Here is a 144179-nt window from a genome sequence, read left to right on the forward strand (position 1 = left end):
TCATCCCTCATACACGAAGGGCTTAAATGGCCATAGATGCGAAATACTCACAAATATGCTTGCTAATTCCCTAAGAAAAGAAAGAAATGTACAGTTTGCGTTAACGCCTGTCAAAATTTACATTCTAGTTTTCTGTAATCGATTTCACATAAATCGTTTTCTTTAATCGATTTTAGCGATATGAAGTCACTAACACAAATTTTGTGTTTTGCAATCACCTATCATCCGCAGCTTTTATCACAGACTCACCACTGTAATTGTTTTAAAGCTCTCTCGTGGTTATATAGTTAGCGTTTGCGTCTTTGGTGCAGGACAACCGGGTTCAATTCCCGGTGGAAACTCATGTGATTCGGATCCCACGTTAAGCTGTAGGTCCATGCCTTATATAACCTCGTTGCTAAAAGAGACTCTAAACTCTAATCAACCAACGAAAAATCATTTTAAAAAATAGTTCGCGTTAGTTTCTGGTTCGTAACTGTTGCGAAGCTTGATACGAGATGAGGCTCTTTGTTATTTTAATTTAAATACACAGTTAATGTCCTGTGATTTAGGCTTACAAACAAACCTTAAACAATTTAATCTGTAACATAACTGCTGGCAAAACTAAATATTGACACTTTTCTTCACAATGTTCTATTATTCTTAAGATGGTACTCCACATCGCAAAAACAACCTAGTATCGGCATTCTGATTGGCTACCCTTGTTTTCACCATGAATGTTGGTTCAAAACATTGCGATCTTGGTATGCGGAGTGGGCAGAGTGGGCGCGGCAAAACTGTGACGTATGGCTTCACGACTTTGTTGTATAGGCAGATCCTCTATTTTATAACATCCTTGGATTGGCGACTTTTTCTGGGATTTCTCAATGATGATTTAGCGAATGACTAGCAAATTTAAAGACTTTTCTGCTGCGAACAATTTGTCTTTCTGCAATGAAGCATTGTTACATTGAAGTAGTTTTGCTATATTTTCCTTTCTTTCTTCTTTGTTTTAATCTGCGCAAGCGACAACGAGTTGTTTAACCCACAAGAACCCAAATATAGTTTAAGTAAGAATTTTTGAACAAAATTTTCATGGTTCACTAAGTGAGGGCCTTAGATAACAGAAATGTCGAAAAACATGTTTTCGAGTGAATTGTGGGGAAGAGGAGGTAATGTGACACAGGGGACACACTGGTCATTAAAGATATATTTTTCTTTATAATAAAGAAAAAAATCATGTATTTTCAGACGTACTGTGAAATACAAAATTAGGATTACAATAATTTCAAAAAGAAATGTATGCTTACTTACACTCCTAAATAAAATAAAAGACAATTTTATAGAAAATAATAAAGAAATTCACTCTTCAATTTTCGTGTGCCACTACAAAAAAAAAAAAAAAAAAAAAAAAAAAAAAAAAAACTGAAATATGTACCTGTACCTGTTAAGACCTCAAATAATACTTATCAACTTACTTTCCCGTAAGATAGTTATGTAAATCGACACCCCCATGTTCCCATTATAAACTTTTAAAAGATATAGTCTTGTTACAGAAATGTGAGATTTTGTTTTCCTACCTCACCTTCGAGCCAGGGGCAGATCCAGGGGCGCCCCGATCGCCCCCCCCCCAGAAGAGGAAACTTTCTTATTTTACATATATAAATAAAACCCATCCCAAAGTTTGGAGCCCTTAAAAGTAGCAGTATGAGAATCCACCGCACCCCCCAGAAGTCAGTCCTGGATCCGCCCCTACTTCGAGCCTTATCTATTGATTCGATTTCAACAAAACTGGAAATAAGTGTGACCTGCCTATTATCAAACTATCGAACAATGATAATTCCTTTAGTATTGTTAGCTTTAAAATCAAATGATTCACTCTCCAATTTAATAAACTCTTTTTCACTTTGTGATGTACAATTCGAAAGCTAGTTACTTCTTACTGTACCAAGATATTCAATGCCGTTTGATAATAATTCTACAGTTAACGGAATGCTCGAAAAGTAATTATCAGCAAGTACTATGATGAATACTCTATCCAAGGGTATGAAGCCCAATCTCACAATATCACCAAAAAAACCTAAATCACCTTTGTTTTTAGAAGCGTCTTCGTAAACTTCAATATCCTACAAAAATCCACCCCACACTTTAAAATCCCCGGATGTGGTTTGAAAGAAATATACTGTTTGAGGTAAGGTCGTCTACGAAATGGTACCATATTCTATTATACTTAGGTATTCTCCAGGAAATACCTTCAAGAATTCTTCTCCAATAACACTTAAAAATGGCCTGTTTCCGAAATTTGTCTTTCTTCTGTTCATCTGTGGGATATGTATTATCCATGAAATGAATATACCTTAAAATTTTCTTAAACATATTTCTAGGAAATACATCTGCCACTGGACTGTATCTAGTTTCCATTTCCCAATACATTCTAGTATTTGTTATTGGCACTAAACCCATTAAGAAATAAACACCAACGAAACGATCAATTTCTTCTGATGAACACTGAGCGGACTGGCCTGTACAGTGGCTGTAATAGAAATTAGATTCTTGAGAAATTGTGCTGAACACATCACTAGATATGAAAGTTTTAAAATAATGATAAGATGTGTATTCTTGCTGAGGAGTAGGCGAAAATGATCTGTCAAAACTATTTTCTGGAGGATGAAATGGAATCTTCTTCCATCGTAGTTTTTCCTTCTTCGGAATCTCATTTCTTTGTACCCACTAACTGCTGTATTATCACCGTGATTCTTACTTACTTCAGCTAATTGTTCTGCTCTATTCCTAAGTTGAATAGGCGAAACATTTATTTCACCTTGAGATCTAAAATTATTGATCTCATCTATGTCTTCATCGTCAGAAATTTCTATCATCAAATTTACTTTCAGATTTAATTAGCACGTCAAGAATACTTTCTGTCTCCTCTTCCGATATCTTCTTTCCCTACATTCCTGAAAAATTCAAATTCATTCTCAAAAAATCCTCATGTCGATGCGTAATAACAACAAAGCAAACTCATCGTTGTGACTATTTCCTCTAGAAACCCAATGTGACACCTGTAACTCAGCCAGTGGCGTATTTACGATTTTGTTTCGGGGAGGGCTTTGCTAACTTTCGGGGGGGCTTTGCCTGAAAATCTAAAAAATTGTGCAAGGTATTTCATATACTTTACTATAGTAAATAAGATTTCGGGGGGGCTTAAGCCCGGAAGCCCCCCCTAAAAACGCCACTGAACACAGCGATAAACAAATGTAGTTCATAACCTTAACTTAGAACATGAACAATTACTACTTTACCAGAGTAATTACCGATCCTTCTAGATACAGGGAAAATAAATTATTAGGGATTTAGATACTTACTTATCATAAGAATAAACAAAATATATCCAGAAGCTGAAAGCCGCTCGAGAACTCCATGTGCCACATACACCTTGATTGACAAGAAAAGTGAATAAAAGTGCTAAAAACCTGAAGAAAAGGAACAAAACAAAGCTTGCTACAAAGGTGTATGTGTGACTTGTAAAGTACAATGGCTATTTGTGTAAAACGTTTGAAAGAGCGGATTTTCATGCCCGCGTTAGAACGGAAGCATCACATGTAGCGTATTCATCGTAAATTATTTTCGTTTTCATACATCCGTGCGTGTATTGCGCCAAATTACTACTCGCTAGCTAATGCGCATGCGTAAAATAGAAAGTTTGCGACTTTAGTTTGTGATAATGGATTCCCGAAGGAGAGCTATCGTTTTAGCTGGAATATATTATATTTCAAAACGCCGCCGTCAGAAGTATGTTAGGAAAATGTGGTGGGTTCACCCCATTTTCCAGCTTCGACGAGAATACGGAATATACAGGAACCTTTTCTTTGAATTAAAATCCGCTCCGGATAAATTTTATAAAACAAATAAAAATATTTATAAATCATACTAAAGCATGTTTCAAATTACATTGCTTTTATTTTATATAGGGATTGATAATTTGTACATACCAGTTATTGTATGAACTATCTATTGTTCCCGGTAATACAACTAATTAATTACACAAATATAAAAGTACTAACCATCGATACCAATATTTTCAGCAATTTGATGGCATGTTTTTGTCCTTAATACTGAATCCTTTATAAGTTGAACGGGAAACCAATGTGACACCTCTGATACGCTGGGGATTTGTGGGTTAACTGTACCCGACACTACATTCCCGCTATGTTCTCTGGTACTCTTTTCTTTCTAACGGACAATTGAGGGCTTCTTGGTAGTAAAGGTGAACTCAACCTCGAGTCTTACTTTATTATATACACAAAGTAATAATAATAATAATAATAATAATAATAATAATAATAATAATAATAATAATAATAATAATAATAATAATAATAATAATAATAATAATGGTAATTGATAGAGGAACGTTTTGTTGATCTTGCCCTTATGAAGAAAGTTTAACACGTATTTTTTCCAGAACAAACCTTTGTTGAGTTCGCCTTATCTTTTCGGAATGCCTTACTCCCAACCTTCAATCTCTGGTTTGCGGAGCTTCCATGAGTGTTAAATTCTCCTTAATCTTTGTAGCCTTAATTTGAATTGAACATTTTTCTCTCAAAGCCAATGATACCAAGATTTCATGAAACTGCAAACAATGAATAATATTGTGGCTTCGGAAATTAACTCTCTCGAGAACTCTCTCGAGAAATTAACTGCAAACCATGTTCTCGTTTACTCACGTACAGCCTACACATGTATTAAAAGCTATCCAAAGAGTTAAATATCAAGCCACTGGTACAGATGATATTTCAATAACCATGATCAGGAAAATCCTACCGCTTGTACTAAATCCTATCACTGACATATTTAATTACTCTCCACAGGCATTTTCCCCAAAGATATGGAAATTCGCTAAGGTCCGCTCACTTCCAAAAAAGAACATCGCTGACAATATTGCAGACTACAGTCCTATCAGTATCCTTCCCATGCTTTCTAAACTTTTTAAATATATTGTTAACTAGCTGTTATACCCATTCTTTGCACGGATCAGGTAAAATATCAATGTAAACAAACTGAATAACGAAAGAACAATTAAGAAACATTTTTAAAATTGGATCTATTCTGTGTGAATATATATCCAACAACGTAGGTGTGTTTTCATTGGGATGGCCGATGGTGGCTCAATTTGAGCATAAACACTATCGGGAGTGTCACTATACATCTGAGCGACCCCGATAAATATGCACTGAGAAAAAAAAATGTAGGTGGCATACTTAAAAACGTAGGTTACATTCGTAATTCCTGTAGTTTCTGGACTTAACGTACAACCGTATATAACATCCTGCAGCAAACGTATAGCTGAAAAAGTATGTATTATACGTACTGTCTGCACAAGTGCAATGACGTCATTCGTGTGACGTTATCTGCAGTAACAAGTATATACGGAGGTAATATCTAGCTTTGTGACGTCAGGGTCGTATGTAGCATGTGGGTTAATAATGACGACATACACTGACTATCAGGACGGAGCATAATTTCAAGAAGTATGCAATATACGTTCTGTACGTATGTTTCTTGCGTTCAACCCCGAGACAGCATCTATATTGTACTTGTGCCCCATACGTACGACTAGATACAGTATACGTATTGTACGTATGTATTATACAGATTTTCCTTATGTCGCACACAGCTTGTCCAGATACAGCATACAGAATATCCGTATGCACCATACAGAGTGCATATATGTAGCTTACAGACTGTCTGCATGCAGCATATAGATTATACGTATGTCGCGTACAGGTTGGCCATATGTAATGTATAGATTGGATGTATATAGCTAATAGGTTGTCCATATGAAATATACAGATTTTACCTGTATCGAATACGTATTGCCTTCTTGTAATGTATGGATCGGACATATGCAGGATCTAGAGTGTACGTATAGTGCACCATTATTAAAGTGCTGCAACATACTGCAAAGTGCATGATACATTCTTACTGTAATGTTGTCAAATATTGTTTTACTCTGTATGAAAACAAAAATAGCTTAAAATATGGTTGATCTCCTTTGTGCCAATAATAATAAAATTAACAATACTACACTTTTCAAATCTTAGTTTGGAGCAGTGAAACTGTCCAAAGAAATGTATTTACCTGCAGGGTGTCCTATAAGTTTGGGCTTCCTGCTAATTCGTTGGAAAGCTACTGCAAAGTCAAGTGTTGAAAAGTGACACAAGCGTTAATTTTAAAATTATGGGCACAAAGCAGGGGCGGATCCAGGACGGACTTCTGGGGGGGGGGCGGTCGGCGGTAATACTGCTACTTTTAAGAGCTCCAAACTTGTTATGGATGGGTTTATTTATATATAAAATAAGAAAGTTTCCCCTTGTGGGGGGGGGGGCGATCGCCCCGATCGCCCCCCTCTGGATCCGCCCCTGGCACAAAGGAGGTTAACCATATATTAAACTATTTTCGTTTCCATACAGAGTAAATCAATATGAGATATATTACTGTAAGAATTTATCATATGGTTTGCAGTTAGTTAGTTGCAGCACCTCAATAATAATGCAAAATGCACAGCCTTATACAATCCTATATTCAAACTCAAACAAGATTTACGTACAATCATTTATTAAGCTGTTATCATCCATTGCTTGTACGATATAAAGATTATTTTACCTCATTCTTTTCCTTAATAGTATCTTCTACTAAAGTGCAGTTGTTACCACAAGAGGCCTGAATAGAATTTTCCAGAAATAACTTCTCTGTACATTTTAATTAACAGTTTTTTTTTTTTTTTTAATGTCGCAATAATTAAAAGTGTGGTGTCAGCCGGAAACGCATTCGCTTACAATATTATTCCTACTCAGTACTCGCCATTAAAAATGAAACACCAAGAAGGAGACTGGGTAGATGCGCCAAAGTTCCCAGGCCGATACCTAATAGTAAGTGCAGAATACTCTTAAACGTTCGCTGTATTCGCTGTGTGACAACGTGGTGACAGAGGAGGCGTTGTGCAGCCATCGACTAAACATATTTATTCTTCCCTGCTATAGACATTCTGCAAATTTGGACTTTTCTGGATGCATCCTTCTTAGTGCAACATTTTAAGGAAAGAGCAATTTAACAGTCTCATACATTGCTTAAAGAAAGAGCAATGATTCTCAGAATTACTCGGAAGATATATATACACAATAATTTAAAACGGTTATTTCAAACTTTGCAATTCAAAGCACGAAAAGAACTATAGATAAAGGAACACTGATTTTAGCCAAATAGTAATTAGTAAACTCAATCACACTCAGTACCATTAGTTGCTTGGTGTTATCCGTAAGTCAGAGATCACGGTATCTCATTTCGTGTAGATTTTTGCATTTGTTTAACGCTAAAAATGTATTTTATCGCTAATTGAACCCAGTACCATATATATACCGACAGGACGTACCTTAGTCACAAGGTGACATGAGTGAAACACTAAACTATTCGATTGACACCTGCGGCCTTGTCAACACTAGAGAAAGTTACAAAGTGATTAAGTAAATACGGAACATAGTTCATACAAAGTATAGCGATGTATGAAGTCTCCGTTTCATACGACTTGGATAAAGGATACATCTGAAATAGCAACAAAGAAATATATAATGATTTCTCTGGATAATTTGGATTAGTCCAGAATTCGAACACACACACGCTGGTAAGTCCAACATTTTTTTTTTTTTTTAACTTCTTTCTTCGGATTCCCAATAAAGTTGACTACTGAAAAGCTGAGTTATAGATTCTGTATTAAAACAACACCTTCGCTAGACATGTTCAGTATACACATTGTCTTACATACAGAACAATACATTAGTTATTAATGCATGTCTGAAATAATAGTGCTTCGTATAGAATTTTACTTCATCCAATCGCAATAGCACAAAGATAAAAAATATTGCTAGGGATAATGTTCTTATTACAGAGAAAAAGAATTAAAATGACTTAACATTAACAATCATTTTCTTTAAACAGAGATAATATTTTATTATAATTTATGGAAGAAAGAAATAATTTGTAGTACAGTATCTTTATTAGGGTTATATATTCGTACAAAATAATGTAAGTACAACTGAGTCTGTCTTCAGAAAGGGCGTACTTTTAGCCACAACCTACACTGCTTCTTTTGACTGTCTTTCAAGCAGAATCCTGGTTTGATGCACGAAATACCTGCAACAAAAATCAGAAAATATTTAAAATGTTATATTCAGTGTGCTTAATTTGGTTGTACTTAACAATACAAAGTATCTTAACATTTTTGAGATTAAATGGACAAAATCTGTTCGGTCAGGTATGGACTTTTGGGTTGCACGTAGAAAAACTATGAAGTGTTTATTGATGCTGAACAACAACTCAAAATGTATTACCATTCAAAAGTAAGTGGGTACCTCAATGGTGTTCGGGCTACCATGGGGTACCTAATGTCTGTATTTTTTAGATATATGAAAATATATGTCTCTAAAATGTAAGGAACTGACATCTGTTTACCGAAAACTTCAACTCGGTAAGCCTTATGGATATCGAGATATGGGAAAATAAAGAGCGACACTACAGAACTGTGGAGTTTGCGTACTAGATGGTGCAGTTTCGGAAACGTAATTACGAGGGCTTACAACAACCTCAAAAGTAGTTTCAATTAAATACACTACACACACGCCCTGATGGGGGTTTTCGGGTACCATGATATTCCCAGAACTCTCATTTCTAAATATTCTAAAATATGTCTTAATAACGTTTTAAAGAACGTTAGAGGTGTGTGTTTACCGAAACCGCAAGTCGGTACGCCTAACAGTTACCGAAATATGGTGAAATAAAAAGCGACACCATAGGTACGTGGAGCTTGCATATTAGACAGTACAATTTAGAAAATTAATTAAAATATGACTATCAAGATATTGTCAAATAAAGGAAGGATCCATATAGTTATGGGGTTTTCGTGTTAGGTGGTAAAATTTCCGAAACCGGTCATGTAAAGTTAATAAGCATCAGTAGCAATTTCATCTTAAAATAATTAGGTATTTCCATGGAGTTTAAGAACATCATGGGGTCTACCAAGATTAAATTTTAAAAGTTTTGTAAAATATATTTTGACATTTGTAAAGAGTATTAGAAATATGTATTTACCTAAAAGTTCCAGCTAGTACATCTAGCAGCTAGAGAGACACCATACAATAAAAGCGTATTAGATCTTGAAATTTCAGAAAACAATTATTGATCCTAACAAAAGTTAAATAAGATGGTACTTATATGGGTTAAGTGAGAACCTCAGACTCGTCAGTACAATTTCGATCGAAAGATTAATTCAGCTCTAAATTTTCTTTGGACAATTCCAAGCGTTCATCGGGCTCTGAAATAAAGTGAACATTTTTTGTCAATATCTAATATAGCAAGCGAGATATAAGGAATTATGTATTTTATGACGTCGTAAAAATAGAGACCCACATGGATTTGTACTTTTGAGTATTTGCTGTAAGAAGAAGAAATTTCAGAAAACAACCGTATATACCTTAATAGACAATTAAATGGGCGGGGGCACAGTGGCTTAGTGGTAGAGTGCTTACCTCTGGTGTATTGGGTTCTTGGTTCGATCCACGGCCAAGTCAGTTTGTAGTGGACATCGTATTCGTGGGTTTTCTCGGGGTACTCTCCTCCCACCTTTGCAGTCCATCAATTCTGTCAACAACATTCACTTGCTTTAATCATAATCTCCCTGAGACTAAAATGCATAATCGTGGGTCGCTACACTGAAATATTTCCTTTTATTTAATTTTAAAATTAAATAGGGAGTTAAGTATGATCGTATTTCTATGGGTTAAGTGAATACTCCAATAGTTTCTGCAAAAAAAAAAAAAGATTAGTTAAATACCCTACCACTAAGCTACTGTGTCCCCGCCCACTGAATTGTCTATTAAGGTATATACAGTAGTTTTCTGAATTTTTTTCTTTTAGGAAAGACCCAAAAGTACAAATCCATAAAGATCTCTATTTTCACGTCATAAAATATATAATTCCTTATATCTTATTTACTATCTTAGATATTGACAGCAAATTTTCATTCTTTTGCACAGCTCGATGAACCCTTGGAATTGCCTGAAGAAAACCTAGGACTGAACTAATCTTTCGATCGAAATTGTACTGAGGTACTGATTTAACCCATAGAAGTACCATCTTATTTAATTTTGTTGCGACCAATAATTGTTTCCGAAATTTCAAGCTTTTATTTCACAGTGTTTCTCCAGATGTTAGATGTACTAGCTGGAAGTTTTGGGTAAATACATATTTCAAATACTGTTTACAAATGTCAGATTATATTTTCAAAAGCTTTTAAAATTTAATTTTGGTAGACTCCATGATGTTCTAACACCCCATGAAGATATCTAATTACTTTAAGATGAAATTGCTACTGGTGTTTATTAACTTTCCATGACCGATTTCGGAAATTTTAGCATCTAACACGAAAACCCCTTAACTGTGTTGGTCCTCCCTTTATTTGACAACATCTTGATAGCCGTTAGTCATATTTTAATTCAATTTCCGAATTGTAGCGTCAAGTATGCAAGCCCCACATACCTATAGTTTATTCCCCCACCCCTAAAAAAATCAGTTCTTTACATTTTAGAGACATGTATTTCCATATATCTAAAATGCAGAAATTAGGTACCGCATTGGAACCCCATTGGAGTACTCACTTACTTTTGCATAGCAAGGTAAAAACGCCAGTGGTTCTCACTTTAAGTTTGAAAACATACTATTTTGTCTCTTCTCTGAGCATCGTGAATCTGTCGGAGCTGTACCATAGTTGGAAAGACTCACTGATCCTTCCTATAATGACCATGTAGTCAGAATTCAAAAAGGAGTAGCCCTTGAAGGAAAAACAATATTTTAAAATCCTTGCACCAGTAGTCGTCACCTTAAAATCAAAATGTTCCAGTAGTAGTCAGGATTTTCTACCAGTGTTCATCACTCAAATAACTTGACAATTTATTCAAAAACGCACTGTGTATCAGTTTAGGGTTGAGAATACAATATAAAGTAGTAAGCTTAATAACTTTGCATCACTTTTAGCACTCAAGAAAGAAAATAAAAACCTTTTTACATACTTTTTAAAGCAATTTGAGAAAGAAAAATGTTAACTGAATACAAAAGTTAACTGTATATCACTTCCACGTTAAGAGTACAATATTAAATACTATGTTTAATAACTATACGTCACTTTAAACTCTCGAGAATGAACATAAACAATTGTACATACATTTTAAAAACAATCTGAGAAACAAAATAAGTTAACTGAATTCAAAATTTAATTATACATCACCTTAAGCTTAAGAATACACTATAAAATGCTGAGATTAATAAAAAATGAAATCTTTAAGTTTAACGTCCCACGGTTATGCCGGTTAGGATAAGGAGACGGTGATAATGAGAAATGAGTGAAATGGTGGAATGAACAAAGTGGGAGGAAACGGGAGAACCCCGAGAAAACCCACGAGCAAGGTGTTTGTCCACCACAAAGTCCACACGGCGCGAGTTGGGATCGAACCAGGGACCCCAAGCACCGGAGGTGAACGCTCTACCACTGAGCCACCGCCCCCCCTGAGATTAATAACAATGCATTACTGAAGAATGAAAACAAAAATGTTTTAGCTACCTATATTGTATTTACATGTTATTTCTCATTAACATTTTTTTTTTTTTTTTTTTTTTGATAACTCATGATCAAGTCTAGGGATGCGCAAGAGAAAAGATTTGAGGTTGTCTCCTCTCGAAAAGGTGCCGCGAAAGTTGTCTCGTCTCGAAAACTGGATCCGTTTCTATTGGAAAAGCTCTATCTTGTCTCGAATTTCGTAACAAAAATTGTCTCGTCTTGTCTCGTGCGCATCCCTAATCAGGTCCATAGCCAAAAACTTCATTTCGGAGGGTGCTCGATAGGGCTTTGGGATATCCGAATTTAGATATAGATAATCGATGTCGACAAACTATCGAAACTTGTTCGAAATATCGAAAAATACAGCAATATCGAAATATAAACAATATCAAAAATCGAAAATATAGAAATATGAAAGAGATCAAAAATATGGATATATCGAACAAAAATGGATATATGATCTTGGAATACGATTTGGTGGAATAATGAGGGAGAAAAATAATCATTGATTAAATATTAAATTGAAAAGAAATAAGAGCCTGACGCTCAAATACTTATCTATCCGGCACCCATCTTGATCCCCATAAAATATCATGAAGTGCTTCATTGATTCTAAACCCAATAATAGTAATTTAACAATAAACACAATATATAATTTACTACGCACCTTGAAATGTAGAAATTAATGATTGTAATCCCCAGCTTTCCAATAGACCTTTGATTTCTCCAAATGAAGATTCGGATATCTTGTTTCTTCTCAAGCAATAATGGGTTACAATAATCAGTTGCAGTCCAAAGCCAAGTCACTAAGTTAAGCATAAAAATAAAAGAATTCATTAGTTAGATGCATACAAAATCCTACGCATGTAAATCCGAATCTACTTGTATTAAATTGTAAATTTAAACAAACTAAATTATACTACAGTTATAGTGACATCAAACATACATTAAATAAGGTATACAGGGTGTCTCATAAGTCCCCTGACATAGGGTAACTCTGTTATTATCAGAGTTACAACAGAATGTAGGAGGGAAAAGCATATCCAATTATGATGTTTTCAATCTAAAGTGAAGGAATTTTTAAAATCGGATGACCCGTTTGCGCTGTACACTCTCTATGCGCCCAATGTGAAATGAAAATGCAACGTTGCCATTTACCTGGACCCACAACAGAAGTGAGTGAAGTTACTGTCTTTTACGCTAACATGTCGATGGCCAGCCCCCGTTTCAAACAGTAACTTCATTCACTTATGTCGTGGGTCCAGGTAAATGACAACGTTGCATTTTCATTTAAAATTGGGTGCATAAAGAGTATACAGCACATTCATCTTGTCCGATTTTTTAAAAAAGTGTTCACTTTAGATTGAAAACGTCATATTTCGAGATGTTTTTCCTCTTACATTTTGTCGTAACTCTGATAATAACAGAGTTACCCTATGTCAGGGAACGTTTGAGACATCCTGTATACATCATAAGAGGTTCCTTTCTTAATTCTACACGGATGTGGTTTCATTGAATGTGAGGTGGGTGATACACATTAGGCCTTTTGGGAGTACGTCACACGGACGACCGTAATTTTGTGTTCAAAATTTTTATGAACTGGTGGGATATGTGATACATATGGCCACGGGCTAGAATTTTCTCAGTATGTCAAATATGCAATCAGATTTCATGCAGCTTAATTTGGTGAAAAGCTATTGCCAATTGAACGTTACATTTACCTCTTTCTTGCAGATGTTGAACCATGCCGTTAGCACGTGAGGAATGGATCGAAATAATCAAACTGTGGGGCGGGAGGAGTATATGTGCAGTGGTTGCCGATTGCAGAGTCATCCACAATGTGACTCTGTGTCACATGTTTCAGTGTCACAGTAATTAACTAAATTTGAGAAGACGGGCACATTCGTGAACATACATCGTAGCGGTTCAAACTCGCGGGACCTTGTTCCTTCCCCATTTTGAACCGGTACATGAAAATGCCATTTACTCCATGTTTGCCTGCGCCGATTTTGAAAATTCCTTCACTAATCGATTTCTCCCGTTGAGTACTACAAGAACCAGTTAAAATCTCGCGGGCCCTTTATTCTTCCCCATTTCGAACCGGTACATGAAAGTGCGATTTTTTTCATGCTTGCCTGCGCCGATTTTGAAAATTCCTTCACTAGTCGATTTCTCTCGACGAGTACTACAAGAATCAGTTAAAATCTCGCGGTCCTTTTTTCTTCCCATTTTGAACCGGTACCTGAAAATGCGATTTTCATGTTTGCCTGTGCCGATTTTGAAAATTCTTTCAGTAATCTATTTCTGTCTTCGAGTACTACAAGAATCAGTTAAAATCTCGCGGGCCCTTTTTTCTTCCCCATTTTGAACCGGTACATGAAAATGCGATTTTCTTCATGCTTGCCTGCGCCGATTTTGAACATTCCTTCACTAATCGATTTCTCTCGTCGAGTACTACAAGAATCAGTTAAAATCTCGCGGGCCCTTTTTTCTTCCCATTTTGAACCGGTACCTGAAAATGCGATTTTCTTCATGTTTGCCTGTGCCGATTTTGAAAATTCTTTCAGTAATCTATTTCTGTCGTCGAGTACTACAAGAATCAGTTAAAATCTCGCGGGCCCTTTTTTCTTCCCCATTTTGAACCGGTATATGAAAGTGGGATTTTTTTTGCATGCTTGCCTGCGCCGATTTTGAACATTCCTTCACTAATCGATTTCTCTCGTCGAGTACTACAAGAATCAGTTAAAATCTCGCGGTCCTTTTTTCTTCTCATTTTGAACCGGTACCTGAAAATGCGATTTTCTTCATGTTTGCCTGTGCCGATTTTGAAAATTCTTTCAGTAATCTATTTCTGTCGTCGAGTACTACAAGAATCAGTTAAAATCTCGCGGGCCCTTTTTTCTTCCCCAAGCCAATATTTTTTTGTATATTTTGAATGTATTCAAGTATGGAACAAAAGTATTATATAATTCCCTTAGTAGGCTTCTCAACTTAATATTTTTCAACTTAAATTTTATTTATTTTCTTGTGACTCAATATTTAATTGCAATCGTTCATTGGGGAGAAGGGTGGCCATTCTCAAGTATATAAATATAGTATTCTTAAAATTTATGTGTTCTCGTACTATTAGTTTCTTCCACTAGACCTGGAAATTGCAAAATTAATACCTGGAAAACCTGCAAAATTCAGGGAAATTGAGTTCCATATTTATGTATGAACACTGCTATTTACATTTTTTTTTTCGAATAGGGAGAACTGTACGAAAGGGTGGTTTGAGAATAGTATAACAGTAGGTTTCTGGGAGTGTTGTTCGAAATGAAATCTTTAAGTTTTACGTCCCACTATTATGCTGGCTAGGCTCAAGATGACGGGGTGTTGTTCGGTGGGGGTCAATGTTGCCAATTTTGGGTAAAGTCGCTAAATAAGGGGAATTCGACCTCAACGATAGCGCAGGGTGACCATAAAATTTTCAGTTAAAAACGGGACAGGTTCTTGCAACACTAGACTTTTAGATCTACCTTTGTTCTTATCAGTGCCTTGATATCAGAGTTCCCCCTCTCTCTCTTCGTTACAGAGCGGGTACTTATGAAAAAGGAAAGACACGTTGAAGTTTGTTTAACACACAACCAACTGCTAAAACCTCTGCTGCCTTTCGAGCAGTACTTCGAACTATAGAGTATGTTTAATATAGGGATTTTCAGTTCAATTTTTGCCGCTTTGTTATTATTAATACTTTTAAAAGGAGTAAAGGTACTGGGTTTGTTATTTACTTCTTTCATTTACATAAAACGGGACGAATACTACTTTTTTCCATCTACTGACGGGACGGCCGCGACACGCCCCTAAAACGGGACTGTCCCGGTCAAAACGGGACGTATGGTCGCCCTACGATAACGACAAAAAAAAATTCCGATTGGAGACTTTTTTGGGTGATTTTTAAATAACGATTTACCTACTTACACATTTAGCGACTTTTTGCTGCAAACAAAATGTTCATCTGTAGAGAAGCATTATTAGTTCAAAACAGTTTTTACGTTCTTTTTTTCTGTTTGTTTGTTTTAATCAGCGCAAGTGATGAAGAGTTTGGAAATACAGCGTACTCACTACTCCACAATCCTGCATTGTTATGTTACCCTTGCCCTCTAACGAAGAATAACTACAAACTTGATGTCCTTTAGTTCGCAGAGTTTCCGTTGAGAGACACACGTAATACATCATTACCGATAGCAACAAGATTAGCTATAGATGCGTGAAAAAAGGCGAAGAAGGTGTTTGTTATATTTGTCCTCTGGGGTCTTTTAATTATTCTGCACTTTTTCTTTTACAAAAAATTGCTTAACGTAAGTACTGTAGTGTTAATTATTTCGGAACTATTTTGACCACAACATGAACAAAAGTACCCGAAACAACCTGAAATGATCCCTGAATTAAAGGATTGGTTGCGCCCTGTTTACAAAGATGTGAATAGAACCAGCGGCGCAAATCTGTCTTCAACATTGGGGGGGGGGGAGGGGGGGGGTAAGACCGTTACCATACTTTTTTTGGCGATGTCCAAAATACTTATGAAGTTGAAAAACAATGTTGTGGAGGATCAGAGTTGTCTTTAGCGTTAGGAGGCTGCAGATTTGAGGCTTATTCTGGGGGACATCTCACGTTCCTTTGTAGCAATCGGACAAAAATCATCAAATTTCTCCCAAAAAACACATTTCAAATCGGATTATTTGGGAGAAGTCCCCCTCAGTTCCAAGATTGGAGGGGGCATGTATCCGTCATCCCCCCCTGGATTTGCGCCAGTGAGTAGAACATATTGTTTAGTTTACATCTACAACTTTTACAATGCTTATAGACAATGAATTTCTCGATTATTTCTTATAGCGACTTTTCACCCAAAATTGGAGTCGTCACCTCTCGTTTCGCAAACTTATTGCCAACATTTTAGAAACTGGTTGCGGGGAGAGCTACAATGGATGATTCAAGTTATTTCGTCGTTTCCGCTGTGAACCTAAGTACAAGATTCCAAAAGTCACATTTTTTTGGTTCCAAACAATATGTCTGCTGGGTGAAAGCATAGACTGGAATGTGTTGCCTTTCCTACCTTATCTTTAATCCCATAGTAGCTCCTTTCCCAAAGTTAAAAAAATGCAATTCTTCCTTTCTTAATAGTACTTATGACCCAAAGTATTACGTAAGCATTGTATGTTACTTATGTAGCTCACAGAGCCGCAGCTATGGGCGAGCAAGCAAAGCACGTGTCCCAGGCGCGTGGTTGGAGGGGCGCCTAAAAGAGAGGTTATATATTAGTACTTTTCCTGGCGGTATTTAATACTTTTCATCAGAGTGCGAAATCATGAAATCAAAGTGAGAGGAAAAAATGAAATGAAATCTTTGAGTTTTACGTCCCACAGTTATGCCGGTTAGGCTAAAGGAGACGGTGATTATGAGAAATGAATGAAATGGTGGAATGAAGTAAGTGGGAGGAAATGGGAGAACCCCGAGAAAATCCACGCACACGGTGTTTGTCCACCACAAGGTTCACTTGGCGGGGCTAGGATCGAATCCGTGATCCCAAGCACCAGAGGTGAACGCTCTACCACTGAGCCACCGCGGCCCTAAAAGTGAGAGGAGACTGGAGGAGTGAAGAGAGAGAGACAGAGAGAGAGAGAGAGAGAGAGAGAGAGAGAGAAGAAAACGCTCGCACTTTTACACTTCAAAGTAAATTAAGTCATTTATTTTTTCTGTCCCCCTCCTCCCCCTCCCCTAAGTTCTGTCAAAGTAAATAGCTAAAAACACTCCCAGGCCAGAACCGCATCTACGTTGGAAATTTGATCGAGATCGGTCGGTCGGTGCAAGAGATTAAGAAAAAATGAAATGAAACCTTTGAGTTTTACGTCCCACAGTTATGCCGGTTAGGCTAAGGGAGACGCTGATGATGAGCAATGAATTAAATGGTGGAATGAAGTAAGTGGGAGGAAATGGGAGAACCCCGAGAAAACCCACGCACACGGTGTTTGTCCACCATAAGGTTCACTTGGCGGGGCTAGGATCGAATCCGGGACCCCAAGCACCAGAGGTGAACGCCGGGAATCGAACCCGGGTGTCCCACGCCAAAGGCGTGTTCATTAACCACTTAGCCACGAGGGAGCTCATCTGTGAGGCAGTGTAAACCCCCCCAAAAAGAAAGAAAATAAACGCACACTGGATGTTTGCGCAATTGAGGATCAAAACATTCTCAATGGAGTATGAGAAATAGTAAACGTCAATCAATGTGTGCTTTTGCTTATTCATTACTTCGTTAATACTTAATTCCTTCTAGAAATAGTGAAACAATACTATGAAGAAACACTAATTAAACTAATAACAATTACGTTGTATTTCTTACCATACCGTTTTTACCACCCATAGAATTTCAATCTAGCACTATACTGCATTAGTCACGCCGTAACGAAAGCTGAAATTCAAAGACCTGGCACTCGTTAACTGTTGAAGCTGTGTTGTAGCTACCTGTATATCACGCGGCCTGCGTTGGTACTCCTCAACATAAATACGTCACAGCCCAAAGCCAGGAAACATCACAAACAGAAGACAGGGGCACAAGCAGTGCCTGACACTTCACGAACTCAAACCCACCAAGACTCAACTCAACATGACCTTCAATTACGTTCTAGAAACCAAACCAGTGCTAAGGCACAAACTCACCAACTTCCTATATGAAAACACAAGAAAAAAATCTAACGTTTTGGTTCCAAAGTGATGACATAACAATAATACTAAAAAGGTTTTAATTTTCAGTAACCCAAACATTAATTAACTAGGGAACATAACAAAGCAAAAATAAATAAATAAAAATAAATTAAATTAAAAAATAAAAACCTGACAAGTAAGCTCTCCCTGACTACTTTTTTTTTTAATTTCAGTGAGGCTGTAAAATATGTCAATATCTTCGTTATATATATATATATATATATATATATATATATATATATATATTTCATTGTAAACAAGTTCTTTAAACAAAAGAAAGCTCTGAGAGCGCTTACCTCTGACGCGGTAGGTCCCTGGTTCGATTCCTGCTCCCGACAAATAGGCTTTTGGTGAACACTGTAGTTGTGGTTATTCTTAAGACTTTCCAGTTTCCTTACATTTTCTTGATTCCACCATTATCATGTATCTCATCGTCACCTTCTCTCTTACATTGATGTACAATCATGGGGCGTTAAACTAAAAGAAAAAAAAATCTTGCAAATATCCTAGTAAAAATGAGTTTTCTAAACTACACTAGTGGCCCCGCGTAGCGTATTCGCTAACGCTCTCGCCTTCGGTGCGAACGGTCCCGGGTTCGATCCCGGTGGGGGAACTCGGTCGAAAAAGTATCAAAAGATTTTAAGTCCAGCCATCCTGAATGAGGTTTCCTTGGCTTTTCCTCATTCACAGCAGGCAAATGCCGGAGTGGTACCTAACATATAGGTCCCAGGCCGTTTTCTTCCTTTAGTTATGCAATTATGTTAAGCAGCCCTGTAGTAAAACTGCTCCAAGTAATAAATCGTCACATATAAAACGGAATGAATAAACACATAACATTCATTTTGCTACCTTGAAATGTAAAATGTTTCAAAACATTAATATTCAAAGATTTCTCAAAATTCAGATTCACCCATTCCATTGTCCTCAATCATTAACGAGTTTTACAATAGTAAGAATTGTATTCATAAACTACATTACTTACTTAGTACTATATTAAAGCAAGTTACACTAAAAGAATATATAATTAATGGAATATTTAACTAAAGTAATAGTTAACTAGTGTACTTACCCAAGCACTTGTTTCCTTCCTCTCTTCTTTTCCGTTTGTAAACAACCTCGTTTCGCAAGCAAAAGACGGTAGTTCAATGACGTCAGCCATTTCGAAAGAAAGAGTGTCTATAGGCGGTCTGGATCTCACACACAGATGGACGTATATAACATATAGCTGAAGTATTTAACATACGTATTCGTATGTAAAATACGGAAGATTGTGAGATGTCAGACATCCTGCAGCGACATGATGTAATACCTAAGCGAGTAAAAGGCAGTACCTATGTAGTATATGGATAAAGTACGCTCCGTACAGATTTCCTTAGTAAACGTAACGAATCCTTGTATTTGTACAATATACCGCTGTCCGGATAATGGATTTTTCTCAGTGTGGATTCGTTACAAATATTGGTCATTCTCTACTACTTTTACATGTCCCGGTAAACGTCCTCTAAGACCTCCCTGGTTTGAATTGTGAAAAAATCGCCTCTGGCCCCCAGCCGATACCGCGAAAACTATGAAAGTGACAACTAATATCTGTCATTTTTTACTATTTTAACATATCCCGGTAAACGCCTGTATGACCCCCTGGTTCCAATTTTGAAAAAGATAATGCCTCTGGCTCCCAGCCAATGAGGGCTGTATTTAGAAGTCAACGCTTGTAAGAGTATCACCATTCATCTCAGTGACAGCGAAAACTATGGATTCCACACTAATGTCGGTCATTTTGGATTACTTTTAAATGTCTCGATGACCCTCTCTATTACGGCCCCCTTTCCTTAGCTGATGGGGGCTAAATGTGAAAGTAAACACGACCTTGAGTTTATCATTGAGCTCAGCGACCCCGTAAACTATGGATTTCGTACTAATATCGGTCATTTTAGATTTTTTTTTTTTTTTTTAACGTTTCGGAACCCCCCGGTGACCCCGGCCTGCATACAATGGTGGAGAATAGGGATGCGCACGAGACAAGATATGAGTCTGTCACGTCTTGAAAATGTGCTGTAAAAGTGATGTCTCGACTCGAAAATGTATATTTCTCTATTGGAAGAACTGTGTCTCGACTCGAATTTTGTCTGAAAAATTCTGTCTCGTCTCGTCTCGTGCGCATCCCTATGGGTGAATTTGAAAGTCATCACTAATGAAAGTATCACCCAGTGGCGAAGCTTAATCCCACAAGTAGGGTAGACCTAATAAACTAATAACACAAATAACATTTAGACTAATGTATGAAAAAAATGTTTAAAATTATAATCAGAATTCTATTTTCCTTATTCAGTTAAAAAAAACTATCAAATCTTTTATTTTAAAGAACCTTTTATTTATTTCTTTGATATATTTCTAACTGTTTAGAATTAAAGTTATGTGCATGGATACATAATAGTTTTTCTGTTGTATAATTTAACAAGAAAAAATAATTATTTATTTAAGCAAAAGTAGATGGAAAGTAGTCTATTATTATTATTATTATTATTATTATTATTATTATTATTATTATTATTATTATTATTATTATTATTATTATTATTATTATTATTATTCAACAAATATTTACATGAAGATAACATGAAATAGACCCTATGTATTAATGGAATATTCCCATTTAGCTCCACTACAAATGTTTTGAAGTGCAGTTCATACTTTCTCTGTCTGGAATTTGCAGGGGAGATGAGAGGAATTCCCTCCTCACTTGCTCTTTTCATTTCCTGCATATTTGAAAATGGAGGGAGAGAAAAAGAAAGTACATTCTTAGTTAGCCCTGTCAAATTTCTTGGATAAGTGTTTGTTACTTGCGTCTCACACTTTAAAGTAAGTACAATACTGTATTTAATTAATGCATCACGGGATAATGACTTCACTAGAAATGTTAATGCTCAGAAGGAACTTCATTTGAATGAACGCAAAATATTTCATATTGTATTCTATGCAGTGGCATATTTAAAGGGATGGCTTTCGGCTTAAGCATTCACTGAAATTTTATCGCAAATTTTTATTGCTTTATATACAATATATTGCAGAATTTTCACATTTCCAGGAATAAAGTTAGCAAAGCCCCTCCTGAAATAAGCAAAGTCTAAATACTCTCCGAAACAAAACTCTAAATACTCCACTGATTCTATGAAATGCTAAACTCAACTAAAATGAAACACAACTATTATTATTTTATCCTGCACGGTAGCGTTTGGTAAATGTATACATATGTTTAATGTATCAAACTTATTATCTACAAGCTATTATATACCAGGTCCCATGTAGGGAAAGAAACAATTACTCTAAATAACTCCTGAGAATATATACCTAAATTAAACAAATTACAACTAATAAAAACACATAATTGTACACAGAAACTTCTTACTCTGCGTTAAGGAAATCTTTTATAACATACTAGCATATATTACCCGCTTCGCTGGGTTGAAATGAAAATTTAAATGCACAACTCCATATCTCATGTGTTTAATACCCGTGAAATATGCTTGCAGTAAATGTTAACATTATATCGCCTGTCATTTATGTTAACCCGCCGAGTGACACGGTCATGCGGGTTGCATATAAATACGTTTATTTTTACCTATGATGAACTAACAAAGGATTTGTACGTTATGGACACTTGAATGGTCAATTATCTCAAGACACTGGTAATTAAAAATTAAAGTGATATGATAAAAACCATCTAGGGTCCAAATCCTAATAACCCCCCAAAAATGAAAGAAATTGGTTCAGCCGTATTAGCGTGATGAGGGAACAAAGGATTTGTACGTTCTCTTTTATATATAAGATTAGCATTGGAGGATGCTTTCAACGCTAAAACTAAACTCTCAGAGGCGAGCCTTCGCACCTTCCCAACAATGCGTGCAATCCCAGCGACAATAGCTTCGCTCCTTGAACAACATAGCCCTGAGCCTATCTAGCAAGCTGGTGAGGCTCAGACGGAAGTGTCTCCGAGTGTTTCCAACCTACTATTTTGTTAACGAAGAAAACTAAATGTTCAAGTATTGACTTTATTTTATAAGAAACCAAAGATAAAGAAAATATAGTTAGAAAACAGGGTAGGCTCGGCCTCAGCGCCTCATAGTATGCTTCGCCACTGGTACCACTATTGATCTCAGAGACCGCGAAAACTATGGATTTGACGCTAATATTGGTCAATGTGGATTATTTTTACATGTCTCGGTGACCCCCTTTATTATGGCCCCCATTCCTTAGCTGATGGGGGCTAAATGTGGAAGTAAACGCGATCTTGAGTTTCACTATTGAGCTCAGCGACCCTGAAAACTGTGGATTTGACATTAATATCGGCCATTTTCGATTATTTTTACATGTCTCGGAATCTCCCTTCTGGTGACCCCGGCCCGCATGCAGTAGTAGCTGAGTTTGAAAAACATCGCTAATGGAAGTATCACCATTGATGTCAGCGACCGCGAAAAGTATGGATTGGACACTAATATCGGTCATTTTGGATTATTTTTGCATGTCTCGGAATCCCCCTCCCGTTGACAACCGACCGCGCAGTAGAATGAAGTGAATTTGGAAGGTAATGCGATAAGAGATTGATCTCAGCGACGGCGAAAACTATGAATTTCACGCTGTTATCGGTCATTTTCTACTACTTTTACATGTCCCGGTAAATGCCCCCTAAGACCCCCTTGGTTCGAATTTTGAAAAAATCGCTTCGTCTTGATCTGGGGCCTGGACCAAGGTACCCATGACCAAAATTTGGTAACTCTCGGTCCACTCATCTGGTTTCCAGGTCGCACCCATACACACAGATAGACACTAACACATCCACAAACAAACTCTTTATTTTATTTATATTAGACTAGCAGCGTTCACCCCGCTTCGCTGCGGTCACCCCGGAACGCAATAAACTTTGTTACTTAGATAATTTTTACTTTTTCGCTTTCAAATTGCAGTAAATGTTAACATTATAGCGCCTGTCATTTATGTTAACCCGCCGAGTGACACGGTCATGCGGGTTGCATATAAATACGTTTATTTTTATACCTATGATGAACTAACAAAGGATTTGTACGTTATGGACACTTGAATGGTCAATTATCTCAAGACACTGGTAATTAAAAATTAAAGTGATATGATAAAAACCATCTAGGGTCCAAATCCTAATAACCCCCCAAAAATGAAAGAAATTGGTTCAGCCGTATTAGCGTGATGAGCTAACAAAGGATTTGTGCGTTCTCTTTTATATAATAGATGATCAAATTCGGGAATACTTAACAACAAATAATTTATTGGATTCAATCTGGTTTTCGATGTAATCAAAACACATGCACTACTAGGGTTACCACCCTTCCGGGTTCCACCCGTACATTTCGGGAATTAAACAATACGCCAACAATTCGTCCTGAGTCCGGAGCAACATCTACTCCGGGCGCCAAATGTCCGGGAATATGAAAATTTATAGCCTAAATCTACGTTTCATACCTGTATCATAACACGTAAGCCGTAGTGGTTCAAACAAGCACTACCGAATATTTTTATAATTCTTGTCTATTCATTTCCTGCTTCAGAAATTGTAAATACCGCTAACTTTTTATAATAAATTAACTGTTTTGTACTCTATTCGGAGGTTTATTATGTGGTTGGCACCACTAATTCAAGCTCGAAATCAGGAGCGTCATTTCAGATTTTGCTTGGGGGGGGCAAGACCCCTTGATTTAAGTAAAATTTCTCGTTTTTCACTGATTTACTACTATTCTTTTGATAAAACCTATATAAATCTCAAACTCAGGGGGGCAATTGCCCCTTCCTGCCCCCCCTAAATGACGCCCCTGCTCGAAATAGGTTTTCTTTCTTCCCATTTTGTGCCACAACGAAACCTACTTTTCGTTATTGATTGTAATTGACAGAAATATAGAAGCAACAATTTATGTCATTATTTTTCTAAACATGGAATCTCTTTGAAAACGAAATGACGTCAGTATTAAGCTATTAAAATACATCTACAATTGTAAGAAAATTCAGAGATGGATAGTTTAAGATGGATAGTTTGTTTGGGTGTTCATGAGTTTGTGTAAAGTACGACGGAAAGTGTTAAACAAAGGTTGGAAGACTAGTTTTTAAATGTTGTTTGTTTTAAACGTGAGTCCTGATAGTAAAATTGCTTCAGTGAAACTACTGTTGAAATTTCGCCTTCTAATTAGGTATACGTCTTTCAGTGAACAGCAGTAGGCCTATTACTACATCTTGTTCACGATTTATGTAATGTTTTGCATGTCTATCCTTTACTTGACTTCAATTTTTTATATGTCCGGTATTTCTCCAGATGAAAGGTGGTAACCCTATCCACTACGCTAGTAAATGTAACGAATAATATAAGATCGGCTATTGATAACAGAAAACTGACGCTCTTTACTCTACTTGACTATAGTAAGGCATTTCAAACGATTGATTTTGACATATTACTTCAGAAATTATCATTATTGTTTATTTTTTCTGAATCAGTGGTTAAATGGTTTCACTCTTATATTCACCAACGTTAACAAAGAGGATCACAAAACGACATGGCATTGTATCTACAGTGGAGTGCCACAAGGTAGCATACTAGGTCCTCTTCTTTTTGACCTTTACATTAATGATCTCCACAATTCTCATATATTGTAAATATCGTATTTACGCTGCCGATTTTCCTGTGCTTCTTTTCCCCATCAAGATATTAATAATGCGATTGAGAAAATAAATAGCAAATTAAACAAAATCAGCGACTGGTCTACGGCTCACGGGTTAAAATTAAATGCAATAAAATCGCAGTGCATCTTAATTAACTCGGCAAGAATTCTCTCTTCAATTAATATTTATCAGCTCCCAAATATAAAATTGTCTAATATTGTTATTCCATTTTCTACAAATGTAAAAAAAATTGGGAGTCATACTAAATTAAAATCTGTCCTGGTCAGATCAAATAAATGCGGTTTGTGAGAGAGCATTTGGTACCTTGCATACATTAAACCGACTAAGAAATTTCTTACCAGTATCTCCGAAGATCAAACTTGTCGAGGTACTCGTGTTTCCACATCTTGATTATTGTGATAGCTTATTCTGATCTCTTCCCGAAAATCAATTAAAGCGCTTGCAAAAACTGCAAAATGCTTGCATTAGATTTGTATTCAATTTAACTTAGAGTGAACATCTCACAAAGAAGAAATTTACATAATCTTACCCTATTGTATAAAATACTACGTCAGAATCATCATACCTAACATGTAGATATTTATATTTATCAGAATTTCATAATAGAAGCACAAGATCCCAAGATAATTCCTTGCTCTCCATACCCAGTCACAATTTTGATTCATACTCAAAATCCTTCACAGTAAGTACTACACACCTCTGGAACAGTTTACCTCAATTAATAAACAATATTTCAACAGTTGCCAAATTAAAAAAAAAAAAAAATCTGTAAATTCGCTTCTCTTAAGCAAAGGTAAGGATACGAATAAAACATGAGCCATCTTCGTATTACCAGATTATTAATTACCAATGTATAAATACACGGGCAATTAGTAATCCATATTAATTTGTACAACTTACATACTGGATGTCTCAAAAGTCCCCTGACATAGGGTAACTCTGTTATTATCAGGGTTACAACAAAATGTTAGAGGGGAACCATCTCCAAATATGATGTTTTCAATCTAAACTAAATATTTTTTAAAAAAAAAATCGGACCAGGCGTTTGGGCTATGCATTCTTTATGCGCCCAATGTTCAATGAAAATGCAACGTTGTCATTTATTTGGACCCACAACTGAATAAAGTTACTGTCTTTTACACTAACGAGTCGATGGCCAGCCTCCCCCATTCACCGTACTCTTACAAAATTTAACCACCTCCCCTCCCAGTCCCTCTATTAATGGCAATTGCATTTTCATTTCGCATTGGGCGCATAAAGAATGTACAGCCCAAACGACTCGTCCGATTAAAAAGAAATCTCTACTTTAGATTGAACATATTTGGCGGCGGTTTCCTCTCTTACATTTTGTTGTAGCTCTGATATCAAAGTTACCCTATGTCAGGCAGGAGCGGATCCAGGATGGAATTCTGGGGGGCGCTTAGTTGTAATACTGCTACTTTGAGCTTGTTTTAAGAGCTCCAAATTCTAGGATATATAATAAGAAAGTTTCTTCTTTGGTGGGGCGATTGATGACCCCTGATGTCAGGGTACTTTTGAGACACCTTGTATATATTCACATTTCTAGTACAACTACATACAATATTTAATTTATGTTTCTCCATGTTATTTTTATTTCAGATTGTATTAATACATAAACGTCTTTTTTGTTTCCTCTCTTGTATATTATTTTCAATTTTTGTTTTAAAATATTTAACTTTTTTAAACTTAAGTAGCATATTCTTTTTTATGTGGTTGAAATACTTTTCTTTTGCAATTGTTAATACTTTCGATGTATAGTTTTTTTTTTTTTTCAAATAAAGTAGCTATGTATATGGTTAAGTACTCGGAGAAGGCTACAGAACCTTAACTTAACCACGTAAAAGAAGTCATAAATAAATAGATAAATAAATAATTTGCATTGATTTTTAAAAAAAATCTCAGCTTACGTTCTTATGTGCCTTATGCAGATTCGTTCCGATGCGTGATTAGTGCACTACTAAAGAATTCGACTAATATGTTTCGTGCAGTAGTTAGTCTTTTAGTAAGATGCTAATCATACGTTGGAACGACTCTACATTAAGCCCTACGGCTCCAAATTTAGCGACTTTTTACCCAAACTTTAGTGATTTCATCTCTCATTTAGTGAAATTTTGCTAAGCGTTTCGGCAACAATGATGTTGATTTGGGAAACATAAGAAGAGCGACTAAGCGTGTTAGTTCAGTGAGTGAGTGAGGAAGAGTATTTTTGGCGTGAAAGAAAAGCATTTAATATGAAATATTCGTGAATAATATGCCAATTTTGAAGTTGCTGTGACGTAGGAGAATACTTGAAATAAGTATGTAATTGTAGGAATCATGACTAAATGTAACTTGCTTTATAACTACAAGGTGACAGGTATTGTCTATCTGATCTGAAATGTTTTGGAATCAAAACAGATCGCAAATAATCAGCTTTAGTGATGAATACGTTCTGATTTTAATATAATGAAAATGAGGTAACTGATTTCAGGGTTTAGATTGAGAATAGCTAACGTGTAAACATGTGCTAACGTGTGTATATTATTTCACAAAGAGAAGCTATGGAACTTGCTATGCGAGATTTAGATCAATACTAATAAGCAAACATGTAAACAATAAACATGACTGTAGGCCTACTTCCCCAGTATAGGTATCCACGCATGATTTTATGATGTACTTCTTCGGTGAGAAAATACACTACTAGTACCTTATAAATTATTTCGTGCGGGGAGAGTGTGAAAAAACACCAACCTGTGTTAATTTCCACCAAAAATTGCGAATTGCATCTAACCGTGTCAGCACAGAAGCGTAGTAGGTAACCGAACGTGGATACGTCCATAGGGAGCAGGTGCGTCAGCGACGTTGGTTGTACGTAAACTGCGATATTGGAAAACTCACCTTATATATTTCTTCTGTACATTTTGAAAATCTGCTGCCGCATGCTAGAAGAAATTAAACACTTGTGTTACATCGGAACACTGACTTCATAGCATCTGATTTAATCTTGACTTCCTTATACAGTAGCTAATGTGTGAATTTAAGCATACTTTTGTATTACATATTTCTACATAGTTAGGCAAGCTGTAGGTAAGATGTCCATATGTTTTAATTACATATACCGGTAAATTCCTGTTTCGGCTTGTGTATAGCCCGCTCCTCCCAGTTCTTTGTCCCCGGAACTAGAAGAGTCACTACTACTATTATTGGTACTATCTACCACCACTACTGTTACTACTACTTATACTAAGGCTTCCTTACCACAAGATTTACATCTTGAATCATTATAAGATGCGATTCCGATTCATTATGAACTAACATGAATCGTTAGAATCACTATGATTCGTTGAAAATCACTGGGGGGAGCGGGCTATACTCAATCCCCTGTTTTGGAATAATAATACCTAAATTGGGATGGCACCAGCATAATTGCCATGTAAGCCTTCGTAGGGAAAGTACTATATAGATACCAAGGTATCTTAAGATTTAAATTACACATAGCGTCCGTCTCTGCGCCGTAACTTCCTTTCCTATTCTCCTGGCTTCGCTCCCTGACACCACTACATATTGTGTTACGAAACAAATTGTATTAGTGCAAACATATAATATATTTAATGTATTTTAAAAGGCTCTGTTGATGAAATCTAACGTTCCGCCATGTGGATTAGTGATCCCATTCATTGTTCCGAAAACAAGTGGTTTGAAAACATGAAAAATTCTATAAAGAAATCACACCTATTTGATGAAAGGTACTAACAAATATACTTACGTACATGGCATTCATAAAATAACTTCTACTTGCGTAATTGTATGGACACTACATGCGGAAGTAGACTGTAGTTAAAACCAAAGCATTAATCGTAGAAGAAATATAATAATTATTTTGAAATTATTATAACTTCATTCTTTATTCAGCATTTGCTCTGAAGTTGGTCCTCCGCCTAGTTTTTGGGTAAAACCGTATTAATTGGTTCGTTTCTGCACCAAAATTTAATATTTAAGTCATATAGTATTGCCGAGCGAGCGTTAGCGAGTGAAGACGGTTTAGAGTTTTCTGTCTTTATTACAGCTAAATGGGAAGAAGGACCAGTGTTCTAGAACCTGGGCCGCCATGTTGGTTATATTACTTTCCGTTACATTGAAAAGTATAACTGTCCCTACGTTTCTTGACAGTTATTTGCTTACCGCATTTTCTACAATATATTTTTAGATTTATTAAGCCATGACTTTTACTTATTTTTGATAGATTTTCCTGATTATCACCAGCCATGTTTACAAAACAAATGCTCATTACAGTTCCATAATCCTACCATGAAGTAACCTTGCGCCAAGTAGTTCCCTCAGCTTGCCAAATAGTTCCATGTTTAGAATCGTTTATACAAGAAAATAAACACAACTTTCGCTCTTCTTATATATTATCAAGCACACAAACAAGCAAGTTATTAATTTCTTCCCGGTGAATTTTCAAAATTTTGCTAGAAACGGACGACTAACTTTGGAATTTAACCCCTTTTATTCATACTGCATAAACAACTTCATGTGATTTATTATGTAAATAGAACTTGGAATTGACTGCTGCAATTGGAAGGTGTATGCGCAATTCGTCATTCAGGACTTAATTATTGCAAAGCCCTTCTTGTTGGTCTAATGGTTAACGCGTAGCCTTGGTGATGAACTCCAATAAACAGTAGATAATTAGACCGTGGTTTTCAAAGTGCCTTTGTAAGAAATGTTTTTATGTTTAAGAAAAGATTTTCATTGTGATTTCTTTGTGTTAATGATGTTTTAAATGTTTTTCTCATCTTTTTTGCTTAAAGTGTGTATTTTTTTCAAACAATCAATTTTAATGGTAAGTCTTTACTTTGACTCCAACTGTGACTTTAATCGGTTCTTATAGGTTCAGTTACTTCCTGGAACTGTTTGTGCGTGAGTCACTTGTTAGAACTGTTCGTGCCTTTGGTGTGACGTCTTAGGTCATATTTTTCCCACTAGGTGTCTGTGTAGTCATATGGTAGTTGGTTAGTAGTCACATGTTCTGTGTGCATGTATATGTGTGCTGCTGTTTGTGGCATGCGAGAAGCGCGTAATTGAATTGGTTGAATTGAGTTAGAGAAAACCTATCGTAGTTGTGGTCTAAAGTGAAGATATTTTCGACGTATTGTAAAAGTGGACGTTTATTGGTTTCTTGTTTGTAATAATAGCAAGTGTGCTCGGTTTAATAAAACGACGTGTGTGCGGAAAGGAACATTTTTCAGTAATGTTGAGTATTGTGCATGTGTTCTTGGTATCTTATTTTTTCGTGTGTGGAATCAGCAGTTATGAGTTCATTATTCATGAGTGTTCTCCTATGTCGAAATGGTGAGTGTTTTCTTTTTTTAATTCATATTATTTTTATTCTTGATTTGTTTTGCATTTGAGTATTAGGCAAAGTATTTGGTTTGCTGCTGCTTGTCCTATTGTCTTGTTGAGATGTATTTTTTTTTTCTTTGTCATGCACTGATTTATGATTAGAGACGAGTGTTTTTTTTTAAATTTTTCCCTAATTATCTTAGCTTTATAGTAGTGGTGTGATTATTTATTATTATTTTGGATGTTTTTATGGTACTTGAGCGGGGGGTTCGGGGGGCGGTAGCCCCCCATTTAGATCTCAAAATTCATAGTCACCGCTTCACCTGAATTGATGTTTAGTAACATTGTGGCCCTTGTACTTATAGTATAATTCTTAACATCGTATAGTAACATTGTGGCCCTTGTACTTATAGTATAATTCTTAACATCGTACATTACTTTCACTGTGTTAGTAATTGTAATCGATTCATGTGATCCGGTTCCGGGATTAGTTTAGGAATGATTCCTAAACTGTTCCGGGAACCGGATCACATGAATCGGTTGAAGTCACAGTTGGAGTCAAAGTAAAAATTTGCCATTTTAATTTTAGATTGATATAATGCGTGAATCGAAGGTGGGTCATTCCATTTCAAATCATCCACAGAAACAGGCATTCTGCACCCGACCATCTCAGAATTGAATGAAAATTGGTAGACTGATAGATTGTTGGATCCTGATTCCAACGAGCCCAACGGTTTTGAAATCCGTCCACTGGTTCAAAAGTTATTAGCTTTTGAAATTTAAGCTTAAACTGCAAAAAAGCAGTCGCGAATCGCGTTTTTTGCTTCAAGGTCATAGAGGGAAATGGGCATAACTTCCTTTGTAATAAAGGTAGAGCCATGATTTTTTTAAAAATTTTGAACTCATGTAATTTACTTTCAGGTAAAAAAAAGATTGAGTTGTAATTCCTTCAATGGAATTTATTATGAGTGCTAATGCACAAAAAAAGGAGAGTTGAAAAAGACTAACGTTTTTTAATCTTTAAGTTCCCATAACTCATGAGCCCCACTTCCAATTTTTATGATTTCTTTTTTAAAAGATAGCTGACAACATGTACAATAATCTCAATGAAAAAAATTGATGGGATCTCTAAAGGAACACACGAAAAAAATAAAAACTGAAAATTCCTTATTTTTTTATAATGAGATGAATATAGGCCTAGTTAATTAACGTAAAATAGGCCTAAATAACCACATTCCTTGTTAATAATGCATTAAAAATAGTACTAAATGTTCTTAGCAATGTCCACTACTTACACATCACACTGCAAGAAACTTGTAATAGAAACACATAAATGTTGCTTAAAAAAAAAAAAAAAAAAAAAAAAAAATGTTCAAAGTGTAGGCTACTTACACTCTAATGCCTTTACACATATTCTGCCCATTTTTTTGTCCCTAATTTACTGGAAGTATCTGACAGCTTATATGTTCTTTCTGTAATGGTAGTGATATCCACAAGTATTAATATGTTGGTGAAAGGTACAGGGCATGAGTCCGTATTTGACGGCCAGTAAAAAGAAGGAGATGGCCTATGAGGGTGCATGAACAGGACATCAGCATCTCCTTCATCTTCCTGAACTTTTGTTATGATTCCAATAAACCAATTACCCATATAAACACATGCGCAATAGCTATTCACTGACACTGTTGCCATAGGAAGGTCTATTGACAATGTAAAACTGGATGTAACACTGAAATTCTCATCACTGCTTAACATTTTAACACCTATCTTCATCTCTGAAATGTGTTGAAAATAGTGCAGACTTCTAGTGCCAGGAATTGTTCATGCTGCCGTGAATCTCTTCTTCAGTTCTTCTCGAATGGGAGGCATATCTTCTTTTGCTACGTAATAAAACAGAACACCTTTTATGTGATCTCGACAGTATTCATACATGGCTGCTGTATTCATGATATGTCCACTTACAGTCCTTTGTAGACTTGCTTTTGTGACAGAGCGCTTGATAGTTTCTCCAATGCCATTGCAAGGCGATTTGCCATGGCTTGTTGCGAAGAATAACCACTTTGCTTTCAAATTAAAGTCTTCCTCATGATGGCACAGATTCAAGACGATTTGCAGTTCTTCTACTGACCCGCACAACCGTCTGTGAAATATACTCAACTTCGACCACTTTTGGAAGTTCGTTTCTGATATACACTGAGAGTAGCCGTTGTGTCTCGAAGACCATTGGAACATCATGTTCCAAATCATCGCTGAGAATGGAGATATTCTTGTGTTTGAGAGTTCCGTCTTCTTTGTAATAAGTAACGCATGTGTGTAGAGTGTGTAGAGTAATATGGGATGAAAATAAATGTTAGAAAGACAAAAACCATGGTGATTGGAACGAAGGGGTCTGTGTCAAATACAAAAGTAGCAGGGGAGAAAATAGAACAAGTGAATAGTTTTCGATATCTGGGTAGTGTTCTTAGTAATAACATGAAGTGCGAACGTGAAATAAAAGCAAGGATAGGAATGGCGAAAGAAGCCTTTAGGAGGAAGAAAAGTCTGTTTTGTGGGACCTTGAATAGAGAGTTGGGAAAAAGACTCATAAAGTGCTTCGTGTGGAGTGTTGTACTGTATGGGGCGGAAACGTGGACATTACGTAGTGATGAAAATCGACTGGAAGCCTTCGAAATGTGGGTGTGGAGAAGAATGGAAAGAATTAGTTGGGTCGACCGGAAAACGAATGAGAGGGTGGGTGAGAAAAGAACACTTTTAGATAGTATTAGGAAGAGGAAGAGAAACTGGATGGGACATTGCCTAAGAAGAGATTGTATTATGAGGGACGTCCTAGAAGGTATGGTGGCGGGAAAGAGAGGGAGGGGGCGAAGGAGACTACAATTAATGGATGATATTAAAACCGAAAGATCATACGCGAAGACGAAGAGGTTAGCGGAGGACCGTGGAGCATGGAAGCTTCACAGCTGCAGCAATAAAGGCAGAATACCTATGATGATGATGATGAATTTACTGAATATGAATTTTTAAAATAGTTGTGCTTTAAATAATGAATTAATAATACTGGTGGTGTAGCATTGATTTACATCCCATAAGCTTAATTTCTAACACTATATTTCTTTATTTGGGACCTATTCCTGGAGAACAGTTTTCCTCATGGAACCTCTTTAAGACATCTTCTAACATTTTCTTCACACACATTGCGAACATACTGTTTAGGTAGCAAAAATTGTAAGGATTTTGTGTGCTATTGGCTTTTCTCTGATTGGAATTCTGAATTTAGAGAATTTTATTTTTTTCTGTGTGTTCCTTTAGAGATCCCATCAAAAAATGGGCAGAATATGTGCAAAGGCATTAGAGTGTAAGTAGCCTACACTTTAAACATGTTTTTTATTAGCAATATTTATGTGTTTCTGTTACAAGTTTCTTGCAATGTGATGTGTAAGTAGAGGACATTGCTAAGAACATTTAGTACTATTTTTAATGCATTATTAACAAGGAATGTGGTATTTAGGCCTATTTTACGTTAATTAACTAGGCCTATATTCATCTCATTATAAAAAAATAAGGAATTTTCAGTTTTTATTTTTTCTGTGTGTTTCTTTAGAGATCCCATCAATTTTTTTCATTGAGATTATTGTACATGTTGTCAGCTATCTTTTAAAAAAGAAATCATAAAAATTGGAAGTGGGGCTCATGAGTTATGGGAACTTAAAGATTAAAAAACGTTAGTCTTTTTTAACTCTCCTTTTCTTGTGCATTAGCACTCATAATAAATTCCATTGAAGGAATTACAACTCAATCTTTTTTTTACCTGAAAGTAAATTACATGAGTTGAAAATAAAAAAAAAAAAATCATGGCTTTATCTTTATTACAAAGGAAGTTATACCCATTTTCCTCTATGACCTTGAAGCAAAAAACGCGATTCGCGACTGCTTTTTTGCAGTTTAAGCTTAAATTTCAAAAGCTAATAACTTTTGAGCCAGTGGACAGATTTCAAAACCGTTGGGCTCGTTGGAATCAGGATCCAACAATCTATCAGTCTACCAATTTTCATTCAATTCTGAGATGGTCGGGTGCAGGGGTGTGGATGAGGTGATGTGGAATGACCCAGGTGCTCTTTATTAGTTAACGTTTCTATGATTACTATAATTGATTTTTCAGTAGTAATTCACGTATTAAAACAATACGTTAAGATGTTCAGGAATTTCAGAAATCATTTCAACTTTTCATTTACTTGAAATTGTGATTCCTGAAAATTCCTTGCATTTTGAAGATTGCAACTCTCCCCTGAGGCCTTGTTCACGGAGGACAAAGTAGGAGTAATAAAAGCACGACAAGATAACACAAAGAAATTAATTCATCGCGTGAACAAAAGGACACAACTTTGAGTGCCGGTTCGTAGCGTGCCGCATTATCATTTGACGTGTGACCGGCAGCAATCAATAAGGTGTATCTGCACTGTATTACCCGATGAATTAATTCTTTTATACTTCTTTAATATTTTTATTACTTTTACTGGAATTTTTATCCTGAGTGTGCATTGCTATAAGGAGAGAGCCGAAAGCTTGAACATAGAAGGATATTGTTTACAGGAATGAAAATTCAAAGTAAGTGGGAGTGTTTTATATACACTTATGTATATAAATAATATGAATATTAAAATACTTTACCTTATTCGCATTGGTGTTTATTATTATCCGTATAATTTTGACGTCTGACGTGCCTCCTGACGTCTTCTTTCAGGCAATTGTACCTTGAAGTATCTAATTGAGTTGTGCTGTATTAATTTAATTCAATGTTTAGATCACTTGCAATCAGAGCAGTAACTCGGAACATGGGGCCATGTTTGCCATGAACTGTAATTATTCACATTTAACCTACATTCCGAATACAACAAAGTAGTCTTTTATGTAATCTCTTCGAGCTCGTGCGTCCTATACGATACAGACACGAAGCTGTCATTTTTCACTAATTGAATAGCTGAAGTCCCTGGGAAGATTGCTTTAGGTACATCGTACAAATTTAAGAAGAAAGACTGAATTGCAAATGAAGTACTGTATATTCAACTACTGTAGCAACGCTGGGTCTGGAGAGGATAATTTACATGTACTACCAAATTACACTGAAAAGAGGCATGAATAGAAAGTTTTACTAATTATCTCTAACATTTTAGTATTGATTTTTGTTGAATAATTTCACCATTTAGCTTTCAGCTCTGCCTTGGATCGTTGGTCAAGATGGATAAAAACAAACGAATTATCAAGGTATGTACAGAAACGGACTCAGTCGGTAAGAGAAATGCGAAAACCACCTTGTCTGAGGTGGATGTAGTGCTGAAGGACGTAGTAATCGTATCATTTCCATAGCAGATATGTAAAACAAGGCGTTTTTCTCATTCCTTTGCGTCAGTGAGTCCGTTTTAATTTTCTCTATTGCTTGATCTATTTATTCCCCCTTCCTCTTGCTATTCAGTCACCATGTTCAAGGTTCTAGAAGAGAACCGAAAGCTAGGCCTATATGGCATAAGAATTCCACAGGATCAAAATTATTTAGGATATACTGTGTAACCTAATTTAACCTGTGGGAAAGAACATACAGTGATATGTGTGGATGTCGACTACCCTCTGTTGGCTGGAAAAGCAACCAACTTAACGGATACTCAGAAATAGGGAAATCCTGAGTTGGAATCCTGCATCTGGCCAGTTTTAGACAGGTTTTTGCAACGTTGTTCCTCAACCTCAAGAGGAACAGTGACTTTAATATATAGGTCCTGGCCGAGTTCCTTCGATTTCTTCAGTTGTTAGTGCTTCTACTGTAAATGGCTTTCGGTCTTCATTTGGATCAGTGCAGGTAAATTGAATATCATTCACTGCTACGGTGGAAAGACGTACAGTTGTATCGTGGACATGGTGTTAGTTTTCGGTTTTTTTTTTTTTTTTTCTTCAATTGTCCTAGTTCTATAGATAGTGAAGCTTTTGTACAGTAACCTTTCATCCGTAAAATCCTTAATAAGTGTATTACATTTAAAGCTGCTTTATTCTTTCTCTTGTACTGACGTATCATGTATAAAAGTGGCTGTACATTAGTACAATACGTAACATACAACATGATGCACATTGTGTATTGTCTGTTTTTGTTTTAGAATGCCAGTGAGAGAGCCTTAATTTCGACGCATTACAGTAATTCAGATTCCACCTTAGATTATAGGTTCACGTGTCATATAGCTTCGTTGCTGGGAAAGGATACTAAATTCCAAACAACAGCAACAATCTGATCTTGTTTTCCCTGGCAGTAGGAATAAAGCAAAGAACTGCGAATTAACATACTTTATATGCTTATACGCAGTAGATTATTCGTGATAATAAATATGTATATTTACTTATGAGAAATTATGATAATGTTTTACTTCATTTTATGTTCGTTTTTGAATGATACATATACATTCAGTGCTTTATTTTCAGGAATCAGCAGATTAGAAATAATATGCTGGTGAGAATGAAGCACGAATAGTTTCGAGACGTTGAGTATATAACATTAAAAAAACGGAAAGCAAATGAGAAAAAAGTTATTGTGATTTTTGTACGACATATTGTAACCATAAAGTTTGATCATTTACGAAAATACATTCAGATTTGACTTTTGGGTAGTATAACTAGCTCCTGCTGTTACAAGGTTGATATTCACTTCATGGGTCAGTCACAAAAATTCTTGATTACTATCCGATGAAATCGAGCACTGACATTTACGCAGAAAAGACAATTGCATTGCTTTGATTGGAGATTTCGAATGCTTTTAATAATTATTTAAGAGTACAGTTGACGTACACTTATGTAATTACTTAGATATATATCAACGTACTGCGTCCAAATGCACTTTAATTTACTAAACTGTTTCAGCAAACGCTGTTGTCTTCGTCAGTAGCTGGGAAACTCACATGAAAGTTTTCTGCACTTCTTAGAATTTTATTTTGCACTTTTTCGAGTGCCCAATTGAAATATAATAAGGTTAATGTAAATGTAAATCGCTTGTCACACTAACAACTCTTCTGTTGTAACATCATATCGAATGTAGAACTAGTTTGGTAGAATTTTGTTCACTATTGGAAAACACTTGTGCTGTTATTGTTGCATTTTATAGCTTTACAAATGTTTACAAGGGATTTAGCTTACATTTACATTAACCTTATTGTGTTAACTAATGTTAACATCATTTAACAATTCTTTGAGATATTAAAAAAAATTATTGGAGTTTTGAAACACAAAACTTTTGTACGTGCTTGTACTGGAACTCAAAATACTTTCAAGACCTATATACAGCATTTATTTTTAAAAGATGTAGGAACTAGTAAATAGTAAACCTTAAAATACTCCATAAAGGATGTATGACGTGCTGGTTGTTTTTAAATTGTATGTCAGTAAAAGTGTTCAGAACTTGTGTAAATACTTCCCAAAAAATCGAAAAGGAAGGACAGGTCAGAACGGAACAAGACAATAACGCAGAAGAGACAGAATACTGATTCTTCGAGAAATGAGAATTTTCGCTGATTTAAACTTTTTATGTAAGTTAACCTTTTATTATAATTGAATTTGTCTTGTGTAAAAGAACGTATTTTCAATACTTCTCACGGAGGTCTCTCGACAGGCCTACCTGTAATCAGTACACTCAAATCTTTGTTCTTATATAAAATAATTTTCAAATAGTCAATTTGATATTTTTGAAATAGCAGACTAAAAGAGTGTACTTAATTCATATTCATTTAGAATATGTCAGCAATAATTGTAAGCTTTTGTATATCAATGTATGTATATCAATTTGAATTTCATTCTTTAACAAATTAACCTGGATTCGAATTAAATTCGACAAAATATTACTACTATACTACCACTGATGTCAAATCAACAAATAACTCTCTTTAATTAATCTATGCATCGAAACATAACTCCTTTCTATATATTAAAAAAAAAAAAAAAAAAAAAAAGCCGATACAGCTCTCCGGAGAGGAATCGAACCCCGGTCTCCCGCGTGAAAGAAGTGAAGAAAGGTCATGTGAGTTTCCCTGAGCTATTGACGAAAGTAACAGAGATTGTGGAAACTGTTTAATACAATTAAAGTGCATTTGGACGCAATTATTATAGTTTTTGATAATTACCTTTCTGGAGAAGCTAAATGAAGGTTGAATAGGTGAATAAACTCAATATTCCTAACTGCAAAGCTATAGTATTTAAAAGTAAACTTGTTTATACTCATTTAAATGTTGATAAATCTTACACATGAATGAATGTTTTACAGACCATCATGGATGACGAATATGATGATGATCGAGGATGGGATGGTGAAATGCAAGATGAGGTAAGTATCACTTTCTAGTTTCATATATGGAGTTCGTATCGTCAAAATACGTGTACAACCATTCCATTTTTGTAGGATTAGCGATGTTGAGTACCTGCTCCATCTTTGTTTTAGGAGGAGTTAACTATTTTCTTTGAGATGAAGTGGGATTTAATGATTTCTTCTCCAAGTGTAGTTAAATGCCTTTTTTTAAAAAAAAAAATAAATTTTGATTACGTTTAAATTTAATGTTAGATAAATTAAATTTGATGATTAAATATTAAAATTAATTATAAAGTCTTGCCATAAATATTTCCTCAAAGTTTTAAAAAAATGAAATCTTTGAGTTTTATGTCCCATGGTTATGCCGGCTAGGCTAAACGAGAGGGTGATGAGAAATGAATGAAATAGTGGAATGAAGAAACTGGGAGGAAACGGTAGAACCCCTAAGAAACCCAGGTACACGATGTTTGTCCACCACAAAGTTTACTTGGCGCGAGCTAGGATCGAACCAGGGACCCCACGCACCAGAGGTGAACGCTTTACCGCTGAGCCACCGAGCCCTCCCCCAAGTTTTACGTATATTGATACAAAACTGTTAGATATTTTAATATCCTAATAACAGGAGTTACATGGTTGCACCGTAAACAAAAATCACAAATAATTATTCAAAATGGCCACCATTAGCATGCACACAATTCTTAAGCTTTTGTGGCTACACATCAATTGCATTACACAACACATCAACTGGAAAATCTGCAGCTGCCTTCGAGGACACAGCTTTAAACTTTCAATATTGGGATGTCTCTTCTTCCATTTCCTAAGTCTTCAACCACAATTTGTAGTCCAAAGGATTTCGGTTTGGACAAGCAGAGGGCCATTTTGCAGTGGAAATGAAATCCGAAACATTTGCCTCCAGGCACTACTGGGTTGTTTGCGCCTTGTTTGATGGGGCTGAGTCCTGCTGGAAGCTCTAATTCTGTCCATGGAAGAGGGTGTTAGTGAGATTTTTGACTAGTCTCTCAAGCACTGTCTTCTGGTGCACTTTGCTGACGTTTGACCCCCCTTTTTTTCACAGAAATGGAGCTTCGTTGTACCCTCGTAGCTCACACCCCACCACACCATGATTGAGGCAGTATGTTGACCTCTCTGGATCGTTGAAGCGTTTTCACCAGCTTCTCTAGAGAATGTGGCGTATATCCTACCATCTTGTTCATTGAAAGTGTCCTCAATACTGAAAATCCTTTCCTCAGTGTATAGGATTCCACAGTACCCATTTGCGGCGTAACGCGTAAGTAAGCGCTTTGCTTTTAGGAACTTCTGGCGCTTCAGTTCATTTTTCAGGAGATGTTCTTTGCGTAGTTTGTAAGCACGCGGTCCCAAGACACCGCTTAACGTGTGAGAGACAGAGATTTTCGATATCTTTAGCTCACGAGTCATAACTGACTGTTTCCTAACTGGATTTCGTCACTGTTTTCACAAGTTCCGGTGTTGGTACTGTGCGTGGTCTTCCTTGCCGCGGGCGATCTTCCGCAGTTCCAGTCGCAACAAAGCGCTGGATTGTGGGGTAAACGATTTTATTTATTTTTTATTTTTTTTTATTTTAGTAATTTGCAACTTTTGGAGGGTTTTGAATATCTCCCCTGATGATTTGCCTACCTTTTGCAACGCTATCACGTCCGCACGATTTTCATACTCGGCCCATTCCATCTTGAACACTTACAGCTGACATACTTTTTACACTTCTTCAGCTCATCCAGCAATGACTCTCACTTCGCAACACTGCTCTTGACGTCACTTGTTTGCACGAGCGGAAGTGCAGCCACCCTGGAAAGTTGGGACAGTATTTGTGGTAAGACTATATATATTTCGATGCATTTCTTCCAAGGGGATATTCTACAAGTATTTTGGAACATTTTCACCTACATGAACCAGGGGGGGGGGGGTCACAAATCAATAGGTTTCTGAGTAATTTGCACGTATGTGTTTTCTTTGGTATTTGTCTGCTAACGAGAGGTGCTCGAGAAAGTTTTACTCTGAGCCACTTTTACATATCGTAGAGCGATGAAATTGTACATGTGTAATCCTGCATATCTATGTCGGTCATGTGGTAATGTACAGCTCGAAACTCTGCACTGTTGATGTGTTATAGGTCCGAAAGTAAGGTGTAGTGGTCCAAAATCCATTACTGCACCTCAGAAAGCAGCATGGCAACATCTCAGAAGTACTTGCCCCTAGGAAATGACCACATAGTTGGTAAGAGGTGGAATGAAGATGGTGTGTGGTCAAGAGTAAACGCGAACAATGACGGATTTCATAAACAGACTCATGCATCTGTCTGGCCAGCGTTGAACAATGAACGGGTGCGTTGTTTTCCAGGAGGAGGACATCTTTTGTCAACATGCCACGCTCTGCGATGTCACGGAATCCCGCAACGCACGCAGGAGTGAAGCATAGTATATCTTGGTATTTGTGATACCCTTTGCCTGGAAAGCAAGTAGTAATACCTCCTGCTGATCCCAAATAAAATCATCACTTTCGTTACTCAGAGTTGAACATGGACTCCCTTTGGTGGTGGTACGTCTTCACGCTGTCATTGGTTTGACTAGGTTTTCCCTGGTTTACTTCACTCCCACTAGACGAAGACAGGGATGGTACTTTCTAGAAGGCCAGGGTCAGTTCCTTCCCAAATCCTAGACTCACCTAAAAGACCGATGTGACCCCGGAGTTGGAGGTCTAAACCCTTCCTTGAGTCATTCTCTTGCACAAGTGCATAAATAAATAAATAAATAGCTATCGAATACATTGCTTTAATACCTTAAAACAAAATTACAACAATTGCCGTACCAAGTGCTACGATGGCAAGTGAATGTTATAATCTTTCTTCAAAGGTAAAAATGTAAACCTTGGAAAGTCATAACAAAATAACACATTTAGCACTATAGCACTAACAAAAGCTTGTGAAATATAGAAACAGAACGTGACATGCTGACAAAAGATGTCCGACTCCTGGAACACAACGCATCCGTTTTGCTCGAATGTTGGCCAGACAGATTTACGACCCTGGGTATGAAATCCGTCATAATTCTCGTTTTCTCTTGATCGCACACCATCTTCATTCCACCTCTTTCCAACCACGCAGTCATTTCTTAGGGGCAAGTACTTGTGCCGATGTTGCCACGCTGCTTTCTGAGGTGCAGTAATGGACGAGTATACCGTACTTTACTTTCGGACCTATAACACATCAACAGTGCAGAGTTTCGAGCTGTACATTACCACATGACCTACATAGGTATGCAGGATTACATATGTAAAATTTCATCGCTCTACGGTATGTGAAAGTTGCTCAGGGTAAAACTTTCTCGCGCACCTCTCGTTAGCCAACAAATTCCAAAGAAATCACACATGTGCAAATTACTCAGAAACTATTGATTTGTGACCCCCGGTTCATATAGGTGAAAATATTCCAAAGTACTTGTAGAATATCCCCTTGCAAGGAATGCATCGAATTACCAGTCACCCTATATATATAAGAAAATTTAATTTTCAAGGCGTAAGAGATATTTAAATAAATTAATTTCAGTTTATTTGAAAGACAGTAGAAAGATGATTCCTCATACAAACCAATTGGTTTAAAAAATAAAAGCAATTGTATTCAATGTTGTTAACATACTCTTTACTCATGATGCTACTTTACAATAGAGAAGTATACTAAACGATTATTAGTTTTTAATAGTTGCATTTGTACATGTGTAAATGTTGTTATCGGATATATTTTTATATTGTTTTTGGTGCTTTTCCATTCTGAACTTCAATTTAATTCGTGCATATTGAGCATATAGTGTAAGGGTAAATAAGTTCATTCGTCTGACTTCTTATATAATAAAGGTAAGAAATTTGAAATACTTTTTATGCCTCGGGCCACGACATTTTCTCTTTTTCCACAGTCAGTTTTTCTTCTTGATAGTATTTCTAATTTTAACGTATTGCATTGTGAAGAATTAACATTAGAAAACCTATTATTACCTTCCATTGTGGACATAAAAATCAAAAGAAACGGTTTCAGGACTTCTGTAGTAGCCTCTTTTTCAATATTTCATCTTCCGCAACGCTACTCAGTCGAATATAGTGGGTTATAAGTTCTGTCTATCCGTAAAAATTCATGCTGCAGTAGAAAACTCTTACCAGGAAATAAATAAATAAATATATCTTCATTTTCTATACCTTTAATTAACGAATTTACCTAGGTACAAAATGAGGATTGATTTTTTTTTTTTTTTTTTTTTTTTGCAAAAGTTTTCTGTTGAAATATAGTTTTTATGGATGGGCAGAACCTATAACCAGTTGTATAATAATAATAAAGAAATAAAGATACGTACCTTAGCGTATTTGAGTTTTAATTTAAGCAACGATAATTTCCATGTCCTACGGACATTTTCTTCTTCAACAGGTAAACTTTGAGTTCTGTGTTAAGCTGCTGAAAGTATACATATTGATCTTGTGGTTTCTTCATCTACTTGGAATGCTTAACTTTCCTAACCGCTCCGTAAATGTTATTGACACTCCCAATCACTAGTAAAACTGAGAGAATAAATAAATAAAAGATTTTCTATACCTAAAATTGCTTTAACAATTCTTTTATACTTTAAGAATTGAACTAAATAGGACAGTAGGTAGTCTTTTTTAAACTCAAAATTGCCGTTAGTATTTTCTGCTAATGACTGGGAGTATCAGCAACACTTTGGATTGTTTAGAAAAGTTAAGTATTTCTAGTGGGTGAAGAAACCATAAGATCAACATGTAAATTGTGAGTAGCTCAACAAATAACTCAGGATTTATTTGTTCAGAAGAAAATGTCAGTAGAACATGACGTTACCAACGCTTAAATTAGAAGTCAAATATGCTAAGGTACATTCTTCATTTCTTTATTATTTTACGTAATAGTGTGTTACACGGAAATGAAAACATTAACTTATTATGACCAATTGTATTTTACCGGGTGGTGTTCGGAATAAAATATAGTGAAAAAGGGGCCTTTGAAACCATTTGTGGTGATTTTATGTACAGGATGCAAGGTGATCAATTGTCAGTTCATTATAATTTTTATCTGCAGCGATACACGTTGCATTTAATTTTTTCGTTTTTTTTTTTTTTTTTTTTTTTTTAATTCTGAATGTGAAGTCATTACAAAGGAGCATATAGCATATAGGAGGTGTGTAATAGATATCACACTATTTATTCATGTGCATATTAAGTTCTTGGGTACATCTAAAGTTTATTTACAGTAAGCAAATTAAGAAGGAGCAGGTATTCTTTTCGAGCAGAAAGAAAACTATTGACTTACAGAAATCGTCAAAGTACTTGGTATGTTGCCTGCGCTAGTTACTTTTTGTATATTTTCTGTAATGTTTTGTTTTTAATTTTCCAGTCTGATATTGGAGAAGATGCGATTGAAAACCCACAAGAAGTACTTAAAGAATGTTTGGAAAAATTCAGTACACCAGATTACATAATGGAACCTGGTATATTCAGTCAATTAAAGAGGTTTGTTTCTTTTGTTGTACAATATTGAGTTCTGCATGAAGTTAATTAAAATAATTACGTATGAGGTGTAGTCTTCAGTGACCAGATAGGTAAAAATAGATTTGGCATGCAATGACATTATGCAATTGATGTTTGTCTGCTTAAAAAGATCCCTCCGAATAGATTCGTTGACCTCTCATCTTTTTCTACTGGATATTTGAGAAATTAGCAAAAGTTCTTCCTTTGGAGGTGGTCGTCTCTTTTTATTTCGGAAATGAATATTTTAAATTAATGAAAATTGTATACTCTTTGTATTTAATCACTGTAGTTGTTACTTTTGACTCGAATTCTCTATTCGTGCAAGAAGAAAGAATTGGACCTCGTACTAAAATAAGAAGTCGTTCGTTAGCTTTCAAATATCTAATCGAGGAAGGCGAGAGGAGCTCACGAAAAATATTCAAAAGAACATTTTTCTTATGGAACAATAAGATAAGTATTGAAATCTCTTAATTATAGCATAAATGACCTGATTAATACATTAACTGCCATAAGAGTTGAATTTAACTCACATGTAGTCATAACCCTGGGTTACATGAATCAAATGTAACTCGGACGTATATTTATCTTAGCAACCCAGTGGCACACAGGTGACTCACGCTTTCATACTGCAACAGTTAACGTAATCTGAGAGTTGGCGGGCCCATGGGTAAAATCCTGCAGTTGCTTCGTTAATTTTTTATTTTTATAGGTTGTTTTATTCTCGAAGTTCTAAATCTATTTTCGTAGTAGCCCTCGCTGCTGGTCTAGTGGCTAGCGCATGTGCCTTGGGTGAACGTAGTGCCAGATTCGATTCCAGGAAGGAGAACACAAATTTTATTTCACAATCATCCCCTTTCATTAATCATCCGTCTGTTGTAGCCTATAAAGGGCATAACCATGGGATGATAAACTCAGAATTCATTTAATTTTCATTTATGTTCGTAATGTAACACTGTGACCGCCCAGTGATATATTATGTTTTCTAGTGTGGCAGTCAATATGTTAGGCATTATCAAATTGGTTTTAAAAAGTATTAGTACAAATGTTGTTCTCTCTCTCCCTCCTTATACAGGGTGTTTCAAATTATCGACAGTCTTAGGGGGGTGATCCCTGATACCAAGAGGAAGACAGAAAGTATAGACCACCCTGGGTGGAAAAATGCTTTCTTTCAGCGCTATGACCAACCAAAACTTTGTCGGAAAAATGCAAAAACAGCAATAACTCGAGAACAAAATGTTGGATCGAAGTCGGGTAAAGGAGAATGTCCATTATTTTTAGTCGTAGATTGTACTAATTCACAATTTGGTGTTGTGCAGAGGCAGCGCGAGGGCGACCCCGAAAGAAACTGGAGATTTCCTCGGATATTTTATCAAAAGTTGAATGACGTAAACTAACAACACTCAAGTACCACATTTCAACGAATAAAAATTATTGTACACGTGTGTATCATTCAAGTTAAAATTCGAAAGAATGGGAGATACACATGTTAATGATTTACGATCGGTGACTCAGTTGAGAATAACTCCGATGGATACATTTCTTGAGTGTATGACTTATCATTTACGAAAAATATTGAAATATGTATGTTGCATGAAAATACTCAGCTTTTGTAAGTGTAATTATTAAGGATGGTTTGTACTTTACGAACCATCCACCACTTTTCTCATTTCTATTTTTTTTTTTTTTTTTTTAATTTTATAGAATCTGCCCTTTATATGTTTACATTGCTGAACTAATGCACTATTGAACTTCCTATTTGCACTATTGAACGATATTTTACGATCTCTTTTATGAGAGCGGTGTTTCTTTCACTCTCGTAAGACTAGAGGAAAATCACGTGAGATGGAGAAACACAGATAAGTCATATCTGTTCATTGAAGATCACACATCCCCATATCAAAAATCAGATTCTGTGGTACAATTATTGTGGAGTAGCGAATGTTAAAACATACCATGCTGAATCTAAGCGTTCTCCACATGTAAACTACATGATGTAATTCGATTTCTCCAGGCGATTGCTGAGTTCCCTAAAATCCCAAGAGCAGACGGTTCAAAAACTATATTTCACCCCTTTCACAAACTACATGATGCACGCGTTTATAAAGTTCGTCCTCCGCTACAGATTTTCACCCTTGGCTAATCTCGTTGTGTGCGCTGGTAAAGGTTTCTTCAGAACTCTCTGTAGAACTTGTGCACGTACCAGTCACATATAAAGTTGCCGTAGTAATCTTAATCATTTGACGATGAATTGCGGTTGTATTATTTCCTTCCGCTTGGAGAAATGGAATTATATCACATAGTTCTCACTTGGTGAGCGCTTGGATCAAAGCTCTTGCGCGCGCGATACTCCACAATGATTGAATGGCAGAGTCTGTCTTTTCGGCATGAGTGTTATGCGACCTCCAATAAACAGCTTTGGTTATACGCTTTTCGCCATGTCATGTGTTTCTCCTCTGGTAGCTTAGCGGAGGTTGAAAACAAAACCGTTCTCGTGCATATCCGATTGTTTTTTTCTCCTCTTAGTGTTGAAGCCTCAGCTGCCTTTTTTTTTGGGGGGGGGGGGGGGAGGAAGAAGGCGAGAAGCCCGTCTCTTTCTTTACCCAAATATGTAAAAGTTAAGAATCAGCGAAAGCATCAAAAGGGGGAGAGGACGAGCGTCCGCCTCTGGTGACAATGATCCCTCCTCAGCTCTGGCATATTGTATTCTAATGTAGATCAAGTAATACCTAGGTATAAAACTACCCTTTCTGGTATACCAAAATTTGCCACCCTCAAATTTTTCTGCTCTTTCGCTTGCCCTCAAGAAATTAAAGCTGGCATTGTCACTGTTAATCCTTCAATAAGTCCTTGTATCAATTTTTTCAAAGTTTAAAATACATTTCACTGAATATTTTAGTTATTGTGATACAATGAAGCAATCTATAAAACTCGGTTCACTATTGTTGACTTTCTGCCTCTCAGAATTGGTGTTAAAACGCCTGCTAAATGCTGTACATCGTAATGTGAAATACGCTAATACAAACGCGCCCAGTAAATATCCTCACATATTAATGTCTAGGCCATATCAAATATGAGTTGAAGCTATCTGTACAGTTTCTCTACGTAGTCTCCTGCCAGTACAACATATTTTTGCCATATGGCTATGAGCTTCTTTACTTTGGCACTGTGAGCACTCTCATGGCTGTATGGTTAGCGTACGCTGCTTCGGTCGGGAAGTCCTCGGTTCTACTGCCGGTGCTCGTGGTTCGGATCCAACAGGTAGGTCCACGTCTCATATAACCTCAGTGCTAAAAGGTACGCTAAATTTTAAATCAACTAACCAACTTCAGCATCATGAAAATGTATTTGCCCATCCTTCCTTCATTAGAAAACTGTCTAAATCGCTTCGTTATCTATGATACGACTAATAATGCTGAAAACTCATAAATCGAATATACTTGATGTCTTTTTACGCTACCTATGCAATTTACATCCTTTGTTGGCTTATTTTGCAGGATGATGTTTAAATGATTTCAACTTAATCAGTGGGATTAGTTCTTAAGTCTCAAACAAAATGCATCCATGTGTCGTGTAAATCTAAAGTCTTTACAATAGCTACCCTAAATCGCATACTTAAAGTTTAAGGGTGAATTCGGATTCAACCTAAATTAATAGGGAAGCTGCAAAGAAAGCACATGCTGCATTTCGAGATATAGCCTTAAAAAAATAAAAGTAATAAATAAATAAATTAAAAAAAAAAAAACTAGGAGAGCTCATTCTTTTGCTACTACGTGATTTCAATCTAAGCAATAGGACCCAGTGAGAAGCCTTAAAGAAAAAAAACATTCTTTTTATAAAAAGCTGGTAATTTGTTGTAAAATTTAACATTAATAAATTATGTAACAGCTTAGTGTCCAATTGCACTACACTATTTCAAGAATCTCTGTTGTCTTTATTAGTAGTAGTAAGTTGTTATATATTTTTTTTTATTAATTACATAAATATGCTTCAGGTCATATGCTTAAATAAGTATTTTCTTTAACATGATTTTCTGATCTTGAGAAAGTACCACTTTGGATCTAATTTCTGCTCTAAACAATAAAAATAATTCTTAGCATTTTATGTATTTACTTTTTGAGTTTTACATCCCATGGTCGGAGTCTTTAGGATAAAAGAAACAGTGAGAATTAAGTGATGAAATGAAATTCATGGTGAAAGTACAACGTAACACCCATGGTTTAAACGACAGAGATTCTGCAATCGCCAGCCTACTGCTTTAGTTTGACCATGTCAGCTGATAAAGTTATTGTTAAATCTCAGAGAAAAACTCTCTGCTTATCACCACAAATTGCAATGATCTTTGGGAAAACTACCATGAAGAACTATTTTGTAATCACATATATGTATCAATATATGCACGAACTTCCAATTTGTGGTTGATTGTATCCTATTTTACTCTCTCATTCTTCACAGCAAGAAACAAGCTCATTTCCTAAGACTCAGGGAAAGCACACGCCAAATTTCCTTAAAATAGAGTAATTTTTGTGGAAGGAATTGTGGAACAGGCACACACACACACGTTAATGCATGTTGAGTTGAGTAGTAGAAACTCACTCACATTCTCTTCAGTACATAACTTTAAGAGCTAAAACAACCGTTTTAAAGTGGACAATATCTGTCCGTGGGTTTTCTTGAAATTCTCCGTTTTCTCCCACATTCTCATTTCACAATTCTTTCAGAATCATTTGCTTTAATTAACTATCCTTCTCCTTTAGCCTACAGTGCATATCCGTGAGACGTAAAAGTACAGATTTTATTTTCTTAGGTCAGGGGTTTCAGAAAATACAGTGATTTAAGTTATTAGTCACTGATATTTCGCATAGTTATGTGTTTTGAGTGCAGAACGTGGAGCGAAATTTAACAAAGAGAGAAAGAGTGAATTATATCCTGTATATTTCCAAATTAGTTTTCTTAGCTGAAATTCATACATATCTTTTCTCTAAATGAAAGTATCCATCGTATATAAGCAAATATAATCCTTTTAGTTAGTGATTACTAATTTTTACATTCATGATCATAGAATTATGTGTTTTTATGTAGTGTCAAGACACAGAAAATAAAACGGCTAACACTAACAGCTCTGAAGGAAGGAAAAATGTAAAATGTAGCTTACAAAACGCACAGGATATAGTACTACTAACCTAAAAATATATGCTTTATATGTATAGGTATTTTCAAGCTGGCGGAAATCCTGAACAAGTTATAGAACTCCTTTCCCACAATTATAGCGCTGTGGCTCAGATGGCTAATCTTCTGGCAGAGTGGCTGATATTAGGCGGTAAGTAAGATTGAAATCGAGTGATCATTTTACTAGTAATATTTGATTCATTCCGTAGGCCAAGATTTGAGATTAACTATGTAACAAGTTGCTGAAACAAGCTGTATTTTTGATTTCAGTAGCTAATGTCATCCGAAATAAAAGCTGAACATGGTTTTGCTCGATTATACTACTGTGCTTGTGAGTTCGTTGTTGTTATGTATTGTTGTTGTTGATAATACTGTTTTAGTCTGTTACTTAAAACTTAATACAAAGGTGTGTCAGAAAGTAAGGTAGATTTTCGATCCGATTTACTGAAGAGCGTGCAGAGATAACTTTCTGAAACTCTATCATGTTTGACACATGGTACCGCACTAACATTCAACATAGGAATCATTGCGGTGCAAACATACATTCCAATGTGACAACAAATCGTCCGTGTCTTTTGCAAAGAAATGTTGCTTCAGTTTCCCTAACTAGGTAAGCGTAGCCTGTTGTGCCTCTTTCAGTATATCGAAACGCCACCCACTGCTTGATCATGCACAATACTTGTCACTAAACCATATGATATTTGCAGTGCATCTGCAGTGTCATGTAAACTTACTATTTTGTCGTTACGAAATGTCGCATCGACGTCACACGCATTCGTATCGGTGATGGACGTTACTAGCCTGCCATTTGTCAGTCCTCCTATCACTTGGGAATGCGTTGCACCACACATACACGTGTTTTTGCGACATAACATTCTGTCCATAAACCTCAAGCAATTCTTCATGAATGTCAGATGGCTTCTGTCCGTTGGCCCATAAAAAACGAATAACACAGTGCACCTCCTCCTTGGAGTAATGTTCAAGTAGAAATGTAATCTTTAAATTGCTCTGGGTATCAGACGGGTTGCTGTCAGACTTCACTCACTCTCCTTGATATCAGCAGCATTAAATATATATATATAATAAATATTCTTGTCAAATACTAAATGTTCATTTAACGTGTACATAGAGAAATCAGTTTGTGTACCAGATTCTGCCGACTTAGTTTGGAAACATTCGGTGATAAAATTAAGTACGAGAGTATTTTGAAAACTTCTCGTCCTGACCTTGAAATATTACGCCACTGGTAATAAGCCGTTCATGGCATATAATCAGGGCTCCCATCGACCTGGAAAATGTAGAGAACCTGGAAAAGTCATGGAATTGAATGTACCCGTAAAAAGATCCTGGAAAAGACGGAATTTCATGAAAGCTGCAAAAGTCATGGAATTTTAAGTATGAATTTTTATTTCTCAGAACCTATTTCTCATTTTTGCCTTACCTGGCTATTTGGTAAGAGATAGTTTATTCAATAATTATTTCTTATGTAAAATTTCTCTGCGTACGCACTCACACATTATATACATGTACATGCATAGTAGATGAAGAACCTGGTTCCCGGTGGGGGCACTCGGTCGAAAAAGTGTAACAAGCTTTTTCAGACCAGCCATCCTGAATGAGGTTTTCCTCATTCACATCAGGCAAATGCCTGGGTGGTAGAGCTCACTTATAGGTCCCAGACCGCTTTCTTCCTTCCCCAGTGTTTTCTTCCTTCTCTTTCCCCGGATAGTGTGCTCGCCGAGGGACGTCATCCCTCACACGACGGGCTAACATGGTCATATATGCCGAAAACCCAGAAATATAAATCCTAAAATCCTAATCGTAGATGAAGAACTTCCTGGTCGGGGAAAATGTAGTTGCTTTTTTACATTATATATAAACCTGGAAATTTGTGAATCGTGACCTGAAAAAGTCAGGGAATTCTTGCTAGCCAAATAAATGGGAACCTTGATAATACCATCTATGGAAGAAATAGTGTATTAGTTTCAATTGTCTAGCTGCATCAGTTCGTTGGAGGCAGTTATTTGAATCACTGTGCGTTGAGCTCGTTTACTGCATGACAGTGCTCCAATCCGCACAGCTCTTGTTGCCACTGATGCAATAAAAGACAGTGACTGCGAGGAGATTCAGCACCCACCATACAGCCCAGACGTAACATTACAGCCTTCAGAACAACAGTCATGTGAACTGGCACATTGCTATGCAGTATATGTGCTTAACGCATAACAACTGATTTGAATGACTACTTCCAACGAACTGACCCAGTTAGACAATTGAAACTGATAGACTGTTTATTCCGTAGATGGCACTGTGTACCATGAACGGCTTATTACCAGTGGCACGATATTTCAGTGTAAGGCTGGAAGCTTTTGAAAATACGCTTGTAAACTTCACGAATATTTTACCATAACTTTTAATTAGAATCTACACTACAATGAATCTTACAACTGATCAAATGAGTGACAGATTTTTACAAGAAATGTAACTTGACATGTCGTAATATAAACATTAATTTCAATACAAAAGTACGAAATAAAATATATGGTAAGAAGTAGAATTAATTAATTACTATCGAGTTCTTGCATTCCAGTATGGCGTTCACCTGGACATTTTCACAGTTATTTCTCTGTCCTTAAATTTTCTTTCTTTTTTTCTTTTTTTCATTGCATTTCCCCCTCCCTATCCGATGAAGCATGATATATATATATATATATATATATATATATATATATATATATATATATATATACATACATACATACATACATACATACATACAGGGTGTTTCAGATAAAACGTCCAGTGCTTATAAATCCGAAACGGCTGAGAATAAAAAGATGAAACAAAAACTGAGATAGGAAAGTGTTATAGGGCGTATCACATGGTGTTGTTGTGGTGACCCACAGGGCCCTCCTTCAAAAGGGCCCAGGGGCCAACTTCAAATTTTCAAATAGGAACATGTATTGAATAATACCTCATTCAATAGTACTTGAAAAACGGAACAACTTTTGTAGGAAACAATTTTCGATTTGGGCCACCGTTTTTAAATGGCCGCAAAAAGTGGGTCCTATATCAGATAAAACGTCCAGTGCTTATAAATCCGAAATGGCTGAGAATAAGAAGATGAAACAAAAACTGAGATAGGAAAATGTCATAGGGCGCATCACATGGTGTTGTCGCGGTGACCCACAGGGCCCTCCTTCAAGGGGGCCCAGGGGCCAACTTCAAATTTTCAAATAGGAACATGTATTGAATAGTACCTCATTCAATAGTACTTGTAAAACGAAACAACTTTTGTAGGAAACAATTTTCGATTTGGGCCACCGTTTTTAAATGTCCGCAAAAAGTGCGTCCTATATCAGATAAAACGTCCAGTGCTTATAAATCCGAAATGGCTGAGAATAAAAAGATGAAACAAAAACTGAGATAGGAAATGTAATAGGGCGCATCACATGGTGTTGTCGTGGTGACCCACAGGGCCCTCCTTCAAGGGGGCCCAGAGGACAACTTCAAATTTTCAAATGGGAACATGTATTGAATCATACCTCATTCAATAGTCCTTGAAATACGAAACAACTTTTGTAGGAAACAATTTTCGATTTGGGGCACCGTTTTCAAAATGGCCGCAAAAAGTCCTGTATCAGTTTGAAGTTGACACCTGGGCCCCCTTCACGGAGTTTCCTGAGGGTCACCACAACAACACCACTTGATATGCTTTATCGTCGTTTCTATCTCAGTTTTTGTTTCATCTCTCTATTCTCAGCCGTTTCTGATTTAGGCCTATAAGCACGGGACGTTTTATCTGATACAGGGCACTTTTTGTGGCCATTTTGAAAACGGTGGCCCAGATCGAAAATTGTTTCCTACAAAAGTTGTTTCGTTTTTCAAGTACTATTGAATGAGGTATGATTCAATACGTGTTCCCATTTGAAAATTTGAAGTTGGCCCCTGGGCCCCCTTGAAGGAGGGCCCTGTGGGTCACCACGACAACACCATGTGATGCGCCCTATGACATTTTCCTATCTCAGTTTTTGTTTCATCTTTTTATTCTCAGCCATTTCGAATTTATAAGCACTGGACGTTTTATCTGATATAGGACCCACTTTTTGCGGCCATTTAAAAACGGTGGCCCAAATCGAAAATTGTTTCCTACAAAAGTTGTTTCGTTTTTCAAGTACTATTGAATGAGGTATTATTCAATACATGTTCCTATTTGAAAATTTGAAGTTGGCCCCTGGGCCCCCTTGAAGGAGGGCCCTGTGGGTCACCACAACAACACCATGTGATGCGCCCTATAACATTTTCCTATCTCAGTTTTTGTTTCATCTTTTTATTCTCAACCATTTCGGATTTATAAGCACTGGACGTTTTATCTGAAACACATTGTATATATTCTAATGAGTGTATGAGTATGTTTTCACTATTTTCTTTTAAGTAATTCGTTTTCTATTTCGCTTTCTGATTCTTTTGTTTATATACAATAAAATCTCTGTGAACGAATACCTTCATAGCACAACCATATTATTTTGTCCTAGCAAAAAGGATATGTATTATTACGGGACAGAACTTACCTTTTACGGACGATAACAATCTTCTTTCCCCTTCCCCATCTAGTATTTCAGTAACCTCTTCATAACGGACAGGAATTATTCTCAGTACAAAGCAGTTTAAAAATAAATCTTCAATACAGTGCAATATACACAAAATTCCTTTCCATAAAAAGTGTTTTTGCCATAAGTGCGGTGTTAAACAACCGCACAGAACAGCTACAAGCTAAACATGAAAATATTTTCACAGGAGGATGATGGGTACTTGAAAAGAAAATGACCACACATGCAGAATATATTGCAGTACACTCCTATATAAACACGTGCCCCAGCGGTAGTTTTATTTCTTTACAGAGAGATATTCCCCTCCCTATCATCCTGCCAGTAATACGAACAATTAGTACAGTGTTTGGATATTAGCCTGTATTTACATTTTATAATAAGTGTATTTAATGTATACTGTGTGTAATTACCGTATAAGTTGAGTACTCTGCATTTATGGAACCTCTGAGTAACGGACACTTGTTATTTACGTACAAATAATCGTCCCATTGGTGTCCATTGTTCAGAGGGTTGATTGTATATTAAAATTTAAATAACAGAAATGTCTATTTGAACTGATAGAAGGTCAAGGTTAGTATTACATTATTAACGAAAATGTCCTTAAATGTAAGTAATCCTATAACCCTTTGGTCATAAATACTTCTTTAATAGACATCTATGTTGTATTTTGCTGAACAAAAAGTTGAGATACTAACCAAATCCAACCTGTAGTTTATATATTTCTTTTGTTTAGGTGTTAAAGTGACTGATGTACAAGCAATGGTTGAGAACCATCTGAAAGATTTGATATTGAAAACATTTGATCCTAAGAAAGCAGATACTATTTTCTCAGAGGAGGGTGAGGTAGGTTAAAATTTTCTTCTTGCATATCAGAGTGATATGAAAACATTTTCAAGAAGCTAAATAAACTGACGAAAAATAATTAATGAAGTGTGTATGATTTATGAATTAAAAATGTAATACAGTTACAAATGACTGTGTTTGAAATGCGTTGAATTAGATTGTTAGCGAACCTTTCAAAACATCGAAATATTATGAAGTATTATAATTACTTGTGTATGTACGTTTCATGACGTTTTCGAAGTTTGTAGAAGAATTAATTCACCGAAATATTGAGATTTAATATTTTTGTTAAACTTATTTTGTACTTGTTCGGGGTCACAAAATAATGAATGTTAACCTTAGTAACCACAAAATAATAATTGTTACCCTCAGTAACCACAAAATAATAAATGTTACCACAGTAACCACAAAATAATTATTGTTACTCTCAGTATTCACAAAATAATAAATGTCACTCTCAATAATTTCTAAACCAACATTAGTGCAGCGAAAGAACATTAGTATCGTCCGCAGATAATTCGAGGATATAACTTTGGCAGTATTTTATTAAGGAACAAAAATTCATTGTTACTAATCGATACATAATTATTGTTTGTTCTCTGTGTGTATGAGCTTTGATGTTTATAAAACAAGCATTTCCAAATATTGATTGCGTTAATTTGCTAGTGAGTTCATAGTGCTATGCAGTGAACATGTCGATTAAACGTACAAAACTGGTAATCAGTTTTTAAGTTTACTGTTGATAATTCCTATAGCTTAAGTCTTCTGATAATTTCGATAGCTAATGGTTTCATCTGAGTGTGTGGTATAATGGGTAGTGTTTTTAGATTGATTACAGGGTAAAATAAGTAATCATAAATCACTTACGTATATGATTCACCGTCACCGGAAAGGAAGTTTCTTGTGTCTACTTATTAGTCTTCATAATGTGCGTATTTTATTATTATTAGCTGATCTTCGTCTCCACATTTAGAACCTTATATTCTTAGAGGTCAGACAACAGCAAAACTTCCAAATGACTGATTGACATTTGATGAACAAATAGCTAAAGATTCAGTGGAGCTTGAAGTTGCGTGGTTTTGCACTTAAAACTCACTTATATTTCGTGCTAAGCTCAACTCTCACTTTTTTTTTTTTTTTTTTTTTTTTTTTTTTTTTAAGTGGGCTAGCTTAGGGCGTTTGTTTATAACTCTGCTTACTACACATGTTTCTACTTGGATAATATAAAATCCAGAATTTTTTTTCGTTATTTTTATGGTATACATAAAAAGGCACTATGTATAGATGTTAGTCGTGTTTAGAGGATGACCTTGATTTTAGTAAACGAAGTCAGTGTTATTCGTGCCATTGAATTAATTATTTTTTGTGAGGCTTGGTTTTTAAAGTCAGACGCTTTCTTCTTCTTCTTTTTTGTAGTGTTCTTTACTTTCGCTTCTTGGGTTTGTTTTTTTACCTTTTGCTGTTTATCAATCCAATTCTATATTTCAGCGAGTAAACTCAAGATGAATTTATTATTATTTACTTTTATATCGTATATCTTATTATATCTTATATCGTATTTTACTTGCTAAGTTAGTCATTGTATGTAGTTGATTTTGATCTCGCAACGATATAGTTTCTATTACATCACTAATACTCGCAAATATTACTAATACCTCACTAAAGCTATTTCAACAATATCATTTGCTTCAGAACATTATATAACTTCGATAGTAACAAAATTAAAATATCTGTTGTAAATTTATATTTCATTTTAAATGACTAATTGCAAGAAATATTAATTTAGTTTTACGAAAAGAATCGTGAATAAGCAACGGTTAGTTGTAGTAATATTTCTTACTAGCATAAAATTTATTTATTTTTATTTTATTTATAGTTTATTTTAAGCATATGATTTATTTTGCATATAATTTATTTTAAGATTAACTTGCCACGATTATCTTCCGGTGCTAAAGAAGAATACGATAATAATAATGAACGAAATAGTGGAATGAAGAAAATGAGAGGAAGGAGAAAACTCCGATAAAACCTACATACACGGTGTTTGTCCATTTCAAGGAGCACTTGGCGAGAGCTGGATCGAATCCGGGATCCTATGCGTAAGAGAGAATAGCTTTACCATTGAGCCACCACAGCCCCGTAATTTAAAATGATTTAAGAAGTAAACCATGACAGTCTTACATTGTTTTCCTGTGCAGCTTGTACTTTGTTCATCCAAAGTTTCGATTGCTGTGTGGGATTTTGCTACGTCCGTTGTACAGGATGGAAAAGAAAATAACCAGGAAAGAAACACGAAAATAAAAATAATATCTGGCGAATCTCCGTCTTTGTCAATGAAGACTGCGATAAAATAACTAAAAACTAAACTTTTAATAAATAGCTACAGCCCGTACTACGCTTAATTTGAATTGTTGTAGAGTATATCATCGCTGCGACTCGGGAAACCGCTAGGTGATCAGTTATACACTATAATATAAGCAGAAAGTCGTTTTTCATCTTCCCTTATATTTTTATGTCTGAATTCTTAATAATTTATTCATAGTAATGAAACAGAACTGACACTTGTTAATAATCTAAATTATGAGAAAGCACGTTTTCTGCTTTTCGTGGAAAGTTGTCAGTTTTGCACATAGCGATTTATTCAGATGCAGCAATGATATTCTACATTCAAATTTGAGTGTACTATCACATTCGATCTTCAATGCTTTACTTGTTCAAGATGGCGTATTAACTATCAATCATAAAAAACTACCAAACTCCAAAGTAATGTTGCAGCAGAGGGCTTTGAGAACCGTTTATTAAATACATGTACCAGGTATCTATATATTAAAATGTTACGTTTATATGTTTGTGTCCAATCCTGTCGACAGTGAGTTCTCGAGAAAGCTGCCGTTTACACTGATCGATTGCAAATTTTGTGTAGATTGTTCAGTTCTAATTGAATATTTTTTTTAAAAAAAATGGCCGTTATTTCTATTTTAAAAAAGTAAAGCATCATATCCTACAGTTATACATTCTAACACCACACGTCTTTGTATACCGGGTTAGTATATTTCTCTGGCATTTATTTCAAGGCCAAGTGATAATGAAAAACGAAGGATAACCACTTCTCCAGTCTAAGATGAATTTTTATTGCTTGGAATGTTTTGCCCAATGAACACCATATATCAATGACATAATTAACTCTGTAACTGTATATATATATTTATGTAAGGTATTTGCATATTATATACTACATGGAAGAAGAAAGAAAACACTGATGCATCCTATATCCAACCTAAACGAGGTTTACGTTCATTGTGAACTACGTAATCACTGGGCCAACGTTTGGAGGGTTCTATTCTATTATTCAGGCGACGGAGCAACAACGACGGCGAAAACGCACTTACTCCTGCCCTAATAACGGCCGAAGGTCCAACGACTGTTTACGAAATCAAATGGAGTAAAACAATTTACTTAATTTCTGAAGAGTTCGCAACCCTGGGATATGAAAAAATAATACGATGTGTAGACTGCGCAGGTTCAGCTAGTGTAACGTAAATTAGTTAATATGTTACCGATTGAAATTACATTTGTAGTTTGACGTCTGTCATTTATGCTGTATAGGCTAAGGGAGACGGATGATTAATGAAAGTGATCGATTATGAAATAGTGGAATGAAAATGTAGGAGCGAACTGGAGATACCACGAAAACAATGTTGTCCACCAAACTCACATGGCCAAGGATGTAACCAGGGACCCCTTGTACTACCAGAGTTGAGCGCTCTACAACTGAACTACCATGCTGCCTTGTACTTTATCATCCAATGCTAGTACCACGTCAAAACAATGTATTAAACGTTTTCGCAGTAACTTCAGAGAAGGGAAGGAATAGAAATATTAACGAAAATATAGTAACTGAGAAACGTCACATTCGGTGCAATATTGCTTCGCAGAGTCGCATTGTGTTTTCAGGATGAGAATGTAAAGAACCTAGGGAGTAGATAAAATTCACGATGCTGGTTGGCCGGTAAAAGTGCTAGAGATAGGAAATAACACTTAGAGAAATGGAGAGTAGTAAATTAATAATGCTGACCGGAGTAAGATAGTAAACAAATACATTATGTGATCAAAAGTATCCGGATACCTGGCTGAAACTGACTTATAGGTTCATGGTGCCCTCCATCGCTACTGCTGGAATTCAATATGGTGTTGGCCCACCCTTACCTTTGATGACAGCTTCCACTCTCGCAGGCATACTTTGAATCAGGTGCTGGAAGGTATCTTGGGGAATGGCAGCCCATTCTTCACGGAGTGCTGAACTGAGGAGAGGTATCGATGTAGATCGGTGAGGCTTGGCACAAAGTCGGCGTTCCAAAACATCCCAAAAGTGTTCTATAGGATGTAGGTCAGGACTCTGTGCAGGCCAGTCCATTACAGGGATGTTATGGTCGTGTAACCACTCCGCCACAGGCTGTGCAGTATGAACAGGTGCTCGATCGTGTTGAAAGATGCAATCGCCATCCCCGAATTGCTCTTCAACAGTGGAAAGCAAGATGGTGCTTAAAACATCAATGTATGCCTACGCTGTGAGAGTGCCACGCAAAACAAGGGGTGCAAGCTCCCTCCAAGAAAAACACGACCACACCATAACACCACCACCTCCGTATTTTACTGTTGGCACTACACACGCTGACAGATGACGTTCACCGGGCATTCGCCATACCCACACCCTGTCACAGGTTTGCCACATTGTGTACCGTGATTCGTCACTTCAAACAACGTTTTTCCACTGTTCAATCGTCCAATGTTTACGCTCCTTACACCAAGCGAGGCGTCGTTTGGCATTTACCTGCGTGATGTGTGGCTTATGAGTAGCCGCTCGACCATGAAATCCAAGTTCTCTCACCATACGCCTAACTGTCATAGTACTTGGAGTATATCCTGATTCAGTTTGGAATTCCTGTGTGATGGTCTGTATAGATGTCTGCCTATTACACTTTACGACCCTCTTCAACTGTCGGCGGTCTCTGTCAGTCAACAGACGAGGTCGGCCTGTACACTTTTGTGCTGTACTGTCCCTTCACGTTTCCACTTTACTATCACATCAGACACAGCAAACCTAGGGATGTTTAGGAGTGTGGAAATCTCGCGTAGAGTCTTCTGACACAAGTGACACCCAGTCACCTGACCACGTTTGAAGTCCGTGAGTTCCACGGAGCGCCCCATTCTGCTTTCTCACGATGTCTAATGACTACTGAGGTCGCTGATAATGAGTACCTGCCAGTAAGTGGCAGCACAATGCACCTAATATGAAAAACGTGTGTTTTCGGGGGTGCCGGATACTTTTGATCATATAGTGTATATATTATTAATATAAATAAATAAACACGAATAAAATCGAAAGCTACAATAAAATAATAAAAAGACTATGATAATAGTAAAAGTTCAGTTTATTTATAGTGTTAGGGACATTAAGTTGTTCTCCACCTACTACTGTAGAACACACATTTCATAACAGTAGTGATTCTATCCTGTCTTTTACATAAGTATTCTGAAAATACTTTTATTAATTTCCACGCCCTCGGAAAGAGATGGACAGATACTACCAACGACAATCATAGTCTCTTTGCTTGTAATGCCCTCCTCCGTGCCCCATCCATCCCGCTCCATTTAGCTTGTATTATTAGTACTGCTAATGTAGTAAATGTAATAATAGTAAAAAAATATATAGGCAGAAGAAAAGTGGGCAACAAGATGTTGAATATTGAAAATTTGATAAACAAGAAAGTAAGAAATCTTTTCTTTGAAAAACTGGGAGAAAACTACTTAAACGAGGAAAGATAGGTGCAGATAGTAACAGACGGTGAAAGCATATTAAATTTTGCACATAACAGGCTGCAGAAGTAGCAAATTACCACAAACAGAAAACGATTAAGAAACCATGGATTATAGAATAGATGTTGTAGAAAACGAGGGAAAGTAAGTCGTGGAAACAATTTGACACAGAAGAGGGCAGAGAGATATATGAGAATTAAACAACGAGTTACAAAGGGAAATAAATGGCAAGGGAAGAGTTCTACCAAAGAAAATGGTAGGACATAAAAGAATTAGAAAGAGTTGGGAAATATGAGGAAACGTACAAGGAGGCGAAATCCATGGAACTTTGGAGAAAGCAAGGGGATATTACAATGGCAGTACAAATTAAGAATGAGAAAGTAGTCAGCGAGAGAAGTGAAGTCTTAAGAAGAGGGAAAGAATGTGTTGAGGACTTATATGATAGTAGGGATAGACGTGTGGCTTAGATGATGAAATAGAAATGAAGTATACAAGAATGATAAATGGTTTAGTATTCTTTGGGATGAGTTTGGCAAAGCTATGTTCGAGATTAGGAATGGAAAGGCAACCGGAATAAACAATATACCGATTGAATTGATTAAGAATATGAGAGACAAGGGCAAGAAGAAACTGTTCGGACTCTGCAATGAAGTATATGAAACAAGTGAGTGGCCAAAAGATTTCCTGAATACTGTTATGGTACCAATGGCTAAGAAATTAAGCCCAGAGAGATGAGAGGATTATAGAACTATTAGTCTCATATCGTATGCAGCAAAAATTTTGCTTCGAATACTGAACAGAAGGTTACATGGAAGAACAAATGAAAAAGTTGAGGAAGAAAGTTTGGATTTAGGAGAGGTAAAAGCACAAAAGATCAGTTGGACTATTAAGGGTAATCAGTGAAAGATTTCTGGAAGAAGGGAAAAAGGTGTATGTTCTGTTTTTGATCTAGAAAAGGCTTTTCACTGCGTGAATTGGAAATTGTTGCTGAGAGTTCTTAAAAAAAAAAAAAAGTTGAGTTAGAATGGAAAGACCGAAGACTCATAAGAATCTTGAATATAAACCAGAAAATAAGTGTTAGAATAGGGAAGGAAATGATAGAGGAGAGTGCAATTGCAAGGGGAATTCGACAGTTTGAATAATCTTCACCAACATTATTTGATATATATCTAGAAGATAGTGAAAAAATACCTATATAAATGAAGACGGCAATTCAATAGGAGGTAGAATGATTAGGTGTATACGGTTTGCAGATGATATTGTGCTTGTTGCGAAATCTGAAGAGAAAATTAATAAGATGTTTGTTAGAAAATTTCAGGAAGAGCTGCGAAAAATATGGGATAAAATGAATGTCAGAAAGATAAGAGCCATGGTGATTGAAACGAAGCGGTCAGTGTCAAATATAGAAGTTGAACAGGTAACTACTTCGGATAACTGTGTTGTATTATTAGCGATGATATGAAGTATGAACGTGAAATAAAAGCAAGGAAAAGAATGGTGAAAGAAACCTTTAGAAGGAAGAAAAGTCTGTTTTGTGGGGACACAATAAAGAATTGAGAAACAGCCTCATAAAATGTTTTGTGTAAAGTATTTTACTGTATGGGGCAGAAACATGGACATAATGCAAATATAATGAAAAACGATTGGCAATTTTCGAAACGTGTGTATGGAGTATTAGCTGGGTTGAGTGGAATACAATTGAGAGTGTGTTGAAAATGGTGGAGGAGAAAAGAACGATTTTAGATCTTGTTGAAAGGAGAAAGAGAAACTGGTTGGGACATTGCGAAAGAAAGGGGAACTGTATCATGAGGTACGAATTAGAGGGTATGGTGGCGGGTGAGTAAGGCTACAATTGATGGACGGTATCAAAACGGAAAATGGTGCGTGAAGACGAAGAGGTTAGCTGAAGACCATGGAGCATGCAAGCTTCTCAGTTGCTGCAAGTGACCTGCCAATAATTGCAGAATATCTATGATGATGATGATAATTATTACTATTATTGTATTTTTATAATTTTTCTAATATTATTGCTAGTTTGTATTCCTGTTCATATTATTAGTTTTCTCTTACTGTGAACTTTTATCTGCCTGCACTAAATACTTTCCATCTCTTAACATGTTTCATCTCCCTATTTTATGAAGCTTTAGCGAAATTATTTACCAGATAAGTTTTCTTTTTCTTTCTTTCTTTCTTTTTTTTTTTTTTTTAATTTCATAAAGTTTTGTCTGTACTATATGTTACAGTTTATATAATACAAAACCGTAATTCCGTTCCGCTTAACTGTATGCATTTTTCATAGCGCGAAACTAGATTTTTGAGCGGATCTTCAAAAAAACATTTTTTTCGTAGGCTTTCTTAACCACCAGTCTACAGAATGTTTTTATTTCATTTAAATTTTGAAATCGGACACTATGCACAAGTTTCTAGGAGGAGATGATAATCACTGGGAGGCATAAATGGACGCAAGATTTTGGTATGTGGATGCAGGTTGGGGACGGATTAGACAGAGTAAAACCAAAATACTAACATATATAGAATTTAAATTCTTTTATACACATATTTAAAGTATATTCGCATATGCAAATATATAAAATTATCAGGCCTATTCTTCATAAACTCTAGTTGCAGTGAACTGAACAAGAGGTTAATTAATTTTCTGCGTTTATTATGCTCCCGTTTGGTAGGTAATCGTCATCGCCTGTCTTCCTTCTCCAAGATATTCTCATTTAATTAACGCAATATTAACGTATTTATTAATGTATTTGGACATCCACTATTGAAACCATTTTTTTTTTCCTGAAAAGATGTTGTGCCAACTTGAAATTGATTAATACAGTATGATTCCTTTTCTTACTCGAAAAATGAATAATTCGTCACTCAATAAGTTATCAAGAAGTGTGTAATCTGTCGAAATAGATTTAATATTTAGTTAAGTTTGATTTATTGTATTATGTATTAAGTTATTGTGTCGTTAAGTATGATTGTATCTATTAAATCTTATTTCATTTCAGACCCCTGCGTGGTTGACTGAAATGGTTGAACATAAAACGTGGCGGTCACTTATTTATAGGCTTGCGGAAGAATACCCTGACTGTTTGATGCTTAATTTCACAATCAAGGTACTATTCTTGTGTTCTTTCATAGCGTTAAGGAATTAACTTAAAGAATATTCGAAAAGAAATGTTTGCAAATAAATTAACTGCTATATATATATATATATGTATGTATAAACTGCTACCGTGGATGGAATCTGCCCTTATATAAGTTTTCACAAATATGAAGAGTTAGTAGTGAGTCAGATTTGCTGGCGGTCTCCAATAAGATGTGATAATGAATTAATCCAAGTTGAGATATTAATATTAGTATGTTGAGATACACTGTTAGCAAGTTGACATTTTAATAAGCAATTATTTACTGGTTGATTCTTAGAGAAAGTTAAAATAGTCTTACCTTTCGGTATTCTCAGTCTGTTCTTGAAATATTATTGGTGTAAATTGTTACGGTATTTTTGACAAAATTAAAATTGTTTATATTTGAAATTTTTTGTTTTATAAAGATTTTCTCGTTAATTTTTCGTTCAGTTTCATTGGCGTTATTATATTACCAGAGTATTAGCACATTTAAAGTGTGTTTCGTTCATTTTCTTAATTAATATAGGAATGTGTGTGAAGAGCAAACTGTTAAAACATTGCTTCTTTGTACCAATTTGGACTTACTTCATAAAATTATACAGTTTAGTGTGATAACTTTAATATATTTTCTCTTATGTTTATATTTAAGAACAATAATAATGATGCTTACGATATTTACAAAATAACGGAACTAGCAGAAGCCATCACAGAACGTTTTAATTGTTTCCTTAACTTGATATATGAGTTGTCTAGCCGTTGTATAATATAGCGAAATGTATCACCAGTTTAAGATGAAGAAAATTGCTAGCTATGTATTTTGTATTGTTTTCTTTAAATGTTTACAGGGTTCCCACAGACCTGGAAAATCAGGGAATGTCAGGGAATTTGATTTTTGTCATAGAAGGTGAGAAAAATAATTGAAAATTCAGGGAAAGAAAGTAATCGTTCTCGATAATGAAGCAAACTTTGAAATAGTAAGTTTATTTGGGATTTAGAGATTGTGTAACACAACAATAAAGGACAATAGGTTACAGATACATTAAAGTATATCAAAGTGTTTTGTGCCATGATGTGTAATTAGATTCTTAACTCTGAAACCAGTTGAGCTGTAGCATCATGAATTCCTTAATATGGATAGAGTGTGGCGTCTCTTATCTTTTGAGCTGAGACACGTGTCTTTTAACCGAAAAAAAAAAAAAAAACAATTCGACCCGTTTATACATATATATACTGTACTTAACCGATTTTGATATACGTACGTATGTTCAAGCATAACTTCGACACAAGTGCACCGATTTTAATGATTTTTTTAATTAATTAATTAATTTATTTATTTTTATTATTGAAAGTTTATTCTTTTCCGGTGGTTCCACATTGATAAGGGTCTAAATATAGTCTTCGGAGCTAGACCATGAAACTCTCCAACGGCAGACAGTGTTCATACCATACTTGGGTGTATGATCCAGTGTAATTTCGACATAGGTACACCAATTCTGTTGATTTACATTTTGTTTGAAAGAGTTGCATTGTGCTTTCACAGTGGTTTCATAGAAATCCTGGTGGCGATAGACCTGAAAGATCCAGAAAAGGCAGGGAATTTGAGAAGTCCCGGAAAAGTCAGGAAATTCTGTTTAGAGTCGGGGCATTTCGAAAAATGAGATTATAACCAATTCTTGGCCCTAAATTATTATTTTTTTTTATCATACACTTTAGTGAAGATGTATTCTTTAACCCTTTCGCTGCAGAATTAAATTTTCGGGTGGTTCGTGGAAAGGAGCAGTTAAGCAGGGGAAAAAAAAATGAAATTTTCATATTTTCGTGAAATATGGTTTAAAGACACTAAAGTATCTTATTACAAATACATAAATTGTATAAACGGCTAAACATGTCAAATTCAGTCATTGTATTTTCCAATATATAACACATGATATATTGCAAAATAACATGTTGTGAATGTTTGAAATGGTTGAAAGACTGTCAGCTTCACATCCATTTCCTGACACATCTGAATTAGAATCTAGCAAAAATGCAGCTATCTTACTGTCGCTGATTGTCTTACTGTTGTCCGATATTGTTTCCTGCTGTACTTAGCTAGCCTCAAACCCGCAGACACACCACAACAGAATAACGCAAAGCTTATTCATTCGTGCTTAACTGCAAAGTTCCAAGAAATCACCGCCAGTTGGAAGCACAATGCAACACGTTATCACTATTGAAATCGACTATCGCAGCGAAGTATAAACAAAAATAAACATTGGGGACTAAAGTCGATTTCCGCAGCGAAAGGCAAAAGTTCTCATATCGACTAAAGTCGACTTGTGCAGCAAAAGAGTTAATGTAATTTTTCTTTACTACGAAAGACTAAAAAATGAAATGAAGTGAAATTTTTCAGTTTAACGTTCCACGAACGAAAGACTAAAAGTACAGGAGCATTGAAAAGAGTGGATTTTCTTTTTACGAACTGCAAAGAACCCCGCTCGAGTTTGTGGAAATCCAGTTCCCGTTAAATTGGCTGGTATTGCAGTATGTTGTGTATTTTGGTCCCCTGATGAAAAGTCTCAAAGGGCACAAAGCCCGAAAACCTCACGTTTTTTAGATATCCGCTCACTTAAAGGCATACGCTTCCTCGTAAACTGAAAATAATAATTAGGACAGCATTTTATCTATGAAGTATAAACAAGTCTCACTAGGGTATACTAGGGTTTTTTGGGTCGCTAATTCCGAATCCGAGGTCGGTTAACCTCCATCATATCAGGTTCAAAGTCATTTTAAGTGACGATAATCACAAAACCACAAAAATCTAAACAAAATGTACATAAATGATTTTTGAGTCGCTGGATCCGATTATGACATTTTATTGACTCGACAAGGTAATGTCTAGGCCATTGCAATCATTCCAAGGTCAAACTTGAAAAGCCGTCGAAAAGATTTGAAAAATCATAGGTAGGGTTTTAGGGTAGCTGAATAAACTTTATTTAGAGACCATGAAAGTACTGATATTTTTCAGTGAGATAGAAGTAAGTGTGAGCCAGGATTGTTACATTTTAGAATCTTTTCAAGATTTAGAAACGCTACTCGATATCAGCTTTGAATACACTTTGCAGTGAATGATGACGAATTACCGGCCATGGAAATAGATAGTCCGATATTAAGGTATTATTGCACTTGTAAGTCAGATGCTAGGGCATTAGGTTGTTGTGCACATGTAGCCAGTGTCCTATGGTTTTTAGGATGGGCTCCACATGAACAACAAATCAAATACCCTAGTGAGCTCTACTGAAATACACACAAGATGCTGGTTGTATGTGAACAATCGTAATGTGAACAATGATGGGAATGAAGGTGAAATACTGGAGGTTGAAATTCAAGAATGATGAGATAAGAGATGCAGAACCAATCGTTATTGGAGAAGACAACACTGCACATGGCTGACTGGAACACTGCACATGGCTGACTGGAAATCTAAATGGACAATATTACTGGTAAATACGATTAACACCGACCTCGGATTCGAAATTAGCTAACCTAAAAACCTATCTATGATTTCTTTCAGACTTTTCAAAGGACGGTTTTCCAAGTTGACGTTGAAATGGCCTTGTTTTATCACGAAAATGACACAATCGGATCGAGCGACTCAATAAACATTTATGTACTTTTTTTGTTAAGATTTTTGTAACGTCCCCTCTCGATTTGATCTTTATATGACCTTAAATTTGACGTGATGGAAGTTAACCGACCTCTGATTCGGAATTAGCGACCACAAAAACCCTAGTACACCCTGGTGAAACTCGTTCATAGATAAAATGTCGACCTAATTATTATTTTCAGTTTGCGAGGGAGCGTATGCCTTTAAGTGATTATAATAATAAGCGGATATCTCAAAAACGTGGGGTTTTCGGACTTCGTGCCCATTAAGACTTTTCATCGGGGGTCTAAAATACATGACATACTGCAATACCAACCAATTTAACGGAAAGTGGATTTCCATGAGCTCTAAGCGGGGTCCTTTATTGTTTGGTGGCCAGCTGGACTGATAAGAAAACAGTAATGCTTTTGATAGTGTGAAGCGTATGTGTGAGAAAGTCAAGACAGTCAACCACTTCTTTAGAATTACCAAATGTGTTCGTTTTCCTTCTTATACGAACGTATGAACCTACAATAATTTTACATTAAAGTTAGTTGGAAATGTTGATTTCGGACTGTATGAAATCTTCGTGTTATCCCAAGAAAAACCTGGATTATCATCTAGACTGACGTTAGCATGGGGAAATCTGTGTGGCTAATTACATATCAGTAAAAGTTTCAAAAATTGATCTGAAAAACCTGAAATAGTCGGGGAATTCTTTTCCGTAAATTTTGTTGCCACCCTGAAATTTCATTAGGATGTGATGATAGTCTTCGGAGCTAGACCACTAAATTCCTCAGCAGTTGATAGTGTCAATATCGTAATTAACCGATTACATTATAGGCATAGTCGCGGATAACTTCAACATAGATGTACCGATATTGATTATTCGTTTTTAGTTTCCAAGAGTGTACCTTCTCGCAAGTTTCATATAAATTTTATCAGGATTTGATAACAGTGATTGAAGTTAAATCATCAAACGCTTCAACAGCTGATAGTCTTAATACAGTATGTATATTCACGTATATTTCCGTGTCGTGTAGACTGATTAATAATAATAATAATAATAATAATAATAATAATAATAATAATAATAATAATAATAATAATAATAATAATGATAATATATTTTTTGATCACGTAAATTTCTTTGACCGACCCATTTTATAGGAAGTTAATGTCCTACCTTTAGTTAGTGTGTTACCGAACTTCTGAGGATAGGAAAAGGGTGAAACTTCTGTCAGAAGAAATCAAGAAAAGTCAGGGAAATGCTTCAAAATATCTCAAAAATCAGGAAAATTGCTACAGATTTTTTTTTTTTTTAACTTTGCTTTACAATCAGTCTTTATAATGATAATTGAATATGTAACGGTAAGTTACTTTTTTTAATGAAGCTCCTTACATCTTAAAAAAAAAAAAAAAAAAAAAAAAAAAAAAAAAAAAAAAAAAAACGTGTCCATCTTTAAGATTTGACAATTTTTGCACTGTAGTGCTTGGAAATAAACCTTATTCGGAATTGTGGCAGATCATTACGTGGAAACGATACAATGGAGTGTGTTTTTTCTTTATATATATATATAAACATGAAAATCTATTTGTAGAAAATTTGCATGAACGTAGTCTAGTTGCTCAAAGGTTAGTGGAAAATGTAATCAGATTTCACGAAAATATTCGAAAAGTTTCTATTATTAAAGCGATGTTAACGCGCATTAAAACTGCCTACAGAAGATACAAAGAACACTTCAAAGAATCAAGGCAGATTCAATAAAATTTTCAGACCACCGCATTAAATTTTCTCATTCCAATTTCTTCAACTAAATCATGCTATGCTGCAGCATTTATTTGTGAAGTATGAACAAAATTACCTTTCCAGAAAACTTTGTTCAAAGGAAACTTTTTAATGAAACTTGTCTATATATTAGGGTTATTTATGGCACATCAGTTTATTAAGTTAAGCAAAACCATTCGAGTCGTTTCTTAAAAAAAATCATTGAAAAAAAAAAAAAGTATAAACTACCCCTCATAGATCCTTTCAGGGCAAATAAGTTATGCGATATTGTAATGTTATTAATGAAAGTTTTATTTATGAAATAGAAACAAAATTGCCTCACCCCCAGGAATTAACTACCCCTTGTTGATTTTTTTTTGAGACAAATGGGTTTTATACCATATTCTCAGTTTAATAATGAAATATTGATGTATGAAATATAAACAAAATCATCCTTGAAAAAATCATCTGGGTAAACTCACCCCAAGAATAAAATACCCCTTCTTGATTTTTCCTTGAAAAAAGCGTATAGTATTTTCATTTTCGAAAGTGTCACAAATTTTTATTTTCATCGTTCGGTAAATTACTTGATTTTTTTGGGGGAGGAGGGAGAGGGGAGGTGGAAAAAATAATTAAAAAAAAAGTCTGTAGGGAATCGTATAATTTTTTTTTTAATCGATACGTTGAACGGTATGCCCTCTAGATGAGTGAACGTCTTTATATCGGGACGAACGGGGGCCATAAAAAAATCCGTTGAAATTCTATGAAATTTAAATTCGCTGAAATCTTGAATTCAGTGTTTTTCATGATCACTATACTTTCTTCTGTTATTGCTCGAAAGAAAACAAGAAAAGGCTGAAGAAGGAAAATTATCGCTGAAAATAAAGAAACTTGAGGAGCGTTGAAAGGTGTTAAAACTTCAGGCTTTTGAAAGAACTACAATAAATAAATAAATAAATGTTACCGAAGAAAGAAGAAAAAAAAAAAGGTTTCTGGCTGTAAACATTGAAAAATATTAGCAAATTATTATAATATGTGTATATTTATGAGTGTCTTCAGAATACTGAGATATTAAAGATATCGTTAGTGAATACAGTAGAGCGTCGATTATCCGAACGTCGGTCAACCGAACGACCGCTTAACCGAACTGTGTACTCGCTCGCACCTGTTACTCTCCCACCCTACCGTCCATCATCCCCCTCACCCCCAAACCAAGTTTCGCACAGTAGTCGCCGCACTGAGCCACCGCTGGCGGAACATTGCTTCTAATGGGGCCTTCATAAGGCGCTGCTGACCGGCCAAGCCGCCAGTCGCTGTGTTTCAACAATCGGCACACTTCTTTTTATGAATAAATTTACTGTACAGTACTTCTTTTTGGCAAATAAACATGTACAGTTCGATTATCCGAACAAACCAGTTTTCCGAACACCCATGTCCCCCAATTACTTCGGATAATCGACGCTCTACTGTATTTATTATTTGATACTAGTGTTTTACCGTATTCTAAAAGCAGGAAGTTTGACCCCTAATAAATATTTACAATAAGAAAGTAAGCTTATCCTATATTTGAAAAATAAAAAAAGAACATTCTGTGGTGTAGGAAGATTTAAAAAAAAAAATTCTTAACTTATTAATGAATCATAGTATTCACGGTGTTGCTGATCAAGAAAAATTTACTTAGACATGGAAATTCAGGAAAAATTAAGTAAATCAATATAAGAATTTCAGTGTAAACCATGTAATTAGAAAATTAACTTGTATTTTAATCGAGTTGTATAATTGATGTTTCATAACATATTTCAGTTGATATCGGATGCAGGGTTCCAAGGAGAAATAACCAGTATTTCTACCGCTGCGCAGCAAATTGAGGTGTTCTCTCGAGTTCTTAAGACCACAATTAGTGGATTTCTCCAAAACACGGAGGATCTTCAGAAAAATATTCAGGAATGTGCAGTAAGTGGAAGCAAACATTTTGCTATTAGCTGTTAAAACAAAGATAAAATGAAATGTTGGACTCTTTTGTTTATTTATTTGGTGTTCAACGTTTCATTTTATTTATTTATTTATTTATTTATTTATTAATGAGCAAGGCTAATTAAGACATGGATATACAGGTAAATGTACAGGGTTCATACACTACCTGGAAAACATGAAAATCTCAGGGAAATTGAATTTGGAAGAAAAAATCCTGGCTAATTCAGGGAAATCAATCACATCTAGTAAAAAATCTGGAAAATTCAGGGAAATTGAATTCAATATTTTTGTATATTTTGAATGTATTCAAGTATAGAACAAAGTTTTGCATATTTTAAATTTTATATATTTTAATTATTTATTTTTTTGTGACAATATTTAATTGCAATCGTTCATTGAGAAGAAGGGTGGCCATTCTTAAATATATTAATATATTATTCTTAAAATTTATGTGTTCTCTTACTGTTAGTTTCTTCCACTATACCTGATAATTGCAAAATTAATACATGGAAAACCTGGAAAATTCAGGGAAATTGAGTTCAATAGTTTTATATGAACCCTGATGTAGGATTCAAACTACACTTACTTTCACGGGGTACAAATCCATGTCTTCATGAAAGGCAAGAATAGAAATAATTTGACCACGAAGGAGCTTTAATTATCTTCTGCTGTTCTTTGTTCTGTTAAGAAAATGATCAATGGGGCAGTTTTAGTCAGTTATATTTCCCACAAGCAGTTTCTGAGGACTAATATCTTATATGTTGTAATTGCCAGATAATAAGTACTCTTTTGTATGTGAATGATTAGTATACTGCCTTTGGTACATGTGGTACGAGATTTGATTGTCGGTGAGGGCGCATAGTTTTCGGCGCTGATCCGGTATCGTTAGGCGATTGTAGATCTTAAAAAGTAAGAGTCTTAAAGGCTTGGTGGTGGCATTCCGGTTTTTAGCTGATCAGTCACCCAATAAAAGCCATCTGGCTGGCTTAGCTCTTCATGGGTTGTAATGCCAGAAAATTGGTTTTAGTTTAAACCAATGGTAATGATTAACACATAACTAATAATAATGTTGATTTATAATAATAATAATAATAATAAAGTGAGTATAAATACGGACTTTTTGTTATCAGGCATTAAACTTCATAAATTTAGTCTTGTGTGATACAGTAGTTCGTAGAGAGTTCTGCAGTCTTGTCATTGCACAGAGAATACACCGACTTTAATACCTACATGCTCTCACAGATAAGCTACTCCTATATACGAGGATTGCGATTGCTTCAGTACGTTTGTTAATATATGTTTTTATTTTAATTTGAAATAATAATTGTGAATTAATAATTTGAAATGCAATAGTCAACGGTGATGTGTCTCGGGGCTAATCTAGGCCCGCACACATTTTTTTCTATAGAGCTCTAGTAAGGTGTAGTATTGGAACTCTCATTTCTGGAGCGTGGAGTCGCGAGTTTAATTTCAATTATCTCCTGTAAGCTCAGTTTAGTGGTTCTGCATTCTGACTGTGCCCCAGTACCGAAGTTCCCATTGGGAGAGGCTGGCACGCGGTGTTGACATCTTCAGTCGCAACTACCACTCTTCACAGACTTTCAGGAATAGCCCCACTCTTCACCTTTCCTTCTCTTTCTAGCACATGCTATGCTGTTCTTCAACACGATGAATCCACATTCTGTGCACATATTAGTTATATCACTATAACTGTAATTGACATCAGAAAGCGCCATTATGTATCCCTTCCAGTGGGGATTGATCAGTAACATTCTCCAACATGAATGTTCACGGTGTACATGGCCCTGGGTTCGATTCCCGGTATGATAGCATGATAAAAACTTAATACATTACGGTGATTCGGCTTTCACATTAAACTGTAGATTAACGTCTCATATAGCGTCTGTTCTTAAAAAGAATACTAAACTTCAACAGACAGACGAACATTCACCACACCTTATCATGAATAAACTGAGGTTCAGTGTATCTATACAGTGATGATGTTATTCACTGCACGGTAGGTGACGAAACTATTGCTTGTGGAAATTCTCATTACAGTTGGGAAACAACCATTATAATTCCCGGAATTTCATATGAAAATTTTTTGATAACACCGTAACAACAGAAAACTTATCGCACACAATCCCATATGGTCTGTCTGAACCAAATGAAACATATAGTGTTAGGTGATGTTCTTGCATTACACTTAGCAACAGAGAACAATAAATCCTTCGATTGTAGATCCAGAATATCAAGTTGTTGTCAAGAATAGCAATCGATGGAAAGTGAACATCGATCAAAGTCGCTCGATTTTCTAAATTAATGTTAGAAAATTCCAATGGACTGAAAATTTCCCGGAAGGGCAAATCATTGCATTGCTAGAAATCGAAACTTAACACTAAAGTAATATTGCACATCTGCTTGATCCTCTCCCAGATATTACTCAGAAGCTTTTACAAATATGCAATATATAAGCATGACATATTCTATCAGCAAAATCTGCCTAACAACGTGCACATCTTGTTCGCTTTTCAGTATACATATTGAATTACTGCTAATTATACAGATTAAGCGTGTTGAGTGAAATAAAATACAATTTGTGTAATATTATTGTTTCTCTTGTAGAAAATGGTGTGCCATGGCCAACATACTTATGTGTATAGCCAAGTTTTACTTCAGGTATTGTCACAAGAACCAAAGGGTGGATCCATTATGAAGAGGTTATCACAAGAAATAACGAAGTGTGCACAACAAAAGTAAGCATTATTTCCATACTAGTACTTTTTCTTTAAGTCAGAATATTTTTAAGCGGAACCACAAATAATGTGGTTATTTGATGTGTTGAGTTGTTGCTCAAACGAAGAAAAATATACACTAACGAGTTCTGGTATCATTATTCTGTTTATGTTCTCCCACATAATCTATCGAAGAAAGTTTGTGAATACTTCCAAGAAAGGAGTGTTTGTGGAATCCCCCTGTAGGGAAGAATTGTTTTCTAAGTTAGTTGTAGTAACTTCCTTTAATATTCGTACAATCTTATTCTCTCCAAAAACTTTAGGTTAGTGTTCAGCATGGCAGGTGTAAATTTTCTACCTGATTGAAGATAATATTTTATGTAGTGACATGGTCTCAATTTTGATATCTCATGAAGTTTTAATCGAGGCTTTCTTCTTATATTTCCTTTTATTTTTCTTTCAAATAGAAGAATTCCGAATTTTGTACTAGATGGACCGTCTTATTTTCTTCTCTTTTCTATAGTTACCAGAATGTACCCTCATCTATGTCCCTCAAAATTTCGTTATTCATTTTTTTTTTTTTTTTGTGCCCAGGATATACACATCATTCTGCGTAACGTTGCATTTAGAGAGCTTCCATTTTTTTCTGTCCATCTTTTTCAGTGTTTGTGTCTCCGATTCATATGGTGCCAAGTTTGAAATAAAGATGTTGATGAAAAGTTTCCACCAAAATATCTTTGGAAGTTACAGCCTTGTATGTTAAATGCTTCCTTCGCTTGAGCAATTCTTGTTCTCTCGTCTTGTACACATCTTCCGTCCGAAATAACCACACTTCTTCAAACACAGGAATGTTTTCACATCATTCGTTTTCTCCTTTCTAAGCGCACGTTTTATCATTATCTTCTTTCCCTTCTCATGACTTTCATTTGTTTATTTCTTTTTATTTTTATTCATTCTCTCTTTATGCCTTTCCTTCAGAAGTTCGTTTAGACAAGCAAAACATTCTTAAATCCATCGTCATCTGCTACTAGCAAAGCTTAACTATGCAAACAATTTGCTATTCACTTTATGCGTTTCTTGCTAGTGGCAAAGAAAAATAATTAATTGGTTATTGTTAATCAGGACTCAAATGTAGCTATGGAAATATTTCAACAATGTTTAAAGAAACTATTATTTAAGCTTTACCCATTCTCCATAGCGTTTAATTGTATCATGATTTAACAAGAACAAAAACTCACTCACTCTATATTCTATTGAACTCTAAGGTTCAATGCCCTATTGACAAAAACTCTCTATTGACTCCTGTCCTTAGCCAACTGGATTCAGTTTCTATTTTGTATTCCTATTCAGGATTCGTACAAACTGGAAAATCAAGGAAATTAAATATGGTCAAGCCGATTGAAAGTCAGGGGAAGCTTTGAAGTTTCTTCGGACATTTTTGTTTTGATAAATGGAGAAAACTTTACAATGACAGAAATATCTTTGACATAAAGCTGTTATGAATCTATGTCAAAAACTAACCTGGATAATGTTTCTTTTTAAAAGAATTTTTGCCGATATTTTCAATACCGTCCGACTGGTGCTCTTATTCGGGCTTAGGCTTAAGAATGTCCTCTATGCTGTTATTCACATATTAATGTTCTAACAAACAGTGGTGTGAAAATACGAAAATATTAACATATAAATAACAGCATGGAGGATATTCTTAGTCCCGAAGAAGAGTAACCGTGGATCGTATTTGAAATATCAGCAAAAAAATCTTTTAAAAAGGAACATTATCCAGGTTAGTTTTTGATATATATTAAAATGTATTCTTATACGTTCAACTACTATTATAAATCATTAATGGACTGGATATGTGTAACTTACTAAGTTACTTGCACTACTTATTAAGTGATTCTTCAACTCGTCGAGGATAGTTTTCTGAGATCACAGGATGCACAAAAAATTTTCCGTGGAGTTATGCAGCATCCTCTGGTTGGAAAATGACATTTGTTTGCAGAGGGTATTGGCAATTCGAGACTATGTAATTAAATTTTTACAAAAAGCAAAGCTGCCAAACACGAGATCTATGGAAAGCCTGAAGAAGGCAACCAGTGATCCATTTATTAAGTGCAAACTGGCTTTCTGCAAGATGTAGCCATTAAATGTCAACCCTTCCTGCGTAAATTCCAGAGTTCAAGACTGATGGCTCTATTCGTTTTTGATGCTGTAGAGAAACTGTTAGAAAAACCTATGATTCAATGTGTGGAACGAGAACTGCTGAAATGTACATATACAGGACTGTTAAGTGTTGGTGTGACAAAAGCAGAAAATCTTAATGTGAGCAAAAATATCGACATTGAATTTGCTGCCTAACGTTTTCTCTCACAAATAGGAACAGACGTCAGGGAACAATAGAAACTGGAATTTTTACGACTGCCGCTATGATATGTCTATGATTACCAAACTTCAACAGAGCAAATCTTTAGAATACAAAGCAGTTAAAGATCTGTCTTAGATCGTAAGGTATACCATATAGGACAACATTCACCCCGTGTAGGTCAAGAAAGGTTTTCTCTTCTAGATAAACTTCATATGCCTGACAAGCATAAATGATGTACTTGTTGAAAGCTCTGGAAAAGAATGCATCTCTTTCTCCAGTCAAAACTCAGCAGAACTTCAAGGAGTCTTCCAGAGTTATAACGAATTAGGACTTAAACGCTGCTACAGCAAGTTTCTTGCTGGTATTGAAGAATACAAACATTTGTGGAAGATTGTAACAATTGGCCCGTCATTCTCACTTGAAAATGCAACGGTAGAAAGATGGTTTTCCGTCAATAAATCACTCATAATTAATGGAAAATGTGTATAAAAAAAAATATCAGAAAGACGTGTTCATAACCATTATGAGCGGAAATATTGAACACGTGTAAATCAGCAGAAGGCTTAACGGGAAAGGCTCCAGAGAGGCCACGAAGAGTACTTGCACCAGCAGAAGGAATGAGATAAATGAGCACAGGAAGCTGAGAAGATAGTTGGATGCACAACTGAGAGAATTGGAGCAACAGAGGATACATCTGAAACGGGAAGATGATGAAAAGGAGCTTAAGCTTATGTAAAAGCTTCTATCTGAGGTTCATAGTTACACTACTCATTCGTTGATCATCTCCCCTAGAAATTCCATCGAAAGAAGGCACGAAGCTGTGAATGGTAAGTTTTGACACCACTCCTTTATAGTTCATTTTATCACATACTGAAGTGTTTCTTTGTCTTTGACAGCTTGTGCTGCCTCATTTCAATCTAAGAGAGAAGACTGTATAGTTGCTACAAAATGTTGAAAATATTGCATCCCCAGTGTAAGACGAGAGAGGAAATCTTGAAACCAGCAACTTGAACCTGTTTCGAATATACTAATTCAAAGCCACACTGATTTAGCAACAAGAACTATATTTGCAGTCGCGGTAAGGCAGATCTGGAAGAAACTTAGACTCCAAAAACCCAAAAAACCTGTTCAGAGCCTGTGGCTGTGCGAAAATGCCGACCATATAAGAATTTGTGATTTTTTCCCCGATGAAATAGTAGCCAAGATTAATTCTCCCAAAGTGAGGATAATTCCTTTCAGCTTCAGTTTGAGAAGTCGAAGCGCAAACAATTGTGCATAATTTTCCTCGTGTTCTCCACTATCCTCATTCACTTAAGTAATACACCACTTACTCCATATTAAGATGCGTTTGTTATCAAGAAAATAGATTGATCATCTTGGAACGAATGTAAAACTTGTGCTGACCAGGTAATACGAGGGTTTTTCAGAAAGTAATGCCTCCAAGGTGATACCTTTATTTGTGTTTGACAGATAGCACCGATACAGGTATCAATGGAAAGCTTGCAATGTCAGCTACAAATGGTGCCATTATTTTTCAACATAGTCTCCATTGCGGGAAACATACTTGCACCAACGCGAAACAAGATTTTTCATGCCGTCAGCGAAGAATTGTGGTGACTGCTGGCGACACCATTGCCGAACTGTTGTTTCGACCTCGGCGTCACAACTGTAGTGTTGGTTCTTAAGTTTGGAGAAGAGCCAAAAGTCGCAGGGCACAAGATCCGGACTATAGGCAGGATGAGGCAGAATGTCAACAACACTTTGCCAACAGATGGGACAACTTTGATTTTTTTTTTTTTTTTTTTTTTTTTTTTTTGCGGAGGAGAGGACATGTGGCGGTTCATCGACTGACGCTTCGTTTCCGGGTTGTAATGGTGTATCCACAACTCGTCGCCGGCGATGAATGCTCTGAGCGCACAACCTTGCGCAGTTAGAAATTCAATAATAGCCCTCTTATTTTTGAAGATAGGTTGTATTCCGGGATTGCCGAATGCGTGTAGATCTGCTGAGATATTAATTTATTTCAAAAGAGGATGAAGAGAATATGCATACAGTTCAGCTTAGTGGCACAATTTCCATTCCGAGACGAGGAAGTGCAAACTCATGGCATTACATAAATCAAATATGATGGAATCAACAATTGCTGACATAATTTAGATAAACACCTTCACTTAGTTCCTTCATTCTGTAATATATTAATATTTGTCCGTCTGACTGTGTGAAAATAATAATAATAATAATAATAATTAATAATAATAATAATAATAATAATAAAACAAATAAAATTATTAAATTATAAACGAGATATCCATCTCATATGGTTATAATCTTAAAGTATTCTCTATGACTGTGAGTGCTGCTCCCAAGTTTACGATAAACTCGATGTATACATTATTACATAAATATGTAAGGTACACGGTTCATTTGGTTTACTGAGCATGTTAACTGCTGTTGAGAAGGTAGATTACGATCGCAAATTGCGCCAAAATGTTAATCAAGACTCAAACATAGCTTCAGCAATATTTCTAACAATATTTAAAAAAAACGTTATTTAATCTTTGCCTTTAGAATACTTCTACACAGGTACAGGTTCTCCATAACATTTATTTATTCATTATTTTTTCTCAAGAATTGACATTCATATTCAGTTGAGTTAACAGCAAAAACATCTCTCGATTGAACTCAAGCCACTTCGCCTTTTTGTAATTAGCTGGTACTAAAATAGTGTAGCTTCTTATCAACTTGCATCAACACTTACTCTACATAACTATTGAATAGAAATGATACTGACTTTACAGATTTCTGTATTTTTGCTTCCTCCTTTTTCTTTCCGCGTTCTAGCTGTTTAGTTGTGTATAATTCATATGTTAGAAGCCTGTCTGCGCAGTCCACGATGAAGTTCATGTAGTGAACTGTTGTAATGGACAACTATCAGAAACAACAATAGGTTGACAATATTGGGCTATAATTTAATTATCATTATCAGAAGTATTCCGGCCTTATTGGGAGGTAACTGCCTCAGGTTAGTGACTTCTATGCCCTAAAGTGCTTCACCAACCCTTGGATCAAAATGTTAATCAAAAGTCAAACATAACATTAGCAATATTTCAATGTCAAGAATACTTGTATTGTCTTATCAGTTTGTCTTTTTCCTCTTCTTCCTCTTTCACTTAATTCCATGCCTTATATAGAGACAGTTTATCTTCAGACAATGTCCTAATCATACTGTATATTTTTTTTAAACTACTTCTAGTTAGAGTTGCTAAATTAAATTGAAGGAATTCCCGAAGACGAGCGGCGTTTCTGTAATTGGGGATACAAAGTTGAAACTGAAGACTTTTTCATGTTATTACCATCGTTACTTATAACCACTATTACTAACTACGATCACTACCATTACTTCCAACCAAACGTGTGCTGTGTTAAGCTAAATACTAGTAATTATAGACTTCTACCTTACTATTCATATTTTTGAAGCTCCTCGCTGCTAAAGAAGAGTCTTGATCGGGATATGTCATTTTCAAGTTCTCCTGGATGCAAATTTTGACCGTGACAGTTTCTGTTGACATTCTATTACTTGATCATATAGCTTGAAATATAGAAACTCTAGTTCCGCATATGTATTACTGACTGTTATAGCGAGTTTGATCAAGTGTGTTGCATCTTCTTTATCGAAAAACATGCACCTTAATTTACAGTTATTATTATCCTTCCTATGTTTCAAAGCATAAAACTCATTGTACAGTTCATTTCCACCGAAAGTAATTTTAAATTCTATTTCACTTCTGTTAAATCATTAAATGAAAACAGTGTTGATGCTATGCGATAATACAGGCACAACAATGAAAATAATTTAAACATAGCTCTTTGTAACAACAATGATATAGTTCTTGTAAAGTAACAACTAAACAGCATAAGGTACAAATGGTATAGATAAATAATTAATTTTATGTATTTAATATATTTAAGGTCTAGTTTGTTGGTCCGTAGAATATATTTCACAACTGGAAACTATTTATTGGATTTTTGTTCTATTTGTTTCGAACGCTTAGCGTATTTTTGTAATGTTAAGTCAGTACACCACACAAAACATTTTATAAATCTTTCCCATACCTCCATTATTTATCGACTCTCAAAATACACTTTTTAGACTTTCAAACTATGCTATGCGTAAATGTCGGAAGTCTTATAGAGCGGCTTTGTCCGTTTGTCGATAGGTATCGAGCAAAAACGGTAAGAGATATCGAGATGCAGTTTTTCTTTTTTTGCAATCGATTCAGCGTCCCAAAGATAGGCTTGATCTCCTCTGTTAGCTGTATTCAAACCAAAAGGGTTCAAATTAGCTATTTCCGATTTCGACGTTTATTGCCAGGGAACAAAAAGAAACAGATAGCGAGAAGCGTGTTTTTTTTTCAAACGATTTAACGTATCAGGACAACTTACCATGAATATCTACAACACTCTGCCAAAACGTGAAGTGATTCAAATGTATTATTACTATTGGTTTCAATACCAGTTTCAACGTTTATAGCCATAGAACGAAATGGTAATAGATCGAGAGAAGCGTTTTTTTGCAAACGATTCAGTGTCTCAAGACATGTCAGGACTACCGAAACAGGAACTGGTTCAAATTTACTATATCAGGGTGTCTATTGGTCACGAAAGTCACGAATGTCACGAAAAAGTCACGAAATCAGAAAACGGTCATGAAAGTCACGAAAAAGTCACGAAATTTAGCTTCTGGGTCACGATTTTTTAAAACTGTACAAATGTAAGTACAGATTGGAAAATTTTGTTCTATAAAACGTCAAAATTCACCATCAAAAATGTCTATGGTCGGGTTTAGAAGCTACCAAATCGCAAGCAAAGTACGTTTCTATCGCATGGATGAAAATTCGGCCTAATTCGCACCCAAATTCGCTCTTGCAAAATGTTAGAAAATTTTATGATTTGGTAAAGAAAAGGTCACGAAATTTCATTTTGGAATTTTAGTAGACACCCTGTATATGTATCTTCTGGTTTCAAGAGATTCCCGTACAGCAAAAAGGGTAAATGCTATCAAGATGCATTTTTACCAATTTATTCAGCGTCCCAAGAATAGGTTACATCTACTTCATTATCCCTCTATTCAAGCCGGAAGTTGTTAAAATAAGCCTTTTCCGGTTTCAACGTTTATCGCCATAGAATAAAAACAGTAACAGCAAAAAACTATTTTTTTTTTTTTTTTTTGGCAGACGATTCAGCGTTGCAAGACAACATATATGACTACCCTGAACATGTACCCAAACCAGAAGTGGTTCATATATACTATTATTTCTGGTTTCAATACTGATTTCCGTAGAGCAAAATCGCTAAAAGATATCGATTCAGTGTTCCAAGAATAGGTTCTATCTCCTTAGCCCTTTTTTGAAACCGGAAGTGGTTGAAATGAAGATTTTTTTCGTTTCAACTCTTATTGCCATACAAAAACAGTAAGGGGTACCGATTAAGGCTTTTTGATGTGGATTCAGCGTCCTAGAGACAGGCTGTATCTTTGATCTTATTACTCTATTGCAACCAGTACATATACCTGCACTACTTCAAGTTTGAGTATTGAATTCACATAGTAGTTTCTCACTGTGAAACGATACTCTCTTGTCTTTTTACTCAAGACATCTTTCGTCATTCTGATTATTACTTTTATTACCAGTTCACGTTTCATATATCTTCAATAATAGTACCTGACAATGCTATGTAGATATCGTACGTGTTCTACTTACTTCCTTCAGTTTCCACACTGATACTTTCTTTTCGTTCCAGTTGCCGTTCCTTTTGTTTTTTACGTTTACTTCATCTTCTTCACATATTTTCCTTAAATTTTCGAACATTCTGTTAATTTTCGTTTCAGATTCTGCAACAAGATCAAAGCATTTGGAAGGCAAGTACAGTATTGCCTTGGGCGGAATGCCTCCGAACTTTAAGAATGTGGAATACGAACGAAAATTCCAAGCAAATTTCTATTCGAAATACGAACGGTGCTTTGGAATCAAAACGCTAGTATAACTATACTTACATTTTCTCTTCACTGTGTCTTGAGCACTGGAAGCTGTATGGTCTCGGTCTTGAAAGGTACGCTAAATTCCAAATTACTGAATCAATTCTCATCCATTGGTTAATGTCTATGTTTCTTATGAACTTCCTACTCGAACTCGACTTTATAAATACATATACTTTATGTAGTAACCTATCAACATATCTTATAACTTAGTTGAAATACATTTTTAAATGGTTAAATATTATCTGTACATCTTTATCTTTCTCGATAAATGTTTCATGTATTGCTCGAATCAAAAATTATCTTAACCACAGAAATCACAATTTAACACTAGATTATATCGTAGAAGCGCCCTCGTTTTCTTTTCCTACAATTACTAGCAATAACGAGTTAATTATTGATATCCTTGCAATAGTTAAGTGATTATAACACTGAATGACATAGCACTCGATAATGTCATGTATTAAATCCTATGTGTATTCATTATTCGATTTCGAAAGAAGATTCATTTAATATATATATATATATATATATATATATATTTGATGTGTATATCTCTATTGAATAGTATAAGGAAAAAGTTGTATTGAAAAAAATGAGTTCTCTCTTTGAAACTCCTACTACTCTTTACAGAATACACAAAATATTTGCAAATATGCCTTTCACATATTTTTCGAAGTATTAAGCATGAAGTATTATTATGACCAAAATATAATTCTAGCAATGTCTTGGAAATTGCTAATTAATAGCAAATATAAGAAGGAATCATTACTTCGGTTACATGAGAATGGTGAAAACAATAGATATGTTGTTGTTGTTGTACAACATGTCCTCTATATGTATGAATTCCATGTTGAATGCATTTTTTTTTTTTTTTATCTTTTGAATTTAATCGAATTTTGTTTCTTTGATTTTTCTTGTATTTATTCTAAATGTAAACCATTGATTGTTCTTGTATTTATTCTAAATGTAAACCATTGATTTTTGCAGTCATCATGACGTAACTCCAATTACAATGGCCCTTAATGGAGCCGCTGGGTATCCTCAGGCGTGCCAGGCTCTGTCTTCTATGCTTTCACGAAACGCTTTAAACCCTGCAGATATTACCGTTTTATTTAGGAATTACTCTGCAGCTGACCCTCCTCCAATAGATCTGATAAGGACTCCTCAATTTTTAGGTAAGCACAGAAGTGTGATAATGCATCTACTTACTGGACTTTTCTTTATTCTACATTTAACTGTGAAAAGCAAAGAGACAATAGTTAAGATGATTGCATTACGTAATTAATCTGTAGATAATGTTTATATAAATTACACATAATTTATAAACATAAATTGAAATAACTAAGGAATAATTGAAAGACAGTGTTCTGAATGCGATAGTATATTTTGATATTGAAATATTGCTTAGTAAGTACCATTTTTTTAAGTGTCAGGTACCACATTGTGTAATTACTCTGAAAAAAAATGAGAATAAAAATAAACAAAAAATCAGGAAAGTCAACTCCGAAACAAAGATACTGACAATTAGTATGTAGGGATTTGATAGTGTAGAGAGTTCTAATTACGACGATGAGTCATAAGTCTTGCAATAATTTGGTATTTAACATACCTATATTTATTACTGTAAAATGAAACCAAGTTAATATTCAAAGTATAGCCCCTCCGTGTTGAACTGTCTGCAGTCACCTTGCTGCCAGTTCCTCGGTTTCATATCGATACCACGTCTTGTTCTTACAAGGATAGAAGTGAGTCACTGCAGTTTCAACTTCCTGCTGGTTAGTGAAGCACCGTGATTGCAGGAAGTGCGCCATGGACTGGCACATGTAGTAAACCAAAGGCGCAAATGAGGACTATATGGCAGGTGTGACATTAATTCGCTGGCATCAAGTTCGTGAATTTTTTTCTTGCGTTTTTGGAGCCGGGTGTGAGTTGTGCGTTATCCTGCTGCAGTAGGGCGTGCTTTTAGGCCACTAATGTAGATTATTTTTGGCGTAGTATTGTATACATCCGCTTGTTATGCCCCGCAACTGGCCATAACAGCACTGTTGATATTTTGTTTACTTCTTTGTTATTTATTATTTGTGATGACATTTCGTACAAGTTTAATTTTCTACAAAGTTGAAATTTTGATTTAATTGTCAAAATGTTAACCTGTTCTAGACCTGTACCAAACAATAATACGAATTACATTGTTAATATTTGTTTTGAATTCAGCACCGTATATTATATATCTGTACCGTTAAAGATATCGATTACCTTATAATTACTAAGTGTCGATTGACGAAATAGCTTTGTTTCTTGAAACAAGAAGAAGAAAAAAATATTAATTTGAAATAAAAAAAAAATATCAGAAGATTGAATAAACAAGTCGATGTTCTCTGCAACTCTTGATTAGAAGCATAGTAATTGGATTTAAAAGTGTGCAAGAAAGAAAGAAAAAAAGGAAAATCTACATTATAATCTGGTAATATAACGTTTATTAGCAGCTACTTAGATATTTATTAAAGCGTTGAGGATATTTTGATAATGGATGGCAGGAGAATATAGATATGATTAGCTAAAGTGTTTCTTCTGGGGGCTTAAGCCAATCTCCTGCGTTACCATGGCACCAAACATGAAAAAATATTCAGTTTCTTGATTTAATAATTACGTCTTAGCGAAATTCCAGTATTCTATCATAATCATTTGGCCGACATGAAAATTTCTTGGAATGATACCAAACCTATGATATATATTTTATTAGCTTAATATTTATTGTCACAAAGACCCACGAAATATTTTATTGCTATAATATTTCTGATTGAAAAGGTGTTATCAATAGCACTTAGAAACACAGCACTACGTATAATCTTTCTAGGTTGTATAAACTCAGATTAAACATGTAGTTCTTCGTCAAACAGTTGATTCCATGTCTTCTCTCTTCAGCAACAAAACAAGGATGTTTACAACATAGGCAAAAGGTTTTATTTAATATACAAGATTATGATAATAATTTATATATATGTATTAAAGATTAAATAAAATGCTGCGATTATTATATAGTAAATAAATGTCCCGTGTGGAATATATTGGTCTTTTCGTTGGACTATTGTACTCCTTCGATGTTAGCTGGAACAGAGCAGGTACAGAAACTGTGAAAGAACTTTAAACGTGAACACAAATAGTATGGTGCTTGTGTCTACTGTTTTATAATTTAATTTTGCTATTTGATTACAAGCTTATGAATGTATCGTTGGTTATTCATACAAAAGGTTAATTACTTTCTGATTAAATTAACATGATATGGAACAAATCCACTATATGGACTACATCACAAAATTAACAATAGGAATAACATTTAAATACATACTACGCTAATTTAATTATACATACTGTAACTCATCTAATCTGCAGTTTCTTTGGGAGATATGAGATTAATAAATACTTTCCTTTTTTGATGTAACTTACCTTAATGCTGTTGAGAGTAAGAGAATCGATGATGCTATAAAAGTATGTATGGGGGAAATTCATTTATGTGTAATATGTGTATTTAGTATTCAATTTCATGTTAACTCCTACCAGGGTTGGCTGGTTTAAAAAGAAAAATTAAAAAATGGTTTAAACCAAAAAATGAAAAATGTTCGTTAAGGTATAATAGTTCGTAAAATCTTGATGAACACACATTTGGGGCTTATCACGTTTCACTACTGTATATTATTCGTATTATATTCAGACCTAAATTCCCCATTCATTACTCAAAGGGATTATACTACAAAAGAACTTTTGTTTTTTTATAAGTTTATGATCGTTTCTTTTGTGATTTTTTATAGTTTATTATTATTGTTATGCAGTTGCAATCAAAGAAAAATTCTGAATACTGTTTCATTTTAATAATGTTTACTATTGATGAAATATATAGAAATACCATACTTTCTGGGGGAGGTCATACAAACCACACGAGGGACATTTATTGAAATCAGAAGTATCTTTGATATCTATGTATAAATGGGTAACCCAAAGTGAACTTACATAATTCGTATCTTTATTCACTTTTCTTACTGATATGCAAATTAAGTAGTTGTATTCCTTTAACTTGAACTAATAAAAGTCGTAGTGAACTAACCTGAACTACATTAGTTCTGCAGTATTTTGAAACTGTCCATATGTAATTCTGTATAATGATTTCACTTGTGCAACTGTTTATCTTTTTGTTGTTCTGAAAGACTCTTGACAATTATATTAACAAGTATGTAAAGATCAATGCAACGTATTTTTATCAGGAGTCCTTCGTGAGTGAGTCGGCAGACGTATCGCATTTGTGACCAATTTGTTCCGGTTTCGAGTTCAAATGGGGGAAATGGGAGGTCCCCGAGAAAACTCATGCACATGGTGTTTGACCACCGAAAACTTTGTTGATGAGAGATATGATCGAAACTCGCCATGTGACTCCACGCACCAGAGTGCTTTACCACTGAGCCACCGCGACCCCGCCATGATTATTTATTCCATCTTGTCTTAACTTACAGAGTATTGAGTACTAACTTTCTGATCTTACTAGTTTCGAAGTTACAATAAAACGACGCAAATTTTGGACATCCTACGTTTAGCCAACTGTCTCAAGTGTCATTATTCGAATATTTGATGTTGAAATGGAGAATCAAAATTACGTGTCGCAATTCGAATTGTTGTGTGACTCAACCAGCATCATGCAGAATAGACAAACCTCTACATTTTTATTTGTTAAAGGCTCAATAGCTTACCAAGAATGAAGAGATTTTCGTTGGTCCGACACTGCAGCAGAGTAAAGCACTTGATGAAACTAAGCTATTGGTGGACTGATACTGAGTAAATATAACAAATGCATTAGCAGAACGTTGCTGTTTCCACAGACTGTAGTATCATCCAAAACAATGAGTATACGGTTTGTAAAGTTTTATTGAAGTTAAGCAAAGAAACATCCTGTACATCATCTGCACCAAGTTCTAAGAGAGAAGTTGGTGTTTGGATAATTAGAGAGGCTCTGCAAACAGTTATTGCAAACCTCAGCAAACAATAAATATTGCTAGCAATTTTAAAAACACAAAGATGAATTTGACATTCTTTCAAAAATGTGGTCCAAAACTAGCTAAGGAACACTTCAGATTTCAATAAAGAACAGTAGAGGACCGAATCCAAATTTTTCTACTTATCAATATATAAGGGCGAAAAAGAGGGGTGTCAGTCATGCAAAAGGTTGGATGATTTCACCTGTTTTTTCAGTGACTTTAAGCATTGCAGTTACACCAACGAATCTATAGAGCGAATTTCACAAGGGAAGAAGTTCCCTAAAGCTGTTTTGAGGCAGGGCACAATGACTAGAATAGCAAAACGTTAGTATAACACTTATAGGACCTTATGGATGTAATACAGGTTGATTCATTTTACACTGAAGTTTTCGGTGATTTACGGGAATGTGCAGTTGGGAGAATATAATAATAATAATAATAATAATAATAATAATAATAATAATAATAATAATAATAATAATAATAATAATAATAATAATAATAATAATAATATAATAATCACCAATTATTATTATTATTATTATTATTATTATTATTATTATTATTATTTATTATTATTATTATTATTATTATTATTATTATTATTATTATTATTATTATTATTATTATTTTCATTTTCTTGTACTCCGTTTCTACGATATCTTTCGGTAGTATTTCAGATTGCTTTAATTTAGATTAGGGAGATGCAGGGAAGATATTTTGGAAGCTTAAATAATGGAAAAAGATGAAAAGTACTTGTACTTTGAGAAACCGAAGACGAAAAAGAAAGAAGAAGAGAATAGAATAATAGTAATAGGAAGAGAAAGAAATACAAAGTGGAGTCAAGTCAAAGATTACAAGTAGTAGATGTAAGATGAATTTCAAAAATGGGATGAGAAGGAGACGATGAATTTCGGAAGATAGAGCATGAGGTAAAGTTGTTGAAGAAAGGATTAAAAAAGAAATTCATAACGAAATCTACAGGGTCGTATTTAACATTTTTGACGCTTCAGGCCATTAAAAAATGCCGCTCTACGCCCCTGGGACCAAGAAATTTTGCGACCCTGTATTTGTTCGTATTCAATTGCGTGTAAATAAAAACAACATTGGTTTTATGGTGGTAGCCAATAAGCAACAACGTCAGATCCTTCTAACGCCAGTAGCGTCATAACGAGAAAAGTCGGTCGTGCTGAGTTACCAACATTGCTTTCGATATAGATCTCCCTCACATTTCTTTTTCGTGGGCATTTTTTTTTTTTTTTTTTTCACTTACCTTACTTCAATCACGATTTCTTTAATTTGCCGCCCTGTGACTCGTGTGTAAATACGGGCATGAAATTACCTATGTAACGATAATGATCAAGTTGAAGCAGAAACGAAGAAGAAAGTAATTGGTAGATAAGCTGTAATATAATTAATTTTGTGTTAAGAATATAATGCTAGGTTAACGTAACTGTAGTAGTACAATATTTTGGTTTGATAATATAAAGGTCGTGTATTTAAAGAAAAGAATGTATTTATTTTGGAGCTAATTTGGTAGTGTGCAATTCATGTAAATGAACAAGGTTTGTATTGGAATAAAATATAGTCTGTGTAAGCGTAACTCTACGTGGACTTGCTTGCTTGCACCGTCTCATCCAACGTAGAGAGCATTTGACACTAATATTTTGTCTGAACTAGTTTTGGAGTTCGAATAGGGAGTACAACAAAATTTATATTACTAAGATAATTATGACGGCAAGTAAGCAATATATTGCGGTCTCTGTAAAACAGAGGTTTCCACAAAACCATTATAAGTTTTGTAATTTAGGGAAATCTTGCTTGGATCGTACAAGTTTTAAAATCCATTGTTGTTTACTTTCGCTTTCGAGTATTTGATCAGAACATACAATTGGACAGGTGTAGATTTTGGCTAGATTTCACATCACTGAGTACGTATTGTGTTTCTATATACAAGATGAATAATGATTTTGGCAAATACAATAAATTTGGTTTTATTCAAATATGAGTCAAATAAGGGAAATGCGTTATGGTCTCATGAAACTCAATTTCCTTAAACCGCGTTGGGTTGAGTAGATAATGGAAATATCTGTTATAATGTATATAGGTTAATACTATGTTTCATATCTATGTTAAAGACGCACAATGTGCATTACTTACATTACTTACTTTATTTACAATATTACTTACATGACTATTTTGTAAGTAATAAATGGTCTTTGTAAACTTGTTATTTTGTTCTTCAGGGAAAGTTAATATATTGTTACAGAGATAACATAAATTAATATATATTATTTCTGTCTTAATTCCAGAAATTCTTGTTGATTCATTATTTAAACCTGGAGTGAAACTAAACCCTGAGCACAAGTCAAAATACATATATTTATTGGCTTATGCGGCAAGTGTTTGTGAGACTTCCAAGAAAGGTCAACGCAAAATGATTAATAAAGACGAACTTAAAGCTACCGTTCAGGCCATAGAAAAGGTTCATAATATTTGTAATACGAATAAAGGTTCCACAGAATTGATCGCTGAACTTGCGACATTGTATCAGTGTATCAGGTAAGTCACTTAATAGTTCCAAATTATTAACACAGTTGTAGGCTCATAGTGGGAGGAGTGGATGATAGAAGTTGTTAAGGAAAGATAGATCTTTGAATGTGTGAAGTTTACAAGTAACAGTTAATATCAATAGAAGCCGATTATATTAGTTCAAGAGAAGTCCAAAAATCATAAACCGTCTTTGCCATTGACTCATATTGTACATCCTCTTATTAAGACCTAAGTTTGTGAGAAAACAAAACCTGGAACCGATGCACCTTGTTATGGTGATACTAATGCTGCCGTGGTAATATTTTTACAAAGCAAAGAAATGTCATTCTGTGTCAACAAGGGCCACTTTCAAGCTTCTCACTTACTTCAGTTGGCCATAATTTTGTAAACCAGTGAGAACCAGAAAAGCATTATTACTCTGTATGTTGGACAGTTAGCTAGTATAAATTGGCTTCACATGAAACCTACATATTTACCGCATCAATCTAAACCTTTTTCTAATATGTTAATAGAACTGTAGGGTATTTCAAGAGGAATTGTAAATACAGTGCATTTAATTTAAAATTTGCTCCAAGATACAGATATGTGAGATAAAAGAACATAGTATACTTCACCTCTCCCTGCCTTACCTTCTACACAGTCTGTCACATCAGTCCGCTGCAAGTACACGTACAAAACTGATACAACAATGAAACATAAGGACTAAGATTTTAAATAGAATTGAAAAATGTTTTAAATTGAATGTATCTCAGGGCCAGTTTTAAATTGAGCGCACCCTACTTTGTTAATTGGGGTAATGTTATGAATACAGTACAGTATATAAAACAATTTTAAATGAGATGAATTTATTCAAAAAGTAAATATAAGTAAAAAAAAAAAAAAATAAGTATTTATATATGCACTTACTAGAAAATACGGGAAAAAAGTCACACACTAAAAGAGGTAAATTATAAGCACTTTCACTAAATTCTTCATCAAAAAGAGAGAAGATAGGGAGTAGAAAGAAAAGTAATAGTAATTAATAAGCACAAAAGTATCTGTATAGCACTGAGGTGGGCGACATCACCAGGATCATGTGATAATGTAACCAGGCTGAAGTTAGAGATATAATTTAGCTGCGGAAGGTAAAACTAATGAATCGATAGGAGTCCAGGAGAGCGAAGGAATAGCAAATAAAAAGAGAAATATAAATTAATAAAGAAAGTAATAAAAAATGAAATTATTACGTAATACCGTAGTAATAGTAAATTATGAATAAGAAATAATGGAGAATGAAAAGTATAAAGAAAAAAACTGTCCAAGAAAAATATGGCAAATACAGCAAAGTAATGAGATAAGCCTAATAGGCGGTTAAAACCAGGACGGAAGAAGGGGAGGGGGGAGCGATTCACAGATAGAATGGCAGTAGCTGTTTGCTCATTTCTTTTTGCTAGTCCCTAGAACGGGTTCTCGTATTTTTTATTTTTTTTTTAAACTAAAGTATTCGGCTATCATTTCTGAACATAATCGATTTGATTGGTCCGCTTACTCGTTTTTGTTTTCCAATTTTTTAGTACTTAGTAAAAAGGTATATTTTTTCTCTCTCTCTCTTTCCAACAGATTTCCTGTAGTGTCTGTAGGAGTAATTCGGTGGGTAGAATGCACAGTTACTGAGCCAAGTTATTTCAAACTGTGCACTGAGCATACTCCAATTCATTTAGCTCTTCTTGATGAAGTAGTTACGTGTCATCCACTTTTACATCCCAAAGTTTTGCAGCTTTTCATACAGTTATTCGAGTCAAAGCAAGATGAACTTGAAATTCTTGTTCAGGTAAGATGTAAACAATTGTGTATATAATATGGGCTTTTGAAAGTGTTAAAAAATTGGTTAAATAAACAAATTAGGATAAGAAACAACCGCAATAAAGAAGATTTAATTCAATCCAATAAAATGAACTTTCGTCGTTTTCTTCTGCAAAATCTATCCTTGGTCAGACCTAGTTTCTTCTTAGATATGGATTAAATATTCTGTAGCTATTTGGGAGGAAGTGCATATTCTTCTGTCATATAGTGAAGTTCGCTCCAAAGGTATCGGTTGCTCACACAAGATGACAGATTCATAAGCACGGTTTCATATTCTGCGGAGAAAACTATAAATATTATCCCTTCAATGCATCTTATATCATATCTACAACTATATTGTTTCTAACAGTATTCAAGCCTGATGTTTTTAATTTGCTCGTATTTACAGAGGCTGTTCAGTCTACATTTGGCCAATTTCGACTTACCTAAAAATTTAGAAGAATCCATGGCGCCAGGTCCGTAAGTGCTCGATGTGTTTCCCTTGGTTCCTAACAATAGCCCGACAGCGTAGGCTTCTCTGAAGAACTGGGAGGGGAATCTTGTCCCATTCCCTTTGCGCAGCTTTCCAAAGTCCTTCCACAGTTGTCACATGCCGTTTTCCCAAAGCCCGCTTCAGTAATCCAAATCCACAGTAGGCCATAGGACTTGCATCTGGAGATTTAACAGGTACCTCATTAAAAGGTATCACCTGTATACCACTTGCCTTCTCCACCTCCATGTAGAATGCGAGTGACGATCGTAAGGCATGTGATGAGGCCTTGTCCATGTGAATATGCACCAGATTGGCGTCATTTCCGTACATGTTGGAGTCTCATGCTCGTAGATCGGCTGCATGATCTGCTCCTGAAAATACTGCGAATTTATTTTGCAGTTCTTCGCCACCCTACGAATCTTCAATTTACCTCGGTAACAGTAGCCAGTAATGACCATGAACCCTTTTGTTAAGGAGTCTTTACAGACACGGACCCACCTTCTGAAGTTCTTGGCGCCTGTCTCTCGGTACATGATGGCTCTTTTTTTTTTTTTTTTTTTTTGCCGCAGTCGGAAAGGTAAATCCATGCTTCATCGAGCGTTACGAGGTACATCCACCTTCGTTTTGCCAGATGCCGTTCGTACAGCTTCCGGGCGTTACACTTTCGTTCCTTTTGGTGGGCATCCGTGAGATGACCGCGAGCTTTCATGACTTTTTCCAGCTTGAGTTGATGGTGTAACGTCCGGCTCACAGTCCCCAAAGACACGTCAAGACGATTAGGCATACACCTTTGTGTTGGCGGATTTTCTTGCATTGCCATTTTGCGAAGTTTCCTCTACATGGTGGAGGTGGCCTTGGTGCATTCCCGGTTCCTAGCAACTTCGTTGGTGATCCAAATGGTGGAGCTTCGTTGCCCTTGTACTTTTTAATAACATTTTTTATTCCACTTAAACTGATGTTGCAACCATTCTTTTTGCACTGTTTTCTAATGACAGAAACACTAAAGTGGGCGTCATAAAGAGCCGAAACATAGCCTTCCCAAAACCGGCTTAGTTTGGGCGGCATTTTGGTCACAAAGCGGAAACCCACACACTTGGAAACAAATTTAACACAACACTCACAACAATGGTTCTGTTTTGTGCGTTATTGTCGTCCGCGCGGAAAAAACAACTCCGTTTCCAGGAAGCCACTGCACAGCACTGCAGGACGCCACGAGCCAGGTCGGGTGAGTCCATTCTGCCCGGGAGGGAGAAGGAACGAAAACGGCCAAACGTAGGCTGAACGACCTCTGTAATATTGTCTCTAACTTGGTACATGCCTTTGGTCGCAGAAATGTTCAATATTTTCGTACTAGTATGGAGACTGGTGTCTGGGAAACCTTTGCATACTTAAGGTTCTTATATTGACGGACACAAAAGAATCATCATGCATTGAAGGGTTAAATATTATTGAATGAATATTTATCCTTTATTTTATTTTAATTTTAATGTTATTGTCTGTTTGTTATTATTTCCTTTGTCCTTTTATAACTTGTGTTATAATTTGCAAAGCGAATAAATCAGATAAAAGCTGGAAGAATCGATTATAAATGAGTTTAACAAGAATGTCTACAGGTATTATCTTCCAAGTAACATCAGTTATTTAAAGTTTGTTATACATAAGTAGAAGATAGTTCAAAAGTTTTTCTTCTTCTTAAAAAGAAACAAACATTTATTTGTTTATTCTTTTGCTACATATATCAAGTAATAAGGAATGTGGTAATATTCATTTAAGAGATTCTTATTTATTATGTTGTTTTACTTTCAGCTTGAAATGAGGAAGATGCTGTTAGACCGAATGGTCAACTTGTTAAGTCGTGGCTGTGTAGTTCCTGTTGTAAAATACATTAAACAGTGTTGGCAGAAAGGTGATACCGACATTTCCTTGATACGTTATTTTGTAACGGAGGTAAGCCAAGTTCTCTTTGAGAAAAACTGAATTTTCTTTTTATTTCTAGTTCGTTACTTTTTAGTTTGGTTTCCTCATTTTGTTCTCTAAATAAAAAAAAAAACATACTTAAAAAATGCTCTCTATTATCGTAGATGATCGTATTTTGAGATCTGATTTGACTTACATATATATGCAATAGAAGTAATGTAACATTTATCCTATTGAAGAAATATTCAGATGAGCATACGCTTTAATAAATATGATTACAACTTATACGGTTGCTGAAAGAAAGATCTGTTCAAACTGTTGAAGAGAGTTTATGCTGTAATGACTCTTCTCACAATCTTTGCAAGTTTTGTTCCGAGGCACTAAATTTTACGACAACCAGAAGAATAAAAGAAACTTTTGGGTTGCTTGAGAAACTAAATGGTTTTCACAACCCAAGTATTAAAATTTCAAAGCAAATTTTTATACTCCTGCGATGAGCGTGACTGTAAGCATTCCTTTTTCTTTCTTTGTTTTTTGTTGTTCGTAAACATTATTCTCAGTGGTGATTTATTTAAGTCATATAACCTGAAAGTATATCAAATGTATTTCTGTACTCGGTTTGCTTGAATCCTAGACCATCGCCTTGCTTCACCCACACATACAACGAACAGTAACGTAATCAACATGAATGTTCATCTGTAATTTCAGAATATGTATCCTCATTTTAATAATAGATAAAAAAGTTAATCTGAATGTAAGAGTTCAGTTCGATACGAAAACTCGGGGACGAACCATACATTCTTTCACAAGGTACCAATGGATCACGAATTCTTGATCGAAATAAGTGGTTTGATACAGTCAAATATCTCATCTATCATATACCAAAGCTGTTGAAAACTCTAGAAACCCATTCACGTACGCTATTACACGGCATATACTTGATGTAAACATATCTATATTCTAAAGCCTTTTTGGTAAATGATAAAATAAATCATCATCATTATAGGTATTCTGTCTGCCCTTATTGGCAGGTCATTTGCCGCAGCTGAAAAGCTTCCATGCTCCACGGTCCTCCGCTAAACTCTTCATCTTCACGTGTGATCTTTCTACTTCTATATCCTCCATTAATTGTAGCCTGTTTCTCCCCCTCCCCCTCTTTCCTGCCACCATACCTTAAAGCACGTATGTCATGATACAATTTTTTCTTAGGCAATGTCCCAATCAGTTTCTCTTCCTCTTCTCAATAATATTTAAAAGTGTTGTTTTTCCCCCACCATTTCTAACACCCTCTCATTCGTTTTCCGTTCGACCCAACAAATTGTTTCCATTCTTTTCCACACCCATATTTCGAAAGCTTCCAGTCGTTTTTGATCACTTTTGTGTAATGTCCGTGTTTCCGCCTCATACAGTACAACACTCCACACGAAGCATTTTGTAAGTCTTTTTCTCAACTTTTTATTCAAGGTCCCACAAACAGACCTTTTGTTAGTCTTCCTCTTAAAGGTTTCTTTTGCCATTCCTATCCTTGCTGTTATTTCATGTTCGCACTTCATGTTATTACTAAGAATACTACTCAGGTATCGCAAACTATTCACTTGTTCTATTTTCTCTTCTCCCACTTTTATATTTGACACAGATCTCTTCGTTCCAACCGTCATGGCTTTTGTCTTTCTAACATTTATTTCCATCCCACATTCCTCAAAGCCCTTCCCCAAGTTTTCTAATATTCTAATGATTTTCTTTTCAGATTCTGCAACAAGCGCCATATCATGTGCAAACCGTATACACCTAATCATCCTACCTCCTATCGAAATGCTGTCTTCATCACGTAGGCTCGTTTTCACTATCTCTTCTAGATAGATATTAAATAATGTTAACGAGAGACAGTATCCTTGTCGAACTCCCCTTCCAATTGCACTCTCTTCTGTCAGTTCCTTCCCTATCCTAACACTTACTTGCTGAATCATATATAAGTTTCATATGAGTCTTCGATCTTTCCATTCGAACCCAATCTCTTTAGAACTCCCAACAACAGTTTCCAATTCACTCTTTTCTAGATCAATAAATACAACATACACCACTTTTCCATTTTTCTCGTGACTCCCTTTTGCAATATACTCTAAACAACAACTCACTAAATAATAAGGAAAAGAAAAAAAATGCCATTAGTTTCTTTATTTATAGATCCTAACTACTTATATGTACACCTCCACCAATCACCTTTTTAAGACTTCGAGTTTGAGACAAGAAATTTTCATAACATTCTCAGCGCGCTGTCAGGCTATGATAAATTAGTATTGATATCGCTATACTGAGAACCAAAGAAAGTACTATTTTATGTAATGATCTGCCTTTCCTCTATCAATACAGTACACTACTAATAATATACACGCATAATTGAAAATCTCAACACCCATTATCAGACATTTCGTTTCTTTTGTAAATATACCCATCTTTCTCTATATTTTTCTTTCGTGTATCCGTTCCAAAAATGATGTTATTTTAAATTTGCAGTATCTGTTGTAAAATTATTATTGGTGAGGGAAATAGAAGGGTTTTAGTATATTTTATTGCGAATGTATTTTCAAACATAAGAAAGGAGAATTATGTAAAAAAGAAAGTACGTATTTGTAACAAACCAAGCTTGTTTTCACGAGTGTTAAACTCAGTTATTTAAAACGCTCGTAGTATAAAACAAAGACTTATTAGACTTCCTTTTGATATGTGGGTTACTAACATACTCAAATTAAGTCTTTGTGAATAGCCCACCAGATTGAATTGTATATATTTTGGAGATGGACATAGATACACAAGGACACCTTTGTATGTTGCCCAGTCAGCCTCACATGAAAATTTACTCTTTTTCTAATTCGAGAGAACTGAATGTCCGGTGATGTCCATTTTCCTGTAAAATTTTATTTTTGCTCACAACTGAAGTTTGTGACGGGGATGACGCAAAAGTGTAAAATACGAAATTCCTACAACATCCTAGAACATGACGTAATCATATGATTTCTATATAGCGCAGGACTGTACCTTGGGCCCATCCCATCAACCCCACTTTCCATATTAGATTCAACAAAAATTCATCAACTGAAATAATTTTCTCACAAATTCATTGATGAGTTTTTTTTTTTCAATTAATTATATCCTGAATTGTTTGTAAGTTATTGTGTGTCACATAATAGTTTTAGTATATATATACACCGAAGTTCAGAAAACGTGCTCAAAAATATGATGTTTCTTTGAGCTACAGATATTCGCAAACTTTTTCCCAAACATGTGAAATATCCTTGAATAGAATTTTTTATGTGTTAATAGGACAACCTGAAGTGAAGATTTTCTATTTGTTAATCGAAAATTTTGGCGTGAATATAGTGGTAACATCCAATTCTATGTAAAAGTGTGTTTATTCTCTATTCCACTACATTGATAGTTGTTGAAAGAAAAAGTATATAAAGCCTGATAAAGAATGTGCAAGAACTAAATAATATAAAAATATTGTTATTCTTACTGAACTGTTAGTTGATGTTATTTTGACGTAAGCAAACTGCGTCTTTGTTTCTTTTCTTTTTTTTCGTTAACAAGGTAAATCGCGTATTGAAATGCTCAAAATAGTGAAGTCTAGGGTAGTAGAGACAATTGTTCGAGGACACGTGTCACATTCGTGATAGTTACAAGAAGCATATCCAGTGTGATTCACGAATTGCAATGTGTCTTCCATGAGATCGTAGTTTTTTTCCCAGCAATATATGAGCTACCAGCTGGTTCTGATAAGCAGCAACTGGTAATTCATTGCAAGGACTCGTTGGACCTTGAGAATGAAATGTCGATGATGTTGCTCCTTGATTGGAAGGGTCATACATAACCACTTACTTATTTGGCAAGTCATATATCAGGGTTCCTACTGGTCAGGGAAATAGTGCAAGTCAGGGAAACGCAGGAAAAAAGACTGGAAATCAGTGATTAATGTTGGAAAAATATATTTGATAAAATTTCCCTGACTTTTATAATATATACTTTTGTAACATTAATTATACACCAATTTCAGCTTAGTCGACCATTAATGATAACAGTATGGAACGTTACTCAAATTTTTATGGGTGGTAGGTGGAATTTACGTATGAGCAATTTATTATTATTTGTCTCTATGAAATAAATGTTTTTATATATAAGTACTCACCGTTATTCATTCATTATTTATATGTCAACGTCATCCGACACCTATCATGAAAGTCAGGGAGAAGTCAGGGAAGTAGATTACTACTGATCAGTAGGAATCCTGTACATGTAACAATGGTTTTCTGACCGGTATTTTGATTGTGTATTTTGTTCAAAATTGTATCTTCTTTGTGTAGATAGAGACGTAGAATTCAAGAGTAGAAGAATGTTATAATTTAAAATATCCGTAAAATTAGGTTCGGAGAAATGTTGTAGATGTCTTTTTCCTGTTTTTCCACTGGAAATGGTATAGTGAGCAGAGCCCTGCACGGGCCGGACGCGCCCGTTTGGACCGGCGGATTACCCGGCCCAGCCCGGCCCTGCCCTGCCCGTTTCAAGTAATATCAAACTGGACCGGACCCTAACCGGGCCGGACACATTCCGGGTCGGTTACAAATGCTATAGGGCCGAACCGGGCACATGTATTTCCGGGCCGGCTCGGCCCGGACACTCAAAGACGGATCGGAAACTAATGTTGTCAGCCAATGTTAATCGTAATGTGTTTGGGAAACTGACTCTTTATTCAAGACTGCAAAGTACTGTAATACTACTACTATTACGACTTCTACTACTAATATTACTACTTCTACTATTATTACTACGACTTCGCGTCAGAGTTGACATGTCTGGTGGTACAGAATTTACCTTCTAAGTACAGAAAAAACGGAGAAATGTTAGTTATTATGGCCGGTCTGCGTAGAATGTGAAGCGATGCGTGATGTATGAGGGACAACGGTGGCTCAGTAGGTAAAGCACTCACATCTGGTGCTAGAGGTCGTCGGATCAACCCCTGCTCGTGTTATGTGAGCTTTGTGGTGGACAAACAACGTGTGCGTGGGAGTTTTCGGGGTGGTTCCGTTTCCTCCCACTGTTTTCATTCCACCAATTCAACCCAGCATCATCCATACAGCCTAAGCCGTAGTTTCCTAAAGAACGTATGATAAAGTCAAGTACTTGACCTACTAAGTAGAATTTGTTATGCTACCATTAGACCACGGAGGCCGAAACCGTGAACTGGCATGTTCATAAGATCAGTGCAATTTGTAGTTATATTCAATTAGCAAGGCAAATACCAAATGGTGTTATATGTTCCTGTATTGTTTATAGTATGATACTACAAATATAACAAAATATAATGATCAAATAAATCACCAAGACGTGTTCTTGGAGGGTCGATTAGGTGTTCCTGAAACGATGGCTCAGAGGTTGAGCGTTCACCTCTGGTCCCTGGTTCGAGGTGGACAAACTCCGCGCCAAGCGCCAAGTGAACTTTGTGGTGGACAAACACCGTGTGTGGGGATTTCTCTGCATTCTCCCGTTTCCTCCCACTTGACTCATTCCACCATTTCATTTATTTCTCATCATCACAGTCTCCTTTAGCCTAGCCGGCATTGTGGGACGTAAAACTCAAAGATTTCATTTTCATTGTTTTGTTTTCGTATTACTAGTAATAGCAGTAGTGCTTTCGCTGTCGTATTAGTATAGTAATTAGTAGTAGTAGTAGTAGTAGTAATAGTAGTAGCAGTGGCAGCAATAGTGGAATTAGCACTAGCATTTGTAATCGTAATAAGACTGTAGTGAGTGTGGTATAAGACTTTTACGTCCATGAGCTGTATTATTGTATAATAAATATGGCTGGACAGAACAAGCACAGATAACAAATAGACAGACAGAATAGGAATATAGAAAGCAAACCTTGGGAACCTTGCACACGATTTTCCCATTCGAGAAGGACAAATAGATATTGCAATATTATGACGACACATTTCTCATTTTCCATTGTATATTGAAGGATTGACTTGACTTACCAAAGTTGGTTGTTCTCAGGCCGGTTACGCCCGGCTCGTTTGTGTCCGGCCAGTTTAGGGTCCGGCCCGTTCTCCGCCCGGCTCGAGATTCGGGCCGGGTCGGGTCGGGTCGAGCCGGGCACAGAATACAGATCCATCCGGGCCGTCTTCGGGCCTGGGTTTGCAGGGTTCTGATAGTGAGTTATGGAGTTACAGTAGACAAATACATGCTTTTACAGAAAAATAGGTACATTCTCACCGCTACATTCTCTCCATGCTTTCAAATTAAGGAGGAGTAATTTTCACTTGCTGTCTTCTTACCAGCATGTAAAAATTCCTTTTAAGAAAAATTTATATCAACTGGAAACAAGATTTACAAATATGTGTAGCCCAAAGCAAGAACATACTGATCACATTCTGTGAACTTCACTGCGTGTCTCGTGTTTGTGCAAGATGAAGGTCCCTTTCTGTGAATGAGCAAATCCTTCCGTGTTCAAATGTTGTCAAGGATTTCCTCAAAAAATGGAAAAGAGCCTTTGTGAACAGAATTATCACCAGTAATGATTCCTGGATCAGACATCTAAACAAAAGCAACAGTCAAGCATATGGAATCACAGCGGCTTACCACATCAAAGAAATTTTGTTCCTGCTTCATCAAGAAATTGATTCGAGTTTATTTTTGATATCCTGGTATAATATTGCAATATTGGGTTTATGAACAAGAAGCTGTGAATGGAGAATATTACGCCAAAGTTCTGCAAATGCATTTGAAGAGAATAATTCGCACTTACTCATGAAGAATGGTTTCTTCCTCAAGGTTACATGTTCGAGAAGCAATGTTAGTTTTTCAGAACATTCAAGTCAACATACAAGAGTGTTCCTTATTTATTACTTGTTTCCTACGTAAGTTGGATAATTTCTGCAAAAATTGCTGTGCCCAACATAAACAAGTTTCATTGTGTAATGCGGAACAAATTTAGTTATCTCTTAAATGTCCGTTATTTTGTTTAATTACAGGTATTAGAGGCTATTTCTCCTCCATACACATCTGAATTTGTTCAATTATTTCTTCCAATGGTAGAAAATGAAGAAATTACTGGGACCATGAGAGGTGATGGGGATAATGATCCTGTATCGGAATTCATTGGTATGTAAACTTTATTTATTTCAACCAGTTTGTTTTTTTCTTTTAAATATATTCATTGCAAATAAATGTGAATAATAAAACTGGGCTGAAAATAGGACTCGGAGTCTCCAACGTACCCTACAGGAATACAAACTACTATGTTACACAGTTATTTTCTATGCCATCCATTGCCATTGAGGTCTTGTATTCAGCCTACTCAGCCCAAATCAACTATTCTTTGATTTATCTCATTTGTGTTTTTTGTACAACTCAAGTGATTTCGAGTTAATATTTGTGGATGATCACTCTTCAATACTTACTTTATTAAATAAAATCCTCATTTGAATTTCCGTTATGCCAGTAAACAGTGTGCAAGTTACAGGTATTGCAGCAAATAGTCATATATTTTGACGACGATACTTGTACCTGCGATGTCTGGAGTAATAGTATAATAGTGGTTGAGTAATACTATTTATTCTGTGCGTGTTGTATGTTTTTAGGTGTATAAAAGATACACAGTAACATATGGTGTCCAAATGTCATCTACTTTCAAAATGCGTTGCGGATAGTTTCCGAAACCTCCAGATTTCCCGCTGACGACTAATTTTCATCACTGGATGTGATTTCATAACTGCCATATTTAGCCGGATACATTATCAGTAAGGTACAGAAGATTAATAAATTAACGCTTTGCACAGCGATAGGTTGGCATCGCGCCAATACGAAGTGCATAAAAATAAAAATATTTTTTTAAAAAGCAAGAAAGTGATAGAAGGAAAAATTCATTGTAATTGATATACAAGTACAAACCTGGGGTATTTTTCGACGTAGTCACTATGAACCTCCAGACTTTTCTGGTATCGTGGCACAAGCTTCCATATACCCTCTGTGTAAAAATCTGCCGTCTGTCCAAAACTGACGTCTTGAACACTTCATTGTAGAAACGCTTCTATCCAAGCCACTTTTTCGGGTAAAGAAAAAATAGCTGGAGGCAAGGCGGGGCTGTAAGGGAAGTAATTGAATAGCTTCTGTCTAAACCTTTGAATTATCTCAACATTACGAGCAGCTGTGTGTGAGCAGGCGTTGTGATGGATCAGAAGAATTTCAGAGCGTAGTATCCCTCTCCTCCGATTTTAGATGGCACGTCTCAGATTATTCAGTGTTGGCAATACACATCTCCTGTAATTTCTGATTCCAAGAATTCCACAAGAATCACACCTTTTGGCCCCAAAACACGGTTGCGACGATTTTGTGAACAGATAGTGTTTGTTTGAATTTCTTCGCTTTAGGAGAACCAGTGCCCCCATTGCATTAACTGCTGCTTCGATTTTCCAGTGGCGTACTATATTCAGGTTTTATCCTCCATCACTATACGAGAAAAGGCGTTGTTCCTATCCTTTCTCCAGCGAGCCTAAACATCACGTGCAACTGTCATTCTTTGCTCCCTGTGAGCGAGAAATTTATTTAAATTTATATTTAAAAGGAAATAAAATAAAAGACACGGACCGCCAAAGTTAATTTTCTTCTGTTATTTATTAAATTGCATCAAATCATGCTGCATTTATTAATGAAACATTTATTTATAAAATGTAAACAAAATTGTACGCATTTCCTAAAAAAAATTCAAAGAAAACTTACAACATAAACGACTTCTTGTTGATTTTTCATTTGAAATGATATGTGACATTATAGTGTTATTATTGTGTTCATTTGTAAAATATGAACAAAATCGGCTGAGAAAAGTTTTGAGAAAACCGTCCGAGTAAACTTACCCCGAAGAATAAACTATCCCTTGTGGACATCTACAGAAGAAACTGCTTACGCCACATGATAGGGTTGTTATGAAATATTTATGAAGTTATTTATGAAATGCCACAAAATGGCTTCTGTAGTTCCGTTAAACTCTTCTAAAATATCATTTCAAGTGTAGACAACCCGTTGCTGTTTTTACCAGAAAAAAAATAGCTCCAGGAGAATATCTTTTTTGGTTGTTAATATTTGTTTAAGAAGTATGAACAAAAGAATTTTAACATTTCTTGAGAATATCGTTCGAAAATAATTCACACCCAAGAATAAACTACCCCCTTATGGGTATTTTTTAATACTGTATTTTGGATTTCTTTTGAACTGCTTTTTTGAGTTTTTCAAGGAAAATTATTCACATCACATTATAGAGTTACTAATGAAATATTTACGAAATATGAACAAAATGTCGTATACAAGAAAATACGACGTATACAAGAAAATCGATCGGAAAACACTGACTTTCAAGAGTAAACTGACCCATGTATATCTTTGAATGAGAAAACACGCCACATTAGAGTTTTATTAACAAAATAGCCATAGATGTTTCTTAGAAACTAGACCGAAAAAAAAAGAGTAAGCTGCTCCTTGTGGATTGTTTCAAGAGAAATGACTTACATCATATTATAGAGCTGCTAATGAAATATTTATTTACGAAATATAAACAGAATTGTCTGAGTCGCTTCCGAGATAACGTCTAAAGGAAATTTATCCCTAATAGTAATATATATATATATATTTCTAGAAAACAACAAGTACCATATTATAACAAGTTGTTAGTGATATATTGATTTATTTATGAATAAAATCATTAAAGCTACTTTTAAGAAAATAGCAAATTTTGATTTTCACCGTTCAGTGTGTAAACTATGCTTATTTTGAGAGAGAGGTAGAAAATTTGATAAACGCTTCTGGAACATCTTATAAAAACTGTAAGTTTAAGATTCGGCCTGGATATGTTGGAAGAATGGACCCCCAGGTACCTGTATATTCATCGAAACAAACAAACGGGTAGATGGACAGACGTAAGAGCCATGAAACATGTAAACCCGTTGAAATCTCGAATTCCATTATTTTCTTGATTATCATCTTTCCTCTCTTCTATCGTTACTCGAAAGTAAAAATACACAGAAATAAAGTATATTAAAAAGAATATCGGACGTACAAAGGGTATGTAAAAACTCCATTACTATTTATTATACAAAAAAATAGTAGAAGCATAGTATTGTGTAACTTTCCCCGAAATCATGCATTTTTAATCATATCAACCTGCACACCACAGTACAGTAACATTATTTCTTGATAAAGTAACAAATTCCTTCGAAAATTTTGCAAATTTGTGAGTCGTGCATCCGTTGAATCTGGAAGTCAATAATAGCCATTTCCCTTCCCTCTAGCAACTGACAAGCAAAAATACACCGTCCGACAATTAAGTAATGAGACTGATTTCATTTGACCAAACGAACAAAGATAATGTGATAATACTTCTCACAGTACACCCCTTCTGCGTCCATACAGTGAGTGACACGTTCACGCAAGAAGTAGAACGATCTCTGCAACTTAGTAGTATATTGCATAGTGCCGTTGTCACAGCTGCTTGGATATCTTCAACATTCTCAAAAAAAATCGCCCTTTTAGTTTAGTTTAGGGAACCATATCTGAAGAATAGGGGTGGGGGCTGCAGCACATACTTGTTTTTTGCCAAATTTTCTGAACAAGTACTGTCTGGTGAGGGGGTACTTTTTCATGGATAAGAAACAAACTACCTGGGACAGTATTGAGGCCAAACACGACTAATTCTTTTCAAGAAACGCTTCAAAACACTTAAATAAAACCGCTGTGACCTCCTGGTACAAATTAGTGATGAATGATACCCTTACTGTCGTAGAAACACATTAGCATGGTCTTCACTTTTGACTTCTGAAGTCGAACTTTCTTTGTATCCCCACATCCCCATACACTCTCCGCATCAAATGAACAATCTCTGTGGCACTTTTACCCATTTTAACACGGAATTTGATATTCGCTTTCTGCTCTATGCTGCTAGCGTGACGAAAGCCTGTCAGTGACTGCTGGTAATGGCGTCGTATTTCCGTCATGCTTCGCGTTGAACAATGTGGTGTTGGCAGATTGTAGAGGAGGGATTACTCTTTCGAACGCACATATTGGTTTACGGATTACATTCACTGTTTCGTCACAATAAAATCTGTCTCATTACTTACTTGTCGGACGTTGTACTTACACTAACGCTGTTCCTGATCCGCAGTGTATCAGTGGTAAAGTGCTTATCTCTAGTGTGTGGGATCCCTGTTTCGGTCCAAGCTCGCACCGAGTGAACTTTATGGTAGACTAACACTGTGTGTGGGTTTTGTCGATGTTCTCCCGTTTCCCCCCACTTTTTTCATTTATAATTTCATTTCGTATCATAAGCTCCATGTCTCTTATCATGATGTATAATCGTAGGACGTTAAATTAAAAAAAAAAAAAACTCTTGGAAATTCTGTTGCTTCTTTTCTTTCCTGTTGCTTCTGATTGAGTTGTCAATCTTATTTTCACCTGCTGCGGAGAAAATTCCTAGACGTCTACCCAGAAACACAAAGAACATTCCATCTTCAGTCGGAATTCGCTTGTGTTGGACTTGTTTTATATTCTGACATCAACTTGTTTTAAATTCGTATATGTTTCACTCCATTCCGCTTACTAAGATTACCATCGTTCAATTCTACACGGTACAAAATATCTATGATGTCATTGCGGAATTGCCAGGAAATTTGTATAAAATTTTGTGTGAGAAATGTGCATTCTCTTGATGTGTCATTCGTTCCTAGCTGTTTTCTACATTTGTTCATCGTATTTTCTGAAAGGGATTAAAATAAATATAAAATTAAATATCTTACGAATATCGATATTGTTATATTTGTATGATATAGCACACAGTAGCACATTGTGATCTGGAGAGACCAACGGAAATTAGGGAAAAGGCAGTCTCTTTAGCTTCGACTCTCCTTGGTTGCGGACCTAAATGAGCTATAACTTGAAATTGTGATTAATTCTAAAGTTTTAAGTTTTTGTTAAGTATAATCTTATGTAAAAATGAGAAACACACCAATCGATAGATCACATAAAACTGAACAAAATGGCAAAGTTGAGCGTAAATTCTCATTGGTAGTTTGGGAAAACGAATATTTATGACGTTAAAAAATGTTCGTTCCCAGCCTGATGCGGTTGATAGCTTCCATTCTGTTGGAATATTATTTCTTTATTGCATATGAAAAAACTACACTGTTAAATAATAAATTGTGGTCCCGGATTCGATTCCAGGTGGGGACAGTAAAAAAAAGTGTAAAAGCTTTTTCCGACCAACCATCCTGAGTGAGGTTTTTCTCATTCACATCATGCAAATGCCGGGGTGGTATCTAACGTATAGATCCCAGGTAGGGATGGCTAAAATTTTCCGAATTCTGGAAGGAATCGGAAATTTCACTTTCTGGATTTCGGAAAAAATCCTGAATTTAGAAAATTCCGAAATTCGGAAAAATCGGAATTTCCGGAGTTTTTCCGAAATAGGAAGTTTTCTAAATTACGGAACTTTCCCGCTTTTACTTTTCGGATTCCGGAAAGTAAAAATTCCGGAATTGGCCTCCCTAGTCCCAGGCCTCTTTCTTCTTTCCCTCCTCTTAACGTGGTAGGTGAATATGACCATAGATGCCGAAAGCCCAGAAATTCATTCCTAATCTTCATTCTAAGTAGCAGATTGTATTTATTGTTGTTTGATTTATCCTAATAGTGACATATACAGTGAAAATAGTGACGAGAAAATCAAATAAAATTAAATTGTAGTTCATTGTCCCCCAGTTATGTCCTTGAGGCCAAAGATAACGGATCAGTTATGAAAAGGAATTATTGTGAATTATTATTTGACTTTCCTCTCGGAAATGGTCCCCGGGACCACGTGCTCCAAAGACACACATACGCTAATCACAAGACCATCAGGAAGGGCATATAACAGTGGCGTACATAATCCTAATAGTGATACTTATACTACTTGCAAACAAAAACAGTATGGGAATTTACTTCTGATGATCCTGGTAGATTTTATGTACTCATAAGTGTAAGGCTATCATTGATTTCTTGAATTTTGTAAGACATTTGTTTTTAATGTTGTAATTTAAGACTCGAGTATGTTTATTTTCAGTACATTGCAAAGCCCACTACATCGTGATGTAAAGACTGAAAAACACTAACAGCTACTGTACCTGGGGTGTGGATCCGATGAGAAATATACTGCATTTTTTTCTTGTTTGCAATTCCATTAAACTTTACAGGAATTGAAGTCTGATATTTGGGGAATATATTTTATCTTCCAAGCACGCAACAAGTTCTGCAGTCCTTGTTCGTAATGTAAGTTTTTGTATGTTTCAACAGTTAAATATGTAGTACATTACATATGTATGTATTTATTATAACTTGTAGAGAAATTTCTGTATTTTATGAGTCGAACATTGTGTTTCTATTAAAAATTTAAATAAAAGTTTGACAGTACATTTATAGTGGTTTTAATTAAACATTACCTTGAAGTTTGCGTGAGAGAAGAGGAAAGAAGTGTGGAAACCATACAGTTAGAATGGATGTGTCACCACAGATAAGTGTCATGTTTATGAATACACAAGAACGTTATCATTGAATTACGTATTATTTGATATAAATAATACGTATCAGTATCTCTCAAAAGTTCTTATATTAAGAAATTTGAAACTTGAAATATGAAGTCCTTAAATAAGTGGACGTGTTCAGGTTTGCAGAAAATTTTGCTTGTAAGGGGGAGGGGAGAAGGAAGCATTTTTTTTGTAATATTTTTTATCAATATATACAAACGATATTGACATTGACTCCCTTCACTATCACCGGAAAGCGTTTGAACTGAATTGCGTTGAAAATGAATTTTGGAAAGTAGCTGACTTGGGCTGAGCTGGGATTTTATAATTTCAATTCAATTCAAACATGCATGCTAAGGGGAGAAAAGGAATTCATTTATACCTTTCAAATATTTTGTATACATCTATTTTTCTCGTGCAAAGAACAGAGATTTCAGCTAATCCCTTTCTATATTGCTTTCTGGTCAATGGTATACATTGTAGAGAGTTGTAATTTTGTTTAGAAAATACGTATACATGCTTTCGACATTTCATAGCAGTGATATTTTTTTTTAATAATAACTTTTTGATTGCATTAAGAAGAATTTCCTAGACGAAACATTCTTTCAGGTAACTGATAGGTATGTCAGTAAAATAATATTTATACCAATGTAGCTTCTTTGTTCTCGTTATAGCAAGTGGACCTTTTTCCTCATAACTTTGCGCTTATTAGCATTATTATTTTATGTATTTGTATTCATTTTCCTTACATTTTTGATTGTTTAACAGTTTGCGTTTCTTCTTTGTTTTCTTTATATTACATTTATTTTCGTTGATGATATGGATTTCAATGTCTTCTCTAAGCAACATTGACAGATGGTTACTGTTCTTACTCGTTGTTTTGTCGTTATTTCAAATATTCCACACAATAAGTAAATGATTTTAAAACAAATGTTACTCGTTAGTAAAAATAAAAAGTACTTCATCGGAGACAGAGCTAAGATCTATTGTTCTGAAGGCGACAACACTAACCACCTGCTCACCACAAACATTTGGTGATATGCATAAAGATGAGTAAGTACTAGTGAGTGTAATCTCACCTCTCGAACGAGATTAATCTACAAGTGAGTTCTTACTTGTAATTCATATGCATAAAAAGAACAAATAGCAAATGAGATTGTCCTCACTGTGACATGCAGTTCCGTCTCATGTGAACTTAGCTTTGATGACGTTTCATACTGAAATGACGTAACGAAGGCGGGGATGTTTATTTCCTTTCCTTCTCTAAATCAGGAATTCACAGGTGTGCAGCGAGTGAAAATGTCAGTAAAATTACAATCAGTAGCGTTATCTATCCACTACAAAAGCACGATTTTTGTTTTATGTTGGAGTAGAGATTAAACTACGGCTACTTTCATTTGAATATCCCAGCAATATAAAACAGTAAGAACCACTTCTCAGCACTATACAGCCACAACTCTACTTCAATTTTTAGGAGTCAATTAGTATTGGACTAGCGTCAATTACCCGCTTCGCTGGCTTAAAATAAGAAAAAAACTAGTAATACGTTTCTTAGTCAGTCATTTTTATATTCCTCCTCCTCTCTCTCCCCCAAGTTGCGGGGCTGAATTTGGATTTAAACGGCATCGGAGGTGTCACTGTTTATCTCAGCAACCCCAAAAACTATTCGGCCCTAATATCCGGTCATTTTCGATTATTTTATATAAACTCTCCCCTCCCCCTCCCACATATTGCGGGTCACGGCATCATTTATTTATTTATTATACATATTTATTTCTTAATGTTTTTTATTTATTGTATTTATTTATCACTGAGAGTGCAACGTGACAGGTTTTGCTACTCTAGGCACTGCGCTGTTTCTCCAACTGTTTCAGCTTCCATTATCTGCAACAAACGTTGTACAGTACGTACAACTCATCTTCTCATTATTCAGAGCCTCACCTCTGGTTTCCAGTATATTCCCAAGAAAATGCTGTGCTATCAGTTGTAAATTTTGTTCCTCAAATCTATATAGACCTTGATATAGAGTCTCTGTGAACTTTGTACATTATTCATATCCATAAATTCAGCCATTTTGATCCATTCTCACACAGTGTGAGACAAGTGAGGGAAGTACTGAGGTGGTTCACGAAATTTGAAGATTAATCTCAGCTAGTTTATGCATGCGAAAAGTGAGAAATCACACTGTGATTCATAAGTTCCTAGCATTTACTCAGGTGCCTGAGATTATACTCAAATGACGTCACGTTGTCTCGCATTTTATGCTTACAACTTTGAGATTGATCTCAAAATCTTGAGCAAAGAGTAACATCTCATTTTTGCATTATCTTGCGTTATCTTCATTAACTTCTGTTAAGACTCTTAGTCGCCTTGATACGGAGTTAACTGAACTGGCGACATACCGGTGTCCCTGTGCCACTTCTTCACACGAATTAAAACTAGCTTCCATAGCTCGTCAGCGTTCCTTGATGAGTTGTCAGGAGAATTTTCCTGCGGAGTTCTAGTAACTTCTGTCCAGAGATTTTCCTTTGGATTTAAATCGGATGCTCTAGGAACCCAGTCGAGTAATGTAGGAAAAAGTATTTTCAAAGTATATCTTGAAAAAGGTCAATTAGTCTTAAGTGTATTAAAAACTTGGGATAGTTTCTTCTTATATATATATATATATTACGCTAGCTGAAATGCATTCTTCATTAAAAAAGGAAAGACTTAAGGAGAACATTTGAAAGACATATTTAAACCTGTAACGTGTAAACGAAACACACATAATTGCCCTTCACTATCCAAAGCCCTGCGGGAAGAGACTTCACCCTCCTTCCCTTTCAGAATGAGAAATTATAAAAGGAGAGGAAAGGAAAATTCCATTTCCCCACGACTAAGAACACTGACGACGTCGTGAGATGATACATAGGTATCTGGAATAGGCTTTAATTTAACCAGACATCTATCCAAAATATATGATATACCTCTATCATATCTCTAGTAATTATACTAGGTAATATTTCAAAGGATACTTGTGAAGACAAAAGAAAATATAGCATGCATAATTTTATTGTAACAAATTTAGATATATAAATATATATGTATAAACAAACAACTATTAACAACGCAACAAAAATAGTATTAAACCAACAACGGCAAAGCATGAAAATTTAAAAAATTAAAGATTTCCAATTGTAACACTATTTTTAGGCTTCAAACCCGACGTAAATTGAGTAATCATTTTAATAAGATTCTCAAATGCAAAAATAAATTTAAATAAGAATTATCGTTTCTTCAATTATACTTTTAAAATACAAAATATTTTAGTATCAATAGTCTTTCACAAATCTTTAAGCTTTTATGAAACTTCTCTACCGTTAAGCTACGTCAGTAGCATGAAAATGAGGGAGGACTAAAGTATCTAAATGGCAGTTAAATGCTTTAAACTTCAAAATGGAGTCAAATATTCCTTATGAAAGAATTCAAGCTTTATTCATTTTAAATCAATTTTTACTCCTAAAGATTTTAACGTACTAGAAACTGTAAGCAAAAATTTCTCTACAGTTATCAATATAACAGTAACCCAATTACGTACTGCAACAGGTTTCAACATGTCATATAGCTGTACGAAAGCTCACCATTCTTAACATAAAGTTCTATTCAAGTTAAGGTTCCCATTTTTTCTTCCTTTGTATCAAAAGTTTTGTCTTCAAGCCAGTAAATACAAAAACTCACTACGTCTCAAATTCTAATATCCAAAACCAAAATTTAAAGGTTGAAACGAAGATCAAGATTCAAGAAAATTTTAAACGAAAACATTATTTCTGCCCGTTTCACTACATACTTAAATTAGGCTATACTCATACACCTGATCGGTTAGAACTGCGAAGAGCACCCAACTCGAAGCAGGCAGGTAACTAGTCGATTGACGCCTTATGCAGAGTCGTTCTGACAACTGATTAGTGTCATACTAAAGAGATCAACTAACATGTTTCCTGCAGTAGTCAAGCCTTTAGTATGACGCTAATCATACTTCAAAACAACTTTGCATAAGGCCTTTGACGTCATACCGAACTCCATCAAGCATGTAAAGATTCAGCTGTTCAGGGCTAACTGCAGCAGTTCTACCAACTCTATATAATTTTGACTAGATTAACGGTGAGCCGAAGTTTCATATTACACTTTTCATTTTACATTTTTCTTTCTCTCATTTTTATTATGAAACTTGGGTGGGTTACAAACCCCCTCGTCTCCTTAGGATATGCACTTCGATAAAAAATACGGATATAGAAATTGTCGAATTTCCTCTTAAGAAGCGAAACTTTCGAGAACGCTGGGACAGTGTCAGCTTAGTTTTAATAACCAATCTATATTCTGAGTTCCATCTTCAAAACAAGATGCTATGAGATATTGTACGTACAATTCACGTACATTTTGAACCTTTCCTTCTCTCTATGGACATTCAGTTTAATAAGCGACATTAGAAAACGACAGCTCGAGAACATACTATGTTCATAATTTATTTCAAGCGATATAGCCGTCTTACAGTGATGATACAGACAACGTCAGGGAAAGTTGAATGTGTAGGGAAAGTTATTTAGAATTATTCCTTTCGCCCGTAACCAAAGAATTTCCAGAAAAGCTGGGCAAAATATTCGTTCATAGTTAAATAATGAGCTTATACACGAGGTTTCATTTCCCTAACGTAAAGGGCGTTTTTGAAATTTTATTTCTTGCATTAATTTTGAAGCCCCTTTTCCTCTTAGAATACGCATTTTTTACTAAAAAATGCCGGCAAAATCCCGGCCTAATCCTCAATTCAAAAAGTATTTCAAACGTATCATCCATTTCCTCATGAGTACGACACCTTCATATATTTTTTCATCTATTGATAAAAATTGGGCATCAACCTTCTCCTTAAAAACGGAATTTCCGAAAACGTTAAGGCATATGTTCGCTTCTTCTTAATAAGGAGTTTATACACCAAGTTTCATCTCTACATGAGTGTGAGATTATTTACTTTTGGCACACCTTGAAACCTAACCTTCCCCTTGGGACATGCATTTTAATAGAAGTGAGATGACAGAATCTAGTGCAAGCAAGGTATGGATTATCTGAGAATAAAAATGCTTCTTTTGTTTGTTTGCTGGATAGTATATTTTGCCCCTTGTAGTAATGAAAGGTATGGGAAAATCAGTTCACGTAAGCATTTATTGATCTTATTGAAACTTAAAAGCTGTGAATCTTGGTTATATATATATATACCTTTCGAGTCCTCGTCTGGAGAGAGAAATTGCAGTATGTGGCAACGTCGAAAATAAAGAACCATAGATTAGATCTACCAATCTATCAAATACACTGCTCCACAAAACTTAAGCAACCCGAGAGAACGTGGTATAAGTGACGTGTGGGGCCCATTCAACACTGGTTAGTGGCATGCACGTACACAGAGACACACAGGCAAGGCGAGCATCCACTCTATCGCATAAGCAGCATCGTTGCAAGCGCGGTAAACAACTTATGCCATTAGCCGTACACCACAGCCCAGTAGTGTCCGAGGCTCCAAGCATTGAGTTAGTGGTTCTTGTGTGAGGTACACACCTTGCAATGGCTGGTAGACGACATTTGAGTGACTTTGACCGCGGGCAAACAATTGGGCGGTGGAATTCGGCCGATCGCAAGTGGAAGTGGCGCAGGAATTTAACGTGAACAAAAGTGTTGTGTCGGGGCTGTGCAATCGCTTTCAAAATGGAGGTGAAGTCAGTAGACGTCATGGAGGAGGCCGTCCGAAGAAGACGTTGGCCGTCGAGGACCGATTTCTCACAATTTCTGTCAAACGTAACCGCCAAGCTTCATGCTCTCACCTGGCCAATGAGTTGTTTCAGGCTACAGGACAACGCGTGAGTCGTGAAACTGTTCGTCGGTGACTCAATAGAGCAGAACTGTATGCAAAAAGGCCTGCGCTGTGTGTGCCATGAAACTGGAGCACAAACGTGCGCGTTGCACATGGTGTCAGGAACATGTTGTATGGGGGGAACACCAGTGGGCGCGTGTCATGTTCTCCAATGAGTCGAGATTCAGCCTGTCGTCCGATTCTGATCGGACTTTAGTGTGGAGAGAGCCAGGAGCACGCTATCATCCAAACTTCATTGCTAAACGGCCCTCCTATGGCGGTGGTTCCATTATGGTTTAGAGTGGAATTGTGCTGGACGGGAAAACGGACCTCCATATTGTGCAACATGGCACTTTGACAGCACAACGGTACCTGGATGAAATTCTCAATACACATGTGTGCAATTTCCGCGGAGCATTTGGCCGAGACTTCCTGTTCATGGATGACAATGCCCACCCACACCGTGCACATCGTGTGTCCGAGTATCTGGAGAGCGAAGGCATTACGCGTATTGCATAGCCTGCATATTCGCCGGACTTGAATCTCATCGAGCATGTGTGAGATGCTCTTGGGCGGCGAATAGCGCAGCGCAGTTCACCATCACACACTCTCCCTGACCTGCAAACAGCTCTCCTCGAGGAGTGGCGCCATCTGCCGCAAGACTTGATCAACACTCTGATTTGCAGCATGGAGGCCAGATGTCGTGCCTGTATAGCTGTTCGTGGTGGTTACATGCCATATTGACTGCCTATGCCCTCGCACAACCCAGCTTCACCAGTTGAGGTATCGTAGTGCTGAACTTTTTGGTCACCCTGTACATCCTAACTGTATTGTTCGTCTTCAATTGTGTTGCATTGTGCATCTGGAGCGTCTGTTTGTTCATTATACTTGGTGCAGTGATCGTGTCGTTTTATTTTCTGCCACTTTCTTCGAGTTGCTTAAGTTTTGTGGAGCAGTGTAGTTATATAAATTATTTCCAGATGGCAGCTGAAATCGAAATTGATTGACACTAGCATCACTTACTAGTGTAGCAATCGATTCAACTGCTTATTGTATTCGTAGAGTAAGCCCATGGCTCCAAGTTAATCTGCGACGTTTCCATATTGCGAAATTTTGATTCGCCATAGCGGTTGAAGGACGCAAACCATCATATAACATTTTCGTTTTATTTTGGCCTGTAGAAACATAATTCTGAGCATTTGTGTCTCTGTCCATCAGTCTGTCTCTTTCATTCCAATTCTCGTAAAGCTTATTCGATTTTAATGGAAATTGGTATGTGCCTTCTTTCAATCTTTTAAACAACCTGGTTGTCCGATATTACAAGGTCTTATCATGAATAAGGGGGTAAAACGGAATAAAATATCAATGTTGCAAATTTTCACAGATAGAAAAAACATTATCTGGAGGAAACTACGCAAAACTTATTTGGTATTCGATAAAACGTAAGTGCATAATTTTTTTAGGTACTGCAATGATCTCAGAAACGGTTACGGTTGAAATTGGAGAAGGATAAGGTGGTTGTAAGGGGGTAAACTCCCCAAATTTCGAAGTTTAATTGTTGAAATAATATGATAAAATAATTTTCTTTGATAACTTTCACAAAAATGACTTGATTTTGATGTAGTATGGCGTATCCTTTCTTTAAGGCTTCCCAATTATCCCCGTGCATGGGGTTGGAGTCTGTCAAGAATTTAAGGCTGAATCCCAGAGTTCCACGATATTTTACGTCAAATCTTAACTATATATAAAACTATATAGGCAGACGGAGGTAGTGTAAAATGGGAGACCTCTCAGATTTTCAAAGGGCAAATTGTTGGTGAGCGGTTATGTGGAATTAGTGTGACGGCAGTGGCTACTGTGTTAGATGTGTCGCGTGGGACAGTGTCGAAGGTGATGACGGCCTACACAACACACGGGAAAACCACATCGAGGAAGCGGAACAGTGGGCGGAAGAAAATCATGAGTGACAGGTCACTCCGGGTATTAAAGCGCATTGTCACGCAGAATCGTCGTGCCACTGCGGAGCAAGTGACGGAGGAACTCAATCAGCACCTCCCCCACCCTGTTTCGATAATCACAGTCCGCCGCGAATTACATGACATGAACTTACGGGGTCGTGTTGCACGGGCCAAACCGCTCATCAGGGACCATAACGCTTTCGCACGCCGCAAATGGTGCCGTGACCATGCAACTTGGACCGTTGAGGACTGGAAACGTGTGATATGGTCGGATGAGTCATCCTTCACCCTATTCCCAACCACGGGCCGTGTTTATGTGTGGAGAACGGCCAAAGAAGCTTATGATCTGCAGTGTCTCCGCCCAACTCTGAAACATAGCGGCGGCTCGGTGATGCTGTGGGCCGCCATATCATGGTTTTCATTGGGTCCTGTGGTCACACTTAGCGGACGAATCACTGCCAACGATTATGCCGCAATTTTAGGAGACCACTTGCACCCTATGGTCCGGATGTTGTTCCCGGACAATGACGCCATCTTCCAGGATAATAATGCACTCATTCACACAGCTGGCGTTGTTGCAGCGTGGTTTGAGAAACATCGTGATGAAGTTCAACTCCTCCCCTCGCCCGCCCAATCCCCAGATCTCAACATAATTGAACATCTGTTGTCCGTCTTGGAAACACGACTCTGGCGACGATTTCCACCTCCATCCTCTCTCACAGAACTGGCCGATGCCCTGCACAAGGAATGGTGTAAAATTCCATTTGCTACCATTCACGACCTCTATGTCTCCATCCCACGTCGCATCAAGGCTGTTCTGAAGGCGAAAGGTGGCCCGACACCATATTAATCTGGTAAGTTGCAATTTCGTTCAGGTGTTTCCATTTTTTTGATCACCATCTGTATATATATATATATATATATATATATATATATGGTCAAAAATGACCGATATTAGTGTTGAAACTAGATATAGTTCTTGCGGTCGCCGAGATGAACAGTGACACTTCTGATGCTGTTTAAATCCATTTTCAGCCCCGACACTTGGGGGATAAGGAGGGTGACATACATTAAAATGATCGAAAATGAGCAATGTCAGTGTGCATTTAAATTATTTATTTCAACTCAGCGAAGCGGGTAATAAATGCTAGTACATAATATATTCTTACCAACATAGCACATATGCTCTTTGAAGTTTTCAGTAATTCTAACTGGATGCAGTTAAAGTTAGTACGAATAATGAGAGAAATTATTTTACCGATCAAAAACATGTCCTACGATACCTTTCGTAAACAAGTATTCAGTTTTTGTGGAATATAGGATATATGTATCTGAAGATTTCCAACACCTGCAATGCTTGGGTATAGAGTCAGTCTAGGATGAGGGAATGAATTTAATTTTTTCCCTCCAATTTAGAAAATATACAGGGTGGCCCAAAAATAGGTATACAACCCTGCATTGATCAAGTATAACATCCTAGCTTATGCGTTTATTTGCTTCGGCTTCTCCGGGCTTAAGGTATAAGTAAAAATACATTAAGAACAAATAATATAAAAGCTAGGTATGCCTGTTTGATAACAATAAGAAATGATATGGAATACAGTTAGCTGATCAGTAGGAGACTGTATACCTACTTTTGAGCCACCCTATATTTATGATAGATTTCGTAAAATAATGAGATTTTCAAAGTAACCTGCTGTGGATTCGGGGTGACACACATTTTTTAATTATTGTATTTTGTTTACTTGAACATAAAAGTCACAGTAGTCACAGTTTTTGTACTGATGGCACAATATAGTTCTGCAATCATATGAAATCAGTTAATGACAGAAAGAACACCCTGGTTAGAAGCCGCTCTGACTTTTAGACCCACATTCTCCATCACCTGTTCAAAGTAGTTTGCAATCAATTGATGTATTATTTTTCGGGCTCATTTTCCCAAACATGATATATTTTTGGTTTGTATGGTGGCTGGAATATGTTTGCTTTTAAATGAGCCCAGAATTTCTCAGTAGGATGGATTTATGACGCATTTGATGGATTGCACTCTTTGGGCACAAACTGCACTCACTCCTGGTCCAGCAGTTGTTGCGTACCTATTGCATAGTGAAAAGAAACTAAATGAGGCCAAAAGATGTAATCAACATTCGGATATTTTTCTTTGATAGATGGCATAAGTTTCTTTAGAATGCATTCATTTTGATATATATTTTGATTAATACACACATTGATTGCTTATGAAAATATGGCCGAGAATGACCTTTTCTGCTTATTGCCATCCAGATGAGTAGTTTCTGTGGAAACTTAGTTTTGATCTTAAATTTTATAGATTCAAGGACAGGAATGTGACCAGATTCAAAGTACGACATGTTTCTACTAAAATCATACCCTTTCATATCAATATATGTTTCATCATCCGTTATTACGTCCCTATCATCATTAGAGGCACCAAACTCGTCCCTGACAATTTTGTTCAGAATGATTTTTTGTTTGTTTCTCTTTTTTCATCTGCATATGGAAAATGAAATGAAATGAAATTTTTAAGTTTTACGTCCCACGGTTATGCCGGTTAGGCTAAAGGAGACGGTGATGATGAGTAATGAATGAGATGGTGGAATGAACAAAGTGGGAGGAAACGGGAGAACCCCGAGAAAACCCATGCACACGGTGTTTGTCCACAAAGTTCACTTGGCGGGAGCTGGGATCGAACCCGGGACCCCAAGCACCAGAGGTGAACGCTCTACCACTGAGCCACCGCGGCCCCATCTGCATATGGAGTATCCTTTTTTGTCTTCCTTTTGATCCCGTTCCAGTAGCTACTTTTTGATAACACCACTACTCACTTATAATGCATGTGCATCACTTGAAATGGTACTTTGTCGCTAGCATCCATCAGTGACACAATCTTATCTTTAATTTTTTGTCGTAATTATTTTTTCTTTCCTCCCTCTTACCTTTTTTTTTTATTGAAATCCCATCTTTGATTCTTTTTAATGTTCTGTATACAGTTGCACGACTCAATCCTTCTTTTGAAAGTGATTCACGACTTCAGCGCCAGAGTCCCGCATTCCTGAGCACGAAATCTCAAACACGAGTCCGATTGACTTCCGCTTTCGACTGCTGCATGTTTCCCGCTTACTCTCTTCTCAGCTGATACTACCTGTAATCGCATCCCAGAGGGCGTAATGAATGAAACAGTACAAACAGCTGTCTGTTCGGATGTTTGTCATGAGTAATACGCGTTCAAAATAGTGTCCACAGCAAGTTATATCTAGACTGGATGTGAGTTCGACTAGAGATGGAAGTTTCATGACTTGATTTGAGTGATGGAGTCCGATTGAGAAAAAAATATACCCTAGCTGCCTCGTGTGAACGTGCTAATTCAACTGTTTTCTCTTTGAAGACAGATTGATGACGGAAAGTATGGTTCCGTTCTTCTTCAGCTAGAACTTGAACCGCTGATGTTGCCTATTGACTTCCCCTCCTGGGTCTTGACCTAGTCAATGCTCTAGTCTCCCTACTCTGCATGGTGATTCAGCCACTTTCTCACAGTTCTAGAATCACAACAAAAATCTCGAGCAATGTGAAACAATTTCTTACCATTATCAGTATGATTAATCATCACGCCTTTTTAAGAGGCAGTCAAATATTGAGACGACGGTTTTTCTGATTCTCAAACCGGACATCTAAATGTCCTGTTCCTAAGCAAAAATCAAGAAAGTGTCCCATAAGTGTTGTTTAAAATAAAAGGATAAAGCAAATCCTGCACACTTTCATTTAAATTACTATGTATAGAGCTACTTTTTGTACCAACACTCATTGAGAATTTTTAGAACATGCAGTTCACTTTATTGGTCTAGACCAGCGCGTGTGGTTTTGGTACACACAGACCTGTGTTCAATTCCCTGGAAGAGCACAAAAGTTAATTTTACAATCACTCACTTTCTTTAATATTCCGTCTCGTTTAGTCTAAAAGGCATAACCATGAGAAATTATACTAAATAGTTTCATTTCATGTCGTTTTAGGCCACAACTGAAACTTCTAGATGCTCTTGAATGGTTAGGACTTTTGAGTACGTTAATTGTGTATTTTGTAACTTAAAAATATTGCTGGCGCCCAATGCAATACGGGAATGAGAGGTTGACTGGTCCTCCCTGATTCACATGCGTCCCGTTTCTGTTAGGTAAAATTCTGGCCACGTTAAAGAACCTCTAGTTCTAGGCATTTTCGCTGACACAGTTAGACCATGGATTAAATATTCCACTGAATGAATGAATAAATGTGAAGGCATGTGTTAAGGATCAAATAATGAAGAAACAAAGTTAACCTATATGAATAATATTAAGTAAATTATATCAAATGTCATGAGCTGATCAGTACACGACTGTATACTTACTTTTGGGCCACCCGGTATATTGAACAAATATTTGGAAGTTACCCTCTTTCGTTTTCCACCTTAAAAGTGGGATTTTTGAAGACGATGGAACATGTGCTCACTTTTCTTTGAAATAAGGTCAACTTTTAAATACCAAGTTTCACCTCTCTAACATAATGTGCTCGTGCAATACTCTATCTTTGGCATACCTTTTAAACCTCTCTTCCTCATAAGATAACGTGTTAATTAATGTAACATGATAAAAACTCTCTTTTACCACTCGATCACACAACGAGTACAGCAACCGTTACTCTTGCTTTCGAGTACTTTTTCACACGTAGACATTTTAGCTTTGCAACCCGTATTCATTTTGCACAAATTACTTTCTTTTACATACACAGCTCGTTGAACCCTCCCCATCGTTATACACTGTGTTCTAGATTTTCAATTTCCAGTTGCTTCATTCCCGTGTTAGAGCAATGAAACCTAGAGAGTAATCAAGTTTATTGGCTCCTGACGTAAATGATTCTTCCGGCATGACGCAGGTGTTTCTTGTTATAAATTACGTCATTATGATTTTTTTTCTGACATACTATCAACCATTAATACCTTGTTGCTTTATCATACTTTTTTTCTTCAAAAACAAACTTTCAAAGCTCGTTACGAGAGCTTGAACGACCAATCTTGGGTTTTATCTTCTTTGTATTTTCACTGTACAAAAACTTATATTGAATAACTTAATATTTACAATATGATTAAACAGATATAGAAAGTCAATGGGAGTTTTGGACAAAAGTAGTTTAAAATATACTGAGTGCTCACTGAATTGCGACAACCTACCAAAAACTTTGTTGGTCTACGTTTTGCTCAGAGGACATTCTGAGCACGACGTGACATGGATTCTGGTAATTGCTGATATGTTTCTACGGGGATCTGACACCATATATTCCTGATGGCATCCCATAATGAACCTACAGATGTTGGTGCTGGAGTTATGGTGCGAAAAACTCGTTCCGCAACATCCCATAAATGTTCTATAGGATTACGATCCGGTGACTTACGGGTCCAATTCATACGCTGCAGCTCCGTGGAATTTTCCTTAATCCAAGCAAGTTCCCCAAACCATACAGCCGCCCTTACCTGCCTGTCTAGTACACACCATGCACAAGGGATCCATAGCTTCGTGCTGTTGACGCCAGACATGCACACACCCGTCCGAGAGAAGTAGCATAAACCATGATTCATCGGACCAACACACACTTTTCCAATCATCCATGGTCGATTAACGTGTTCCTGTGCCTAAGCGCGACGAATTCGGCGGTGACGAGTCGTAAGGATGGGTGAAGAGTGTGTTGTGTGCTTTGGAACTGCATGCGTGCCACTGTACGCCGTATAGTCGCGTGGGATATGAGTGTTTTGCATCCACCGTTGTATTGGTCACGTAAGTCCCGGACACTGATGGTTCGTTTGGCTGTCACGAACTCTTTGACGCGACGCTCGCTCTACGTTTAGAACTTCCATACGTCTCTGTAGTTCGTCTCTTGGAGACTTATCTAATTTTCTTTTCATTCCTTGTATACCTTCACTACACAAGAAATGCGCATCCGACAAGTATTGCTGTCTGAGTTATTGACATATCTATTGATCGTATACCCACGATCATGCCATATTAAAATAAGAATAAATCCTGCCCACCACCCATTATACTAGTGTGCTGTCTGCCAACATGTAGCCTCGAGTATGTTCCAGTGTTCGAAGTGGAAAAAAAAAGCAGAGGATCTATGTTTTATTACTATTCTGACTCGACATACCGGCTATCTAAATGTTGAAATATAGCGAGGGTATGTTGTCTAAAAGATTGCATTTCTATTTACATAATGACTGAAAATTGTTGGAGAGCTTCTCTGTAGTAACGCAGGAGGAGGGGATATGGAGACTTTGATCCCCTTTAACAACTATCTCAAAAAAGTGTCCCCTTATTGTTGTATTATAGAGAATTATACACGAAATTGCTCAAAAACAGAATAATGATAGGGGAGAAGTGGCAGGAGTGGGACAGTTTGTAAGAAAATATTTTTTGCACAGCATCAATAATAAGAGAAACACGGTTTTAACTTTATTTGATGGTCTGATACTTTGCACATATATATAAAAATTAACTGCGTTCTAAGTTGAACTGTTATAAGGATATTGACTTTTTCGTACACTACCCAATTGTCCCATTCCTGCCGACACCAGGGAGGAGTGGGACGATCAAAAGGAGGTCTGGGACAGCCAGAAATGATATTCAGAAATAAGACAGTGATATTCAGAAATAACACATAGTGATATTTCGAAATAACACAATACACCCCGTTAGTGTAGTCTAGATTGACTCTTCTGGGACAGTAACTGTTTAATGGATGTTATATGCAGAGAAATTAAGTCCAAACGAATACTGTTGCAGACAAACTTAGAGATCTCTTGCCCCAACCACTACCCATTCCCCCCACCACACAAACCTCGGCTGATCTTAGGCAGCACGTGCGCTATCATCAGTGACGACGCCTGCTTTAATTTCTTAGGGGGCAAAGGAGGGCAGATACATTTTTTGGGAGGCAGTTTTTCTTTCATACCAAAAATGATAGTTTTATTATGTTATGTTTGATTTACATTGCAGTACAGCATGTATTTCTTGTTGATTTACATTACAATACAACATGCATTTCTTGTTGTTCTCATATAATTATAAATTAAACTTATTTCAAGTAAACTTTGTAACTAACAAATAAAGTAACGCCTAAACATGACATATTTTTCAATGCAGCTTTTGATAGCCTAACCTAAATTCAATGACTTACGTATACTACAAGTAACACACTTGTTTATATCATACCTAGCTATATATATAAGTACGAGTGGCTGCTGAAAAACTCGAAACTCGTAACTCAGTCCAGAAAGAGTGTAGGTAGAACGATGAAACTACAGTTTTGAAAAAAATATATATCTCTGTATGTATATGCATAGTGATATATTGCAAGTTAAATAACTGAACATATTTAAACAGTGGCAGCACCAAGATGAAAGGTAACTTGAATTTTTGTAAGTGCTTTTTCTATGAAAAAATGCAGGCAATTAACAGTACATTTTGAAATGTACCTGTGGTGACATATTGTAAATTAAACAATTAAATACATTCAAACTGTAGTTAATAATTTAAATGTATTACATTGCTGAGGATCAAAAACACTTAATGGAAGGATTTTAATATTGTAACTTGAATTCTTTGTGTCCTTTTAAAATAAACATCACTTTGTGAGGAAAGAAATTTAAACGAAAATAATAATTAATGTTAAAAATAAATATTTATATTATATATACTGTTTTTACATACTTCAGACATTTTTGTTACATATTTATGTACATTTTTAGGGGTTAATATTACATAAAAATACGGAATCTAGTGATAAGTGCTTTGCAAAAAAAAAAAAAAAAAAAATCCCTTATAAAATTTCCTTTATTTACACAGACTATTTTCTATTAATTACATTTCTTCGAATTTAATATATAGTTACATATACATTTATATTGAGTTTCATGAAACTGTACATCATATATATACATATCGTATATTTATAAGTTCAAGATAACCCGTATATTTTTTTTTTAAAATCAAAGGACTAGAACAACCTACAACACATACTGGGAACTTACTATAAAACAATACCAAAATCAAATGAGATACAGAACTCCCTTAGCCTTCCTCACTGGAAAGGTCCACTGAATTTGCTTACGTTCAAGACTCAAGCGGTAGACGAAGAATTGGGTAAAATTATGGGTTAATGGAAGCTCGTGATTCTGTTCAGTAAAGACACATACCATATGAAATGTCACGAAAACAAGACGACCTCATATTTTGTTGACACGAAATTGCATCAAGAAATTATGCCTTGTTGGTATCTAACCTACTTGATGAAAGGAAAATAGCTAAGTTCAAAATGATTAAGGTAAATTTATGTATAGTCAGGGGTAAAAATGTGGGAGAATGCGGGGGGACGCCGTCTCCCCGCTTCCAGGAAATATCCGTTTCGTCCCCCACTTTCTAATAAAGTTACAATGGGCAAAAGTAGGCACGGGGGACGGCGTGACGTAATGCGTCCCCCTACATTTTAAGATCCACTTTTACCTCTGTGCATAGTTTCCTTTCGTTGAGAGGAAAGGTCAGTGATGGCCAATGGCATAAGGGCCAAGTGAAATCTGGAAACATACTTCGGAGCCAGGCAAATTAAAAGTTAATATATAACAAGTAACACTGTCATGTGTACACCACGTAAAGGAGTTGAGTGTGTACTTCGCGATATTTTATTAATTAATATTGAAACTGGAAGTACCTGGGATATGGAAACTGGAAAAGACGGTACCTATTCATAAAACTTAAATCTATTGCAGATACTACATCTCGCCCACTCTTATATTTTTTGCTCTATGTAAAACAACATTTAAACCGGAAGTTAAAAGTTGTAGTACATTTCTATTACTTCCGGCTTTAGTAGAGAGTTAAGAATGAAGATAAAATATATTCTTGGTACGCATAATCTATTTCTGTTTATTCCATGTATATACAAATCCATGTTATGATTTTGCTATTACAATACTGCACTATCGTGTCTAAAATAATTTCATAGCAGAAAAAGAATGTTGAACAATTTATGAAGCAATCTTACGTTCCGATCCCAGGGTTGGAAATTATATTTTGGATCCATACAGGGTTATGTGTTGAATTAAGTTGTGTAATGTGAGAAAAATATGATGTAGATACATCAGTCTGAGACAATTAATCAAATAAAGGTAACTGTTAAATGCAATTGTGGACTTTAGTTTCACATTAGTCCATCTCCGAATAGAAAAGCAACGAGAACCAAACGTTCAAAATTTCTTGTTTTCAGCGGCACAAGCGGGATCGTTACTAAGTGCAAAGTGACGTAAATATGTTACAGAACGTTTAGCACAAAATGATGCTAGAAGAATCATACTTTCTTTCATTCGTTGGATACTATTAATTTAAAACACGTAAGGGTTATTTTGAGATAATGAAAGTTCAGCATTATTATTGCATTTTAAATATTCCGTTTTCTCTCCCTGGTAAAAGGTAGAATTGCCATGAAATTTAGCTTAAAATAGTATTTTTGGGACTGATTCAGAAATACTCGTAGAAGAATATTTTTGCTTAGTTTAACATCCCATGTTTATGCACCGAGGCTAAAGGAGACGATGATATTGAGATGGAAGATAATGGTAGAATGGAAATGGGAGAAAAGGTGAAAATTCGAAGAGCCACGATCATGGTGTTTGTCCACCACAAAGTCCAAGGACCTCACGTACTAGAGATGCAAGTAACAAAGAAATCATTATATATATATATTGTAAAGATTCATAATTTTAGTTTCCTCTGATCGTGTTTATATGTTTATATTGAATACTAATTACAAAGTTACTTGCTGAAGGACTTTACGGTAAAATAAATTACAAAATACTTTATTTGTTTTCCTGTCAAAAATATCGCTTTAAGAGCCTCGCTAAAAACAAGAAAGAAAAGTAACTCGTATTATGTGCAGCAAAATTTATTCAGGTTTTGGTTTATTTTCTGCTAGGTTATAATATTGACATTGCAAGTAAATGTGATTTTACTTTGTTTCCTGGAATATGGTTCCCTTTCAACCTCCTATGAAAAAGACGGGTCGGATGAATCGTATGTTATACCAGAAAGCAGCATATTGTTTTCAAATATTCTTGCTTTTATACTGCTGACTTCAATGGATTTTTCATAAATTACTGCTTATTTTTGGCTACAAAGAAGATAACTGAACAAAGGTATGATTTGGAGACACTTGAATTGGCAGTGAAACAATTAGCAAATTGCGCGAAGCAGATAGTTAATCAGTGTAGTTTGTTTGTACTTACGATAATTCCCTACTTCCATCGCTTATTTAATCGTTGTAGATTAAAAATATAAATAGCGTATGACATTTGCCACTTAAAATTACCGTAATTTTCTGTATTGTAACTATTTTGTTAATCTCCAACGAGATTATAATATGGATACTGCAATATTATCGTTCATTTTCCACCCTAGATCGTGGCAAAAATGTAGCGGAAAAGAGGCAAACCTGAAAGAAATTCGTAATGATCCAGGGTCATTTTTTCCGACTTAAATCTCTGGAAGCTTTCGATATGTGAACGTGGAGAAGAATGGGCAGAATTAGCTGGGTCAAGCGGCAAACGAATGAGAGGGTGTTAGAAATGGTAAGGGAAAAAAAGAACAATTTTAGATATTATTAAGAAGAGAAAGAGAAACTGATTGAGACATTGGCTAAGAAGGAACTGTATCATGAGGGACGTGCTAGAGGGTATGGTGGCAAGAAAAGGAAGGAGGAGGCGAAGGAGACTACAATTAATGAACGATATCAAAACAGAAAAATCGTATGTGAAGACGAAGAGGTTAGCGGAATACCGTGCAGCATGGAAGATTTTTAATTGTGACAAGTGACCTGCCAATAATGGCAGAATACCTACTATGATGATGATGATGATAAGTCCCTGTAGGAATACGCACGAGACGAGTCAAGACAGGATTTTCCTGACAAAATTCGAGTCGAGACACGGTTCTTCCAATAGAGAAATATGCATTTTTCGAGTCGAGACATCACTTTTACAGCACATTTTTGAGATAAGACAGCCACAAATCTTGTCTCGTCCGTATCCCTAAGTCCCTGGAAATCAGTCCCACTTTTTGTGACCTGAACTGTACAATGTTGCTATCTCGCAAACTGCGCATTACGAGGGGTAAGCGAATTAATTCCGTGAGTTTACAATGTAATGCAATGTAAAGGACATACATTAATGCAGTTGCACCGGTGAAAGCTTCATGGGCATAACTAACTAACTAACTCTATGGCCTATGGAACCCGGAGGTTCAGTGCCGCGTTCACAAAAGCTCTCCACTGACTTCTATCCTTAGCTAATTGCATCCAGTTTCTACTTTTTATTCCTATCTCTGCGAGATCAATCTTAATATTATCCTCCCATCTGCACCTAGGTCTTCCTAATGGTCGTTTTCCGATTGGTCTTCCAGTCAAGACTTTGAAAGCGTTTCTACTTTCTTCCATTCTAGCTACATGACCTGCCCACCTAAGCCTCCTAGACTTGACGACCCTAACAATGTTGGGTAAACCGTATAAACTATGTAGTTCCTCGTTATGAAGTTTTCGCCATTCTCCATTCTCGTTCCTCTTGCGTCCGAATATTCTTCTCAGGATCCTGTTCTCAAATACTTTCAGTCTATGTTCTTCCCTCAGAGTAAGCGACCATGTTTCGCAGCCATACAGAACAACAGGCATGATTATCGTTTTATATATTTTAAGCTTCAAATTCTTCGACAGAATTCGCGGCGACAAGAGATTTTGAACCGAATAGTAACACGAATTCCCTGCTTTTAATCGGCATTTAATTTCTACGTAAATATGATTTTTCTCTGTTAATATTGATCCTAGATATTTGAAACTATCCACTTTATTAAAAGTATTATTTAATATTTTAACGCCTCCACAATTTGCCGTATTACGGTCCCGACGCACTTCCATGTATTTAGTTTTCTCTGCGTTTACTTCTAAACCCATGTCCCTGCAAGCATTTAATAAGATCTCTGCATTTATTTCTACTGTTCTCCTATCATCCCCTATTAAATTTACATCATCAGCATATGCCATAACCTGGTGAATACCGTTCAACTCTAGGCCCTGATTGCTATCTTTGATTTTCCTTATGTCGCATTCCAGCACAAAGTTAAATAATAATGGCGACAACGCATCTCCTTGTTTCAGGCCATTTTCGACGTGAAAGCTCGTGGACAAAAATTTTCCTATCCGGACTTTACTTTGGGATTCACTTAAACATATCTTAATTAATCTAATTAGCTTTCTCGGTATTCCAAGTTCTGTAAGAACGTTGTATAATGTTTCTCTCCTAACCGAGTCGTACGCCTTTCTAAAATCAATAAATAGTTGATGTATCGGGGTATTGTATTCTCACTTTTTTTCGAGTATTTGGCGAATGGTAAATATTTGGTCGATAGTTGACCGATTTCGTCTAAATCCGCACTGATAATCTCCAATAATTTCCTCTGCGTACGGGGTCAATCTTGCTAATAGAATATTTGAAAGGATTTTATAGGATGTTGACAGAAGAGAAATGTCTCGATAATTATTACAGTCAGTTTTGTCGCCTTTCTTGTGAATTGGAACAATGATTGATTCTTTTCACTTTTGTGGCAATTCTTCCCTGTTCCAGATAAGGAGAATGAGTTTGTGTATCTTGTTCCACAATTTTTCGCCTCCAGCTAAAATTAACTCAGCCGGAATTTCATCCTCACCCGGAGATGTGTGTTTCTTTAATTTCTTTATAGCGGCTTCTACTTCTATTCGATTGGGTTCTGGAATATACGGTTCTGCGGTGTGTATCTCCTTTTCTCCACGCACATTAGTTTTTGGCTGCGTGTTCAGCAAATCGTCAAAGAAATCTTTCCATCTATTTAAGAGGCTATCCGTATCAGTGAGAACTGTTCCGTCAGCTTTCTTTAATATATAAGCACGAGGTTGATAGCCTTTCTTAAATTCGCTGATCCCCTTATACATGTCCCGAATATTTTTATTTTTACTATTATCTTCAAGTTCCTTAATTTTAGCTTTCAAAAATCGCGTTTCTTTGTTCTAAAAGTTTTGGAAGTTTCCCGCCTGATATCTGCGAAATTTTGTGTAGTTATTTCATTCGGATTTTGTAGCCACCGTAAGTTTGCCTGTTTTCTCTTCTCTGCTAGTTTAATGCATTCTTGGTCGAACCATGGTTTGTTCCTACGTATTTCCGCATGTCCCGATTTTTCTATTGCTGAACTTTTAATGCTATCTCTAATTTCAATCCAAGTATCCTCAACACTAGTGCACTCCGAGTCTTCTAAAACCGAGAATCTATTCGAAACTTCAATCTGGTATTCCTCTCTTACCTGGATCTCTTCTAATTTCTTTAAATTAAATCTCTCCGCTTTCGGACATTGAATATTACCTTTATTGAACGATAATCTCTCTCGTATTATCGCTACTACCAGGTAGTGGTCAGTGTCACAATCAGCCCCTCTAAACGACCGGACGTCAATTATGCTAGATTGCCTTCTTCTATCTACTAAAACGTGATCAATTTGATTATGTGTTTTTCCGTCTGGTGATGTCCAAGTGTATTTATGAACGTCGCGATGTGGGAATTTTGTACTCTTCACGATTAGGCTTTTGGATGTTGCAAAGTTCACGAGTCTAAGACCGTTGTCATTACTTTCCTTATGCAAACTTTTGTTCCCTACAATCGGTTTGAAAATATCCTCTCGTCCTACCTTCGCATTGAAATCCTCTAATAGAATCTTCATATGGTATCGCGGGAGTTGGTCAAATATCCGTTCCACGTCTTCGTAAACACTATCTTTTATATCGTCATCCTTATCTTCAGTTGGAGCATGTATCCTCGTCGCCAAAAGTGCCTTTACATCGCCGTGACGGGTATGTGAACGCGCAATACTCTAAGGAAGGGATGGTTGCATAAGAATTTGTGATTAATTTTGAAGAGTTTTTATTTTGACTAGGGAAATAACGTAGGTATAGAGAGCAAAGGCACAGATTTCAAGCATCAGTGCACTGTTATCTCTGTTTTTCAATTTATTGCCTTATATGTTAAGTTAAACACCACAACATCTGTCACTGATAGCGTAGATCATCTTACTTCTTAAAATTGCCACTTAGCTTATTTGTCCAAGCATTAATCTCCAAACATGATGTAGAGAGAAGAGAAAGAAAGAGATACAACATCTGTAAGATTTATGTAATTCACTAAGGAACTACAGGGACCGACTGAGCTAATTACTGCTACTAGCGCTTTTCACTCTTCAGGAATTTACTACGACATGTTTCCTAAGTCCTAAATCTGTGCATGAATTATATCATTCGCCTCACTGTAATTATTTGGGAATGGAAACTGATTACGCTTAACGTGAATATGTTCCGCTGTCGTAAAGCAAGGACAGTAATAAATGTAAATAAGGTTCTCATTATTATATAAAACACAGAAGTATTTATTCCGTGTATAGAACAATATAATACAGTAAGTAAGCAACATCATAATCACTAACGCCCGCAGGATTTTTTCCAACGGGGGGGGGCGAAAGACCGATATAGAAAATCTTTAAGTTTTACGTCCTACGATTATGTCGGTTAGGCTAAGGGAGACGGTGATGATGAGTAATGAATGAAATGGTGGAATGAAGAATGTGGGAGGAAACGGGAGAACTCCGAGAAAACCCACACACACGGTGTTTGTCTAACACAAAGTTTAATTGGCGTGGGCTGGGATCGAACCCGAGACCCCAAGCAGCAGAGGTGAACGCTCTACCACTGAGCAACCGCTTCCCCTGAGTCAAACGGCCCAGCGTGAAAAGAGCCCGGGTCAAAAGGTCTCCGCAACAAAAGGATGCTAGTCAAAAGTCCCGAATCAAAACGCAACTCATCAAAAGGGCCCGAATCGAAAGGAGCCGAATCAAAACGCCATTCATAACAAGAGCCCGGGTCAAAAGGGTCCCATGACAAAATGTTCCAAGTCAAAAGGCCCTGTGTCAAACGGACCCGTGTGGGTAAGGGGTCCGTTCCAAAGGGCCCGAGTCAAACGGCCCTGTATCAAAAGTTTCCGGGTTGAAAGGGCCCGAGTCGATAGGAGCCGAATCAAAACGCCACTCATAACAAGAGCCCGGGTCAAACGGGTCCCACGACAAAATGACCCAAGTCAAAAGGCCCTGCGTCAAACGAGCCCGGGTAAAAACCCATGCAACGGTGTTTGTCCACCACAAAGTTCAATTGGCGTGGGCTGGAATCGAACCCGGGATCCCAAGCAGCAGAGGTGAACGCTCTACCACTGAGCCACCGCGGCCCCTCAGTCAAACGGCCCCGCGTCAAAGAGCCCGGGTCAAATGGTCTCCGCAACAAAAGGGCGCGAGTAAAGTACCGAATCAAAACGCCCCTCATCAAATGGGCCCTGGTCAAAAGGGGCCGAATCAAAACGCCCTTCATAAGAGCCCGGGTTAAAGGGTCCCTCGACAAAATGACCTAAGTCAAAAGGCTCTGCGTCAAACGGGCCCAGGGGAAAAAGGGGCCCGCTGCAAAAGGGCCCGAGTCAAACGCCCACGGGTTCAAAGGGCCCGAATCGAAAAGAGCCGAATCAAAATGCCCCTCATAAATAAAGCCCGGTCAAACGGGTCCCACGACAAAATGACCCAATTCAAAAGGCCCTGCATCAAACGGGCCCGCTGCCAAAGGGCCCGAGTCAAACGGCCTCGGGTTAAAAGGGCCCGAATTGAAAGGACCCGAATCAAAACGCCCGTCATAAATAGAGCCTGGTCAAACGGGTCCCACGACAATACGACCCAAGTCAAAAGGACCTGCGTCAAACGGGCCATTGTCAAAAATTGGTCCGCTATAAAATCGCCCAAGTCAAACGGCCCCGCGTCGAGAGGGCCCGGGTCAAAATGTATACACAACAAAAGGGCCCGAGTCAAAACGCCCGAATCAAAACGCCCCTCATCAAAAGGGCTCCGGTCAAAAGAACTCTGCAACGAAAGGGCCCGAGAAGCCACGGCGGCCCCTGAGACAAACGGCCCCGCCTCAAAGAGCCCGGGTTAAATGGTCTCCGCAACAAAAGGGCGCGAGTGAAGTCCCGAATCAGAACGCCTCTCATCAAACGAGCCCTGGTCAAAAGGGGCCGAATCAAAATGCCCTCATAAAAAGTGCCCGGGTTAAAGGGTCCCTCGACAAAGTGACCCAAGTCAAGAGGTCCTGCGTCAAACGGGCCCAGGTAAAAAAGGGACCCGTTGCAAAATGGGCCGAGTCAAACGGACCCGGTTAAAGGAGCCGAATCAAAACGTCCCTCATAAATAGAGGCCAGTCAAACGGGTCCCACGACAAAATGACCCAAGTCAAAAGGACCTGCGTCAAACGGGCCATTGTCAAAATGGTCCCGCTATAAAAGGGCCCAACTTAAACGGCCCCGCCTGAAGAGGGCCCGAGTCAAAATGTATCCACAACAAAAAAGCCCGAGTCAAAAGGCCCGAATCAAAACGCTCCTCATCGAAAGGGCCCCGGTCAAAAGAACTCCGCAACACAAGGGCCCGAGAATAGTTTGTTAACGCAAAAATTTGGGATTTAGGTAGCGATAATAAACATAACAATTATAATGACTATCTGCATTTTTGCATTACGTTACTATACTTAGAATTTTTGCGAAGACTGTTAAGGAATGACAACCAACGTCAGTAACAGAGGCGACTTTTGATGGAAGTTACAATTTTAAAAATTTACATTTTACGAATGTAATCCACGAGAACTGCGCAAATGTATGGTGGAATTTCATTTACGGTGGAAAACATTAATGGTCTCAAAACAAACGTTCAAAAAAAAGAAAAAGAAAAAAACAACCACTTTTTGTTCATTGTTATGCAAATTTAATTATTATTATTATTATTATTATTATTATTATTATTATTATTATTACTTTTTCTATTATTATCATTAATAATAATATACAAGGTCAGTGTTAGCCCATGCTTTCAAACCAGTATACGCCACTGCTCGAAACTATTAACTCTATATTAACATCGGTCGTCTTTCGATCATTTTATGTTACTTCGTCTCACTGTCCCAAGTTGTGCAAGGATGCCTTCTTAATCCTTGCCCCAAGGCAAGAAAACAATATTTTTGCAAACACAGCCAGGCTGTGACTCAGAACTCACACAGCTCGCTGTATAGCTGCAAGAGACACATGGGTAACTAGTTGCCCTCTTGTTACAAGGCGTTTAGTCAGTACTTATAAAGGTCAGTTCCGTTAGTTGAACATTGAGTTGACTGTTAGAATACAACAGCAGCAACAATTAGTCCCTTCTGTTTACTTTTCACGAATATTTTTCACCTTCATGCGTATTGCGTCGATTTAAATGACATGGCATCCCAAAAAGACATAAATCCTCAAAAGGCAAAAACATGTAGCTATTTTTGTTTTCCCCTTTTCTATTAGCCAATGGAAGTGTGTATGGTTGTTTCACATCCTTCTTGTAGTTTGCTTACTATTCCTTCTTTTTAGTTGAGCTTTTGGCTATGAATACCACCGCGACAAGTCGTGGTTCTTATGATAGTGGCGTATTTTCGCCCCGAGAAATTACGGAAATAATAAATAATGTAGACTACGATGCTTTTGAAACGGACGATGAACGTGGTTTGTAGGAAGATTCTAGCATCAATTTGTGACCCACATGCCTTTTTTCATATAGCCTCGCTGCTGAACGGAACGCTAAACCAGTTTCGGAGTAGACACACACATTATATATACAGGGTGGCCCATTTTAATCTTTCCACGGAAATACCTTGAAAACGTTTGAGCATAAGTAAACTGAGCAAAAACTCAAATAGGAAATACCATGGGGCAATCGATCGGCACTGTCGCGATGCCCCCAGGGCCGCTCTTCAAGGGGGCCCGGGGCTAAATTAAAAATATTAAATGCAAACATGAGGTGAGTGAGACTTCTTTCGATAGATCTTTAAAAACTAAAAAGCGATGTGGCAAAAGGTTTTTCATATCGGTCACCGTGTTTGAAATGGCCGCCAAAATATGTTACCTGCATCACATAAACGTCCAGTAGCACTAATATGGAAACGGTTGAACAAAAACTCAAATAGGAAAGTCGTGGGGCAAATCGAATAATGTTGTCGCGGTGCCCCCAGGGCCGCCTTTCATCTTAGTCCAGGCCCAACTTAGAAATTTTATATGAAAATATGGGTCACGTGATACCTCGTTCGATAGGTCTTCATACACTAAATAGCGTTGTAAGAAAAGATTGTTCATATGGGCCACTGTTTTCAAAATGGAAGCCAAGACATCTTGCCTGTATCAGATAAAACGGCCAGTACCACTAACATGAAAACTGTTGAAGATAATAACGGATGAACAGAATAGAATTCCTACAGGAAATCACAGAGGGTATTTATCATTCCATGGCTCGAAAATGTTGCAACGGAGGAGAAGATGATTAGAGTAAAGGTGCCATAATGCAAAGGAGGAAATCTAATTCCTAGAAAACGGTCCAACGATAAGTGGGTGAAGAGGACGGGAAGGAACGGTGAAATTCCAAACGAGAACCTTAGTTTTTGCAAATTGTATCTACACAACAAAATTATCTGATACATGTTTTTTATGAGATATACAGATGGTAATCAGAAAAATGGAAACACCTGTAGTTGGCAACACGTCAGATGTATGGGTTGGCAGTGGTGTCGTGGAGCCCGCAAAGCCGGACCGCTGGTGGTGGTGTGTTAGGTCGGTCTCCATACTACGTCAGGTGCAGTGGAACAGCAGTGTCCAGTGGCTACAGCAGACGAAGGTAGTGTAAAATGGGAGACTTCTCAGATTTTCAAAGAGGGCAAATTGTTGGTGTGCGGTTATGTGGAGTGAGTGTGACGGCAGTGGCTACTGTGTTAGGTGTGTCGCGTGGGACAGTGTCGAAGGTGATGACGGCCTACACAACACATGGGAAAACCACATCGGGGTAGCGGAACAGTGGGTGGAAGAAAATCATGAGTGACAGGTCACACCGGGTATTAAAGCGCATTGTCACGCAGAACCGTCGTGCCACTGCGGAGCAAGTGACGGGGGAACTCAATCAGCACCTCTCCCACCATGTTTCGACAATCACAGTCCGCCGCGAATTACATGACAAGAACTTACGGGGTCGTGTTGCACGGGCCAAACCGCTCATCAGGGACCATAACGCTTTCGCACGCCGCAAATGGTGCCGCGACCATGCAACTTGGACCGTTGAGGACTGGAAACGTGTGATATGGTCGGATGAGTTGTTCTTCACCCTATTCCCAACCACGGGCCGTGTTTATGTGTGGAGAACGCCCAAAGAAGCTTATGATCTGCAGTGTCTCCACCCAACTGTGAAACATGGCGGCGGCTCGGTGATGCTGTGGGCCGCAATATCATGGTTTTCATTGGGTGCTGTGGTCACACTTAGCGGAAGAATCACTGCCAACGATTATGTCGCAATTTTAGGAGACCACTTGCATCCTAAGGTCCGGATGTTGTTCCCGGACAATGACGCCATCTTCCAGGATGATAATGCACCCATTCACACAGCTGGCGTTGTTGCAGCGTGGTTTGAGGAACATCGGGATGAAGTTCAACACCTCCCCTGGTCCGCCCAATCCCCAGATCTCAACATAATTGAACATCTGTGGTCCGTCTTGGAAACACGTCTCCGGCGACGATTTCCACCTCCATCCTCTCCCACAAAACTGGCCGATGCCCTACACGAGGAATGGTGTAAAATTCTACTTGCTACCATTCACGACCTCTATGCTTCCATCCCACGTCGCATCAAGGCTGTTCTGAAGGCGAAAGGTGGCCCGACAGCATATTAATCTGGTAAGTTGCAATTTCGTTCAGGTGTTTCCATTTTTCTGATCACCATCTGTATGTCTGTAATGGAAAAAAGTAGGTAAAATTCTTGTTAAACGGTACCTTCCATTTTGATTGCAGGAAATAATTTGTGCAAAATGAATCAATTGAAATGCGAAACCAATTTGTCGAACAATGCAATTTTAGAACAATGTGTAGAAACGTTGGTTTTCTCAAAAGTCGTCTGCAGAATATTGGTTCATTATAGTACCAGTCACTTGTACACCCCAAGTGTTTCAGGAGCTCCTCCATGGCTAAGCGGTTAGCGCACGCGCCTTTGGCGTGGGAGACCCGGGTTCGATTCCCGGCGGGAGCACGTGTAGTTCGGATTGCACGTTAATCAGTAGGTCCACGTCTCATATAGCCTCGCTGCTGAACGCGACATTAAACCCAAAATCAATTCAACTCAACCAAGTGTTTCAGACAAACTATACCTGTTGCAAGTAAATTTGGGGTTCTTATTTGAAATTTTACCATTCATTTCCGCATCACCCCTTACGGAAGGAGATCGAAAAGATAATTTTTTAAGAATTAGATTTCCTCTTTAGCATTATCACTTATACTTTAATAATCTTTTTCTCCATTGGCTCATTCTCGAGGCGTGGAATGAATAATACCCTCTGTGATTTCCTATAGGAGTTCTATTCTGTTCATCCGCTATTATTTTCAACCGTTTTCATATTAGCGATACTGGACGTTTTATCTGATACAGGCAAGATGTCTTGGCGGCCATTTTGAAAACGGTGACCCATATGAACAATCTTTTGCCACAACACTGTTTAGTGTATGAAGATGTATCGAACGATGTATCACGTGACCCATATTTTCGTTTAAAAATTCTATGTTGGGCCTGGGCCCCCATGGAAGGCGGCCCTGCGCGCAACGCGACAACATTATTCGATTTACCCCATGACTTTCCCATTTGAGTTTTGGTTTGGTTCATTTATGTTCAACCGTTTTCATATTAGTGCTACTGGACGTTAATCTGATATAGGTAACATATCTTGGCGGCCATTTTTAATACGGTGACCTATATGAAAAACCGTTTGCCACATCGCTTTTTAGTTTTTAAAGATCTATCGAATGAAGCGTCACTCGCCCCATGTTTCCATTTAAAATTTTTAAGTTGGCCTCGGGCACCCCGATATCATCATTCGATTTGCCCCATGTTATTTCTTATTTGAGTTTTTGTTCAGTTCATTTATGTTCAACTATTCTTGATATATTTCCGTGGAAAGATTAAAATGGGCCACAATGTATGTTTATATATATATATATATATATATATATATATATATATATATATATATATATATATATATATATAACCTGTCAACTTGGCCACCTGTCTATCTTGGAAGTTGGTCACATTGAAACAGTTTACCCTATGATGATAATGATAAATTTACCTGCATATCCTGGCCACGTAAAGTACCATTTTGTTGTTTTTCTTAACTCTTTCGTATTCCCATACGCGAGGCAGATGTTCTGTATTTGTAAGTGGAGACAAAGAAGCATTCCCAAGGTTTGTTCTTGGAGGTTAAAGGCCAGAACACTACCCTGATAAAGGGTTGGGGAAGGAAGACATGAATAAGATAAAGCACGTACAGGAATTCCGAAAATAATTGCACGTATTTGTTTACCCTATCTGTTTTGGTAGAATAATTAGCTATAGCCTATCAGCCCCGTTCATCAGTGGGGAGCTTTAGTAATTCCGGAAAATTCTCAAGGCTAAAGCTAACCATCTCAATTCTCAACTATTCGCACATCACTTCTTGTCAAAAGGTAGTGGAGGTTTTGAAATATGAATTCCCTTAACATTTCTCAAAACATCTTTTGCTCCGAGGGAAACACTTGTAGCTCATTAACAAAAACTAGTTAAATGATTAATCTATATACATTATTTTAAAGTAGCTGTCGTGCCATTGCTTATTAACAACCAAGTAATACTAGAAATCCTATTCTAAAAATACACGAATCATGCTTGTTTTCTGTAAGTTGGCCACTTTTCAATGGAACCAATGTTGGCCAGCATAGACAGGTTTCACGGTATATATATATATAATATATATATATATATATATATATATATATATATATATATATATATATATATATATATAGTATTTGTAAGGGATATGTTTAATATCTTCCTTTAAGTGTAAACTTTTATAATTAGTGAAATTTGGTGAATAGTTTTTTTTTTCGAAGCATAGATTTCTGAATGGTACCTCATTTGCAAGAAATGGGGGCATTACTTCCTTATACCCTTCTTAGGGATAGTCATTTCTAAATACATTAGAAATGAACTGTGAAGTGAACAAAAAAACGATAGAAGTAAAAAACCAAACACCTTACAACACCTAACTTAATACCTAATACCAAATACCTTATCTAATTAATACCTTACAGTCTTGCAAATGAGCTCCATACCTTATTCTTCATTTCGGTGAAAATATTAATAGCTCTTTCTTTGAATTCAAATATCCTACAAAGCTTCCGTACCAAGTTCTTTATTGTAAGTGTCCGTAATTCAGAAAGTTTGTCATGCTGTTCGTTAAGTAAGTTACACTCTTTTCAGGGCATTCATTGAATGTTTACAAAAAACTGGAGTTGACGGAATGCTCAATACCATATTTAGCAGCTTCGTTGTTTCCTGATATATGCTTTGAGGTTCATTACTGAGAATATATTTGAAGTATTCGGGAAGAGAAATGTGTTTGTTCTATCGGAACATATGTTCATAAGTTCATTCTTAAGCTGATCTGAGCAAAAGGTATTAGGAAAGGTGGATATCAAGTCATTCAGTTTGCCGTATGGAATAATTTGTTGATGCATACAAAATATTCAATAATTTATTAGTTCTACAATGACCAGATTTTTGTATTTTTCAAATCTTTCATCTGCACAATTATTGAGCGAAGAATCTAATATAAATAAAGTAGAGTTTGTTTGTATGTCTATCTATCTATCTTTGTGTCTGTGTGCGCCAGCGGACCAGACGAGTGGACCGAGTTACCAAAATTTAGTCACGGGTACCTTGATCCAGGCCCCAGACCAAAACAAAAAGGTTTCTCTTTTTGAAAGTTCGAACCGGGGGAGGGGGTTTACCGGGACATGTAAAAGTACTTGTCACTCTCGAAAACATAAAAGTGATAGAATTGCCAATACATCTAAACTTTTCGTTAGGGAGTCTTCTTTTTTTTTTATTCTGATGTTGGAGACATATATATGTTCTTCAAGGGTACGTTACAACAATTTAACATTTTATAGAGGGAGCTCGAAAGATGGTTTAAAATGAAAACAAATAATTTAAGAAGAAATAGCAGTCTGTTTGTGTCACTTACAAATCCGGCTTAAAATGAAGATAGGTAGCCGCTAACGTAGTCAGAACAGCAACTGTCTTTTCGCCAGTACTACAGTGAAACCTCTACCAACGGACCCCTCCCGTAACGGGCATATTTTGTAATCCCCAAACACTGTAATAGGAAAAAACATATTGATAAACCTCTCTAAAGCGGACACTCTCTAGTACGGACACGGACAGTCTTTCCTGTCTTTTATAGGTATTATTTACCTCCGTATTACGGACACTTTCTCTAGAAACAAGTTGAAAAGTGCAGTAAAAATACATTTTTAGTAATTCATACATGTGTCATCAAGGAAGCATTGTGACATTTTGCCTCCTCAACTGGCTGCTCAGCAACCCAGACAGAGTCTCTATTTAACAACACTCGCATGTCCTTTGCTTGCATCCACTCCCACCCATCCCAAACTGTTTTAGACAGAAAAGTGTTTGACAGTTACCCACAATTTGGGATGACACGTTATGGCACTGTTCCGCTAGAATCTGTAAGCAAGCAGAAGACAAGTTTTTGGCCGGCGGGTACACATATTGTCTGAAAAAAGACACTACTGGACTGCAATTAACTCACAAATTAAAACAACATACCTAAAATGTAGTAAGTAGTAGCAAGTGTAAAGAGCAGAGAACTATATCATCTTATTTCCATGTTGTGCCTCGAACATAGAGTATTAGGTGGCGGTGGATAATTCAGGCATTTTTGTAATATTCGTAAATACATGATTCATGCAAAAATATTTGTTTTCTAATTGCGTATTACCTTGTTTACTAATTTATGTCATAAAAATATTGAAACCTCTCTAAGGCGGACACCTCTCTATAGCGGAAAATTTGTGATTCCCCATGGCTGTCCGCTTTAGAGAAGTTTCACTGTACTACATAGCACGATTCCTTGGGCTTTAATTTCTCACGTGGCTGTTTGTTTCTCCTACGCTTCTATAGGAATAATGTTCAAGGTTTCGCGAGACCCATTGCTTTCTGTCTTTCATAAGGAAGCATTAAAAAAAAAGCTCAGAATAACTTATAGGAAATTTTAAGTTCAGAATCTAAACTGCAAAATTTTAAGTTAGTAATTTAGGCTTAATGTCTTAATACATGTAACATTCTAAAGGATAGACGCTGTCTACCCTATCTTCCCTCAGGCCTTGCCACTGCGTTAAACTCAAAATCAAAACTCAACACATACTCTTTTTATTTAAAAATATTGTGTGGTGTACAATATGCGGAAATCAAGATGGCTACTATGATGCATACTAAATCATTTAATGCAGTTTCTACACCAATGCCAAATTGTAACACTTGCTTTTCCTCCGTCTATGCATCTCTTTGTTACTGCCCTATCATGATACATTTTTTCTATTAGATACATATGTCAAACATAGCACACTCTGTCTCAAACATATGATGTGTAATAAATGAGTTCACATTCTCATTTGTGGGCATATTCAGACTAAGTTGAAGTGTAAAATCATAATCTTTTACATTTAAAACAATATTGTGTGATATGCAATATGGCGGAATTCAAGATGTCTTCCATGTTAACCACACACCAAATCAATGCAGGTTTGGAATAATACCATTTGTAACATTTATTTTTCCTCCGTCCGCACATGTCGTTATTATTGTTCTGTTCCAATACTTTTCACTAACCCTGTATACAGATCCACATATGTATTCTCACAGTAAAATTAAACTAATCTTTTCCACAGAATATTTTTCATACTATACTTTGATCCAGGAGTACAAATGGAATTTTACAAGTAAGGGGAAAATCGGCAATAGATAAAGTTTGATTGGGCTATCACACGAGAATACAAACTCAGAAAGACGGGAGTCAGGGGCAGACTGGCAAGAGCCGTTAGGCCGCAATCGCAGCCTATTCCCTCTCAGAAAAAAATATGAAACAATAAAGAAAGAAAGAGAAAGAGAGAAAAGCTAAAACAGAAGAAAGCTAAATAATTCGGTAGATCACTGTTATTATGCTGCCAACACACACTCCTCTTCCATCCTTCCATCAGTCAGTAAGTTATCTTTTTCAATAACTGGATTTTGGCTAGGTCCATCTTTCACTATGGTCTTTTATTATCAGAAACTGCGATTTAGTTTGTACCTGGGGCCTTGGACCCTTCTTTCAATATATTGGACAGTTGTGGCCTTGTTTCATTACATTGAGCAGTTGTGGCCCTGAGTCCTTTATTCATTATATTGGGCAGTTGGGGACCTTCTTTCATTTCATTGAGCAGTTGGGCTCCTAGGCACTTTCTTCATCATGTTGAGCCGTTGGGACCTGGAACTTTTTAAATTATGTTGGGCAGTTGGAGCCCTTTCATCGTTGAAGACTGAGGTCTAGTTTGTAGCTGGGTCCATATTTAACCACAGGCTGATTGGTCCTTTATGGATGTTAATACATCTTGTAGGTCTATATTTGATAACTGAAAAATGGAAAAACAGCGTATTTTTTAAAAAACTATTTACTATCAAAAACGTTTGCAAAATTGCAGGAGAAAACAGTGAAAGACGGCAAGAAAGCGGGCATTTTCAGCATAATGGTTGGTTCTATTTAAGATGTTTCAGTGCTGAATCAGCTTACTATAGTACTTCTCTGCGTTATAAGCGGTCAACTAATTGAGCGGCTGTTAGCAGTTGTCGTAAAGAGTGACACTATAAGACAAGTAACTTAAAATGAAAACAAAAGAGTACTTTGTGCCAACAATGTTTTGATGTCTGATATTGATGGAGCTGCTAATTTGGATGCTATAAATGAGTTAAAGCATTACTGGAGAAGGATAATCCTGAAATCATTTACACCCAATGCATGGCTCATGCTCTTAATTTGGTTATGACAAATTTGACTGAGTAGATCCCTGAAGCTGCAAATTTATTTGGTGTGGTTGAAACCAGTGCCGTGTTCTGTCTGAATACTACTAAAGAAAGAATGTTTGGAAGAAAATGATTGATGCAAGCCACGAGGGACATGACAAACTACGAAAAGTTCAACAAGTTGGTGCAACACGATTGTGGAGCAAAAACAAGGCACTGAATGCGGTAGTCGACAGTAACGAGTTTCGCTACGAAACATGAAGCCAAGACGAGACGACTGTCTATCATCAAGATTTCTTTCATTTTTATTGTTCCTCAATGTTGATGTACAGGACAGGAGTTTTATTGCGAAATCAACATTTCAAGCTAAACTTTACTGAATAAATTGACAGAATTTAACACTGTAATGATGTGCTCTGTGTTTCAGGACTTGTTTACAGAAACGAAGCATGTTTCAAAATACCTGCAGTCTCACGGATTGGACTATCTTACAACCTGGAGACTTCTAGACAATTTGCTGCAGCAGCTTCAGAAGAAAATAGAGGCAAAAGATGTCTGTTAAAGCTTTACGAAAATACAAGAATATTTTGTGTGAAAAAACAACAGCTTGTGCAATCTGGTGTAGAGATAGCAATGGAAAAAGACTTTCCGCCCAGAAGAATCTTAAAGAAGAAAATGTCAGGAGAGCTTGCAGCAGTTGAACTGGAAAAGAACTTAAATATAAGTGAAAATTATTTATTCAGAATAAAAAACTTCAACGAAAATTCTGAATACAGCTGTTACATGAGTCAGTGATAGATTTCAGCAGCCAAATGAACTCTAAATGCTGGATCCCAAGCACTTTTCGGAAATCGGGAAGAATGATGTGTCTGCAGGAGCTTTCAGAGTTCTTGCGAAAAAAACTAAATATAAAATAATAGGAAATATACAAAGAGCTCCAGCAGTTCTTTGTCGTGTATTCTGTCACAAATCGTTCTGGTTTTTGATGGTCATGAACAGAATGGTGCTCCTGAATCCGTAGAAGAAGATTATGATGATTATGCATCTGAGCATGCTATGGGAGATGGAACATTTTGGACGGGATTCACGGCAAGAGTGATAATGATGCTAGAAACACATTGTGTAAAAAATTTTTGTCTTATGCAGAGAAAATTTTGTACCAATTTCTGTCAGTCTAGTTGTTTTAATAATTTATACATTGCATACAAACATGCGTTGTCTCTACCATGCACACAAGTGACATGTGAAAGGTGCTTCTCAAAGTTAAAGTTAGAGAGTAAACAAATTTCAGAGCTAATTTGTGTTAATACATTTTGGACACACTTTTACTAATGAAAATGGAAAGAGATATGTTAAATTTAGTGTCTGTGAACGAAGTTATTCAGGAACTCTGCCACTCATAATCTGAACTGAAAAGAATCTTAACGTTGTAAAATTATTAGTTGTTTAGTTGTTCAGCAGTGTTTTTCATTTTCAGTAAAACGTCGTGTTCATTCCAGAGTCAAAAGTTATTATTAGTTGTTTGTTACAATTTTCAGTAAGCTGTTCTGTTCTTTCCATAGTAAAAAGCTATTAGCTATTATTTGTTTAGTGTTTCAGCTACTATACAGAATGTCTCGAAATTCCCATGACGTACGGTAACTCTCTTATTATCAGAGTTACAACAAAATGTAGGAGGGAAAACCGTCTCCAAATATAAGGTTTTCAATCTAAAGTGCAAGAATTTTTCAAATCGGACAAGCCGTTCGGGCTGTACGCTCTATATGCACATAATGTTACATGAAAATGCAACGTTACCATTTACCTGGACCCAGAACATAAATGAATGAAGTTACTGTCTATTAAAAACTTTATTTGAAGACGGTATCTCCTCTTACATTTTGTTGTAACTCTGATAATAACAGAGTTATCCTAAGTCAGGGGACTTTTTATACACCCCGTGTGGCAATACAATAATAATTATAAAATATTCTCTTGAAACTTTTTTTCTGGAAATCCTGTGCTTGCTATGACATCAAATTTCCAATGACCAATAAAAAATCATAGCTTGCAAAAACTATCATGTAACAACGAATTTACCACTACTTAACGCGATGGATCATCGCATATGTTCATTGTACGCACTGGCGCAACCAAGAATTTATTTCAGGAGGGGACAAGAATATCCAATACAGTAGTCCGCAAACGACGTGCTGCACCATTTGATATGGACAAAATTGAAAGTTTGAATTCTCCTCATTACAAGCAATTTAGTTATCCTTATTATTAACTTGCTAAAAAACCTTAAAATGAAAATTCCAATTCACAAATTCCCTATTATTAACGGTTAGAAGTTTTAAAATTTGCACTATAATTATTATTTTGTACATCTTTGTTTTTGCATAAAATGACGCACTCTTTACTAACATTTATTACTCTAAGAAATTAATG

At 36.3% G+C, this 144179-nt stretch overlaps 1 protein-coding gene across 3 annotated transcripts; it reads left to right on the forward strand.

Moving 5' to 3' along the window:
• Positions 1–27241: 27241 nt before the first annotated feature.
• Positions 27242–107675, forward strand: TH1 (negative elongation factor complex member TH1). Of its 3 annotated transcripts, none has more exons than XM_081745111.1 (15): positions 27246–27399; positions 35632–35689; positions 38715–38774; positions 44182–44297; positions 49523–49632; positions 54825–54934; positions 63763–63870; positions 71079–71228; positions 73875–74005; positions 83374–83561; positions 89723–89972; positions 91563–91773; positions 94084–94224; positions 101220–101349; positions 107327–107675. In XM_081745111.1, exons 2-15 carry the CDS (start codon positions 35663–35665, stop codon positions 107356–107358), a joined length of 1764 nt encoding a protein of 587 aa, XP_081601237.1. In that variant the 5' UTR covers positions 27246–27399; positions 35632–35662; the 3' UTR covers positions 107359–107675. The 3 variants fall into 3 exon arrangements, with proteins under 3 accessions (XP_081601249.1, XP_081601237.1, XP_081601242.1); XM_081745116.1 differs by having other exon boundaries at positions 27269–27399; positions 35639–35689; XM_081745123.1 differs by lacking the exon at positions 35632–35689 and having other exon boundaries at positions 27242–27399.
• Positions 107676–144179: the final 36504 nt, after the last annotated feature.

This window comes from Thermobia domestica, chromosome 2 (assembly GCF_964235325.1).
Source record: "Thermobia domestica chromosome 2, izTheDome1.hap1.1, whole genome shotgun sequence".
In the NCBI taxonomy this organism is placed as follows: domain Eukaryota; kingdom Metazoa; phylum Arthropoda; class Insecta; order Zygentoma; family Lepismatidae; genus Thermobia; species Thermobia domestica.

Bases quoted from the DNA above. Each gene is read 5' to 3' on its own strand.
- TH1 (XM_081745111.1), top strand. From the start codon at position 35,663: ATGGATAAAAACAAACGAATTATCAAG. The intron at 54,935-63,762 runs GTAGGTTAAAAT...ATTTCATTTCAG, and splicing joins TTTTCTCAGAGGAGGGTGAG to ACCCCTGCGTGGTTGACTGA. The intron at 89,973-91,562 runs GTAAGTCACTTA...TCTTTCCAACAG, and splicing joins ACATTGTATCAGTGTATCAG to ATTTCCTGTAGTGTCTGTAG.